Below are 110,085 nucleotides of genomic sequence, written 5' to 3'. Positions count from 1 at the left end.
ACAAGGCTCAGCATAGGAAGTGCTTAATTTATGGTTTTCATTCATTACTACCACTGTTATCATGAAAAAAAAGTACAAAACATTATTATGAAATACAGTAATAGCCTCCTATCAGCCCATGTTATCTTCTTATTCAGTCCACTTTGTACAATGATTTTTTGGACTGGACCTGTGATTTTACTAGCAAGGTAAGCATTTATGTGGCACTTACTATGTGCCACGGGCAGCTGGGTGGTGCAGTAGACAGAGTGTGGGGCAGGAAGGCTCATCTTCTTTGGTTCAAATCTGGGCTCAAGATACTTACTTGCTATGTGACCCTGGGCAAGTCACTTCACCCTGTCTGCCTCAGTTTCCTCATCTGTAAAATAAGCTGGAGAAGGAAATGGCAAACCACTTCAGTATCTCTGCCATGAAAACCCCAAATGGGATCATGAAGAGTCAGACACAACTGAAAATGACAACAACTACAAGTGTACTAATAAGCAAAAAGAAAAATAATCCCTGCCCTAATAAGGGAAGATAGTATATAAAACACAGCTGAAAAAGGAGTAGAGGAGGGGAGAAGATACCTCCTGGGTGGGGTGGCCTGTGGTGTCAAAGTCCAGAAAGTCAAGGGGCAGCTAGGTGGCGCAGTGGATAGAGCACCGGCCCTGGAGTCAGGAGGACCTGAGTTCAAATCCAACCTCAGACACTTAACACTTATTAGCTGTGTGACCTTGGGCAAGTCACTTAACCCCACTGCCTAGCCAGAAAAAAAAAGAAGTTCAAAAAGTCAAAAGCACAGCTGGGAAGAGAATGAAGTTTCGTAGTCTAGGGCATTCCCCCAAATGGAGGCCCCAGGAAGAATCCACGAATGGGATAAGAGGGCTGGCATGACTGAGGATGTTCCAGGGTGAGAATGAAGCTGAGGCATAGTGTGGAATTCTGGAAAATCAGCAGCACAGCCAGGAGGAGAAAGGAAACTCCCTCTACCAATACAGATCTACACCTTCTCTGGAATTTCTACAGAGAATTGCCTAGGAAACTGAGAGGTTGAATAACTAACCTAGGATCACACAGACAGTATATCCCGACGCCTAGGCTGGCACTTTATCTACTATTTCCTGCTTCCAGATTAATCTCCCTGATAAGAGGTCACTCTCCTATGAAAAATCTACAATGGCTCCACGTCCTCCACCAACTTCTACTTGGCCTCCACCTAGGCTCATGTTACCTTTTCAACTCTATCTCACTGGTCTTGACATTCCTCCAGTCCTACATCTTGAAATCTTCCCCTTCTCTCAAGGTATGGCTCAAATGACGTCTCTCTCTCTTAAAGTCTCCCCTGATCCCCTCTGTTAAAAACAACCTTCCCTTCCAACCTACCTTCCTAGCACTGAGCACATTCTACCTGCGTGGTGGCTATGTGTATATGTGAGAGTCAGAGATGAAAAGAGCCTCAGACACGTGGTGAGATCGGTTTGACTCACTCTGCCTCCCTGGGCACATATTCTCACTGGAGGAGTCTCACACCAAGAAAACAGGAACAAATGTACATATTTTATACTGTACATGTAAACTATTATTATTGTTTGTACATTTTATTTCTCCTTTGAAAGTGTAAACTCCTAAAAAGAAATCAGGTTTATCTTTGCCTCTGTAAATTCCTGGAGGGCAGGGGCCACATATTGTCTTCATTTCCCACTGCTATGCACACAGAAGTTGTCCCTCAGGTCAAGGCAAGGGTTTGAATCAGGGAGAAGCAGCAGAGGAAAAAATTCTAGGAAAACCATCCACATAAAAGATAAAATAAGTGCATCAGTGTAAGGTTTTGTAGTTTTTAATTTTTAAAAATAGTAATATATTTGGGTGCATTAAATGCACTCACCCTTTATACAATCTTAACATCGTAACATGTTCAGTTTTTCTTCCAAAATTTTGCGTATTGTTCTACACTGAAGTCATCTCCAAATTCTGCCTCTTCTTTTCCCACTTCAACATACTTGGGATTCCGTTTGCGTAGTCTAATCTTTCTTTCCTCTGGCGACAGTGTGTCAATATCTACTGGCATCTGAAAGACATGAGGAAAAGCAAATGATGTAATTATTCAGCATAAAATCCTGAAAACTCAGAATCATAATCCTGAGGCAGAAGAGACCTTGGAAGCCATCTGGTCCAATTTGCACTGAAGCATGAATCCCTTCCACGTCATCCCCAGCAAAGTGTCTTCTGGCCTACCCCTGACAATTTCATTCCTGAAGGGAAATGTAATTAAATCCTCTGCTTAGCAAATTCTTATCAAGGCTCTATAAACCCCAGTATATTTAGCCTTTCTTCACACAATTTCTTTCCCATTTAGTTATTTTTTTTACCTTCCTCTTGATCCTCTCTAAGTACAAGACATCAAAATACAGTACAGACAACAACTGAATTCTCAGGGTGGCAAAGCCTCCGTGATATTTGAAATTTCAAAAACCTCATTAATTAGGTACTAATTTATGAATCAAATAAAAGATCTTCCAGCAGCAACTAGTTCTACAGTGCAGGAATTAATCTATGTTAGCTCTTTAGCCTGAGCTCATAAGCTTGTCATTAGCAGCATTTATTAGTGGGAGTTTATAAAGGGAGGTCTTGGATGACCCTGTTTGAGAAGATCAGAACTGTCAGTCATTAACTGCACGTATCAAGCACGGCCATTAAAGAAGAAAAACATTTTGTTATGAAGCAGTATTGAGCCAAGGCTTCCTTCTACGAGGTCACTATAAAGAAACAGAACTGATTTTTTAAGACAACACCCACACTAGAATTTATACATCCAATGGAATATAATCTTATTCATTTAACAAACATTAAGGGCCCACGACGTGTGCAGTATTGTTCTGGGTTATGTGGAGGGATGCAAAAATTACCTGTGTGACCCTGAACAAATGACTTAGCCTCTCTAGGCTTCCTTTTCCTCCTCTATAAAATGAGGGGGTTGAACTAGATGACCTCTGAGGTCCTTTTTGGCTCTAATCTATGATCTACATCTATGATTAATACTTATAATAAGTCATGGTTTTTACCGTCATAGAATTTATAGTCTAGCAAGGGGTTTGACGCACATACACATGCGTGTAATACAAAATATTACCTAACAAATGCATAAGTGTTATGATTGACTGGGAAGAAGCAGACAGAGCTTAAGGAAGCTGCCTGTGAGATGACCTTTAAAGGGTGGCTAGGGATTTCCTGGGCATAAGGAAGAGGCATCCAGGCATAGGGAATAGTGGGAATAAAGTCACGGAGACAGGAAAGCGTGAGAAATGGAAAGAATATGGCAACTGAAGGGCATCGCCTTAGTTCCAGCCCTTTACCACTATAAAAAAAAAGCTGCTAGAAAGATTTTTGTCTATCAGGTCCTTTTCCTTTTTTTAAAAAAACAACTCTTGGAGGTATGGACCCAATTGTGGTATCGCTGAGTCCAAGGAGATGCATCTTTTCATGACTGCTTCCAGACTGCTTTCCAGACTGGCCATGCCAGCTCACAGCTGCGGCAATAGTGCATTCGGGTGCCAGGTTTTTGCCCTACAACATTTGTCATTTTCCATTTTTGTCAACTCTGCCCGTCTCCCGGGCGTGAAGTAGGACATCACAGTGTCTTCAGTTGGCATTTCTCCAGTTATTAGTGATTTGCAGCATGTTTTCATATGGCTGTTGAGAGCTTGGATTTCTTCCTTTGAAAACTGCCTGGTCACATCCTTTGATCATTTATTGGCAGGTAATGACTGAACAGATTACAGTGTGTGAATATAATGGAGTATTGTTGTATCATAAGAAATGATAAAATGCAGAGGTCAGTGAAACCTGGGAAGACCCATATGGGCTGAGGCAGACTGAGGCAAGCACAACAAATTATACAATAACAATACTATAAAAACAAGCAATTTTGGAGGGCTTCAGAGTTCTGATTCCACAGGACCAATGAGGAAGCATGGCAACAACCTCTTAACAGAGAAGTGATTCAGACATAGCTAATGCAAGAAAAAGGTTCTGCTGGGGCAGCTAGGTGGCGCAGTGGACAGAGCACCTGCTCTGGATTCAGGAGGACCTGAGTTCAAATCTGACCTCACACACATAATACTTACTAGCTGTGTGATCCTGGGCAAGTCACTTAACTCCAACTGCCTTAAAAAAAAAAGGTTTTGCTTGCCTATGCATATTTGTCATAAAGGTTTCATTTTCTCTTTCCCAATGGTGTGAGGGGAGGGGATAGAAGAAAAAACGGATTTTTGTTCACTTAAAATAAATTTAATTTTTAAAAGGAAATATAGATATAGATATCAACAAAAAGAAGAGGCCAGTAGTATAATCTGGCCAGACCATTGTGTATGGAGACATAAGCAGTGTGAGATAAAGAAGAAACGTCTGGTGCCACCAAACTGTGGAGGATCCTCAATGCAAGGGTGAATTTGAATTCTATTCAGTAAGCAACAGGGAATCACCGAAGGGTTCTGAACAAAGGAGATACACACACAGATCTATGTAAAGGAAAATTAATCTAGCAAAAGTGTTAAAGGCAGCCTGAAGCAGGGAAAGAATGCAGACAGGAAGGTCAGCTAGAGTTTACAATGGTGGCAGAGTCACAGACTGAGTTGGAAGGAACCTCAGAGGTCCTGTGTTCTGGTGGTGTTCCATTCAAACAGAATCAGAAGCCACTGAAGTGTTCATTAGGCTCCCTGCAGGCAGGCAGGCCTTAGAAAACTACAGATTAACATCATCTGTTTTACTGTATTTTTATCTGCTATTGCTGTTTAGTCATATCTGATTCTCTGTGACCCCATTGGGGGTTTTCTTGGCAGAGATACTGGAGTAGTTTGCCATTGCCTTCTCCAGCTCATTTTACAGATGAGGAAACTTGGGCGAACAGGCTGAAGTAACTTGTCCAAGATCACACAACTACTAAGTGTCTGGGGCCAGATTTGAACTCAGAAAGATAAGCCTTCCTGACTCCAGGTCCAGCACTCTAACCACTGCGCCATCTGGCTGCCATATATTTATTTATTTTATTAAATATTTTTCAATTACATTAAAAAATTTTTTTTAAAACAATTTATTTTTAGTTTCATAAGATTTTGAGACTTAAATTTTTCCCCCTCCCTAAGATAGCATGCAATCTGATATAAGTTCTACTTCTACAATCATATTAAGCATATTTTCACATTAGTCATGATGTAAAGAATTAGAACCAATGGGAGGAACCAGGAGAAAGAAGAATCAAAACAACAAAAGAAAAGGAGAGCAAATAGTATGCATTTAATCTAAATGCGTTCCATCTGCATTTAGATTCCATAGATGCTTCTCTGGATGTGGATGAGCGTTTTCCATCATGAGTCTTTTGGAGTTGTCTTTGATCCTTGCATTGCTGAGAAGAGCTAAGTCTATCAAAGTCAGTCACTGCGCAGTGTGGTTACTGTGTACAATGTTCTCCTGGTTCTGCTCACTTCTTTCAATTACACTTTAATCTGGCTGGGCCACACTCAGGAACGTTGTGGGGCGCATATTCCACACCTCAATCTGAACAAGAATGTTTCCAACAACACCCCCAACAAGTGGTCCATCGGCCTCTCTTTGAGGTCCTCTTCCTGAGGCCGTCCACTAAATTCTAGACGGCTCCAATTGTCAGGGAGCTTTTCCTTCCCATTCTACCTAATTCTGCCTCTTGTCCCACTGTTCTGGGGCCAAGCAGAATGAGTGTAACCACTTCTCTACACAACAGCCCTCTGATTCCTGCAGACAGCTATCACACTCCTCAGTCTTCTCTCTTCTAGGCTAGACACCTCTCATCTTTCACAGCTCCTCAGATAGTGCATCCTCCGTCCTCCCACAATCCTGGTCTCACCTTCTTCTGCAGTGCTCCTGCTTACCTCTGTCTTTCCAAAAATGTGGTGCCCACAACCAAGAACAGTGCTTCTCCTGTCATGTGACCAGGACAGACCTCAGCAGAACGATCAGCTCCCTCATGCTGGGTGCTCTGCCTCTCTCCGTGAACTCAGAATGGCATTAGCTTTATGGTTGCCATGTCACACTGAGGACTTCAATAAGCGAGCTTGCCATGCCCTAAAGCCCCAGGCCTCTCTCAAAAGAACTCCTGTCTTCTTCATTCTAAATTTGTGAATTTATTTTTGAGCCCGAACATTGAAGGTCATGCTTATCTCTGTTAAATTTCTTTTTTATTCCACATCAGGTCACAGATACAACCTGTAGAGCATGGTCTTTGTATCCCTAGCAGCAAGTATAGGGTCTGTCACAAAGCAGGCACTTAATAAACACTCAATAATTTACTGGTTAATTTTCAGATCCTGAGTGTCATCAAACCTATCAGCTATCCTTCCCAGCTTTGTGCAATGTTCTAATTTAACAAGCACATCATCTATGCCTTTGTCTAAGTCATTGATAAAAATGTGGATAAGCATAGGGCCCAGTATAAATCTCTAAGTTATCATCGAGATGCCCCTCTACCTCACATTTCACAGCCAAACGCCCAGAAAAAAGTCACCTACACCCCTCCTCTGCCATTTCCTTTAATCAACCTCTTGCAATATGGCTTGAGACCCCAGCACCTAACTGAAACTGTTCTCTCAGGGCTTCCAATGATCTTATTTGCAATATGCTTTGGTCTAGGCTCAAACCTTGTACTTGACTTCTCCATAGCATGGACCCTGGAGGTCCCTCCTTCCTGCTGGATACACTTGGCTCCCTCAGTTTTCAGGATTTCTCCTGGTTATTCTTCTGTCTGACTTCTTAGTCTCCACTGCTGGATCATCCATGTCCTAGCCCTACCTGTGGGGTTAGAAGTCCCGTAAAGTTCTCTTGTATAATTATCTCATTATTTCAGAGATTTCATCGATTATCATCTTTATGTAAATAACTCCTAGATCTGGATAAACATCGTTTCATATTGAACACTAATTCTATATCAATAACTGCCTATTAGACATCAGAACAGTACAGCAGAAAAATGACCCCTGTGGAGCCACAGAACCTGGGTTCAAATTTGCCTCTGATGCTTTCTGCCTAAATCATTTCATTTCCGTGGGCTTCTGTTTCCTCATCTGTAAAATGAGGGCACTGGGAGAGACGGCCTCTGAGGTCCCTCTCAGCATAGAGCTATGAACCTATGCTCTTTAACTGACTGCTCTGCATGCACCTCCAGCTCTACATACCCAAAATGGACTTGTAAATTTCCCCCATAAACCTGCTCCTTCTGTTTCCAGGGAGGGGACAGCCACCTCAGAGAATCTCGGTTCTTCATTCTCCCTCCCTTCCCATATTTGACCAGTTGCCAAGTCTTATCAACTTGACCTCTTCCACATCACCTCCACATGTATTCCTTTCTCTCTATTCATACAACTATCACTCTTGTTCAGAACCTTATATTTCTCACCAGGAAGGAAACAGCCACCTCCTGACTGGACCTGCAAATTCTAGTCTCTCCTCATTCTAATATATCCTCCATTTGACAGCCAAAATAATATTCCCAAAGCAGAAATCTGAGCAGGTCATTCCCCTGCCCGAGAACCTTTGTTGGCTTCCTGCTTCTTCCAGGATAAAATGCAACCTCCTTTGCTTAACATTTAAAACCCTGCATGATCTGGCTCCAGCCTGCCATTCCAGGGTATTGCGTCTAGCCCCCCTCATATACCCTTAGTTCCAGCCAGACTGGCCTCCTTGCCATTCTTCAACTGTAGCTCTCCATTCCTGGCCTCCATGTCTTTTCACAGACTGCTCCCATGCTCCTTTCTGCTCCGTACCTTCTGGAACCTCTGTCTTCTTTCAAGGCCCAGCTCATGCACCATTTCCTACAGGAAGCCTTTCTTCATTCTTTTGTTAGTACATTCTCTCTCCTTCTCTAATTATCATGGATATATTTATCTGTTTTCATGAGGTATCCCCCAAGTAAAATGTAAGCTCCTAAAGGGTAGGGACTGTCTTCTCTTCTGTCTTTGTACCCCAAATCACAGCACAGTATTTTACACATAGTAGGCTCTTAATAAAAACTTTCTGGATTAATAGAAAAACAATTTTTAAAACTGAGTTTGTGCTCAGCTTCTTACTGTAAGGATCCGCCGAGGCTCCTTATATCTGATATGAATGGTAGATCCATCTTGCTTGACCAACATCACTGGATACAGTCGAGCATAAGCCTTCCTATGCACTCGAGTGAGGGAAGCCCGGTTGGAGTTGAGCTGGATGGAGGACGTATGCAGGTGATGTGAAGTGGGAAAACTAATCTTCACTAAATTCTGTTGTAGGAAGCTACAAAGAAAAGGTTCAGATGAGTCAAGGACATTCTCAGTCATTCAATGAAACTACTGTCAAACATTTACATTATACATAAAAAAATGACAAAGCCACGCAGATCTGTCCACCCATGTTAATAAGGCAATGCTGTTTAATCCTCACCAATAGGCCAGGGCAGGGGTGGGGAACCTGTGGCCTTCTAGGTCCTTGGGTGTAGCTTTCTGACTAAGTCCAAGTTTTACAGAGCAAATCCTTTTATTAAGGGGATTTGTTCTGTGAAGTTTGGATTTAGTCAAGGGCTGCACTTGAGGACCTAAAGGCCATATGTGGCTTCGAGGCCACAGTTTCCCCACCCCTGGGCCAGCGGCTTGAAGTTACAAAAATATCTCCTCACTCCCTTTATAGTACTTTAAAGTTTACAAAGTATTTTCTTCCTTATAACAACCTTGTCAGGTGGCTGGCACAAGGATCATTATCCTCATCTTACAGATGAGAAAACATAGATTCAGAAAGATAAAGTGGTTTGTACAGGTCATACAGCAAGTCACTGCCAGAGCTAGGATTCTGATTCAGATCTGCCAATCTCATTTAAAAAGAGGTGGAAGGAGCCAAGATAATAGAGGGAGAAAAGCATTTTTCCGAGCTCTTCCAATACAATTCTCAAAATAACTTTAGAAAGCATCAGACTGAATTCTGAGTGGGATGACCAACAAAAAGTCACAGTGAGCTACTTTCCCAGTCCAGGGAAGCTTAGGACAGAAAGCGAGGTCTGTGAACACTGGGCTGGGGGCTAGGGGCATCCAGGGCTGGGGGTAAGGGGACTGAACAGCTGGTCAGAAAGAGATCCTGGGGGCATGCCAAAAATAGGCACAGGACTAGGCACCATTTGGCAGTCCCTCTGTCCCTTACCAGCCCCGGGTCACAGTCCCAGGGCCAAGGGGAATGCATGTTGTCATAAGGCAGCGGGCATCTACCCGGCTAAGGACCAGGGTGCAGGCCAGGAGGGTAGTGACCAGAACTAGCCATGAGAGCAGTGGGAGGACATAAAAGACTGGGGCTCAGCCCGGGTAAGCAGAGCCTAGCTCTGATGTAGACTCCAAAGTCAAGAAAAGAGGCTGCAAAAATGAGCAAACACAAAAAGAACCTGTCCATAAAAAGCTATTATGGTGATGTGGAAACTCAAGCTATAAACTTGGAAGACAGATCTTCTGACTCTGAGGAAAGTGCTTGTTCCATCTACGAGCAAGCTCCTGGCCCAGGGCTTATACTTATATTGGCATTCCCTACAACACATAATACATAACACAGAACTGAGCTCTTGTTGGGTGTTCATTAGAGTGCCGACTGACCAACAAACCATGTTATTGTGTGCTATTGTGTACTTAGGGGACAACAGTCTTTTTTTTTTGGTTATGCAATGGGGTTAAGTGACTTGCCCAGGGTCACACAGCTAGTAAGTGTTATGTGTCTGAGGCTGGATTTGAACTCAGGTCCTCCTGAATCCAGGGCTGGTGCTCTATCCACTGCGCCACCTAGCTGCCCCGGGTAGTATTCTTTTTAAACACTGGTTGTTAGCAAAATGTGATTCTGAAGACACTTAAAATCAGCGTAGTTAAGTTGCAGTAAACAGAACTAACCAACCCCATTGCTGGAAAATAAGAATGACTTTCAGTTATGAAAACTGATTAGTTTTTGACTCTTCCAGGGGTTACTTATGGGTAATAAGGATAAAAGTTTTTGTATATGGACAGACCAGACCTCAACAGAAGCTATTTTGGTAAAGGATAAAGTTAAGCTGCATTAATCCCCAGGGGCATTAATAAGATGGAGGGCAGGACTGAGCACACCTGAAATTACAGAGATTCTGAAGCAGTTAAAAAAATTTTCTTTTAAAGTCTTAGTGTTTACTCATTTTCTTGGTGTTGAATTATGCCTATACTTGCTTTACACTCAAGGGAAGGTGTAAGAATAGTGTTAATGCAAGGATTTAAAAAACTGACTGATTAAAGTGAAACCTCTTTCTTGGGCTTCCAAAGACCTCTCAACACATCTCATCTCCACCACCTGGCATTTTCAAAGGCTCTCCAAGTTACCCATGAGACAAGAAAAAGAAGAGTTTTAAAAATCTTTAAATGTTTCTGAAACTGCCATCTGATTCTGACAGATTCTTCAAGTTTTTTTTTTCTCCACTCAACTAATAAATATCTGAGTGCCTAGTATATGCAGGTACTGTGGGGGACATGAAAAATCAGTAAGGCGTAGTCTCTACCCTTGAAGATCTACATTTCTGGCAGAAGAGGTAAGATATAAATACACAAAAAACTTTAAAATATAAGTTAACAAGAAGCAAGAGATATAACTGGGGGGGGAAGGGCAAAAAGCTGCAGGAGATGAGGAAGCCTACAGGGAAGAGGTGGGGTCTTTGTATCACATTTAGGACTTAGACAAAGAAAATGGCATTTATACAGGGCAAACAACGTGAGCAAATGGATATGAAGCGCTCCTGAAGTAGTGAGTAAACTTGTACTGGAGGAATGGTATATTTATGGATGGAAGCAACACAGTAGGTATGGAAGAACACCAGACTTGGAGTCAGAAGCCCTGGACTGAAAACATGAAATTCTTCCATGTTTTAAGCTGTGTGACTATGGACTTTCCTCCTCTGAGATGAGGTTTCTTCACTTATAAAATAAGGATACTCACACCTTACTGGGTAATACAGGGAAAGTATTCCTCAAACTTTAAATGTGAGCTGCTATTGTTATCAAGTTGTTCTAACAGTGGATGATAAAGCTGGAAGGGTAAATACAGAAAATTTTCTGAATAATTAACAAAAACAGATAACTCTACAGGAAAAGGAAGTACTTGTCCATGGTTTAATACTCATATGATGGTAGAGCTTTGTGCTTACCAAATCACTCTTCTCACAGCTGCCATTCTTGTCCCTGGTATGGTTCAAGTAGCTCATGAGATGGAGGCCCTCTTCACACAGCTGTCAACTGAGCCTCATCACATCCAAAGCACCAAAATATTAACTGATGTATACTTCAAGTGCAATCTGCAGCCCAACAAAATGAGACATCTTTTCTAGCTGAGTCATTCTTTTAAAATTATCTCTATCTAAAAACCATAAAATGAAATACCTTCCACCTGCACGCCACCAACCTTTTCAGTCACATAGCTGTTAGGCAAGGGGTCAGACTCTCCCAGACTCATATGTTAGATAGTTTGGGAAACATTGATTAGAATGTCATTAAGGGGGGCAGCTAGATGACACAGTGGATAGAGCATCGGCCCTGAAGTCAGGAGAACCTGAGTTCAAATCCAGCTCAGACCAAACACTTGACACTTATTAGCTGTGTGACCCTGGGCAAGTCACTTAACCCCAATTGTCTAAAAGCAAAAAAAAAGAAAAAAAGAAAAAAAAGACTGTCATCAAGGTATCGCTAAAGTTTTCAGGGGGCTCAAAGGGCTGATGAACTGTACATTGCTTGGTCACTAGTAAATAAACTGACAAGTACTCAAGATTTCAGAGTTACAAGGGACCTTATAGATCATCTAATCTAAATCCATCATTTTAGAGATAAGGAAAGTGGGCCCTAGAACAAGGGTTCTTAACCTGGGGTCTGTGAATCTGAATAGGGAAAAAACAAAAAATAAAAAAACCACATTTTTATTTTCAATAATCTCTAACTGAAATTTAGCATGTCTTTCAATTATGAATTAAAAAAAATTATTCTGAGAAGTATATATAGGCTTCACCTAGACTGCAAAAGAGATCCATGACATACAGAAAAAAGTTAAGAATTCCTGCCTTAGAGAGTCAATTTAATTCAACCATTCTGGAATCAGAAAGATGTGGGTTCAAATCCTGCCTCTGACCCATACTGGCTGTGATTCTAAGCAAGTCACTTAAACTCTTAGTGCCCCCAAGACACTCTCTAAGGTATTAAGTTGTAGAGAAGATGCTGATCTTAACTGAAAAAGGGGATTTCCTTACCAGGAATTCCCTACTTATCACCCCCCCCCCAAATAGATATAGCTCTATCTACCTATTATCTATATTAAGTACTAGGTGTTCAGGAAACAGACAAAAGTGAAACAGTCTGTACCCTCAAGGAGGGGAAGAAACTGGGGGGGATAACAACATGTAAGATAAGTAAATACACAATAATTTCTATGGGAGAGACTCTAAGGACTGGGGAAATCCAGAAAGGCCTCTTAAAAGGTGGTAGCACTTGAGGTACCTTTGAGGGAAACTAGGGCTTCCAAGAGGCAGAGGAAGGGGCCTATTCCAGGCATGGGAGACAGCCCGTGCAGAAGCATTAATAAGGAACTATGTACAAGTAGCAAAGTTTGGCTGGATGTTAGAATTTCTAAAGCGACACTCCACAATGTGAAGGGGTTTAAATGCCATATAGAGGGGCCTGCACTTTATCCTAAAGGAAACAGGCACCTACTGAAGCTTCTTGAGAAGGGGAATGACATGATCAGACCTGTCCTTTAAGAATGTCAATTTAGCTGCTTTGTGGAGGATGGATTCTAGAGGCAAAAAATTTGAGACAGCGAAGCCAATGAGGAGACTACCGCAATGGTCCATGCAAGAAGCAGTAAGAACTCACAGGGTGCTTGCAGTATGAACAAAAAACTGGAAGTGACTTGCCTAAGGTCACACAGCTAACAAGCAGCAAAACTGGGATTCAAACCCAGTTCTGACTTCCAGGCTTGTGCTAGTTTCACTACACCCGGATGACAACAGACTTTTAAAAATCTGTTACCAGAAGGCGAGGGCTGAATCTGCACAGTGCTTGGCGGCAAGGTTTCTCCCCAGAGTTCAGCAAAGAACTCTGTATTCCCTCCCAAGGACGCTGTCACTACACCCCCAGAGCCACAAGTTCAAGCTGGCCCAAGGGCACAGAACAGGCGGCGGCGGCCAATCTCAGAGCAAACCAGAAGGAACCTAAGACGAAGAGGGTCTCCTGCGAGGGCTCAAGTAATCCCTCCTTACCCCAGCTCCCGGGCCAGGGAGGCTCCTACGGCCTGGATGCTCGGGTCACCACGTCTGCAGGGACACAACACCGGAGCCGGGTCGGGTTTGCATCGGCAGCTGAAGGACCGTATGCACTGCCAGGGCCTGCTCCCTCCCCCGCCCCTCGCGAAGGGGAGCGAGGCCTTGGGGCCGGATCAGCCCCGGGGCTTCCTGGGCGTCCCTCTCCGAGTCTCCCGGCCATCCACGCGGCCTCAGGCCGTGAATCGTGCCGGAAGTGCGGACCACGGCCGCCGAACTACCTACCTCCTGGGGCTGCGGTGCGGAAAGCGTCCGGGAGACGCTCGGAGCGCCACCGAAACGGGAGGGGCGGCCTCGGGGGCTACGCAGCAGGGAGGCTCGCACACCGGGGGCATAAGGTCGCGAGCGCCGCGTCCGCGTCGCCTCGCAACGGCGCGTGGGGATGACGCAAGAGGGGGCGGGGCCGCGCAACTCGTTCCTCGGGGTCCGCCTTCATGAGCTGGCGCGTCTGGCAGAAGCTGGCTGCTGTAGCGGGGATAGCTACGGCCTCCGCCTCCACCGTCGGAGCCCGGGCGGCAGGTGAGGCGACGAGGAGCGCGAGCCGGGACGGACGTCCGGAGCCTGGTGCCTCTCCTCTCCGCTCCCGCCGCTTTCCAGGAGCCGTGCTGAAGCGACGGGAGCCGGGAGGGGACAGGCAGGGTCTGAGGAGACGGAGCTCGAGGACGGGAGCCGGGACGGGACACAGGCGCCCCGGGGGCTGAGAGCCGCCGCTGTTCGCAGTCGCGTGGGGGTACCTGGGGGCAGGGGACTCACGTTGCCATAAAGGCCGAGTCCCGGGTCCCCCGAAGCCCGGGCCCTCAGCCCTGCGCTGTCCCCACGCCCTCCATTCCCCGTGGCCGCTGGGAGGGGGGCGTGAAACTTGTGCCCGAGTCGCGTGGAGCTTCCTGCCCGCGGGTCAGGGGCTCTCAGGCTTTCCATCCTCGGCTACCCCCTGGCGGAGGACTGTCAGGTGTGACTCACCAGGCACGGCTTCCCTCCCTTGATGAAGCCCTTCGTGGTGGTCATCATGCCCCTAGTTATCTGGCCTTATAGCCCCGGCGCTTTGAGTGCTGTGTGCTACTCTCGACTGAGGTCTTTTTACATAATGAGCGAGCATGTATTAAGCGCCTACTGTGTACTCCAAGCACTGTACTGTGTGCACTGGGGATACAGGAGGAAGAATGAAATTTTTTTGTAAAGGCAGTTGGGGTTAAGTGACTTGCCCAGGGTCACACAGCTAATAACTGTCAAGTGTTTGGTCTGAGGGCGGGTCTGAACTCAGGTCCTCCGGACTTCAGGGCCGTTGCTCTATCCACTGCGCCACCTGGCTACCCCCAAGAATGAAATTTAAACAACGTTTAACTTAATTCGGTCTTCTTGTTGTTATTTAAAGCAACCATATTTCTGCTGGATTTAACCTGAAGGAAGTTTCTCTAAATTTTGCTTTGCTTTGTGGTTATTTTGTATTGGGAAAGATTCAGTTCAGTTCAACTAATGGTAACTAAGTGTCTTATGTGAGCAAGGACTTAGACTCTGTGAGAGCGGGAGTGGAATCAAAGAAGTACCCATCAGTGGTTGTCCATTCCTTGCTTAGAGACCTTCAGTGAGGTGGAACCCGCTGAACTAGGTGCCTGTTCCTCTTTTGAGCAGCTGTTCTTATTAGAATGTGCATCCTAACGGCAAGACTAAATGTGCCTCAGGATCACTTCTACCCATTGTCCTTGGTTTTGCCCTCTGAAATGAAACGGAACAAACCACTCTTTCCTCCTAATGCTATCCTTTCAGCCACTAAAAATCGTTGTCATTCCCTCCCTGAGCCTTCTCTCATCCAGGTAAACAATCTCAGCGCCTTCAGTCGGACTTCATATGGTCCAGGGCTGGGGTGAGGCAGACCCTCCTTGCTCTCTGGGTCTATTAAAGCCTCTGGACAAATGCACAAATAACTGATATAATGCAAGTGCCCAGGCAAAGGGCTATAAGAAATATGAGAACAGAGTTTCCTTTTACCTGGATGAGCAGGGTCGGGCAGAGGAGAACTTCATATAGGAATTGAAACCTGAGATGGACCTTGAAGGTAAGGGGGAGAATTAAAAAAGAAGAGAGAGCGCTGGAGTGTCCATTCATTCTAAGAATCTTAGGATGATATGAGCAAAGATGTAGAATTAAGAAAGGGTAAAATTTGTGAGAATAGTATTATGAGGTAAGACAGATTGGAGTCAAGTTGTGAATGGCCTTGAATGCTGTAATTAGGGGTTTATAACAGCAATACATGTGGTTTACAAAGTGCTTTTATCTATACTGCTTCATTTGTGTGATTTTTTTCCCCCCATAGTCTGAAGGATGAATTTTAGAGGGAAGATAATGGAGGCAATAGCCAGTTGGGAGATGATTACAGTAGTTTAAGTAAGAAGAGATAGAGCCTGAATAAGGGTAGTATCTGTAAGAATGGAGAAGAGGGTATTAGAGGCAAGTAATATCTTGGAAGTAGAATCAGTAGGATATAGCTGATTAAATGTAGAGGAAGAAGTATAGGGAAGAGCCAAAGAGAACCCCAAGGATTCAAGTTTGAGGGATTGGGAAGATTGTGGTACCCACAACAGAAATAGAGAAGTCAGGCAAAGAGAGGTTTTAGGGGACAGAGGCCAAGCTCATTTTGGGTCACCTTAACTTTGAGGTGCTGGTAGCAAATTCAGGTGAAGATGTCTAGTGGACAGTTGGAGATTCAGGACTGAAGCCCTGGGGAGATTTAGGGTAGAGATACAGGATTAGCCATGTCCTTATTTAGTAGTTGTCCCCTGTTAATTTGGTCATGCTTCAGATGCCCAGCCTCTCTCCTCTAAGCATCAACCCTTAAAACTGGGAAGTACCCAAAAATAGTTTGATGTTTGGGGATAGGAAAAAGAGCTGCTGATTGGGAAGAGAAGCTGAAAAGGGAATAGATTGTAAAACAAGTTAAAAGCAGTTTCTTCGTCTTTCTCAGTTCCCCCTCTAACCCATTCCCTTCAATCTGATGTGGGAACAATAGGGAAAACTTTTTTTGGAAAAGAAATGCCATTCTTTCTTCTTTCCTGAGCTGAGTTGATCATCGTGGTGGTCATAGGAGCAATAGGAGGGTTGAGGTTGGTAGTGAATAAACTTGTCTTACTTTCATTTTTGGTTTGATAAAAGAACACGCAGTGCTGAAAAATGTACCTTCTTTCCTATGCAAAGATATAGCTTATTATTTGTTAAAGTTTTATTATTACCCTTTTGTTTTTACACCAAAATTAATTCTCTTTAATCAATTCCTGTTCCCCCAAATCATTCCTTAACATGAAATCTACAAAATGAAATCCTCCGTGACATGAAACTGACAAAATCCTAACATGAAAAACAATTAGGCAAAGCCAACCGAAAAACAACCAGATCTTATAGTATATGCTCTTCAAAAACCAGTTGTGGTTTACTATCCTATATCACTATGTGTACTGCCAAAGGTCTTTATCACTCAAAACCAATAAGTTGAAAAAACAACTCCTCCCTAAACCCTATCCTGCCCTCTCAATACCTATTTCCTCATTCTCCCTAGGCCCCTGAACTCCTGAAAATTCTTATACTAAGCTTCTCATATAGTGCAAGTCTGGGCAGTAGAAAATGTAGATGTTTTACTGGTCTCCAATATAATTTGGGTTAGGACACATTGCTTTGATCTAAGAAACTTTAGAACATACAATGTCAGAGCTGGAAGTGTTTTTTAAAAAATTTATTTATTTTTAGTTTGCAAGATTCACTTCCATAAGATTTTGAAGTTTTTAATTTTCTTCTCCTCCCCAAGATGGTGTGCGATCTGATATAGGCTCTACTTATACATTCATATTAAGCATATTTTCCCAGTAGCCATGATGTAAAGAAGAATTAGATATAACAGGAGGAACCATAAGAAAGAAGAAACAAAACAAAACAAAAGAAATGGAGAGCAAATAGTATGCTTCCATCAGCATTCAGACTCCATCGTTATTTCTCTGGGTGTGGACAGCATTTTCCATCGTGAGTCTCTTGAAGTTGTCTTAGATTCTTGCATTACTGAGAAGAGCTAAATCTATCAAAGTTAGTCATTGCACAGTGTGGTTGTTTACTGTCAGCACTGTTCTCCTGGTTCTACTCATTTCACTCAGCATCAGTTCATATACATCTTTCCGGGTTTTTCTGCCTGCTATTGTTTCTTATAGCACAATAGTATTCTGTTACATTCATGTACCACAACTTGTTTAGCCATTCCCCAGTTAATGGGCATTCCCTCAATTTACAATTCTTGGCCACCACAAAAAGAGCTGTTGTAAATATTTTTGTACATGTGGGTCCTTTTCTCATTTTTGTGATCTCTTTGGGATACAGACCTAGAAGTGGTATTGCTGGGTCAAAGGGTATGCACAGTTGTATAGCCCTTTGGGCATAGTTCCAAAATGCTCACCAAAATGATTGGATCAGTTCACAGCTCCACCAACAATGCATTAATTAGTGTTCCAATTTTCCCACATCTTCTCTAACATTTATCATTTTCCTGTTTTGTCATGTTAGCCAATCTGATAGATGTGATGTGGTACCTCAGAGTTGTTTTGATTTGCATTTCTCTAATCAATAGCGATTTATTTATTTTTTTAATGAATTTATTTTGATTTATCAACAATCACTTCCATATGCTTTTGAGTTTAAAATTTTTCTCCCCCTCCCTCCCCATCCCTCTCCCCAAGACGGCGCACAATCTGGTATAGGCTATTCTTGATCTCTCATAGACTCATTAGCTTCCACTTGCCCAATTCTAATTTTTAATGAGTTGTTTTCTTCGATTAGATTTTGTACCTCCTTTTCCATTTGGCCTATTCTACTTTTTAAGGAGTGGTTTTCTTCAGTGTGCTTTTTTTCCATTTGGCCAATTGTATTTTTTAAGGACTTGTTCTCTATAGTTAACTTTTTTCCTTCCTTTTCCAAGCTATTGACTCTATCTTGCATACCTCTCATTTCTTTTCCCAATTTTTCTTCCATCTCTCTTATTTGACTTTTAAAGTCCTTCTTGAGTTCTTCTAAGAAGGCTTTTTGGGCTTGAGACCAGTTCATATTCCCCTTTGAAGTTTGACAATATTGTCCTCTTCTGAATTTGTGCCTTAATCTTCCCTGTTTCCATAATAAGAATCTATGGTCATTGTACATTTCTGCTTTTTGGTCATGGTGTTTGTCTATTTCCTGACTTTGAAAAAAAGTTGAGCTCTCCTGCTGGAGTGCAGGAGGTAGTGACCCAGGCTTCTTGGGCCGGGAGCCTAGGACCTGGTCACTGGCTTTGTGTGCTGGGGTCTCAGGTGCTGGCAGTTGGAGGCTGTAGGTTTTGGCAGTTTACCTGGTGTCAGTAACAGGGTGGGGGTGGGAAGTCTGGCCCCTGGGTGATGCTTGATCACCCAGGCCTTGCACTTGTGTGGTTGGCTGCTGAAGGATGTCTGTCAGCCTGGAGCTTTGCCTCCTGGAGTTGTGCTTCCCAGAGTTGTGCTGAGGCACCAGGAGATTTGGCTGCTGGAGAATGCCATAGCATGTGGCTTTCCAAGCTGGTGTCTACCAGTTCCTCTGCCTGTACTGAGGAGCTCAGGGTCCTGATGTTAGTGTTTGTCTGCTCTACCACCCTGGGGCTGAGGATCTCCCCTGGTACGCTGAGGTGGGGCTTGCTGGCACACCTTTTATCCTGTACTGCTCTCCCTCCCCCAGAGTGAGAGGGGCCTTTCTTGTTAATCTCCCGAGCTTCCTGGGCTATAAGACTGCTGCACCCTGTCTTTCTGCTGGTTCAGCTGTTCCTGGGTTTTTCCTGGAGCGATATTTTCTGGACTTTCAGAGGTCAATAAGGGAGGGTAAGAGTGACTTACTTCTTACTCTGCCATCTTGGCTCCCCTGGAAGTCTTTAGAACATAGAATGTTAGAGTTGGAAGGCACCCTACAACAGACTGTTAGAACTGGTAGTTATAACAAGTAATATAATGGGGGGAATACTGGTTTTGGATCCTTACTACCTTGGTGACCTTGGGTAAGTGAGTTAAACTTAATGGGCCCAAGTTTCTTTACTATGGATAGGTTGGAGTAGATCTTTTCTAAAGTGTCTTCCAGCTAAAAACCTCATCCCATGAGGACTTTAAGTCAATACCCTCCTATTGCAGATGGGTAAATCACAGCCTAACCCACTCGTGCGTAGAATCTGATAGGTAATAGATCTGTCATTTACCCTAAGAGAGAATCTGTTTACCTGAAGTACATTTTGGTACTTGTGGTTATATAACACTGTGGCTTCTTTCCATGATATAAACCTCATGATACTGTGCATACCCCCAACCCCTCACCCCACATACTATATTCCATCCGGGACACTGGCCTCCTTGCAGTTCCATAAACAACAAACTCCATCTCCTGACTCTAGGTATTTTTTCTGACTGTTCCCTGTCCCTGGAATGCTCCTTATCTCAGCCTCCTGGCTTCCTTCAAGTCTCAGCTAAAATCCCAACTTCGGAAGAAAGCTTTTCCCAGCCCCTCTTAATTCTAGTGCCTTCCCTCTGTCAGTTATTTCCTATTATCCTGTATGGAGCTTTTTTGTACATGGTTATTTTCATAGTCACCCCCATTAGATTGTGAGCTTCTCAAGGGCAGGGGCTATCTTTTGTCTTTCTTTGTATCCCCAGAGCTTAGCACTATGCCTGGCACATTGTAAATGCTTAATTAATGCATATTATAGTTTCCTGAATGACTATGACTATGTTGCTTCTCTGTAGGAGTGGTTTAGGAGTATGGGTAGGGTTTTTTCCCCTGGCCTCTGGGCTCCATGGTTACATTTCCCTAGCACGTACTTTATTTTGGCTTAGGATAGGTTTGAGAACTGTCCCTTTGCAGCTAAACAGTCCATAGGAAATTTGAGAAAAAAATAAATGCCAAGCTGTGGGTTACCTGCAGTGTCGTTGAAGACAGCACTGGGAGAAGGCATCTGTGTGCTCTGGGCAAGTTTGAAAATTTCACCCCTATGGGTTACTGTTAATTCAATTCAATAAACATTATTAACTGCCTACTGTGTCCAGGACCATATGAACCCTAGGGAACTTACAATCTTACATAGGGGTAGGCTATATATAAATATATGTCTACACATACACACACACAAACACACATACACATATATACACACATATATGTATGTATGTATATATGCTAGAAGATAGGATGACAGGGGGCAAAGGAGAGTTCGCTTGGCCGGGAGATCAGGAAAGGCTTCATGAAAGAAGGAACATATAAGTTGGGCTTTGGATGAAAAGAAAACTTTGAAGAGTCAAAGAAGAGAAAGGAGTTAGTTCTAAACACAGAGGACAGTTTCTTAATGAGGTAAAAGAGGTTGGGATTAAATTAGTGAACAGCAGATAGTTCAGTATGGCTAGAATGTGAAAATGTGAAGTATGACTGGAAAGGTCAGGTCAGGGAGAAACAGATTCAGATCCGTTTCTTAGGTCCTGGTTTAAAAGTTTTGCCCATGGGCAATGGCTTATAGCATCAGCAAAGATGGGGCATGATAACTAGCTATGTGTCAATTTAGGATTCACCCAATTGTCACTCACCCACAGGATGAGAACCATAGAGATACCAAGGTTTTCCTACTTGCTCCCCAAGAGGCTACCATGCTCTCCAGGCAGGCAGGCAGAGGCCATTGGTACCTGTTGGCCCAGTTCCTTTTTGGAGTAGGCTGCAAGGAATAGTGGGTTGGTTGCAATGCTGAAGGGTCAAGAAAATCGAAATAGATGACATACCAGGATATGAGGGCCTTGAAGCCCGAGGTCAGGCCTACCTGAGGTAGTAAAGCTTTTCCCATTTTCTTGCCCTGTTATGATTTGGGGACTGGCTTCCTAGGGCTGCCTCTGTCTTGGGTGGGCCTAGTGGCTTACTACACCTGCCAGATGTTAACATCTTTTTATTCCTAAATTGGTCTCTTGGTTATGAAATTCCTTCAAGAGTAGCAGGGTTTGTTGTATGTCTCCCCCCTCCCCCCCAACACACATATACTATTTAGGGAGAAGGGCATTTCAGACAAGGAAGGCAATCAGGAGCCTCACGTGGCCAAGGGGTTAGGTGAGGGGGGAGAAGAAAGGAAGGGAAGGGTGTCAAATGGAAGACTTTAAAAAGAGTTTGGAATTGAAATTAGGCATTACTGTAGGAGCATCCCTTTGTCCTTTTCTTCTGTGTATTTTATCTTTGATGGGAGAATTGCAAGGTAGGAACCATGTCTTGTGTACTGAAGGCCCTTCTAGCATTATTTTATTAGAAGTGCTTAGTATATTCTGACTTGTCTACCTTCTTCCTGAAATTGCTTTACTCCACTGGGCAAGTCAGTGGGAGTTGGCTTTGAAGTGAATGACTTTTCCTTCACATATTCTCCTGCCTGCCTTCAGCTGACTTCATGTTTGTGTCACCCCTGTGATGTCCCTTTTTATAAAGCACAGCATAATAAAAGCTCACAGCTACAAAGAAGTTTCTCTCAAATAGTCAAACATTGATTGAGGCCTGTTCTCTTAGGGCCTCCACTAAAGGGCCCCGTTGCTTTATCCTGACGTGATGGTGACCTGAATTGAAGTGTACACGGGCTCATCGCCAGAGAGCTGGCCACCAGATTAGTTTTTTCAGTCGTATCCACTCAGGCAGTTGTCTGTAAGGTGTGGATGAATTGCTCTCTACCCTGGTAGAGTTCTGACAAATAACACTGAAATCCTGCATCCTTAAAAGAGTAGTACTGTGTGATGAAGGCACTTCTAGGCAATGTTCGGAGTGCAAAGAGTGTGACTGCTGTGCTCAAGGAGTTTGCAGTCTGGTCAGAGATATATAAAGTATATACATTTGCTAAAGCAGCTACTGATAACTTAGTGACAAATGGATGACAACCACCAGGTACCTTCACTACTGGATATGACAGTGGGCCTTCTAAAGTTAGCCCAGAAAGTTCAGATTCTGGCAGGGCTTACCAAGGTGTGTAGATATGAAGAATAGGCCTAAGTTTGCCTGTCATTCCAGGACCACAGATCACAGATTTAGAGCTGAAAGAAGAGATCTTAGAAGTTGAGTCCCGTCCCTCGTTTTATGAAGGAGGAAACTGAGACACATCAGGGTTAAGCGACCTGCCCAGGATAATACCTACAGTGTCTGAAGCAGAATTTGAATCTCAGTCTTCTTAAGTCCCACGTCCAGTGCCCCCTCTACACTGCCTCTTGTAGCCCTGCCTCTCTAGGTGTGCAGAGCAAAGAGGCTCATCACCAGAAGGTTGCTCACCAGAGTGTGAATTGTTTTGCCACAGTAACTCTGCCAAAGCATAGGGGAGATGGACCACCCATACTAATGAAATCACAGATCCTGGAAGAATTAAGGAAGTCAAATCCTAAAATTCACTGACCACCACGTGGAGACCCAGTGGTCATCTTCCTTGGAGGATTCTGAGGATACTTGAGATTTTCGGGGCCTCAGAGTCCTCATTCTGAACAGTATAAGCGACCCTGGAGATCATTTAGTCCAGCCTTGTGATTTGCATCAGTATTCTTCAATGGAAGAAGTACCTACATTGATGAATTCACACATCTTTTAATATTGAAAAGTGTTAACCGAATGGTTCATACAGTAGGTGATGTGGGAGTGCAAAGGAAAAAGAGCAGTTGCTTTTGACTAGGTTGATCAGAGAAGGCTTCTTGTAGGAGGTGGGATTTAAGTTGGGCCTCGAAGGCTCCCGAGGATGCGGGTAGACATTCTTGAGCAATCTGTAGGAGAGGCAAAGCCCTGGAGATAGAAGAGTGCCAGATGTCCCCTGGACAAAATGAGGCAACAGCCTTCTTTCTTTAGAGTGGAAGGTGCCTTTGGGGGCCTGGTAGGAGATAAACCTAGAAAGTGATCTTAGCATTCCCCAGTTGAATATGAACAGGTAGTTTTCAGATGAAGAAATTAAAGCTATCGCTAGCCATATGAAAAAATGCTCTAAATCACTATCGATTAGAGAAATGCAAATCAAAATAACTCTGAGGTACCACATCACACCTATCAGATTGGCCAACATAACAAACAAGAAAATGATAAATGTTGGAGAAGATGTGGGAAAATTACAATACTAATGTATCATTGATAGAGTTGTGAACTGATCCAACCATTCTGGAGAGCAATTTGGAACTATGCCCAAAGGGCTATAAAAATGTGCATACCCTTTGACCCAGCAATAGCACTTCTAGGTCTGTATCCCAAAGAGATCATACAAATGGGAAAAGGACCCACATGTACAAAAATATTGATAGCAGCTCTTTTTGTGGTAGCAAAGAATTAGAAATTGAGGGATGCCCATCAATTGGGGAATGGCTGAACAAGTTAAGGTATATGAATGTAATGGAATACTATTGTGCTATAAGAAATGATGAACAGGCTGACTTCAGAAAAACCTGGAAAGATGTATATGAACTGATGCTGAGTGAAGTGAGCAAAACCAGGGGACCATTGTACACAGTAATAGCCACATTGTGTGATGACTAACTTTGATAGACTTATCTTTTCTCAGCAATGCAAGGGTCTAAGCCATCTCCAAAAATCTCATGAAGAAGAATGCTATCCACATCCAGAGAAAAAAATATGGAATCTGAACGCAGATGGAAGCATACTGTTTGCTCTTTTTTTCCCTTCTGTTTTGTTTCCTTTCTTGTGTTTCCTCCTATTGGTTCTAGTTCTTCTTTACAACATGACTAATGTGAAAATTAAAAAAAAATTTCAAAAGTGATCTTAGAGCTACATGGTAAAGGCCTTGAATGTCAGGCTTGGGAGTTTGGAATAAGAGAATGTTAGAAGCATAAGGGACCTCAGAGACCACGTGAGATGAGGGGTAAGAGGAAACCATTGAATGTTTTTGTAGAAAAGAATGATATGATCAAAGTAGCAAGCTTTTCTGGAATCAGGTGGTGGCAAGCAGGGTGGATTATCTTACAGAGAAAAGAAAATGTCTCCTGATTGAGCTGATGAGAAAATTCAGATGAATTCTACCTACTACATGAGATGGTTAGAAGGAAAAGGCTTTGTAAATTAGAAAGCACACACTGTAGAAATGTGAGCTAGCAAAGAAATAAATACCAAACAAACGTGGGATATGGATATCCAAGGCTGTATCAAGATAACAGGTGAAATGAAAAATCATTTGAAACATGGCCTTCCCTCTGCTTGGGGTCCTCCAAGTGGGGCATGACTGCTTGGAAAGGCAGAGTCACAGGCTTAATACAGATTGCTCTGTCAGATGGGAAGGGTCATCCCTGCCCTGTTTCTCTCCATTGCAGGGACATCTTGACCAAATGAGAGAATGTACATAACAATGCTTGGAAAACTGGAAAGCACTGCAAAGGGGAGACAGCATTGTTTGGTGACATGGACCCTGGGCTGGGAACAAGGAGACCTAAGTTATTTATTTGTTGTTTTGTTCCTGCTCTGCTAATAACTAGCTCTGGGTCTTTGGTCACATCCCTTAAAAACCCTCTGAGCTGATGTTTCCATACCTGGAAAATAAATACATTCAATTCTGGACAGGCCCTTTATAGCTCAGAGAGTCTGTGAGTATTTGACTAATAGGAATATTCCATAATGCCAAGACCAAGTGAGTTCTGGTGACCCTCTCTTTCCATTCTGCAGAATTCAGGGCATTTTTTTTAACCTCATCGGGAGTGGTTATGAAGATAAAATTGGATAATGTACATAAAAAAAACCCCACTCTACAAACGCTAGTGACTGTGCTTGTTAAAATGCTGGATAAAATAGGTTATAGGTGTCTTGAGTGTTCTTTCCGTCACACTGCCACCCCCCTCTCACATGAAGAGATAGAATCATCATAGAATTTTAGAGTCATCTCTTTTCCTTACTTATTTGAAAAAATCCCATATATCCTTCAAGACCTACTCCAAACACCATCTTTTTCAAGAAGCCTACAACCTGATAGCCCCACCCACCCTATAGAACTCTGTCCTTTGAAGTCCTAATGTTCTTTTAAATCATTTTTATTGCTATCTTTTCTATTTACATTGCCTCGATTTCCCTGGTGTCTCTTTCCTCCCCCCCAAAAAAAACCCCATGCCTTATACTTTTTTTGAAGAAAGAAGAGGGAGAAAATCAGTAAAATTGATCCATATATTGAAAAAAACCTGATATGACATATTCCTTGTTGCCCCCCCACGGGACTCTTCCACAGGGCAGTGGGGGGAGAGGTTTGCTCCTCTTTCTCCTTTGGGGCCAAGCTTGTCCTATGTTGTCTCATGGCATTCATTCATCTTGACTCATTTCCATTTATGTCATTGTGGTCCTTGTGTATTGTTTTCCTGACTTTTTTACTTCACTTTGCATTAGTTCGTGTCATACTGGTCATTTCTTCCATCATATTCACACACTACAGTTTGTTCAGCCATTCCCCAGCGGATCCCATAGCTCTCAGTCTGCACCAGGTCATGGCACTTAGCATTTAGCCCCTCCAGTCCCTCTTCCCTTGGATTGTGATTATTTGCTTAATGTGTCACGTAGTGGAAAGAGCCCTGGACCAAGATAGAGAACCTGGGTTTGAATCCCAGCTCTGTCACTTAGTATCTGTGAGACCCGGTCAAATCCCTTCTCTTCTCTGGGGATGGAGCTAGATGGTCCTGAAGGCCCTTCCAGCTCTGCCTTTCTGTCATCTTCTGATTACCTTTATTAGATGATAACCTTCCAGAGTCCAGAGACTATTGTCTGTTGCATTTTTCTGCCCTCCTATGGTACCTCACCCACATCAAGTGCTCAGGAAATACTTGCTGAATGGATGAATTCAGTTCCAGAAACATTTATTAAACACTTACCAAATTCAAAGAGTCTAAAGGTGCAAAAATGAAAAGTGTAACAGTCTAATGGGGGTGGGGATATACAGTATTATATAACACTAAATGAATAAACATACTACAAGGCAAAATGTGATGGGGGCAAAGGAGAGACCTGGAGAAATGGACGATTTGAGGAGGAAGAACTCACTTCACGTTTTTGGGGTGGGAATTGGGGAAGAAAAGGAGTTCAGTGGGTGGAGAAGAGCAGGCTTTTTAAAATCTGGCGATGACTTACTTATCCCTGAGAGGTTTAGGAATAAGACCAGCAGGGCTAGAAGCAGAGCCGCTTAGGCTAAGACAGTGGCAGGAAGTGCTCATTGGCTCTTCTAAGACATCCTGTCTGGATTTAGGGTTCAGCCCAGCCCAGCTCCAGGAACCTTCTGTTGTCTCCTGAGCTCTCTGACCAAGAGCAGGGTATTTTTACCTAGAAACATACCTAGCATCACCGGAGGGGTCTGATATAAGAAGTAAGTGCAGCCCATGCTGGGAATGGGGGGTAGGGGTGGGTGGTCCAGAGCACTTCTACCAGAAAAAGCAGATGAGGACCTGAGGCTGTGAGTGGCTGATGGCACCTGAGAGCCCGGAATGGAGCTAAATAAGGAAGCTTTTTTTTTTTTGTCCTTGACAGCCTCCAGAGACAGGGACTGGTAAAGCATTAAAGGATCCTAGCAATTTTCCTTTTAATCTAACTCAACAAACATTAAGCATCTCCTATGCTGGGAATACAGAGTTTCTCAGGGAGCTCTCAAGCTGGGTGGGGGCGCAAGATGCGTGCATCTCTGCTGCAAAAATGACAGGGTTATGCCAGATCAGCTCTAAGGTCTTCTCAAGCAGTAAAGTCCATCCAGACGCAAAGGAGAGATACAAGAAAACCGACCTGAGAAGTTTGTGGGAAAGGCCACATTTCAGCTGGGAAAGCTCATGGAATTGAAGGGAGAGATAGACTTCAAGAAATGTAGTTGGAATGTGAACGTATGTTTAATAGAAATGTAAATGTATAGCCTATATGAGGTTGTGCACCGTCTTGGGGAGGATGGTGGGGAGGAAGGGGGAGAAAAATTTTAGACTCAAAAGGGTATGGAAGTGATTGTTGACAAATCAAAATTAATAAAATTTTTTAAAAAGTTAAAAAAAAAAAAAAGAAATGTAGTTGGAGGCCAACTTGGTAGGGGGATTGGGGCACTGTTGGAGGATCTGATCCAGGTAGGAGATATGGGGTGATCAAAGTGAGCGACACTAAAGAAGGGAGGAAGTCGCAAGAGAGATGGCCAGCAAGGCAGGCTAGAACCAGGCATCAGATGCAAGCTTTTATTTCTTAAAAAGCCATTCATCAGGAAGGAATTTGCAAGTACGATATGAATATGGGGAGGAGGGTAAGCGGATCTAATGTTAAAACAGAGCTTGTTCCTTAAAAAAAAGGGAACTAAACCTGGGAAGAGAGGAAGAGGAGGGAGGAAGGTAGAGAAAGAGAGAGAGAGAGAGAGTTAAGGAGGTAAGCCAATTTCTCCTAGCACTTGGCTTAGTTCTCACCCTTAGCTTATTCTCCCTTGTATCATATCTTTTTTTTTTTTTTGCTTTTTGGCAATTGGGGTTAAGTGACTTGCCCAGGCTCACACAGCTAGTAAGTGTCAAGTGTTTGGTCTGAGGCCAGATTTGAACTCAGGTCCTCCTGATTTCAGGGCTGGTGCTCTATCCACTGCGCCACCTGATTGCCTCCTTGTATCATAATTTTTATACATGTCTTACCTCCATTAGAATCTAAGTTCCTCTGTCATTATTTGTCCCTAGGAAGGAGCATAGGACTTTTTTCATAGTAGGCACTTAAATATTTGTTTAATTGAATATGTCGAATTTAATTGGTGCAGTTGGGATCAGTGTCATTTTCCTGCCAACTCAGCCCTGGAGGAAATCTTCTGACCTTGGGGATTGGGAAAGGTGAGGAAATGAGGGAAAGCTATGTAAATAAAAGTCTGAGCACAAGGTTGCCGCTCCCAAGTTAAAACTTTGCTCTCCTCTTATCCCCTATTCTCCCGTCTCTCCTCTCCCTCACCTTCTTCCTTGTCTCCTTTCTCCCTCCTCTCTTCCCCTTTTTCCTTTCCTCTCCTTTTTCTTTCTCCTTCTTTTCCTCTCTTTCCTACTTTCCCATCTCCTTTTTCCTCTCCTTCCCTTTTCCTTTCCTTTCTTTCTCATCCTCTCTTCTCTTGCCTCTCTGCCTCTTTTCTCTCTTTTTCCCTCTCTTCTTCACCTTCTCTCCACTCCTCACCATTTCTCTCTTCCTCATCCTATCTCCCCTCTTCTCCCTGTCTTTCCCCTTGTACCTCCCTCTAGGGATGACGGGACCAAGGCCGGTTGTCCTTAGTGGACCATCAGGTGCTGGCAAAAGCACTTTGTTGAAAAAACTTCTTCAAGAATATGGCAACATTTTTGGCTTCAGCGTCTCCCGTGAGTATTTATGGTTGATTGGGGGTGAAAGGTGAACTGTGGAGTAAAGGCAGGGGCTGCCCCACAGAAGGGAGGCCACTGGTCATCTTTCTCCACCGACCTTTGCCACATAGGTGAGGCCAGCTGCCCCTTGGGTAATGTGGGGGTCTGGGTGCAAACGAGAGGAGGAATATCCTGAGCCTCCTAGAGGGAAATCTCTCCCATTCCTACCTGCCCCAGCCCATAGTATAAAGAAGCTTTGAGAACAAAGCCAGAGGGAAAAGCTTTCCCTGTGAAGAGAGGGAGAGTTTACTATAGTAACTCCTTCCTCTCCAAAGGAGGCTTCCTCCTCCAGAGCCCTGCTGGCTTGTAGAGCTGCCCCTGGGGTCTGGAAGCCAGTGCCAGAAGGACACAGCCATCTGCACGCCCTGTCTCTGCTTCCTCACCGTCCCCTGACTCCAGCTGTATAGCTCATCTGAGTCTGTGTTGCATGTTTAAAGGATCCCTGTTTTCATGTTGGCACAGCCTCTGGTACTCCGGCACCCCACAGGAGGTAGTCTTCATGGGTTGCTGGAGCTAGAAGGTCTTGATGGCCTGGTGTCCACGCCCTCTGCTGCCCACCTTGCCTAAGCAGGGGCAGGGGCTGTTCTTGAGGCAGGAGAAAACACCTGCTCTGCCCGCACGTCCTCCTTGGACAGAAGAGGGATCAGAGGCCCAGCAAGGGGAAGGGACTTGTCTAGTGTCACAGAGGGGCCTTCCAGAACCAGGACTCAAACCCTGGCCAGCTGATGGCAGGGTCCAGCTCAGATCTCTTTCCACTAACCTCTTTAGTGTTTCAAGGAGGCAACAACGTGGTGTAATGGCTCGAGCACTGGGTCTGTAGTTAATTTGAACCCAAGTTCAAATCCTGCTTCAGATACTTGCTAGCTCTATGACCCTGGCTGGGCAAGGCACTTAACCTTTGTTGGCTTTGGATTCCCCGAATCTGAAATGGGGAAAATAATCGCACCCATCTCCCAGGGTTGTTGTGAGGATCAAATGAGGTGATATTTGTAAAGCATTTTGCAAATCTTAAATCACTATATAATGCTAGCTACTGCTGTTATTTTTATTATTCGTCATTTTTCCTGTGAGTCCTGCTTGCGGCTGTTGTGCACACCGTAATAGATGGAGGCATCATGAGATGCTGTGGCCACAAACTTTGTACCATAGTGGTGAGCCTCCCCTCCTCCCTTAGCTATAGGGTGGTCCTCAGCGACAGGTAGGACTGTTACTGGAGCCTTACTTACAGTCTTTCCACCTTGGGCAGCATCTGCCCAAGATTGTCCTGAGTCAGCTGACTAGGCCTTAGGGAACCCAGAGTCGCCTCCACACCACGAGGGGCCATCAGGGAGCGCTAGTAGAAGCATTACTTATGATTTTCTAAACATTGTTCATTGGTTCGTGGTGCACATGCCTGTCAGCTGAACAGAAGACTCAGTTAACCAGAGCACCTCACCTCTGCTCACACTGGATGAACAAGTGCAAGGGAGAGGTCATGGGAAAGTTTAGAAGCAGTGCCCACAGAGCTACTCCAGGATGATTAGGGGCTCTTAGCCATGTTTACTGCTCAGATCCCTTTGGAAGCCGCAAGTAAGTGGGCCTCTATTGTCGTGGGTTCTCGCCCCTGCTCTCCCTAGGATCCAGGCTGCACCAGAGCTTAGATGGAGCAAAGAAACCAGCCTAGCTAAGCTCTGCCAACACATCTCAGTGCTGGCTTCCCCCAGCACCTCTAACCCTAGCGTAGAGTCCCATGGAATATTGAAGTTGAGATGGCTGATGTGGGGACTCTTAGCACATAGAAAGTTAAAGCTGGGGGAGGAGCTTTAGAATGTAATGCAGAGAATAGCACTAAGCCTTTTGAGACTGTACTAAAGTTAAGAGTGCTGAAGACTTAGAGATAGAAAACTAGGAGGGTCCTTAGAAATGACCTCATCTAACTCCTTTGTTTTCCAATTGAGAAAACAGATCACCCAGTGTTGAGTTAATCCAGGCCACAAAGCTAGTTAGTATGGGCCACAATTAGAACCCACGTCTCCTGATTCCTTCAGTACTCATTCTAATATACTATGGCATATATAATGGTTCTTTCTTTTCCATGACATAATGAGGGCAGAATGCTCTCTCAGAGCTGGTGGCCCCTTGGTGACTTGTTATGCTGTGAATGAGGCCTGCAGGAGGTTAGGTCTTGAGTCTCCAGAGTGAGTCACTAGCATGCTTTGTTACAGATACCACAAGGAGCCCGAGGCCTGGAGAAGAAAATGGCAAAGGTCAGTGTGCCTCATTATCTGCTGATTATAGAAAAAGGCCCCTTTACCCACAATGCATCCTTTTCCCAGCCCTGCCAGTGAGTGGAACCCACAGTGGAGGACCTGTAACCTAGAGCTTAGGAGACCTGTACTCTTGGGATGGGGCCTCAGGCTTCCTTTCTTCCTGGTCTTTGTCTCCATCTTCCCATTTCCTCTCTGCCCAGTGCATAGCTTACCCTTTCAGTTCAGTTCAGTTCAGTCATTATCTTCAGCATGTATCATGCATTGAGTCTTTAGTTTCAGAAAGAACACAGATAAAGTTTTACATTTAGTCCTTCTATTGAATAATATACCAACTAGACTAACCTGCATAAGGTAAATGTTGCTCTTACAACATAAATTGCAGCATCTTCATAGATGGAGGATACAAGAACACACATAGAAGCTGGTTTCATTGTCTCTTCACTGCAATCCCCATTCTCATCTAACCTAGAGAAATGAAGTCACACATGTAACTGTCCTCTATCCAGACAGAGGCTCAACTCTCCATGGCCCATAGATGTGAAGGGAGGTGATCTGCGCAGTGGCAAGAGCTAGGTCTTGAACCCAAGTCCTCCTGACTTAATCCAGCATTCCCTGCCCTACCTTCTCAACAAGCACGGCATATACTAGGGACAAGAAGACTAACTTAGCAGGGGAAGAGAGTTCATGTAGGGGATTAGTGGAGAATCAGAATAACAAGTAGCAGGCTTGTACCTGGAACCTGGGGCTCCTAATCCAGCACTCTCTCTGCCACTAACAGTCCATCTCATCTCCCCAAAAGACTCCCAGATCAGGGTACATTAAGAGTGATCCATAAATACTAGTTGTTGTGAAATGGAAGATGTCAGAGGAGGAAATGTGGAAAAGTTCTAGAGCCCAGACTGGCTTTGGGCCCTGCTCCTAGCCTGCTGGGGTGTAAAAGATGATTAGATGGATGCAAAGCCCAGGTGTGACTTGGCTACAGTCTGTGAACTTTTCCATTTTGCCCGTGTTTGTTCCAGATTATCACTTTGTAACCAGGGAAGAGATGCAAAGAGACATTGACGCCGGACAATTTATTGAACACGCTGAATTCTCAGGAAACATGTATGGGACGAGGTATGTGCCAGCTTAATTGCCTGTGCAGACCTTCCTGTGGGGATGGGGCTAGGTGGTCTGAGAAGGTCAGTCTGACTCCCGACTGGTGCACTTTAGTGGAGAATTGGGCTGGGTGTTGCTCCATTTTAGGTGCACTGTGCCCGTCCTCACCAATGTGGCAGGCTGGTGCTATGGCCCTCAGGGGTGGTGTTACAAGGAAGTCTGGCCTGCTCTCGATTGTGTGCAAAGATGCTATTCCACTCACTGCCCTGTCTGTAGAATCTGGAGTGTTTTGTTGGAAGAGAATCCGCCAGAGTTATTGTCAGGCATTTCTCTCAAGGACTGTCATATGGAAGAAAGATTAGGTTTATTTAGCTTGCTGTTGTTCATACATGACATTTGTCTCCCGTCTCCTTCCATGCCTTTGTTCTGCTTCTCACCTATGTCTAGAATGGACTCCCTGTAGTTGTGCGCCTTTTTTGAAACCCTCGTTTCCTTCAGTGCTCAAAGGCATCAAAGATGCCTTTGGTTAAGTGAGGTTTCCTCTGATTTCCATCTCCCCTCCCCCCCAAAATTAACCTCGGATATATTTCTATTTATTTCTGTCCTTATATCCCTGATAGAAGGGAAGCTCATTGAGGGCAAGGACCACTTCTTCCCCTGTCACTGTATCCACAAGTTCCTGGGACATACTGTAGTTGGTGTTCAATAAGTGCTCATTGATCGATTCTCCTTGACCTCAAATGATAGAATTAGGGAGAGTGTGAGGAAATCGCAGGAGATTTTGGCTTAGTATAAAGGAAAAACTTCCTAACAACCAGAGCCATTCAAAAGTAAAATGTTTCAGGAGTGTAATGAGTTCCCTGTCACTTTATTTCCACTGGGGTGGGGATATTGGAAAACTTTTCCATCTCTTGGGTCATGGTGGCTGTGGGCTCTTGGGAGAATCTGCATGTTCCTGCCCTCTCATCCTTACCCCCACCCCCACCCCCTTTGATGGCTCCCTTGTCAGCTCTGCATGAAACCATGAACAGACAGCATGAGGGGGAACAGACTGGTGATGATTCAGGTACCTCAAAAAGAAACTTGCAAGCAATGCCATCCAAAAAAAAAAGACCTTCTATCTCTGGTGGGACATGGGACTTGAGAGAAAGCATACTCCTGTGGCTGGGCATGGTGGTGCAAGGGGACCTGTAGTCCCTGCTGTTGGGAAGCCTGAGGCTACAGAGCTTTAGGGAGACCCTGTATGTGTAATAGAGGGGAGGGAGAGAGAGAGAGAGAGAGAAAGGGTTGGAGGGAGAGAAAAGGATGGAGGGGGGAGGAGGAGAGAGAAATGAGAGAGAGGGAAGGAAGGGAGAGGAGGAACGGTTGGAGGGGGTAGGGTTGGGGGCTCAGGATTGGGAAGAGAGGGAGGGAGGGGGAGAGAAAAGGAAGGAGTGGGGAGACCGAGGGAAAGGAGAGAGAGGGAGGAAGGGAGCTACCTACCTCTTCCAAGTTGAATCCAATGTCCTGTCATTTGAGGTCTCTAAGCAGAGACCAGATGACCACTTGTTGGGGAAATCATGGAGTGTTTTTCTGCTTGGATAGAGATCGAACAGTGTTGTCAACCATGCAACACGTCAGCTGAACAAGCCAGCGCTATTCTAGGTTTTATTAAGAGAAGTGTAATATCTTGAATGAGGGAGGTGACTCTTCATTTAGCTAAGGTGCCCCCCCACCCCCCAGGCTCTGCATTCAGGTCTGGGCACCATACTCAAAGTAAGATATGGACAAGCTGGAGTGTGTCCAGAAGATACTTCTTACCAGCCCGGGTGGCGAAAGGGTTGGAGAATATGCTGAATGAGGATCATTTGAAGTACCGGGAGATGGCTGTTTACCCTGGAGAAGAGGAGAGGGCTTAGAAGGGATGCCATGGCTGGTATGTGAAGGGCTTCATGCCGAAGAAGAGCTAGATGACTTCCACTTTGGCCTCAGGAAGCAGAACCAAAAGCAGCAAGTGGAAGATGGAGGGGTGTATTCAGTCTTTTTTCTTTTTCTTTCTTTTTTTTTGTCATTTTTTAAATTTTGAACTTAAATACAAAATAAGAAAAGAAAAAAAGAAACAAACAAGTACAAAATAAGAAAAGGAAAAAAAACATTGCCATGTGCACAGCAAAACATAAGAGAGGATTCAAAATGTAAAGCAATACATTTCCATTTCAAGAAAGCCTATGTAATGAATACTGCACATTGTGTTCAGAATTGTCGATCATTTCTTTACCTCCATATAGGTTCTCTTTTGTTCTCTGCTGTGCACTTTGTACTTTGTACTTTGTTCTTTTTTCCCCCTTCCCCCTCCCCCCCTCCAGGCTACAATTAAGCTCGGACATACACACACACACACACACACACACACACACACACACACATGCACACACACTCACTCTCACTTATATGCACATAGACACACATCCACTTACATATGCATAGATATCTCTAATCATACACATATATACACATACACATTCATGTGCATCTGTGTAAGACCATACTATGTTTATTTCCTCCTGTTTCTCTGAAGGTGGATAACATCTTCCTTCATAAGTCCAAGTCTTTCCATATTTTTTCTAAGTCCACCAAGTCATCATTTCCTATACCACAGCAATATTCCGACCTTATACTGTCTAGTTATCTTAAATAGTCTAAAACAGTATTTGTTAATATGGCTGACATATAATGTAGTTTCCCTATTTTTTCCTTTTGATTAAATCCATTTTAGCTTTAACTCTGTCTGAGATCATGATTACTACCCCTACTTTTTTCCCTAATAGATTCTATTCCTGATCTTTACTTTATGTTTGTGTATATCTTTTATTTCATATCCCTCCTGACTCTTCTACTTTACTTCTACCCACTACCTTGCCCTCCTATTACTTAACCTACCGCCCCTGCAAGGATCCCTCCCTTATCCTCTCCTTTCTCTTCCATCTTGCCCTCTTGTTTCTATCTGAATTTAGAAGACTTTTATAGCCTTCCAGATATATGTGTTGTTCCCTCATTATCCCATTCCTATTAATCTAGACACTGTTCTATTCCCCCCCTTCTTATTCTATTCCCTCACCCTCTTATTTCTTTATAAATTTAAAAGACTTTTATTCCCTTCTAAATATAGATATATATTGTTCTCTCTTTAACCCAGATCTGATGTGAGTAGGCTGCCCTCTAAAAATCCCTCCCTTATCCTCTTCCCCGTCCCTGTCCCCTTAGCCTTTTATTTCTTTCTGAATTTAGAAGACTTTTATACCCTTCTAGATATGTATGTATTGTTCCCTCTTAACCCATTCTCAGTGAGAGTAGGGTTCCAGAACTACCAGTCATCCTCCCCCATCTAGCTCCTCATTTGTATAAAATAACTACTCTTTTCACCTTTTCCTAGACAGTATTACTTTTTAGAATCACATCATACTCAGTCTTTCTTTCAAACTATCCAGTTACTAACTTCAGTCTTAGACATTCAGTTTACATTTCCTCGTATAAAAAGTGAACAATCTGTCCTTATTGAGTCCCTTATAATTAGTCTTTGATGTTTACCTTATATTTCTCTTACATCTTGTATGTCAAATTTTCTATTAAGTTCAGGTCTTTTTGCAATATAATCTTGAAAGTCTGGTAATTCATTGAATGTCCTTTTTTTTTTTTCATTCAGGAATATGCTTAATTTTGCTGGGTATGATATTTTCAACTGTAAACCCTAGTTCTTTTGCTCTTATATGTGTATATATATATATGTATATATGTATGTGTATGTATATATATATATATATGTATATATGTATGTGTATGTATATATATATATATATATATATATATATAGAGAGAGAGAGAGAGAGAGAGAGAGAGAGAGAGTGTTCCAAGACCTGCAGTCTTTTAGTATAGCCATTGCTAGGTCTTGTGTGATTCTAACTGTGGCTCTGCCATATTCAAATTGTTTTTTTCTTGTTTCTAGTGATATTTTCTCCTTGAGCTGGGGGTTTCTGAATTTAGCTATATATTCCTGTAGGTTTTCCTTGTAGGATCTCTTTCAGGTGGTAATCAATGTATTTTTTCTATTTCTACTTTCCCCTCTTGTTCTAACCCTTCAAACACTTTTCTTTAATTATTTCTTGTATTATTGTATAAAGATTCTTTTTTTCATTGTAGTTTTCAGGTAGTCTGATTATTCTTATGTTTTCTGTTCTTGATCTGTTCTCCAGATCAGTTGTTTCTCTTATGAGATGTTTCACATTGTCTTCTATTTGTTCATTCTTTATATTTTGTTTTATTATTTCTTGCTCTCCCTTTGCCCAATTCTAATTTTCAAGGAGTCATTTTCTTCCTTAAGATTCTGGATCTCCTTTTCTAGTTGGTTAACTTTCTTTTCATAATCTTATTTTTCTTGGATGGTTTTTTAAAAAAAATTTTCTTCAATCTCTCTAATTTGATTTTTAAAGACTTTTTTAAGTTCTTCTATAAACTCTTTTTGGGCAGGTGCCCATTTGACATTACTCTTTGGGGTAGGATAGGCTGTTTTTGCTTCAGTATCCTCCTCTGAATACAAACGCCAGTCTTCTCTATTCCCATAGTAACTTTCTATGGTTGGGTTCTTTCTCCTTTGCCTGCTTATTTTTTTTTTAATTCATAACAACTTGTTGTAATCACCTCTAGTGATACCTGGGGTGTGGGTGATGGTGCCTCTGGCCTCAGGTCCTCCTTCAGTTCTCCTCTCTGGCCTGGAACCAACACCAAAAACTCCACCCTCCTTTAAGTGCCCACAGCCAGCGGCATCCATCCCACTGCATTTCTGCACTCTCCAAGCGTGTGCTGCTTCCTTCTTGCCAGGACTGGTGTGGCAGCACAACTGGGCACGGCGTCCCTTATCAGCAGAGGTTCCCTTGGTCTTCCACCACTCAGATGCCCAACTCCCCACACTGAAAATTCCTGTGGCTGGGGCCAAAGCTACTCTGCAACCTAGCTAGCCCCAGAGCTTGCTGCCTGCTGTTTCAGGTGTTTACACTTCACTGGGACCAAACCTTGGGATCATTCTTTCTCCTATTGTCCCAGAAGGACTACCATTCTGCCCAGCTCTTGTTTATTTTTACGCACTCTGTGTTCGCCCTGAGGGCTGTTTTGTTTTCTGTGTGGCAGAAATCTGGAGAACTTAGAACCTACTCTGCCATCTTCCCAGAATCCTCTCCATATTTAGTCTTGATGAAAAGGAAATCTTCCCAACAAGTCAAGCTGTCTAGCGGTGAAATGGGCTGCCTGAGGAGGGACCAGCTTCCTTGTCACTGGAATTGTCCAGGGAGAAGCTGGACGGCCCTTTGGGGGATGTATCGATCGGATGTCTCTGAGATCCTGCTTTCCAAAGCACTTATCCTACAACAGCCCTGGGAAGTCAGTAACACAAGTTTTGTCATCCCCACTTTATAGGTGAGAAAATAAACACTTACTGTGTGCCAACCATTGTGCTAAGTCCTGGGAATACAAACAGGAAGGCAAGGCCATCCCTGCTCTCAGCGCTCATGTTCTTTTTAATTTTTTTTTAATTAACAAGGATTTATTTTCTCTCCCTACCCCATTCCTCCCCCCTCAAAAATTGAACACAAACCTTGAACAAAGAAATATACACAGTCAAACCAAACAAATTCCCACAGTGGCCATGTCCACAAATGCACGTCTCATTGTGCTCCTTGAGTTTATCACCTATCTCTCTGTTGGGTATTGAGAAGCACCTTCACCATTAAGGTTGTTTGGGTTTTTTTAAATCTTTCAGAATTGTTTATCTTTATAGTGTTGTTATGAGACAGATTGTTTTCCTGGTTTTGCTCACAAGAGCTCACCTTCTATTAGGAGAGATAGCACCTAGCAGAGCTCAGCTGCAGGGGCAGATGGAAAGGTCCAGGAGTCCTTAGGGTGCTCTGTTGGGAAGCAGAATCTGGGTGGGTGGGGTTCAGCCTGGGGCCATTGAGCGAAGAAGGAAGGGAGATGACTTGCCCATGGTCATACAGCAGGCAGGTGTGCAAGCCAGTAATTGAGCCCAGGTCTCCTAAATACCAAGCCAATGCCTTCCCTTCTTCACTCTGCTGCCTCCAGTTAGGGGACTGTCTTGTAACCTTTCTTTTTTTTGCTTAAGCCAAATAAAACTTTATTATGCTGGGACTAGTCATATGCACAGAGAGGAGGATCCCAACGGATTAGTCTTTACAGTATATTCCTTTTGCACTGCCCGGTGGCTTTGAGGATCCTGCTGGGGTCTGGCACCCTCATCACACTGGGCACTTCATAGATGCTGATGTTCATGCGTGACTGTTTATGTGGTGGAGGGCCAAGGGGAATAGAGAAAGGAGGCAGGAGGGGTACTTTGGATAGACAAGTAGGTGATAGTCCATGGAAGGAGAGGTAGAAGTGCCCCTTGATTTAAAATGCAGACTCCTCAGGAAGACGTTAATAGAGCTTTAGTATCTCAGTTCAGTTTGTCCTGATAAATCCCAGAGTCTGGGATTGGCCCTAGAAATGCTTCCCTGTGAAGCTCTTGAGAATTTCCCCTCCCTGGGGCTGAACTATGGGTCTGAACATGCAAAGTCGGGCATCTGACTAAAATCTTCCTGGGGTACACTGACCAAACCTTGTATTCTCGGCAGGAAGCCAAGAAGCCATCTAACCTGGGTTGAGGGTGCCTGGAACTCTTGCTAATCATCCTTTAAGGCTTTATCATCTATGCATTTCAGTGTCTTGAGCCTAATTGTCAGTGGCCTGTGAAGCAAAACCTGTAATATCAGCCATTTGTTCAGACATTTATCTGTTTACTTTTTAGTTTTCAACATTCACTTTTATGAGATTTTGAGTTCCAATTTTTTTCTCCCTCCCTTCCTCCCCTCCCTCCTCCCAAGACAGCAAGCAATCTGATATAGGCCATATATGTACAATCATAATAAACATATTTCCACATTTTTTTATTTAGACATTTGATGGTGATATCGGTGCATTTTATAAACCAGCCAAAGCCTATGTAGTTTCTCAGGGCTTTTATGTATTATGTGAGAGGCACAGGTATTACTTACTTCGGCTGTATAGAAAATGACCATTCTTTACCTTCTTTTAGTTCAACAAAATGTATTAAGCACCCACTGTGTACAGTTCTGGGGGAGATACCTGGTTTATTTTTTTAATTACATTTTATTTATTTCAGTCAGCAAAAACCAGCCTTCTGTCCTTTCCACTCATCCAAACCCCTCCCCCTTGTCTCCAGTTGAGAATGAATGAAAATGAAAGAAATGAATGAATGAAAGAAAAACAAAGCCCTTGTTGCAAACATGTAAAGTCAAGCAAAACAAGCATCCACATTGGCCATTTTAAGGAACTCAGTTTAGATAAAACTCAGTCCCCTCCCTCATGCAGTTTATGTCTAGTGAAGGCAAGCTGCATAAACAGGTAACTTATAGTACAGAATGACATAAGTATGTCATTGGGCATAAACAAAAGTGCTGTGAAGTTTGAGGAGGGAGAGGGCATTGACTTGACAGGCCAGGGAAGGCTCCTCAGTGGAGGTGGCCTTTGACTTTGGCTTGAAAGGATGGGTTGGAATATAGCAGCAAGAAGGAGGGGAAAGCCGTACCGGGAACAAGAAGACAGCATGAACGCGGGCAGAGAGGTAAGAGAATGCAGGGTGTATCCAAGAGACCTGGAGCTGTCTAGTCTGGTATAAGAGAAGCCTGAGAAGGAAGGGTGGTACCAGCATCTGGGATGCCTTCAGCACCAGGCCAGGAGACTGAGAGCCATTGAAGATGTGGGAGCAGAGAACCGACATAATTGGGTCTCTGCCCGAGGAAGATGAGCCTGTTAGTATCTGAAAGATGATTGGAGGGAAGAGAGAGCAGAAGCAGAAAGACCTGAATACTTGGAGAACATTTTAATGAGAGAAGTAGGTATGCAAGTATACTTCCAGCTGGTGACAGTAATAGATTCTTCCCAGAAATTCTCCCAAGGAAGTTGGGAGAAAGCAGAGAGCCACTGGAAGCCATGAGGTGTGGGTTCTAGCCTCGATTTTCCTTCTCTGTAAAATGGAGGAGTTGCACTAGATGACTCCTAAGATCCTTCCTAGCCATGACATTCTGTGTTCTAAACAAGTTGAACCTAAGGCTAGAGATGGGCTGACCTAGAAAGTTTTTTTGTCACTTGACTCCATTCACAAGAGGAAGGTAGCCCAAGTTTTATTATCCCCATTATATAGATGGGAAAACTGAGACTCAGAGACAAGAAGTGACTTGCCCATGGACATACAGCTTGTTGAATTGAATCAAGTTCTTCTTTGATATTGGCCCTATGAATAAAGTTAGAAATTTATCTTCTGGACTTAAACTTACTTCCACTTGAGTGTTAAGCTGAAAGTGCTGTCAGGAAAGGCCTTGGTTAATGAGTAGTCATGGCTGTGCCTCCGCCCTGGGAATAATTGTCACAAGCAGCACACATCCGGCAGGTTTAGTCATGCTTGAGGGGCCGCTGTCATCCTGGAGTTGTTCCTAAGTCTTGCCCTAGGAGAAAATACAGGAAAACTTTGCTGTCTCCTGGGTAGTGACTCCCCCACCGCCACTTGCTTGTCAGCTTTACCTAATGAATGAGCAGGGTGATTAACTCACAGAACAGGCCCTGAGGAGTGCCCTCTAACAAGGGCCCTAATGAGGTGTGGGACTTGAGAAATCATTCTGTGGGATACCTGCCTCTTGTGGCCGGAATCAGTTTAGAGCGAACATGAAGCACAGCCTTCCCAGAGGATTTAGAGCTGAAAAGAGCTGAGGGATTGTTGAGTGCAGCCTTATTGTTTTATAAATGAGGAAACCGAGCCTCAGAGAGGTTGCAGCTTGCCAGGATGTTCAGGTAGTAAGTGGCACAAATGGGCTTTTGAAACCAGGAATTCCCATAATCAAATAGGATCCTGGGGTTGGTTGGGAGGTACTGCAGAGGCCCCTTGTTCTACTCATCCCTGAGCAGGAACCCCCCTACAACACCTCCAGTGCGGGCCTTTGTACTCAGACCTCTAATGTGGGATTCATCGCTTTCTAAAGCATTCCTCATGGACAGTATGAGGAAGTTTTCCCCTTATAACAGCTTTAAATGTTCCTCTCTGTGGTTTCCTGATCCCTGGGATGATGGAGCCTTGTGACTCCTGGACAGTGGCCCAAGTGCCACCGTCTTCTAAGCAGAAGGGCCCCAACTCCTGTCCCTTGTGGGCATGTTCTCTTGTAATTCTCTCAAATCCCAGCGATTGGTGGGAAGAGACAGCAAACAAATGAAAAAGCGTTTGTTAAGCACTTTACTACGGGCCACACAGTGCTCAACAGACACTGGTAACCAAAAGGCGAAGTGATGCTGCTTTCAGGAAGCTTGAGTTGTAACAGAAGGAGATGCTGTGTAATCACTTCACGTAGAACGCTTATGGCCACAGGAGCACTGAGCTCATTGATGAAGCAGTCGTTCAAAAGCCCTTTCCAAAAGGAAAGGATTTGGATTGGATTATTGTGCCCAGAGGAAGAGGTAGAAAGTGGCAATGGGGGTGATGGGCAGACAGCAAGATGGTCTGGATGGAAGTTGTGGAGAAACAGTAAGGTTTGATAGAAGGAAACCTCCCAAGCAATCAGAGCTGTCCCATCATGTGAAGGGCTTCCGCAGGTGGTGAGCTTATCTTCTGTGGAGGTGTTTGAGGAGAGGCTGTAGAGGGAATCCTGTCAAGGAAAGGGTTCCACTACATGGTTTCTGAGATCCTTTCTAATTAGGAACACTTTCATGCTGGACAGAGCGGGTCTTGGCAAAGAGCTTTCCCACACTCAGAAAGTCAGGACTCAGTCATCTGGGCTGTGGGAACATAGACAGGAAAATTCTGGGTGTGTCAAGAAACTTGGTTTTGTAACTAAACAGCAACAAAATCTAGGGAAATATGCCAGTGAGGGGGACAAGTTCAGGAGACACATGAACTAACATAGCCTTTCTTTGCCTACCCCATTAGATTACTATATGCTTTTTAAAAAATGTAAATAGCTTTTGTTTGTGTGATTGAATATATTTATCAGTGGCTTAGTTTGTGATAGATTTATATCATGGATTTTTTTGTGTGATTGTGGGCAAACAGCAAAAAAAAAATGTTTCCTAGGCTAGTAGTTCCTTTCTCTGTTTCCTTGTAAAAGTTTCTATTTGACTGAACTAAGGAGAAAAGACATTCCGTCAACCAGGACTGAGAGGGAAGCTCAGCATGCCTCCAGAAGCCAGGCATACTGATGACACAGAGAAAGAACTGAGCCCCCCAGAACCAGAACATAGCCACAGAATCAGAGGTTGGGTAGATTGGTGAACACTAGGAGGGAGAAGGCTGAATGAGGGGCCGCTTTGGGTGGTGGTAGGGGGAAAACAGCGATCTCACAATCCAAAGATATGGCCATAAATTTTAGCATTCAGTGGCGGCAGGACCTGAGCAAGCCCTGATCTTCAGTCTCCTTATCTGTAAAGTGGGGGATAATAATTGCACCCACTTCCTCCTGGGGTCTTTATAAAGAAAATGCCTGGTAGAGTACAGATGGAGAGTTACTGTGAGAGGTATAGTCAGTGTTGTGAAAGTTCTTGGGAGGGAAGAATCCTATCTGGTTAGGCAGATCGTGATGGCTTTGTGGAGGAGGAAGAGGAGGAGGCAGCACTTAAGCTTGAAAGATGGATAAGATGTCCATAGGCAGAAAGCACAGCAAGTTGTCCACTTGGCTGGAACATTCAGAATATTCTGGAAAGGAAGGTGAAGATGAAGCTATCAAAGTGGCACGGGCCTAGCTAATGGAAGTCCCTGAATGCCAGGCTGGGGCGTTTGGAATTTGTTCAGTGGGCAGTAGGGGCCCATTTAAAGGTTTTCGAGGAGAGGCATGGTACAGTCAGAGAAAGAATCTTTTAAGAAGATTGCTATGGCACAGGGTGTAGGATGGATTTGAGCAGGGGTACAGAAATGAGCCAGGAGGCTGTTGGGAGTAGCGAGTTAGACCTCAACAGCCATCTAGTCCAGCCCATATCTTAAAGGAATCCCCACTAATAAGAGTCGCACCCAACAGATGTTGGGGTCTCTCTCCAAAAAGGGAGAACCCATCGCCTCTCAAGACAGCCCCGACTTTAGGTAGTGGAAGCAATGAAAATGGAAAGGAAGGGACAGCTCTGAGAGGGGTGGAGGAGGAAGAATGAGTTGACTTTGCTTATAGGGTATAGGGAGATGACGGAGAAAGAGAGTCATCATGCTGAGGGTAAGGGAGAAAACGGAGGCAGCTAGGTGGCTTAGTGTATAGAACACTGGGCCTGGAGTCAGGAAGACCTGAGTTCAAGTCTGGCCTCAGACACTCACTAGTTGTGTGACCCTGGGCAAGTCACTTAACCTCTGTTTGCCTTAATCCATTGGAAAAGGAAATGGCAAAGCACCCCCAATATCTCTGCCCAGAAAGCCCCAAATGGGATCATGAAGAGTTGAACACGACTGAACAAACCGTGTTTGGTGCTATAGAGACAGAGAGATGCTACACAGTGCCGCCCTCAGGAACTTGAGCTCTGTGCGGGGGTGTTCGACCTCTGCATCAGTGAGGATAACTGGACCCCAGCACGTTGAGTGATTGACCAGCTCGTGGGCAGGTGAAAAAGGGAGGAACAAAGGTGCCTGCGGGCTTTATCTGCCTGACGTGGTGTTAAAATAAGAATAGTCCTGTGTGTTTCCTCATCCGCTGAGGTATTGCATCTTCACAATAGGAGGCAATAGACCTGCGCTCAGCTGTTGTTTTTTGTTACAAGGGAGAGCTGTGTGTGTGTGTGTGTGTGTGTGTGTGTGTGTGTGTGTGTGTGTGTGTGTGTGTGTGTGTGTGTGTGTTGGGGAAGGGGAGAAGCAAGTCGAAGATGTGCCTAGAATGACCTGTGATGTTCAGACACAAGGCATCTATAGGACATATTTTAAAAGAGAGACTGACGATCTAGGTTCCTAGCCAGTTCCTGAAGCTCACTAACAGAATGATCGTAGACAAGACATTTTCCTATTTGGTTTCCTCATCCATGAATCAGGGATAGTGATCATTGTCGTCCCTTCCTTCTCAGGGTTACAGGTCAAAAAGCATCTTGTGAACTTCAGAACTGTAGTCCTAGAGGAATGTAAATTAATAATAAGAATGTTGTTGATGCTGAGAAGTCTTTGAGGTTAATGGGCATGCTGGCAGGTGGTGTCCCCATTTTACAGGTGATGGAACTGAGGCCCAGAGTGGCTGTACCTCCTCCTAGGGGAAAGCAGGGCGGGGACTAGAAGGCGGGTCCACTGTGCCGTCCCCCTCTGTCGCAGCCCGGGGTGGGCAGCCGCCGCGCTCTTCTGAAGTCCTCGGCCAGCGCAGGGCTGGTTCCCGCAGTCTGTTGACTGTCTTCTCTGCCCTCCCTCCAGCAAAGCCGCAGTGCAGGCCGTGCAGGCCATGAACCAGATCTGCGTGCTGGACATAGACCTGCAGGGGGTGAGGAGCATCAAGAAGACAGAGCTGCAGCCCATCTATATCTCCATCCAGGCGCCCTCCCTGGACATCCTGGTACGCCTCCTCCGGGCCCCCGCCCCAAGGGCCCCCCATCCCCCCGCTGCTGGGGAGCCTGCCCAGAGCATCCGCTCCCGGGGGTGCGCCTCCAGGCCCCGGGGAGCTGAGCAGGGAGCCCCCACCTCCCCCCCCCGCTGCTGGGGAGCCTGAGTATCCACTCCCCGGGGTATGCCTCCAGGCCCCGGGGGGGGGCCGAGCAGGGAGCCTGCCCAGTGAGGGGGACATCGTAGCCAGGACCCTGAGCATCCGCTCCCGGGGGCGGGCCTGCCCAGGAAGCTGCTCACTGATTTCTGGTGCCGCTGCCTGTCTGAAGTAGATCTTGCCTCATTTTCTGGGTTGTGGGATCCCTAGGATGCTCCTCTCCATTCTTCTTGCTCCCTGGCACTGGACCATATCCTCTTCTCATTCTCAGCTTTGACCTTGGCTTTTTTCTGTCCTGCGATTCCTTCTGTCAGTATTAGGTCCCATGGGGCAGCCAGCCTGCGATTCTCTCCAGTCCAGCATGACAGAGCAGAACATGGCTGGGGGAGGTGGCGGGGAGGAAGGTTAGACTAGTGCTTTTCTGCCCCCAGCACTAATGAATGGCCATTAACATGAAGAGGACACCACAGAGGGAGGGCTGTCATCCCACTTGTCTCTGAGGCAGCAACCTGAACTAGGCCCTAGAAAAGGAATCTGTTCTTTCCTGACCTGAAAAACCAACCCCTCTGCATCCTCCCTACTCATTGTCACCAGCTCAGATTGGAGCAGGAAGAATGATCTTGTGCAGGATTCTTCTGTCAGGGATGGTCAGAGCGTGGCATCGTGACTTTCGAGCTGGGAGGACCCTTCTAAGTCATCAAGCCCACCCCCTCACGTTGCAGAATAGAAAACTCAGCCACAGAGGGAAAAAGTGATTTGTATTCGTGTTACCCATGTGGTGAGCTCCTGAGGCCAGATTTGAATCCAGATCTTTTTGACTCTGTCCAATATTCTATCCACTGTGCCATGAGGCCTGTTAGTTATCCCTCCAATTTTTTGGTCCTCTGCTTATTTGATAAACATATTAATAGCTTCATTGAAGTCATTGCTAAGGATGTCAAACAGACAGAGCCTAGATTAGAGTTCAGCGCTTGTCACTAGAGATTTTCCTGCAAACCAGTATGTCTCCAATTCTACCACATTTAGTCATTTCTTCAAGTTGTCAAAATTTCTCTTTCCCCTCCTGGTAAGGCATGAGAGAGCATGAGCACTGGGCTCATCCTTGGGCTGGTCCAGCTGGGCCTCAGGCTTCTCTTCTGTGGCCAGGTCTCTCCCTCCAGAGACCTTGTGCAGACATGTGGGCCTTGTGGGTAAGGCCACAGCAGACCTGGTGTGAGAGAGCTTTGGTAAGGGACCCTGCTCAGCATCCCCTGAGAATTGAGGGCCAAGGTGGCACTGTGGTCATCAGGCCCTGGTGTGTGTTTCAGGAAAAGCGACTGCGCGACAGGAAGACTGAAACAGAGGAGAGCTTACAGAAGAGGCTGGCTGCTGCCGCCGCTGACATGAAGAGCAGTGAGTAGAGTGGGTGCAGAGAAGCCGCCCACGTGCCTCCCGTCCCTGCCCTGTGTCAGGGGCTTACTGTGGCTGCCATCATCCATTCACTTAGGACCTCAATAGGAAACACTTCCTGGGCTTGACTTCAGCTCTTGTCACCTGGGTGAACTCAGACACATCACTTTTGCCCTTCGGGCCACAGGCTCCTTTGCTATAAAATGAGAGGATTGGACCACATAATCACTGAGGTTGTCCGGTTCTGATGACTTCTAGGTTTCAGGGGGTTGTGGGGATGTAGAGAATTGGGACTCAGAGCAGGGGAAAGACACAAGATCCAGAGGCAGCAGGATCTCTGGGAAGAACCTTGGTCTGAGGTGTCAGAAGACCTGGATTCGAATTCTCCCTCAGCTGCTTTACTTTCTGTTTGACCTTGGGCAAGTCACTAACGTTCTCTGAGTTCTAGTTTCCTTAGCAATAAAATGGGGATGATCCCATTGTCAAAGGGCTGTTGGAAGGATGAGAGCTTGTTGAGAACCTTGGTGTCTCTAGAAATGTCAGCTGACATCATCCTAAAATAGAACCGCCCTCATGGCTCTTCGATCTAATTAGATGGTGACTCACAGAACTCTCGATGTTAGTGCATAGGAGGCACACGCTGTCCCGTTCGGACGGCTTGCTGCTGGGCCCGCAGCTCAGGGAAGGCTCTCAGAAGGAGGTCGCAGCTGGGCCAGATCTGGAAGAGCGCTAGAACGGAAGAGGCTGAGAACTCGGGGGTGGCAATGGCAGAGGTGGTCAGGCCAGGGCAAGGTACTTCTCTCCTTTTGGCTGTACTGGGGGGTGCGGTGAGGGAAGAGATGAGGAAGAGCCTCAGGGGGGCTGGGGAGCTCCTGGCCTCCGCATGGCAGGTTTGGATGCATGGGGAGCGTGCTGGAGGGAGGAGGCCGAGGATGTGGCTCTGAGTCAGGTCAGCCACCTGGCACTCGTGTGATCTCGGGCTAGTCCTACTTCTTGAGCCTCTTCTTCCTCACTTATAGACTAAGGGTCTAAACTGAACGATTCCCAGGGCCCTTCTGGCTCTGGATCCTGTGACCCTGGGCCCAGGATCTTTGTAAGACCCAGTTATAATAATAGCTCACTTTTCTGTGGCACTTGTCAGTTTATAGCATCATCATTGGAGCATAGGCCCCTGAGAGGCGGTGGTTTGTTTTTGTTTTGTTTTGCCATAGCAACCACTAAGACATAGAGGAAGTCCTCCCAAGGCCTGCATCAGTGAATAGTAACCACTCCAAAAACAATCCTTTATCTTTGGAGTATGGAAGTATTTTCAATTTACAAAGAACCTTCCTCCCAAGCCCTGGGAGGCAGGTAGTAGTAATTTAATTCAACAAGCATTTATTAAGTGTCTGCTGCATGCTAGGCACCAAGAATACAAAGACCGAAATGAAACCGTCCCTGCCCTCAAAAAGTTTATATTCTATTGGAGAGAAGCAATAAGTACGTAGAAAATTAAATGGAAAATAGCGGTTTCATGAGAGGGGTCACAAGTCTGTTGTGAAGGGTAGTTTGTTAACAATAGAATAGGGGTTGTAGAGGGCCCAGTGGAGTGGGACACACGAGGGATGGGGCTGACCTGGGTGGGAGAGGAAGACTAGAGAAGGGAGCTCCATCCCTAAGGAGCTGCGTGCTCAGCCCTTTCACTGCAGCAATGGCCGTGCCAATTTGATAGTGGATCCCCGAGCCGGTGGGGGGTGGAGAGTGAGGCAGGAGGAGGCATGCACGCGGTGGCAAGGCAGATAATTCCATTCAGAGAACCTTGATTAAACACCGACCTGGTGCAAAGCGTTATGCTCATCTCTGGGATGCAAAGTGAGGCCATTCTGGGGCAATACAGCACACATGCAAAGCAAAAAATGCAGAGTTTTACAGAATAACTCCATGAGGGAGAAAAGAGAAGGCTTAGGGTCCAGGGGAAGGGGATAAGGCCTGGAGTTACAGGTAGCGTCTAAGCTGGCCTTTGAAGGGAGCCAGAGATTCTAAGATGTAGGAGTGAGGAGAGACCGCAGCCGAGACATGGGCACCGCTTAGACACCTGCCAGGAAACAGGAAATAGTCCCGTACAGGGACAGCTGGCAGGCCAGAGGGACTGAAATGGAGAGTGCACAAGGGGGAGTAATAGGAAAGCAGATTAGAAAGATAGGTGGCTGCCAAGGAGATGAATTAGAAGGCTATTGGAATGGACCATGTGAAAGGTAATGATTATACTTATATAATATTATAACATATATTATAGTTATAGTAACACTAACTTACATTTATATAGCAGAGTTCTTTCCTCACAATAGCCCTATGAGGTAAAGAGGGATGGTGACATTATCCTCATTTTCCAGCCAAGGAAATTGAGACAGAGCAGGCAGGTGACTTTGCTCAGAGATGCTCAACTACTGAATATCAGAGATGCGTTGACCCTAGTTCTTCCTATAACTCATTAGGGCTCGTTTTCATACACACTGTGGATAACCCCAATAGCTTATTTGAGAGAAGCTAAGACAAGATGGTGGCCTCCCTTGGAAAGAGAGGGGAGGGCAGTCTCCTGAGAGAACTTAGGCCACAGACCCACTTCTAAAGCTATCTCTGGGCCTTTCCCTTTTGTGCTTCCAGGCCAGGAGCCCGACCTGTTCGACCTGATCATTATCAATGACGACTTGGATGAGGCTTATTCGATGCTGACCAAGGTCCTGGCTGAGGTGAGGGGCTCGGCTCCCTTGTCTTCCCTCCTCCGAGGTCTAGAGCAGGCCAGGCCCCTGGTAGAGCTCAGGGCAGTGCCCTTTTATGGCCCCATCGGGTTTGGATCTCGGCCCTGCTGCTTGCTGACTGAGGGCCGTCGGGCCACTCACTGCCTTTCTCTTGATCACAGTTGTCTCTGCAGTTCTGGGATGTTCTGTGGGGCTCCCATGCAGGAAGGGAGTGCAGCAGTGCCCCTTTGGCCCAGGGGCAGAGGTGGGCAGCAGCTCTTAGGCCCCAGCTGTCTTCTCAATTCCCCAGCTGCCTGTAGCATGTTTCCTGGCCCCAACCCGAGCCTTCTCTTTCCCTGCAGGAAATCAAGAAGGCCCAGCAACCCAGCAACTCATGAAAGGAAACCAGAGGCCATCCCACTGCCCTCCCCCCATCCCTTTACATTCCAAGAGACACATTCCCTTTCATCTGACCCCTTCCCTACTCCAAGCCACAGAGGAGCCTGTGTGTGCATCAGCTGGAACCTTGGGCATCTTGGGCCAGGTCACTATGCATTTTTGACCCCACGTCTTATCCCACCATCAAGACCCCAGAGGCATCCTCCGAGCACCCTCCAAGACCCATCTGGGGAGAGAGACCGTGTCCCCAAGGCTCCACCACCTATTGGCTAAGGCTGGGAACCTCTAGGCCAGGTTGGTGATGAGCAAGTAGCCCTGCAGTGACCTTCGGACCAGGGAGAGGGCATACAGACTCTACAGAGAAAGGAGACTCCTACACACTGCTGACCATCTGAGCCCTGGCTCTTTGGGTTCCCATATACCCCTACCACAAGCCTGACCACATCAGGGTAGCAACTTAGATGCCAGTTGGTACCACAAGGCTCTTTGGATTGGAGGGAAAGAATCTTGCTGTCCTTTGATCTCCACAGTGGGTTCTCTGGGGAGTCTGTCCACTCAAGCTCCTCCAGAGAGGGGAGGGCCTGCCTTGTATTTGGCAGCAAAGGCAGCTGGGCAGTAGCCAGCTCACACCACTGCCATGGCCGCCAGGTTCTGAAAAACGTCCCCTGAGCTCTAATTCACCCTGGGCTGCCAGCCTGACTTTCCAGCTTGGAGGGTACAGTGGGTTTATGAACAATTTGGGATTTGGGAAAGCATCCTGGGGACCACTGGGGTCACCCCACCCCACATACCCACACATCTGCCCTCACACCTCAGACACTTGGACTCATTTCCTGGCTCCTATTAACCCATGGCGGGGGGATTCATTACCTGCCCCATCCTCCCCCCACCTCCTCACCCCCCCCCCAATCCTCTCCACCTCTCAGCAGACTAGAGCAGCCTGGACTCTGTTGACCAGTGCAGCCAGGTCATGGCCATGCATCCAGAGGTGACCCTGAGAGCCATCATGATGCTTTGTGTCCCTGGTTCCTCATCACTCCGGTCTCTGTGAGCCTTAGATTGTCCTTCTCTGAGCCCAGAACCCAGTTTGTAATAAAATACATTTTATTTTAGAAAGGCCTCCTATCTTTTCCTGGAAAGTGAGCTTGGGGAATCTAGTCAAGTTTAGAGGCTCCTCCTAATCTGCCTGTTTTCATTGCTCTGGGAATTTATCCTACGGCAGGGAGGGGGCTGCCTGGTGTGTAGGCAAGTGAAAGGAGGTAGAAACCCCTGACCCCAAACCCTTTCTTTCCACCACCCTGGGTGGGGTAGGCTTCCTCTAGGCCTCAGTGATTTGGTCTGCTTTCTTAAAACTCCAGAGGAATCCTGAGCACCTGTCACCCCCACAAAGAAACAGGCCCTCCCAGCCTGGCACCCACACATGGGCCAGGCCTCATAGCTAGCCTAGCCCTTCATTACCTAGGACACCAAGATGGTGCAAGGGAAATCTGACTGCAGAAGCAGCAGCCCAAGGCCTTCACACCCCTTTGTCCACCCCTACAGTCTCCCCATGGATATATGACACACAGAAGGGTCTGAGGGCAGGACCTCAAGGAGGAAAGACTTCTTTCTAGAGCAGGATGGGTGGAGACTTCCTCCCTGTCTGGAGGGCCAGGTCCCAGCTGCTTCCTCCCACCCCCCAGCTCGAGATCCTAGGAAGTGAGGACCAGGCTACCTTAAGTCAAGGCCCAGAATTTTATAAGCTTAGCCCATTGTGGAATCTGGGAGAAAAGTTTGTCTTAAATCTGTACCTCTCACCCCCTGATAATGTTCTAGGAGAATGTGTCCTCAGCATCTTCCTTCCCCTCTCTCTAGGGGACAGCGAGTCTCTACTGAGAACTGCCTGTGTGCCCTGGTCTGCTGGGCTTTGTTGTGGGTATGGGCAAAGACATGAGCTGCTGCCCAGCCCCACATCTGGGATACTGCGATGGCACTAGACCCACAGAGTCATACTAACAATATCTTTCTGGGATACTGTATGGCTGTGAGACAGCAGGCCATGGTATCCAAAAAATTAAAAGATAGAGGTCACTCAGGTCAGCGAAGAGGTATGGGTGGACATGAGCAGGCTGAAATAGATTACCAATGAAGAATTACACATATGAATGCAATCAACATTTATTAAGCACCTACTGTGTTCATGGCAGGTGGTGAAGCAGATAGAGTTCCAGGCCTGAAGTCAGGAAGACTCATCTTTGTGAGTTCAAATCTGACCTCGGACATTTACTAGCTGCTTAACACTGGGCAAGTCACTTCACCCTGTTTGCCCCAGTTTCCTCATCTGTAAAATGAGCTGGAGAAGGAAATGCTAAACCACTCTAATAGCTTTGCCAAGAAAACCCCCCAAAAGGGGTCACAAAGAGTTGGACACGACTGAACAACATACCTTTGTTCAAGGCACTGTGCACTCAGTACGAGGCATCAAAGACAGAAAGGTAACAGTCCCAGCCCTCGAGGGGCTTGTAGTCTGCTGGAGAGATGTAGCATGCACACAAGTAAACACGAGGTACATACAGAGCATTGTCCAGAAGGGAAAGGTGCTGAGGACTGGGACAGGAAGGAGGAGCGGGGGAGCTCCTAGGGGAAGTGATCATCTGAACGGGCCCCGGAAGGAAATTGGGAAGTCTATGAGTGAATGCATCCAACCTTGGCAGAAGGTCCACATGGAGCATTCATGGATGGATATGGACAAGTCACAAAGGATGAGGAGGTGCCCTGTTAGAGGAAGCTATCCACCTCAACGGAGTCACGGTTCCATCCAAGCACAAGACTGGAGACCGAGCTTGGGACCTTGGCGGCTCATAGCCCATAACAGACCCTGCTGCTGATACAGCCATACAGGGTACAGGGTGTGGAGACTCCACCCAGAGGCACCGAGCCAGGCCCTACCCAAGGGCCCAGGATTTCCTAGAGTGCTGTAGATGCTTAGAGTTGGAGGGGGCAGCCCTTGCAGAGAATCGTGTCCAACCATCCACCTAGCGCAGGAATCCCCTCTGGCGTCTGCACTCTGCTGGAACGCTTAGTTGAGATACTGGTTAGAGACGGAGCTCACCCTCTGTCCAGGCAGCTATTTCATTTTTGGAAATGGCTGTAATCAAAGAAATGTGCTTTGTGATGGTGGCCTGAGGTCCGTCTGGCTGTAACTTCTAATCGTTCGGTCCCCTAAGACTCCCCAGGACAAGAGTGATTCCTCTTGCCCTTCAGACCCTTAAGCCTTCTGTTTTCCAGGCTAATTCACCCAGATACTGAGACCATCTTGTATATCCTCATCCTGACTGGCCTTCTTTGAACCAGCTTCCACTTTTCAGCATCCTTCCTAATGCAGGGCACCCAGAGCTGGACCCAGATGCTCCAGACATGGCCTACCCAAGGCAGGGGCCATTGGAACTCGAATCCCCCTGACTGAGTACTAGACTTCTCTCAGGAGAACTTAAGACTATCAGCTTCAAGATTGGCATCAATCACATTGTTAACTCTGGTTAAGGGAGGGACGTGTAAGGAAGAAAATGGGTGGTCTTATCTTTCAGGATAAACTGCCCTCCATGAAGTTAGGGGTCCTAGGAAAGCCCCATCTGGCCCCAAACCTCTCCTCCTTCCTCACCAAAGCCTGAATGTCTTTCCCCAGGTACTCATCCTTCCAAAAGCCTAATAAAAAGTGAGGCAGGATGGTTGGAGCAGCAGAAGACCTGGGTTCCAATGCCACAGCTCTGTACCAGCTCTGTGACTTCAGCAAGATGTTTACTTTCTCGGTGCCTCAGTGTTTTTCTCTGTAAAATACAGGGATTTTAAAATAAGATTTTAAGAAAACCCTAAGGTTTTTTTCTGGTCCTGGCGTTCTCAGGTCTGAGGTCCTTTCCCACCCTGACATTTTGTGTTCTGAAGTCCTGCCTACCTTGGGCCTCAGTGGAATGGACAGAGTGCTGGAGATGAGTCCGGCGGGGTCAGATCCTTCCCCTAGCACCTACTAGTCCTGGGACCACAGGCAAGTCACTTAACTTACTCAGCCTTAGGTTTCTCAACTTTAAAATGGGGGAAAAAATGCTTTTACCAGACCCACCTTGCAGGGTCATTTTAAGGCTCAAATGAGTTAAGGTAAGGCATTTTGCCAGCCTTAAAACACCCGTTGTTATCATCTGATTCCCTCTCTTTCCCATGGGGTGGTTAACATTTACCTCAAGGACTCCAGGAACAGAGTTCATCATTTCCTGAGATTTCCATGATGGGGGTAGGAGGAGTGTGGAGCTGGATGAGAGAGCACAAGGGTCCTGGATTTCTGAAGTGGGGAGGAAGCTTGGAGCACCTTCCCAAGTCCCTTCATCTCCCCAGGCCTCAGCTTCTCCGTCTGAAATAAAAGGGTTGGACTAGGGATGGCCTTTCAGGTTCCTTCCAGCTCCCTTCCAGCTGTAGATCCCTATCCTGACATCCTTTCTCCTTTCACACCTTTGCTGGGAAGTTGAAGGATTGTAGTGCTCAAGACCACAGCCAGAGGGAGCAGTGGGCAGCAGGATTGGACTGGATGCCCTTGTCCCATCAATGGCATGTAGGCCTACTCTGATCACAATCTCATAATCTCAGTGGTGGGAAGGAAGGGAAGCTGGGTTTACCATATTGTTTTGGCCTTTGTGAAACAGCGACAGGGCTATGGGCTTTCAGGAGTAGTGCTAGTCATTGTATGGGTGAAGACAAGTGGTATTTTTCTGGTTATTGAGACAGGTGCCCTGTCCACTGCTCTCTCCCACTCCCTACTCACCCGGCTATCTCCAGCTGATCTGGGGGAGTGAAGGGTGCAGGAGGACACATCTACCAGGGATGGTTGTAGTGAACCATGGTCCCTACTCTCAGGTACACTCCTCAACCTGACCCTACTGCCCAGGTTTGTGGGCTGGCTGGTGGGGCTCAGTGTGTGACCGGGGCAAGGCCCCATTAGTGATTACAGTTAGGGCTCAGGTGTATGATGAGGGTTAGGGCTAAATGGGATGTCCCAGTGAAGACTCCTCAGTGTAATTAAGGTTTGGGATAAGGTTGAGTGGGATGAGGGTCCTGTGAAAACTTCTTAGAAGAATAAATGGAAGTTTCGATTTACTAGAAATCACCTGATTTACGGGAATTCAACCCCAAGTACCCCCCCCCATGCTATTGTTAAGTAGTTAAAGTTTGCCAAGCCTGAAACTCCTGAAGAAGCCCCGCCCCCTGTATGCACCTGTTGCTATATTTCAGTCATGGCGACCTGGCTATACAGTACAGTGTCTAGCTTGACTGCACATCTTTAATTGCTTCTTTGGTATTACTTCAGCAAACTAAGAAATATAGATATGTATATTGTGTTCATTGTTTTGTCTTCAGTTTCTATGGACATTGAGAATGTGAGCCAAATATTGGCCAGTTGGTGGGAGGGGGGAATTTGCCCATTAGGGTATTTAATCAGGTCCTTTGCTTCTGTCTGTGTCTCCTTTCATCAGAGTATTCTGGTGGAGGGACACCCAAATCTCGAGGTTTGATATAATAATAATAAATTAACTTTCTGTTTCTCCTTGGATGCCTCTGTGTGTTCTTTAATTTGAGTGGCATCCCACACAGTTTGGTGCACTGGCTGGGAAATAAGCCTCTTAGGAGTCAACCTCTCTAAGGGCCGAGAGCAGGCGCCCACCAGCCATTTTTCTTGGTGGCTCTCAGACTTGGGGATTGGTCTCCCTCCTGAGCGGCAGAAGTCCTGAGGAGAGGAACTCGGAGTAACAGAAACTTAAAATAAAAGAAAATAAAGAAAGAGCCCTGATAGTGGTAGTGTGGAGCAAGTGTGAAACTCCGGCCGGTGGAGAAAGCAGGTAAGTTATATGCATATAACCTGAGGACGTGCCAGAACTTGTGAGTCTTTGGGATAGGACGGATTATCCCTGGAGAGACACGGACAGGTGAGTGCTCAGGTGACTGAGGGATGGGGGCGACCCCTCCTGGAAGGCCTAGGGTGAGGTCCCTGACCTGGGAGAGTCTGGCGACAGACTTTCAGATAAATTTTAACCCAGCACCGCGGAACAGAAGGATGGTATACCAAGAAAATAGTCCCTTAGGGAATAAGCTTTAGAATTGGAATGAACCACCAAAATATAAAGGGAAAGATAAAAGAAAATGGTTAAATATGATTTAATGATTTGAGAATGTAACAGCAATTTGTTATATGTCCAATTTCTGTGTTTGGGTCTCTGTGTGTGTGGTATGATTGATTGTTCATATGTGTACTCTGATCCTTTACAGTCAGGCAGTCGCTTTGTTCCCCCCCCCCCCCCGTAACAGCAGCTTTAGAGGGGTGGACAAGAAAAAGAGAGAAAATACTTTATAGTATGAATAGAGGTTTTGAAAGTAAAAAGATTTGGAACTCTTGAAGAGTTGTTGGAAAATATGTTCTTCCTCTCTCCTGCATTCCAAGTTTGGCCAAATTGTTGAATGTAGAAGAGAGAGAGAGAGAGAGAGAGAGAGAGAGAGAGAGAGAGAGAGAGAGAGAGAGAGAGAGAGAGAGAGAGAGAAAAAAAAACAATCAGATCAAAGGGAGGCAGGCTAAATAAGTTTTTAACCATTCCCTGCCTTACCTAAAAGAGAAAAAGTTTTTGTATACCAGAGTACAAACAAAAGGTAATTTATGGACAGCTGGGAGCTGTGCCGAGTGCTTGTTTGGGTTTGGTAGCTGCCAAGGAAATGAAATGTAATGTTTAGAATTTATTACACTGTAAATTGGGAAAATGTAAGGATCTGCAAATCGGTAAACTTCTGTATTGTTATGTCAAGTGGCTTTTTATAATTTGAATGTTATTAAAGTAAATTGAAAGAAACTAAAAGAAAATAGTGGGAAAATAGTGAAAAAAAAAGTGAATTGTTCAGAATACACAGTAAAGTTATAAAAGCCATTTGGCAAGAGAAGGGGAGGGAGACATTCAATAATCTCCCTTCAGAAATGTGAAAAGAAAGATTAAGCTCCAGAGGTGTCTACCTGGAGGGAAAGCAAAAAGAAGTAGTTAGAATACTGGCCCAGCACATTTTAAACCGACTTGGTTACAATAGGTGATTCCATACTGTTTGTAAAACTTTTGCAAGAAAATGTGGATATGAACAGGGAACTGAAATATTGAAGAAATCTATGAATTTGTGGATAATATCTCTTTATAAAGGGCCAAGGGTATAGAGCACATATTGTTATCTGGCATTAAGAACTATGTGGCCCCAAGAAAGTTTTATGTATTTTAGTTTACTTTTTAGTGAGGGGATGGTGGTAGCCCAGAGATATTATTAATTGGTTTTGGTTCTAAAGTATGGTATTGTTGTATTCCTTTATTGTAGAATTTGGTAGGCAACTATCATCTGTGTTGTCAGAAAAGCAATTTTTTTATATAAGTTAAATGTTGTTAGGTTCTTTCTTGAGGCTAACAACCAGGTTTGTTGGGGGATGGGTAGTATGAGTCAGGCTCTTAAGGCATGGACTAGTGGTCGTGGGGAAGTCTAGGCTTTGGAGTACCCTGATTGGGAATGGCATTGAGGTCTAATCGGGAATTTGGGTGTAGTCTGGGGCTATCAGACGAGTAAAAGACAATGATGGGTGACCATAGGAGAAAAAAAAAAGCCAGTCTGTAGGGGTGGGAGTGGCCCCGGGAGACTGCTGGACCTGGTGAAGGGGTCTAGAAAGAAAGAAAGATTTTTTGGGGGTCAATTGTATTAGTTATGTTGCTAGAAGGGCAATTTCTTTTATAATCTGGAATGTTAAATTAATTGTGAAATCAGAGAAAAGAGAAAAAGGAATGAATTTGGCTGTTGGGGCATTTTGAATTTTTAGTTAACTAAGTTATTTGGGGTTATTGTTTTAATGCTAAAACCTAAGATGGTTAATTAATTATTGTATGTGGAAAAGAAAGGGATTGTGGCACCAATATCAGCCCTCTCTGGGGTACATGGCAATTCTCCCTTATTTTGTAAACTTGCCAAGATCCCTGGGGCAAGGTCATCAAGGACAATAGATAGAAATGATTTCTAATGATTGGCTTTTGTACAGAACAAGTTTAAGTTTGAGAAGAAAAGATGTAAAGTGAGATTTCTTATGTATGTGAGTCCTGGTAAATTTTTATTGCTTATTGCAATTCTATGAGAGCAAAATTAACTGCATATGGCTTTAAGCTGTGAGTAGTGAAACTTGCTGTTTCTTGGGACTATAACTAGTTTTGAGTTTGAATTTGGGTATAGTTGTCTGCATTAAAATCAGTATCTGAGACAAATGCCAGTGAATATGATTCTGTACTGGTAACAGGTGGAGGTAAATGTGACTAATTTGGAAAAAGGCCGAAGGGACAATCTTAGTCTTAATCTAGGATGGGATCCTCCTGGCTCAGTTTCCCCATTTGTTCCTTTGGAAAGGAATGTTTCCCACCTGACTATTCCTGAGTCTGGCTATGAGGAAAAACACCTACTGCATGATTGGAGAATTGTGACTCTATCTGAATTTAAACAAAGCTAAGGATGTTTTATCCTATCATATTTGATATGTCACCTGTCCCTGCTCTTTTTTCTTCTATGTTAAGTTTCTATGATCAGAGCAAGTAGTCAGTATAAGATATGAGGTTTGTGTGTGTGTGTGTGTGTGTGTGTTTATCTAGAACTAGAACATGTGCAGAAATTTATGCAAACTGCTTAAGACTCACCTTGAGATGTTCCCTTTATTTAAAAGGATTCTGAGAGCAGTAGTATTTTCTTTTTGTAGTCAGTCTCTTACTATTACCAATGTGAGACTTTATTACAACACCTTTTTGACCAAGGAATTTTATGATATTTATGGATTCTGTGAAAACTAGGAATTCAGTTTCTTGATAATACCTTGGAATTTGTGTTACTCAAGGACTTTTGCATCAACTTAGTAAGCTTTTATGAACAAGAGTGGAAATGCATGCAAGTTATGGAGATCATTTTAGAGATGTTCCTTAAGCAATGTGAGATTATAGTCATATTTTAAACTGATTGTTGGAACTTGCTGGGACTAATGACTGACTATTTAAGGTTTTGTAAGTACAGTAACAAATTTATTAAAATAATTGATAATGGAACATCTTGGGTTACTATAGAACTTGGGACTAGTGTTCCAGTGTGTGTGTGTGTTCCTTTTTGAGTTAGAGTCCTTTAATTTTTGATAATGGTGTGGAGATAATTTAGGGGCTTGTGAGAATGTTATTTTTGTTATTTGGAAAATATCATATTGGTCTAAAGTTTTGTTACAATTAATAATGTTAAAAGAAGAATGGCTTGTGGTTTATTTTGTAAATGCCATCAAAGAAACAAGGCATGACTAAAAGTTTAAGATTTTATATGTACTGTGTTAAACATTGGTATGTGTGTATTGGAGCCTGTTATTAATTCCTTAGTGAAATCTCATCCCCCTGGTAAGGAAATTAATAATGGATTAATGTGAAGTATAAGATACTGGGTTCTGATGTGAATTTCTTAAATATGACAATTGGCCATGATTCCAATTTTGAGTTTGTAAAAATGCTCAGGGTTATAAGGATTAGAAATGGTCATTTAAAATTGTGCTAAGATCACTTTTGTAGGAGAATGGACAGAAAGCTGGTTCCTACAAGAAGACAAGTAGAAGAAGATGCTGAGATGCTGTGCTGGAGATGGCTGGAACAAATACCAAGGACCAGAGGACTTCACTGATGATGTTCTCTGCCAGACAGCTGTATAGGAAAAGACTTTTTTTTTGAATCTTAAAGGGATTTTTCATTATTGTTTTCTTTTGGGTTTCTGTATCTGTATCTGTAAAGGGACTGCCCCTTTGATTTGTCAATGCTTAGATCAATTGTTCCTACATTTACTTAAAGGGGTAATGGTTAGAGAGTGAAGAAAAAAAGAGCTGAGAAGAATTTGAATTCAGATTTAATAAGAGTCTAAGGCTAGGTGTTTGATAATATGGAAATGCAATTGATGTTATCTGAAGTTTATTGTTTGTATTACAAAAGTTAAATTGTGTTGTGTTTCTAAAATTTTTAGATTGTAAAATTTGAGGGGAATTATTGTCTTACTCTTGGTGTGTCTCCCCTGTATGCAACACTCCATGTCCACTTTGGTTAAGATGGAAGGGAAAGGAGAAGCCAAGCTGATGGTTCTGAAGGGTCAGGGTTGGGTGCTAGTTTGAGACCACCCTGATGGTTATTAAGATTTAATGGTTAGCTGTGAGGAGTCTTCAGAAAGTATGAGAGAAGAGGAGGGATTGAATGGGATGTCCCAGTGAAGACTCCTCAGTGTAATTAAGGTTTGGGATAAGGCTGAGTGGGATGAGGATCCCGTGAAAACTTCTTAGAAGAATAAATAGAAGTTTCGATTTACTAGAAATCACCTGATTTACGGGAATTCAACCCCAAGTACCGCCCCCCCATGCCATTGTAAAATAGTTAAAGTTTGCCAAGCCTGAAACTCCTGAAGAAGCCCCCCCTGTATTTTGTTGATGTACCTGTTGCTATATTTCAGTCATGGTGACCTGGCTACACAGTACAGTGTCTAGCTTGACTGCACATCTTTAATTGCTTCTTTGGTATTACTTCAGCAAACTAAGAAATATAGATATGTATATTGTGTTCATTGTTTTGTCTTCAGTTTCTATGGACATTGAGAATGTGAGCCAAATATTGGCCAGTTGGTGGGAGGGGGGAGTTTGCCCATTAGGGTATTTAATCAGGTCCTTTGCTTCTGTCTGTGTCTCCTTGCATGAGAGTATTCTGGTGGAGGGACACCCAAACCTCGAGGTTTGATATAATAATAATAAATTAACTTTCTGTTTCTCCTTGGATACCTCTGTGTTTTTTTTTAATTTGAGTGGCATCCCACACAGGGCTCCAACCGTTCTCAACCACAGTAACCCAAAGAATGAAAAGGTTGGAAGCCAAGTCCCGAGAGAAAAAGCTGAGGGAGTGGTCGAGAGAAAAAGCTGAAGGAGTGGTGGAGAAACCAAAGGGCTTCTGTGAAGGGTGGGCTCTTCCTGTTAAAGGAATCTGCATCTCAGAAAACCTTTTGTCTGGGAATTACTCTGAATCATTGACTCCATCCATCTGCCTCCCTACAGAAAGAACTCGGATGCAAAGCAACTTTTTACACCTAAGGCCAAGGTGGTTGATCAAATCTTATACAAAGCAGTTTTGCACATTCCTGTCAATTGGGTGTCTGTGTGTATGTACATGCTGGCCAAGATGGGGGAAAGAGGGATTGCCATCTTCTTCTTCATAGAGTCCCACTGTGTTAGAAGCCTCAGAAATGACCTAGGTCCATGAACTTGGTGGGGTTTTTGTTTTGTTTTTAATATTTAGATAACCGCCTTTCAGTAGAATTGATTTTCCTTTGTAATCCTATGTGTCATGCTTTATGCATTTAAAAACATAATTCTGAGGAGTCCCTAGACTGCCAAAGGGGCCCATGACACAAACAAGGAGAAGAGCCCCCATATCTTATCTAGTCCAACCTGTCTCTACCTGAGCAAGAACCCCCTCTCTGTAGCATCTCCTACCAGTTCTTGTCAACCTTTAGATTGGAGACCTCCAGTGAGCAGGAACCCACTCTCTTCTAAGGCAGCCCCTTCCATCTATGATTGCTGAGAGATGCCCCTGCCTCTTCTTCCCACCCCCACACCTGCAGCAAGCCTAAATCTGCCCCTTCGACTTATCCCTGGGGCTCCTTGTTCTGTCCTCTGGGGCCTCCTAATCGGTCTTCTCCCTCTCCCAAATGACAGCTCTCCAGATCCTTGGAGGCAGCTAGTGTATCCCCCAGAACACTTCTCCTCCTTAGACTAAACATCCCCAGTTCTGTCAGCTGCTCCTTATATGGCGTGGTTCTGAGGCCCTCCACTCGCCTGGTCACCCTGCTCTGGATGGGGTCCAGCTTGTAGATGTCCTTCCTAAAATTAGAAAATGTTTATTAAATTGAGTGGAACTGTGCCCCAAACTATCGACCCCTGGCTCAAGGATTGTCTCTTCTCCTCCTCCTGGACCTGAAATCCTACAGGAAATTTTCCCAAGTGGGAAATGATCATTTCTTCCTCTGCCCTTGAACTGGGGTTTGTAACTCTCTCAAAAGAGGCAGAATTGCATGGTAGTGTTGGATCTGGAGCAAGAGATGCTTACATTCATTATCTCACCGCAGGGGTGTGCTAGAGCCTGCTCAAAAGGGTGGGAAGGAAGGAGAGAGAGAGAGAGAGAGAGAGAGAGAGAGAGAGAGAGAGAGAGAGAGAGAGAGAGAGAGAGAGAGAGAGAGAGAGAGAAGACGAGAGAGAGGGAGGGAGGGAGAGAGAAGACGAGAGAGAGGGAGGGAGGAAGAGAGAGAGGGAGACAAAGACAGAGACAGCGAGAGAGAGGAAGGAGAGAGGAAACAGGAGAGACAGAGACAGAGAGGAGAGATGATCCTTCAATTTTCAGTGTGAACATTTCCACCTCAGAAATTGGCTAGCACTACAAATCAGGCCTTAATTAATTGTTTTGTTGCTTGTCTAGACTTAAGAAAGTGATAGAGAAAATTTTAATAGACTTTAAAAGTGTGTGCAGATTAAACTTAAAAATGTGTCCTGTGTTCATTTTGGGGGGGGGAGGCGAGGAGCTTACATACTGCTGCACCTCTGTTGCAGAGATGTCAAATTCATAGCCTACTGGCCAACTGAGGCTAGTAAAACTCCAGGCCGTAGGCCAAATCAGGTAAAAATATACTTGGGAAATGTCTAACAAAATAAAAATACAACCTCTTGTTCAATCATGTCCCAACTCTTCATGACCCCATTTGGGAGTTTCTTGACAAAGATACTAGGGTGGTTTGCCATTTCTTTCTCCAGCCCATTTTACAGATGAGGAAACTGAGGCAAACAGGGTGACGTGACTTGCCCAGGGTCACACAGCTGGTGTCTGAGATCAGATTTTAACTCAGGAAAAGGAGTCTTCCTGATTCCACGCCCCTCACTTTATCCACTACGCCACCTAGCTGCCAAAAATGAACTACACACAATACACATAGGGTCTATTTGTGGTTTTCTAAGTCAATACGCAGCCTTCAGGGATCCATTTCTATCTGAGTTTGATACCACTGACCTTGGACAAATCGTTTAATCTCTCTGGCCTTTGAGTAGTCCAGGAAAATTCCAAGTTATGCACGTGTGGACTAAAATCTGCATCTGTGAAGGCAATTTGTACACCAATACAATGCTGGGTCCTGGACATACTGACCTGCCCTACGCTCCTACTCCATTCTACCAGTTATGGTATAGTGTAGCATATAGTACAGCATAATGTTGTCTATCTGTGAATGGTGAGGATCCTTCTAAACTGTGATCTCCTCGAGGACTACCACAGACTTCAGTAGACAGTAGGTGCTTAATAAATGCTTATCGCATGAACATCACTCCATACTTAGCCTGTTGGGCCAGCCTTGATGCTGTATTCATCTGCTGTTGCACCAATCACCGCAAGAGACAGTCTCCTATAGCAGAAAGAGAGCTGGACCTTGAGTCAGAGGACCTGAGTTCAAATACTGCCTCAGCTGCTTACCACCTGTGTGACCTTGGGTGAGTCACTTAACCTCCATGGGCTTCAATGCCCTCATGTGTAAAAGTAATGAGATTGCATGTAATGATCTTTAATGGCTTTTCCAGTTCTAAATCCTATGTTGAGGTTTGTTTTTTCTTTTTCTTTTTGCCCAGGGTCACACAGCTAGTAATGGCTGAGGTCAGATTTGAACTCAGGTCCTCCAGACTTCAGGGCTGGTGCTCCATCCACTGCATTGCCTAGCTGTCCCTAAATCTTATGATGCTGAGATCCAAGGAGTTGTCCAAGGATGTGGAATGGATGGCCAACCTGCTACCATCATTTCCAGGTGAGGACCAAGAGGAAAGGATGTTAGGGAGAGGGGGTCAAGTCTATTCAGGCTCCTGCACGGACATGAAGCTGGAAGCAAACAAAGCAGAGATATGATAGTTGGATTTGTGGCCAGTGAAATGGAGAAACACTGTAGCCAGTGGGCTATGGATAAGGAAATCATCTGATGAGGTTATTTAATCTCTGTTAAATGCTTCAGAAAAATAAAGCCCGGCCTCTTTAAGAAACAGAGGCCAGATCATAAGCTAAAGAAATTGGACAAACACTGCAAGAGAGGAAGAGCCACAGCTGCAAACCCTCTGGGCGGTCAGAGCACCAAGTGCTTGGAAAATAACAAGGACTTTCTGGGGACATTGTTGACCCCAGAATCTAGAGAGCTTGCATTTGGACGGGACCTCAGAGGGCACTGAGTCCACCCCATCCTGAGCAGAAATCTCCTCTCCAATATCCTCCCCAAACAGTCAGTCAGTCCTCCAGGTTCTTTTTGGATATTTCCAGTGATGGGGAACTCATTACCTCTGAAGCATTTCATTCCACTTTTGATCAGCTCTAATTATTAGAAAGTTCTTTATATGGAACCTAACCCTGCCTCTCCACCCGGTAACTTCCCTCACTCATTAAAAAAATAATAATAATCCTTATTCCACATGGTTGCACTTTAAATATTGGAAGAGAGCTGTCAGGTGCTTCTTAAGGTCTCTCTTCTCCAGGCTAGCCATCCCTAGTTCCTTCTACCAATCCTCACTGATCTTGATTTCCAGTCCCCTCATTATTCTGGTCAATTTCCTTTGGAAGCATGATATCATGTCAATGTCTTTCCTAAAATGTGGGACCTAGAATTAGGAAAAACATTCTAGATGGTGTCTAACTAAGGCAAAAGACAGGGAGACTATTACATTTCTCCCTTTAGAAACTAGACTGTTGTTAAATAATTTAGTTTAAGATGGAGGAGGGCTGGGGTCCTTTTTGGCTATCACATAAACTCAGTAATGGGAAACTCATTTTCTCTCTTCATGGACACCACCCCTGCCACCAGGCTACCAGTTCCATCCTGGCTTCTGACATTTTGAAATTTTTCAAAACCCATCTCCCTGTAGCTTTGACTTAAATGGCACCTGAAAATGATCCATAATAGCAATGATAATAATAATAGTTAACATTTAGATAGCACGTACTATGTGCCAGGCACTATGCTAAGTGCTTTCTAAATATTGTATCATCTGATCCTTACAACTCTGGGAGGGAGGTGCTATTATTATCCCCATTTTACAGATGAAAAAGAAAACTTAGTAGGGCTGTGTAAAACCTAGTGTTTAAATTTAGTTGACCAGTTGAGTAGTAGATTTTAACCATTGAGTAGTAGGAATAGTATTTTGTACTTAGAAGTTTATTTTGTCTTTTAGCTTGGTTGTAAATACCAGGGCTCAGCAGGACAGGTGAGAGCAGGGTTTGCTGGGACCTGGACACTAGACCTTCCAGGATCATGTGATGATAAAGGAAGGAACTAACTGTGACTAACAGATGGAAATATGGAGAGGTAGGGATGAGTGTGGAGTGTGGGAAAGGTCTGGCTTTATGACATGTGTAGGTGGAAAAGCAGGCACCAGAGAGGTCCAGTTGTGGGTCACAGGTAAGTATCCCAGAAGGTAGTTGAGACCCAGCTCAGGAGAGCCTGACTATGGATAATAGGCCAAAGTCCAAGCAGAAGTATCAGGTAGTTCTGGAGGCAGGGCAGAGTTTTCGACCTTGCAAGGACCAGAAGGAACAAGTAGGATATTATTTGAGAGGGGGAGAGGTGATGTGGAACCAAAACTGAAGTATAGTATAGAAGAAAGAGGTGTGGTTTTGGATTCAAATCCTACCTCTGCTGCTGTGTGACCCTGGCCAAACGACTTCATTCCTCAGTCTTCGTCTATAAAATGGAAGGTGTCAAAGACTCGGTTGATCTCCAAATTCTTAAATCCTACCACGATAAGTCTTCAGTTACTGTAACTGCAGCACAGATAACAGCTTGGTCAGAGGGGGACAGGACATTTGAACTGAGTTCAAGAAACCTTGATGAGGCATCTGCTGTGTGTTGACTCCTGTGCTCACCATTGGTGATATACTCTTTAAATGAAACCAGGTAAATGTTATATGTGATAGCTCTCTGGGAGGAGGGGAGGGCAGGGACACAGGAGGAAATTCAGGCTATGTGGAAACAAAATATATCAATAAAATTTATTTTTTAAAAAACTGAGGTGTCTGCCCTCACAGTCTAATAGGAGGCTAAGACACAAAGACACAATGTTACAGTTTAAAAGCATTACCAGCAGGAACAAAAGGTCAAGGAAGGTCTGAGAGGGAAGGTCATAACATATGGTGGGCTTCAAGGAAGGCTTCCTGGAGGAAAAGGCATTTGACATCAGTTTTAAAGAACAAACAGGAATTTAGCAGGCAGAGAGAAGAAGGTGTTAGCGGGCTTAGAACAATAGAGAGCTGCTGACAATAGAGAGCCACAAAAAGATTTTGAGCAGAAGGGTGACGCGGGCAGACTTCTACAGAAGGGACGTCCTTTGCAATGTGCAAAGGATGGACTGAGGTGGGAGAGAGGAGAGGCAGAAGATCCCTTTAGGAGACAGCCCAAATAGTCTAAATGGGTAGCAAAGGGAGCCTAGACTAAGGAAATGGCAGAGGGGATAGAGAGGAGAGGGGTATGGAGGAGCCCACTTGCTAGAACTAGGCACAGGGTGAGTGCAGGAACTGCAGCTGCCAGGCTGAGCTGAGCCAAGCTAAGAAGCCAAGGGTCCTTCTTGGTTGCCTTCTCGGGGTCTGGATTGGCCAGTGGCTCTGGAGAGGGGGCAGGGGAGACTTTCAGCTTAGTGCCTCATAACTCTCTCTTTTTTTCTCATAACTTTCCAGGAAGAGTAGCAGATTTGTCATCATACTCACTGTAAGTGAGGTATCGAAATCATTCCTTTTCAATCAGAAATAAGAACTCTAGAATATACATACTGCCAGAGCAACCAAAGATGTGTATTTCAGCAATAAGGGAAATACTTACCTCAAAGCTTTGCCTGAGAGGTACAGGAATTAACATCCCCATTCGGTCATAACTATTCTGAGGCTAACTCAGTGGTTATAGAGGAGGGGCAGCCACCATAATAGTTAATCATTATACCTAACATTACATAGTGCTTGCTACAGGCCAGCCACTGGAGTCTAGCCCTCATCTCCTTGAGTTCTGTTTGTTGTTGGGGGTGTAAGCTGCATGGGAATGCGCAGCACCTTGAACAGGATCCTGGGAGTAGGGGGTGGGGAATGTCTGGAAATTCAAGTAGAGGACTGAGAGGTCCTTTGGAAGGGTGGGGTAGCATGGCAGTCACCATGAAAGCAAGCCTGCCCTGCCTAGTCAACACACAGGGGCAAAGAGCTGCTCTTTTATTAGTTGTGACTTTTCTGCTGAGGAAACTGAGCTCAGAGGGATGTGGTAACTTACTATAGGTCCCCCTAGCTAATAAACTGGGAATTGATTTCCCCCCAGCATGGCATAGTGGAAAGAGTTCTGGGCTGGAAATCAGAATTCAATTGAATTCAGTTAACATTGATTTTTTTCTAGCTAACATTTATTCAGCACTTATTATCTGCAAGACAGATTCAAGGCATTGGGTTTTAATCCTGGCTGACTTCTTACTGGCGGTGTGACCTTGGGCCAAGGCACATCTTTCTGAGTCTCAGTTTCCTCATTTGTAAAATGAGACAGGTAGACCAGATGATCTCAAAGACACTTCAGGTTCTAGACCACATAAACTGTGAGCCAAGAGCAAGTCCAGTGTTCCCTCCTTTTATTTCTATCATTTTCAGTTATCTGAGCCTGAACTTAGTGGGACCTAAGCCAATATCTCCTTTACAGGATTTTTATGAGAAAGCTGCCTTTGTAAACCGTAGAGCTGGGAGCTGTAATATCAAGCATTACTCTACAGCAGTCACCTGGTGGCAACTATCCAAGGTGCTGGCATAGTAGCTGAGGAGTTCATTCATCCTTGCTGGGCTTACCTTGCCTGCCCCCTTACCCTAATACAATGATGGAAATATTGGAGTAGGGAAGGTAATTAAACAGATAGGTAGACTAGCACTGGATAGATGAGATGAGAGTGACTGCATGGATTCCAGCCTGGGTCCTAGACCCTCCTGCCTTTCCCTGAGCTCTTCCTTGGCACCTGTCCCAGATGAAGGAGAAGGGATGGGCTTAGGAGGTTGGGGATTAAAGGAGTTCTGGGGAAGAGTCCCCAGGTCTAATAATAGCTTTAATCTTTCCTATCTTTCACTCTTTTTCCATCACCTCATAACCACTCCCCATCCTTCTCCCTCTCTATTCTTTCCCTTCTCTTTCTCTCCTTCATTCTCTGAATCATCCCTTCCCTTCTCCCCATCCTTCTCATCTCCTTCCCGATCCTTTCTCTCACTCCTCCCCTCTCTTCTATCCTTCCTTTGTTCCTATCCTCTTCCCTTCATTCTCACATTCCTATCCCCCCTCCCTTCTTCCCAAACGTTCTGCCCATCCTCCCCTCCTTTCTTCCCATGCTCCTCATCCTCCCCACTCTCTTCTTTCCTCCCTCCCCCCTGCCCCATGCCTCCAGGAGACAATCCCTAGGATTGAAGCAGCCCCAGGAGCTGCTGCCTTCCAGGGAACAATGGGACCTTTGAAGGGGGGGCTGCCCCCTCCACCATTGTGCTTGGTGGTGAGAGGTGGCCCCGGGTCAGGCCAGGCCCCTGCCTCTGCCCCCAACACCAGCACCAGCCCAGAAGGACAAAGAACTGCCAGGAGAGCCAAGCAGGCCAGGCCCGGTGCTGTGTGGAAGGGCAGTCCCTCGTGACGCCGTGTTTTCTTTTCTAGAAAAGGTAGGATGTTGCAGGGGAGGGAATCTCTCCTGGCACTGGGGGAAGGGGGCTCCAAATTATTTTCTATTTTACTTATCTGTGCACCTGTGGTATCACCAAGGGAATATAAACTCCTTTGAGGGCAGAGACTCGTTTTTTGTTTTTATGTCCTCAGTGTCTTTCCCATTATAGGTGTCAAATATCTATTTATTGAGCTCAGGTCCCTTCCAGCTCCGACATTCTATGCTCCATATTTTTATTCTAAGTTTTCTTCCATTCTAGTTCTCTGTGTTCCTTGTTCTAAGCTCCTGTCCATCTCTAACATTCTCTGACTCTAAATGTGATTTCAAGTTTCTAGCACCTCTGTTTCCTGGGGAGTGAAGAGGAGAAGAGATAATAAGGAGGGGTCAGCTGTGGACCGTCCCCCGTATGGGTCCACTTGTTTGGATAGAGAGGCTCCCACCCAGTTAGAGATAATTTCTGAGTTTCTCCAAATCCCCCAAGTCCTTTCTTTTTCCCTTTTCCCTCCATCCCTCTCAAGGCAACTCAGGCTGTGTCTCACTATTCCCGGCAGCTGGGGCCTCTCTCATCTCTGCAGGCCTCCAGGACCTGAGACCATGTTAGCTTGAGGCAGAACCCATGACCCAAGTCCTCATACCTCCCATCCCCCAACCTGAGCCAAACCCCAGCTGTTCTGTGTTGGGATAAGGTCAGAAATTGACTCCAATACATCCAAGAACTGGGCTGGGGAAATCCCCTTCCTGAGGACAGTCCGGGATTCTGGAGGATGGTTGAAAAAGACTAGGATGAGGGGTCTGGGAAGTGGTGGGGGGCAGGGGAGAGGATAGAGAAAATGTTGTCCTAGGGCCCTGGGTCCCTCTGGGATAACAGTCTGGTCAGTCCACACTCTTCTTCCAGAGCCACAATGGGAAGGACTACTGCCCCTTTGTCCCCAAGCTCCTTTCCATGCGAGCATGGGGAGGTGGGAATGCTTAGTGATTGACTGATTTCAAGAGCCCTAGAGAAGGGATGTCCAGTCCTTCCTTAAGTCTAACCTCAGACTCTCCTGCTTGGGTTCGAGTTTCATTCACTTTCTGGGTCACTCCTGAGAGTTCTCATTTCTCTAGCTCTTGACAGTTGACAATGTCCTTTCCTCATAGCAGACCTATGAGGTATGTATTATGATCTCTGTTTGTCAGTTGAGGGAACTGAGGGGAAGTGACTTTGCAGTAAGCAGCAGAGCCAGGAGGCCAAATCTGATGCCTTTTGCACTCCAGCACAATGCCTCCTCCCCTAGGGGGGAGATGGGAAAGTTAGCAGGTACCGATAGAGTATTTGGGGAAGATTGGGCCAGCAGGGAGGAGAGCTGGTATTTACAATGGAGGGGGTGGGGCAGAGAGGAAATGGAGAGGGTGGTCATCTGGGATGCTTCAGAGCCACGAAAGGAAAGAGACTGGGACACAAAGGACACCTTTCTCCCCAGGGGAAAGCAGGCAGACCCCTCCTAGCCATCTTAGGACGAGGCTTGGGGATGACTCACACATCTCATCCTTGACCTTCCCAAGGTCACAAGGGGTGGGAGTGGAGCCTTCCGGCCCAGCCTGGGCTCCAGCACCAGTTCCATGGGAGGAGGCCCTATGGTCAGGCCAGCAGCACAGAGGCCCAGCAGCCAGCCCAGGCCCAGACAGGGGCAGGGGGGGAGGCAGAACCACCTCATGGATTCTAAGTAGGTTCTTCTCATCTTTCTAAGCCCCCTCCCTTGGGTTGGGGGGAGCCATTCAGTGGGGGTGGCTGCAGGAGGTGGGAGGTGCTATGGGGACTGGGAGAAAGCAGGGTCAGGAGCAAAGAGCGTCACCTAGGGATGAGGCTTCTCTCCACCTACTTGGGATGAGCATGCAAAGAATGTCAGAGCTGGAAGGCATTTTGTGACATGAGGGAGTGTTAGGATGTGGAACACAGAATGTCAGCTCTGGAAGGGACCTTAGAGCTCAGATCAATGAATGTCAGGGTCGGAAAGGATCTTAGAACTCAATTCAATTTGACAACCACATGTTGTCCACCTACTATGTAAAAGTAGCTAGAACATGTGTGCTAGAACATGGAATGTCAGAACTGGAAGGAGCCTTAGAACACAGAACCTGGGTTATCAGAGCTGAAAGGGCCTTTAGATATTATCTAGTACAACACCCCACCCCCCACTACTGCCATTTTACTCAAAGAGGGAAATTAATTTGTCCAAATTCCTACATCAGAACACAGTATAATTGGGGGAAGCACAATATAAATGCATGCGGGACACACAGCATGCTTGGGGGTGTACAATAGCAGCCTCTGTAAGCAGGCTATTTATTTTCTCATTCATTCAATCAATTCATTCAACAAGCCTATTTTTTTAATGACTGACATTTGCCAATCCCCGCACTAGGTACCTGGCAAAGACATAGACAAAGCAGTCCCACCTCTCTAGAAGGAGAGGAAAATTGTTGTTTGGAAGGGAGATAGGCTGGGGAGAATGATATACAGATAAACAGATAAATACTATATAAAAGATAAATACAAAATCATTTCAGAGTGGGAGAGCAACAGGAGTCTGGATTGAGTATGATCAGGAAAGGCCTCATGAAGGAAGGAAACAAGCATTTATTAAGCAGTTTCTGTATGCCAAGTACTCTACAAATTTTATTTCATTTGATCCTCACAACAACCTTGTGAGTTCAGTGCTATTACCATCCTCATTTTAAGTTGAGGAACCAGAAGCGAAGTGACTTTTCCAGGGTCACATAGCTAGTGAATGTCTGAGCCTGGATTTAAACTCAGGAATTGACCACTCTATCCCCTGTGCTACCCAGCTGCCTTCAAAGGGGCCCTCGCATCACCTCAGGTAGAAGGGTAGTATGGGGGCAGCTTGTGTAAAGGCAGAGATAGAATGTTGAGTATAGAGAAGAGCAAAGAGCCATTTTGACTAGAACAGAGAGTGAGTGAAGGGCAAGAAGGCATAACCAACCTGGAAAGGCTATAGCCACATTGTGAAGGGCTTTAAATAACAAACAGATGAGTTAATAGTTTCCCCTAGAAGTAATTGGGAGCTATTGAACCTTCTTGAGTAGGAGATCATATGGTCAGAACTGTGTTTTTAGGAATGTCTGTTTGGTAACTGAGGGGTGAGACTGGAGGCAGAGAGGGCAATTAGGAGGTTATTACCATAGTCTAGATAAGAGGCAATGAGAGCCCAAACTAGGATGGTGGCTGTGGGAGTGGCGAGAAGGGGATAGGGGAGATTGTGGTGTTTGATTCAACAAAAATGTCAACCAGTGGACATGGGGGAGGAGAGGAAGGAAGAGGGCAAGTCAGTGCTGACTGAAACCAATTCGACAGGAAGGATTGTGGCCCCTTACACAGAAACAGGCAAGTCAGGAAAATGGGTAGGTTTTGGAAGAAGGCTAATGAGCTCCATTTTGGACATCTGAATTTGAGGGGTCTATGGGTCATCCATATGGAGATGCCCAACAAGAAGTTGGTGATCTTGGCCTGGATCTCAGGAAAGAGTTGAAGGCTGCATATGTTGGCTTAGAAGTCACCTGCAAAAGGAAGATGATTCAACCTCATGGAAGATGATGAGAGCATGAGAGAACACACATAGAGAGAAGAGAAGAGTGCCCAGGACAGAGCCTTTGGGGAAGCCCATGGTTAGTGAACATGACATGGATGATGAATCAGGTAGGGAGAAGGAGAAGTCAGTCTTCTAGGCAGGCAGATAGGAGGAGAGCACCTCCAGAAGAAAGGGTGTAGGTAAGTGTCAAAAGCCATGGGATGAGGGCTGAGAAAAGAGTGTTTTGATCTAACACTTCAAAATCATTGGTAACCTTAATAAGAGCAGTTTCAGTCAAGTGGTACAGTCAGAAGCCAGATTTAAGGGGGTAGAGAGGTGAGTGAGGAAAGAAAGTGTAAGCAAGGAGTACAGATATGGGAATTTTTTATTGCAAAATGGGAAAGAGATTTAAAAGGTTAGCCTGAGGGTATTACAAAGGTAAGTGAAAGTATTTTAAGGATAATGGAGAGCTGGGCACATTTTGAAGGCAATAGAGAAGAAGCCAACTGATCTAAAAAGACTGAAGATTGGAGAGAAAGGGGATGATCAAAGTATCGGATGAAGTACCCGAGAAGACAAAAAAAGGGTTGGAGTCAGCGTATAAGTAGGAAGGTTGTCCTTAGGACCACCTTGTCCTCCAGGGCTGAAGCAAAGATGGAGATAGTACTAGGATTGGGGGTTAAAAATGGGAAAAGGGGGAAGGGAGTGATCTCATGGCCTCTGCTAAGGGGGAGGGGGACAGAATTAGTGTAAGTGGACAGAGAGAAGAGAATACCTAAAACAGATGCTGTAGGGAATGTGATAGGGAGTTAATTAGGGAGGAGTGAAAGAATGGCCACGCACCAGTGAGGGCCCAGTTGAAATATAGTGTCCCATGCTCTGTGACTTCCTCTAGCAGCATTCAGAAGCTCTCGAGTTTGGTTGTTTTTGGTTTTTGGTTTTTTGGGGTTTTTTGGTCTGTGTTGTCTTTTACAACATGACTAATATGGAAATATGTTTTGCATGACTACATATACATAACCTATATCAAATTGCTTCCTTTCTTAATGAGAGGGGTGGGGAGAAAGAGAGAGAATTTGGAACTCAAAAATTTAGAAACGAATGTTAAAAATTGTTTTTACATATAATTAGAGAACAAGAAAATACTAAATACTTTTTTTAAAAAAGCTCTCAAATAAGAATAGAAAAGGAAGATGATGAAGGCCCTCCAAGTCTGGGGTTTGGAAATGGATAGATAAGTAGCAATAGGCCAATGGCCAAGGGATTTTAGGGTAGAGGACAGCATAAAGTTGAACTAGTTAACTAGAGAGTCAAGATTGACAATGGAAAGTGAGGACAGAGGATGTGATGGACTATGAAAGCAGAGAGGGGCAGAAAAAGTGGAGGTTGTCATGAGGATAAAAATTAAGTTTGGGGGGGGTGGAAGATGGTCTGAGAGATCTCAGAGCTCTGTATTGTGGAGGTATACACAGATGACTAACAGCTAGACACAGAACATATTATCAGAGGACTTAGAGCAGGATAGGACCTTAGAAATTATCTAATCTCTAGGGGCAGCTAGGTGGTACAGTGGATAGAGCACCGACCCTGAAGTCAGGAGGACCTGAGTTCAAATCCTGCCTCAGACCAAACACTTGACACTTACTAGCTTGTGTGACCCTGGGCAAGTCACTTAACCCCAACTGCCTTAAAACAAAACAAAACAAAAAGAAATCATCTAATCTCATTTGGAAATTGAGATGTAGAGGAGTGGATGTAGCCAAAGTAATTCGACTACAAAGAATCCAAGTCAAAAAATAAAATACTAAATAAATGGGGGGAAAAAGGAATAAGGGAAGGGGAAGATTATATTGGGAAATGAAGGTGATATAAAAATAAAAGACATTGATAAAACATTTTAATTTAAAAAAAAAGAATGTAAGCTAAAAAAAAAAAAGAATCTAAGTCAAGATTTGAACCCAGGGCTCCCGACTCCAAACTCAGTGCTGTTATTTGATAACACAATGCAAACAATTAAAAACCAGAGAGCAGGCAGAATGCTATTCTCCAGACTTCCTGAGAGAGGAAAAAGGGATCCTTGGTCTGGGCCTGTAGTTCTAATATTTGGAAACAACTCGTGGAGCCAGATGGAAGGATTTCACTCTCCCTCCCCTCTCTGTGTCCTTGTCTTCCCTCCGTTCACAGGCCTCAGCTGCTCCTTTGGCCCTGTCTTCAGGTGGCTAAATGTCAAATCAACCCAGCCCAGCAGGGGAGGGGGAATAGGCTGAGGGAAGTGGGAAGACTGTAACAACTCCCAGAAAGATAGACAGACAGACAGATAGATAAATGGATGGGTAGATAGAGATTAAAGGGTCAATGGATGGGTGGAGAGAAAGAAAGAGACAGAGACAGAGAGGTAGAGGGGGAGAGATGGAGAGGGAAGGAGAGAAAGAGAGAGAGAGAGAGAGAGAGAGAGAGACAGAGACAGAGACAGAGAGAGAGACAGAGAGAGAGAGAGATCAATCACCACCTCACAGGATTGTTAAGATCAAATGAAGGGGAAGCTAGGTGGTGCAGTGGATAGAGTACTGGCCCTGGAGTTAGGAGGACCTGAGTTCAAATCCAGCCTCAGACCAAATGCTTGACACTTACTAGCTGTGTGACCCTGGGCAAGTTACTTAACCCCAATTGCCTTAAAAAAAATTATCAAATGAGATAATTTATGCAAAACCAAACTTTATGGTTCTATATAAATGCTAGTTAGTAGTAGTAGTAGTAGTAGGCACTTCATAAATGCTTATTAATTGATTTGTTGTAAAGAAAACACTTTGTAAAGTTATGGTTAATAAGGGAAAGAGAAGGGAACAAGCCTTTATGAAGTGTCTACTATGTGCCAGGCACTGTGCTAAGCATGCTACAAATATCTTATTTGATCCTCAAAAAGACCCTGGGAAGTAGGTGCTATTATTATGTACTCATTTTATAGTTGGGGAAACTGAGGCAGGCAGGATTAAACGACTTGCCCAGGGTCACAAAGCTCGCAAGTGTCTATGACCAGATTTGAACTCAAGTCTTCCTAAATCCAAGTGCCCTATCCACTGCACTAGATGCCTAGTATGTGGTGGGCACTGGGCACAAATCTGTGAGAGGGATGGTATGAGCATTCTTATTCCCCATTTTACATATGAGAAAACTGATGTGCAGAGAGTTGAGGCAATTTGCCAGTGGTCACACAGGCAGCAATGAACACATTAGGTCTCCTGAGGCCAGGTCCAAGGCCATTTTTTCCTACTCTTCAGCTGCCTTTCAAAATGAGGAGGAAGGGTGGAAGGAAGGGAAAGAGAGAAGGAAGAAGCCAGCTAGGTTGGCGCCAGGGAAGAGAGACAGTGTGTGTGCATGTGCGTGCGAGCACATTGTATGTGTGTGTGTGTATGTGTGTGTGCAGGGGTGGGAGAGCAAGGTGGAGAAGAGACTGCTTGTATTTCTAACGGTAAATGCTTTGAGCATTGAGGAAATGTGAGCAGACAAAGACTACATAGGCGGCCAAGAAGCCTAGGAAATAAATATAGGCTCAGGAGGAGGAGCTCCTCAAAATCTTTCTTAACCAGATCAGGTTGCCTTGCTGAGTAGCAAGTCACTAAGCCTTAGTTTCATGATCTGTTCAATGGGCATGAGCACCAACAATTCCTCATGGATTCTAGGGCTTTAGAGGTGATGGTTCTGATATAGGGAGGGGAGTGGGCAATGACATGATATGCCAAAGGGACTCGTGGCCCATGATCTCCAGGTGTCCCCTGCTCCTAGATTTCCTTCAGTCTCTCTTCCTTTTCTCTTTAGTTCTACTCCCCAGGTTCCCACCCCCTCCAAGCAGACTAGCTGGTTACCTGCAGAGCTGAACTTGCTTCCTGCCTGTCTCCCACACTGTCCAGGGAAGCAACCCAAAACAACACAAGTCAGCGCAATGCAATGCAACACAAAGCAACAAACAAATATTAAGAACCCACAGAATCTGGTACTAGGCATGAGTTGAATTACATGGTTTAGCTTAGGAATTTCACAGTCTATCAGGGGGCTAAGAAACAAGCAAAGAGAACTATAATAGGCTATAATATGGTAACCGCAAACCACATGCCATGGGAAGTCAGACACAATCAGAAAAAAAGCATTCAGAGGCCAGCCACTTCCCTTCAAGCTTTCCTAGAGATGCACGGTCCCTGGGTAGAGGAAAGACTTGGAATGAGGTTGGTGGTCGCCTGGACAGAAGTTCCCCAGAATGCAAAGGAGCCTCTCTATTCCCGTTATGTCTCTGGGCAGAGACACAAGCCGTGCTTCCGGGACCCTTCCACTCTCAACTCCCTGCATTCCAATGATCAGTCACCTTCGAGCTGAGGTGTAAGCCTCACAGAACGTAACTATTGAAAGGGAAACCAGAATCCACCTCGTCCAACCTGTACGGGTACAGAGACATCACAGAATAAAAGCATCAGGAGAGCTGGGGGTTTGAATTCTTGATGCTCACAAGCTGTGCGACCAACGACAAATTCCTTCACCTCTCTGAACCTCAGATTCCTCATCTGTAAAATGTCAACCATAATGCCCATCATGCCTTCTCAAGGCTAGCCATCCCCATTTGATCCAACTGACCCAGGTATGGCACGCTTTCAAGCCTATCCACCCCCCTGGGCCGCCCTTCTCAGGATGGACTCCAGCCTACCAGTCATTCACCTCCCTCATTCTTTTTTCTTTGTTTTGTTTGTTTGTTTTGCCCAGGCAGTGGGGTTAGGTGACTTGCCCAGGGTCACACAGTTAGTAAGTATTCTGTGTCTGAGGCCAGATTTGAACTCAGGTCCTCCTGAATCCAAGGCCAGAGCTCTATCCACTGCACCACCTAGCTGCCCCCCACCTCCCTCGTTCTTAAATAAATTAAAAAAAAGCTGGTAAATTTTCCCCTTCTCCAGTTCTGCAACACATCTCTCATTCCACATGTTCTTCAAAGATCACCGGTCATGGCTTAACAACCACAATGACCAGGTCTTTCAGTACCCTGGGACATAGGTGAACAACCACAACAGACATTGACCAGGCCCACCTCATTTGCGCTGGAGATCCAGAGACACAACAAAGCAGACTTCTGGGGGAGGGATACAACATGAACAGAAATAGGCACAGTACAGTGAAAACTGAGGAAAGGGAAAACACTAATAATACGGGAGGTCAGAGACATCTTCGAGAAGGAAATGAGCTGAGCCTTGTAGGAAGATAAAGATTCTGAGAGGCAGAGAGCAATCAATCAATCCAGAAACGTTTATTTCCTCCTCAGTCCCAGGTCCTGTGCTCAGTGCTGGGGATATAAATATAAAAATAAAAATGAGAGTCTTTGCTGGTGAGGAGCTCCCTCTATATCCTATAGGGGGAGACAACATTTTATATATATGTGTGTGTGTGTATGTGTATGTATATATGCATATGTGTATGTGTGTGTGTATACACACACATATGCATATATACATACACATACACACATATACACATACATGAAACATATATGAAACACACATATGAAATATACATGAAACATATGAAACATATCTTAACATACACATATGTGAAATCTATTCACAAAAAAATAAGTAAGGAGCAATTTTTTTGTGGTAAGGAAGCACCAAAGGCTTGGGGGATGGGGGTGGGAATCAGGAAAGGTGTCATGCGGAAAGTGATGCTTGAACTAATCCTTGAAGGAAATTTGGGGTTCCAAGAGGTTGAGGAGGGAATTTATTCCAAGCAAAGCAGGACAGCCTCTGCTAAGGCAGAGAGATGCAAGAGGGAGCATTTGTGTGTGAGGGAAGAGAAAGGCCAGTTTGGCTGCAATGCAGGAGGAGATATATAATAAGAATGGAAATGTACGTTTGAGCTAGGTTGTGGTGTTCATATTTGGTTTTTGATGTAATTGGCAGCACTACAGGGCAGCTAGGTGGAGCAGTGGATAGAGTGCCTGGTTTGAAGTAGGAAGATTCCTCTTCCTGAGTCCGAATCTGGCTTTAGACACTTAGTAGCTGTGTGACCCTGGGCAAGTCACTTAACCTGGTTTGCCTCAGTTTCCTCATCTGTAAAATGATCTGGAGAAGGAAATGGCAAACCACTCTAGTATCTCTGTCAAGAAAACCCCAAATGGGGTCACAGAGAGTCAGACATGACTGAAAAGTGATTTAACAACAACAAGAAGTAAGTTACTAAAGTTTATGTAGCAGGGGGATGATGGGGTCAGATCTATGCTTTAGGAAAATCTCTTTGGTAGCTGCTTGGAGGATGGATTGGAGTGGAGAGAGACTTGGAGTGGAGAGAGTAGACCCAGGTATATGGGATAGCTTTTGTGAGATAGATAATTGAGTTCAGGAAAGGGCGGTTTCATCTAGTTTGTCTGGAAGGTAATTCATGAAGAATAATGTGAAATAATGCTGGAAATGTAGGTGATAGCCAGATTGTAGCTCTTAACTGTCAGGATCAGGAGTTTTCATTTGTTCCTAGAGGAATGGGAACACCCTGGAAATTAGTGACCAGGGGAGAAATATGGGGTGACCTGTACTTGGGAGGATTACTCTGGCAATTTACCTGCATGATGAATTGGGAAAAGGGGAAACATTAGAAATAGGTGATGAGGGACTACAGAAGCATGGAGATTGTGTGAATGGAGAAAAGGGTTCAAATGGGATGAATTTGTGGGGGTAGAAGGGATAACACTTGGCAAATGATTGGCTAGGGAAAGGGGGGTATGGAGAAGATGACTTTGAGGTTAGGAATCTGGGTAACTGGGAGGATGGTGGTATCCTTACCAAACACACAGAAGTCTGGAGGAGGGGTAGGGTTAGAGGAGAAAATGATGAGTTCTCTTTTAGATGTGTTGAGCTGGAGACGCCCAAGGGACATCCAGCTCCCTTGGAGGACAATTCACGAATCCTATTCAATTAATTTCAGTATAACTAATTTTACTTCAGTTTGATTCATTCAATTCCATTGACAGGATATGGAGACTTAATATTGAAAGGACCTTAGAGATCACAGACTCTCTCATTTTACAAATGAGAAACTGAGACCTTGGGAAGGGAAGGGACTAGCAAATTGGTAATAGGGAGAATGAGAATCATAGGATGCTAAGGGCAGGAAAGCCATTAGAAAATCGAATTCAACCTGGTTGTTTTATAAAGGAGACCCCACAGTGAGGAAAAGGGTCCCATAGCTGGAGTCAGGGAGGAAGATGAGGTCTTCTGACTATGGATTAAGTACTTTTTCCACTACTTTGGGTTTCCAAACCAGCAACCCAACTATAGTCTGACTCTATTACTGAATCACAGCTCATAAGATGGTACCTTTGAAGTTGCAAGGGGCTTTAGAGGCCATGAAGTCCAACCTCCCTCATTCATAGGTGAAGAGTCCGAGGCAGAGAGACACTAAGGGGATGCCCAGCATCACGAAGTCAGAAGGCATCGGAGATGTGACTCCAATGTGGGTCTTTTGGATTCCAGACCTAGTACCCTGTCCACTACAAGAGGGGATATGAAGTCAAAATGAAATCGAATTAACAAATTCCAGGCTGCGCCTTTGAGAACTTACATTCTCTTTGGGAGGTTGGACACATGCGTGAAGATTGAAGAGCGAGGAAGAATCAGGAAAGGCTTCCTGGGCAGATGGCATGTTTCAATTTCAATTCATCGAGCATTTATTAGATGCCTCCTACATGCTGGGCACAAAATGAAAGACACATTCATACAATCTCCAGGCTTCTGGAGGCCCTCATCACCTGTTCCTAACATTTCCCCTTTTTCCAATTCATCATGCAGGTAACTTGCCAGAATAATCTTCCCAAGGTACAGGTCAGGGAGGGAGGAAGGTATCTTCCCACTGTTTGTTTTTTCTTTTTGGTGAGGCAATTGAGATTAAGTGACTTGCCCAGGGTCACACAGCTAGTAAGTGTCAAATGTTTGAGGCCAGATTTGAACTCAGGTCCTCCCGACTCCAAGATCAAGGCTCTATCCACTGCACCACCTAGCTGACCCCCACTTTCTTTCTTTTTTTTTAATCTCTCTCTTTTGGGAGGGGGGCGATCAGGGTTAAGTGACTTGCCCAGGGTCACACAGCTAGTGAGTATCATGTGTCTGAGGTCGGATTTGAACTCAGGTCCTCTTGACTCCAGAGCCAGTGCTCTATGCACTGCACCACCTAGCTGCCCCTCCCCACTTTCTAATGAAAGATAATTTCTGACTTTTCCTCCCTTCCTTTCCTCCCTCCTTCCTTTTCTCCTTCTTTCTTCTTTCCCTCCTTCCCTCCTTCTTTCCTTCCATTTTTCCTTCTTTCCTCCTTCTTTCCTCCTTCTTTCTCTCCTTTCCTTTCTTCTCTCTTTCCTTCTCTGCTTCCTTCCTTTCTTCTTTTCCACCTTCATTCTCTCCTTTCTTTCTTCTCTTCTTCCTTCCTTCTCTCCTTCTTTCTTCTTTCCTTCTTCCCTCTTTCCTTTCCTTTCTTTCTCCCTCCCTCCCTCCCTCCCTCCCTTCTTTACTTCTTTCCTTCCTCACATATTTGTTAAGCATTTACTGTGTACAGAGCCCATGTACCTCAGGGAAAACAGTCTCTGCTTTCTGGGAGCTCATAGTTTAGTCAATGTGTGTGTGCATGTGTATATAAGATATCTAAACAGATGATTATGTTCAATATTATGAGACGGGGTGGGGGTGCCAGGAAGCCCAGGAAGATTGAACTCCCTGTCCAAAGGCCCCTCATGGAGTTCAGTACAAGGAACCAGGTGCCCCATCTGTCAAACTCTGCCAAGCCATAAAGGCCCCTTTCTTCTCACTGAATCAATCAAAGTCCATTGGCCTCAGCACCAGGCAAGTTCTGTGAGCTGACTTAGCAAACTGTTCTTCCAGTGGCCAAGAGAGGGAGTCCCCACCTCTGTAGAAGAGCTAGTAGGATGGTGTATCCCCTCTCATCGGCTCCTGGAGCCAACAGGCAGCATGGTTCTGGTGCTGAGGAGTGGGACATCACTGGAGACAGGTGTGTGGAGGCATGGTGGGCAGATAACTTACAATCAGAGAATCCCTGAATGATAGAGCTGGAAGAGCCAGGAAGGACCTTAGAACATAGAATGACAGCACTGAAAGGGATCTGAGAGCGAGGAAAGTTAGAGAAGTATAAGTGTCTTTTTGGCACAGTAGAGAGAGGGTTGGATTTGAAAGTAGAAGGCCTAAGTTCAAATCCTGCCTCAGAGACTTACAGCTGTGTGACTGGGGGCAAGTCACTTGTCTTCAATCCGTTTTAGTTTCTTCATCTGTAAAATGGGGATAATAATGGCAGGTTATTGTGAGGATCAAATAAAATAACATGTAAAGTGTTGTGTAAACCTTAAAGCACTATAGACATGCTAGCTATTTTTTAAAAGACCAATGGAGGGAGTGTTAGCTAGCAGTCATTCACATTCTTGTCAGATTTTATCATCCCAGTCAATCAATAAACATTCATTAAGTGCTGACTATGTGCCAGGCACTGGGCTAAGTGCTAGAATGTGAGTTCCTTGAGGGCTGACTTTTTTTGGTCTTTTTATGCCCAGAGTTGTAGCAAACTAAGTCCTTAATACATGCTGGTTAAATTTAATTGTCAATCCCTCCTCCAGCTGTAACTGAGACAGGCCCAATAAAGGATGAGAATTTCCAGTGGGGAGACCAGAAGGAGAGCTCCTAGGGCCTGGATGGTCCAGAAAAGGCGATAGAAGTCTATAGCCAACTCCATGCCCCTCCCCTTCATACTCCTAGATCTGGCCACTTCTAAACTGACCATGTGTCTTACTTTCATAGCCCTAGGCCAAGAGAAAGATGGCCCCAACCTCCACCTTTCTACCTAGTAGGATCTGTGGTAACAGGTTTCCCTGGGGTCAGGGTATCTGGTGCATGAGCTCCTGACCAAGGGTCATAGAGCTGAAGGGCCAAAGATGTTGAATGACTTGCCCAAGGTCACACAGCTAGTATGTGTCTGAGGGCAGATTTGAACTCGGGTCTTCCTGACTCCAAAGGCCAATCCCCTGTGCCAACAGCTGCCTCTCAGCCAGCCGGAAAGCTCTGTTGTTCACTGAGTGATCTTGGGCAAATCACCCCTTCTGTGCCTTAGTTTCCTTTTTTGTAAAACAGAAAAACACCATTTTGAAAGTAAAAAAGACACAGATTGCCACCTTTAGGGATTTACTGGCTCACTGTTGGAAATGGGGGCTCAGAAAGGGACCTGAAAGCTTGGAGAGGGGAGGGAGCTCAGGGATGGGATAGAGGTTCAGTGAGAAGATGAGTTCACAGGGAGGAAATGAGAGCTCAGGATTGGGGTGGGTAGCCAATCCCCAGAGCGCTTCAGTGCCATCACAGCTGGCTGAACTGTCTCTGTGATTCTAAGCCTTACTTCACCCATCCCTCCCCTCCCCCATACACATCCTGCCCCTTCTTTTCATCCAAGTCTGTCTAGCAGGAGGAAGCCTGCTCCCCTGGCATGGGGCGTGTGTCCCTGTCTGTGTCTGTGTGCACAGACTATTGGAAGGAAATGGTGCTACAAGGCTGGGCAGGGCCATGGGGGGGTTAGGTAGGTGGGGGAGAGGCAAGGAGGAAATACCTGGGCAGGGTCCCCAGCTCTGCTATTGTCCCCAGCAGGAAGAGGGGAGCTCATAAAATGGGGGTCACAGGACTTCCATTCCCTTGCTTGCAGCTGGGGTTTTCTGCCACCCCCCAAAAAAAAAAAAACATTGGCTCACCCTTCCTCCTCCCTCCAAGCTGCAGCCCACACCCAGTTAGGAAGATGTTTGTTTTTTAGGATAAGAGACAAAGAAAGCCATAAAGGGGAGGATGTGGTAGGTTGGGGGGGAAAGTTGAGGGGGGCGGTGTGCTTGCTGTCCTTCCCATCCCAGAGTGATCCCCTAGGACCCAGCTCAGAAAATGGTAGGTAGTCTGGACAAGGTGAAGGATTAGCATATAATAATGTGTGGAAGGGGTGAGATAGAGGAGCTCTCTGTTCCCCAACTCAAGTACTAGCTCTTGCTGACCCAACTCCTACCTTTCTTAGTAATAACTTCCATTTTCTATAGCCCTTTGAAGTTTACAAACAAGGGTGTTGTGAAACCTAATAAATAACAGATGTTAAGCACTTTGCAAACTTTAAAGTGCCATGTAAGTGCTTATTATTATTATTATCGTTAGGCCCCAGTCTGGTGATAACTTAATTCCACCGCCCATTATTCTTTCAGTTATACCTTGACACTTCTCGATTTCTCTTCCCAATTGGAGCCCCAATATCAACTCCCCTCTCCCTCTGTCCCTCACACTCACTCTTGTCTTCTTACCTTTCAGTCTAGTCATGACTTTGTACCCTATTCCCAACACAACATCATCTACCTTTCCCTCCTCTCACCCATGCTGCCATCATGGCCCACCAGACACCTGGAGCCAGTAAGATCAGGCTAAAGATCACCCCCTCCTCCATCCCCAACATGGAGCTTCCCCTCCAGACTCCCTTGTTTCTGGTGATAAACCATCAATTGCCCAGCCATCCAAGTCTCCAAGCTCAGAGCCAATCATTGAAAGGTACTTTTCTGTTGTTGTTTTGTTTTTACTTTTTGCTGAGGCGATCGGGGTTAAATGACTTGCCCAGGGTCACACAGCTAGTACGTGTCTGAGGCTGAATTTGAACTTGGCTCCTCCTGACTCCAAGGCCAGAGCTCTATTCACTTTGCCACTTAGCTGCCCTTGAAAGGTACTTTTCTGAGTACCTATAAGGCCCTCAGTACAAGTCTCTGGGGGGCAGCTAGGTGGCACAGTGGATAGTGTTTTGGGCCTGGAGTCAGAAAGACTCATGTTCCTGAATTCAAATCTGGCCTCAGACACTTTACTAGCTGTGTGACACTGGGCAAGTCACTGAACCCTCTTTGCCTCAGTTTCCTCATCTGTAAAATGAGCTGGAGAAAGAAATGGCAAACCACTCTAGTATCTTTGCCAACAAAACTCCAAGTGCAGTCATGAAGAACTGAACATGACTGGACAACAGCAAGTGTCTGGGTATACACAGAGGCAAGAGACGTGGCATCCATATTTGGGTAGCCAAAGATATTTGAATTACCAGGCACTGTGTGCTCAGAACCAAATGAGAGGCACAGTCAGACAAGACTGTAGGTCAGATAAAAGGAGTGATAGGTATAGGTCAGGTCTTGATGGGTGAGGATAACAGCTCACATTTCTATAATTCTCTAAGATTTACAAAACTCTTCTTATAACCCCCTTGTGAGGAAGGCAGTGCAAGTACTACTATTATTACTTTCATTTTACAGATGAAGAAACCGAGAGATAAAATAATTTCTGGAGGTTACATAGTAAGAAAGTGGCAGAATGTGGCTTCCAACACAACTCTCCTAATGTCAGATCAGTCAGCTAGTCCATAAACATTTATTACGCACCTACTACGTGCTGGGCACTGTGCTAAGTGCTGAAAATACAAAAAGAGCCAGAAGACGGTCCCTGCCTTAAAAGGGCCGAAAGTCTAATGATAGATGTGGTGACTATGACATGCTGGGATAACTAGAGAGGCAGGAGCATGGTGAACGCCCCCTGTGCAGGGACAGGGATGACGTTACCATTGCCCCGCTGGCGTGAGAGGGCTGCAGAGGACAGGCAATGGGAGAGAAAAGCAGGTTATGGGGCGTCTTTATTTCCTTTTTCTCATGCATTCATTCACCATTCATTCAGCAAGCACTTCCTGTGAGCAGATTGCTGAGGGAGATGAAAAGGTTTAAACAAAACTCAGTCCCTGTTCTCATGGAGATCATGGTCCATGAGAACAGGGACAGGCCAGTGAGTGGGGGTGAGGGGATGAGGGACGGATTCAAACTACAGGAAACTAATTATAGGACGTTGTAAGACCCAATATTACGTGATAAGAGTGTAAAGCCAAGGGCTTGTGAAGTCAAAGGAGGAAGGTCCTTGAAGACAAGGGGGTTCAAGGAAGGCCAGGGTTGAGGGGCAGCATTCGAGTTGGGATTTGAAGGAGGCAGGGGCTTTCAACAGGGAAAGAAGGGGAGGGAGGGAATTCTAAGCTTAGGGAAGATTGACACGGCAAATGCATGGAGGTGGGAAAATACAAAGTATGTTTTGGAGGCAGAGATGTCCACTGTGACTGGAACATTGAGGTTCGGGGGGGGGATACTATGAGCTAAGACTGGAAAGACAAGATGGCCCCAGATTATGAGCTAGATAGGGAGCCACTGAGGAGTCTGGAGCACAAGAGTGGGGTGACCAGATACATGCACAGGGAAGAGTATTGTTATTGTTGTTGTTACTGTTGTTGTTATTGTTATTGTTACTGTTACTGTTGTTGTTACTTTGTTGTTACTGTTATTGTTGTTGTTGTTGCTGTCGAGGTTCTTATTCCATGAAGGACAAATTGGAGAGGGGGGAGAACATGGAAGTGGAAAGAAATGATGAGTGGTTAGTGCAATAGCCCGTCTCCCTAATCCCTCCACTGTCAGTTTCCAAAATTCTTCCTTGGAAATGCGCCTTCCTCTTCTGGTCCCCAGCTCCTGTTAAGATCCACACCATTTCTCTGGCTCACTGAAATAGTTTTCTATGGTCTAACTCTAGTCTTTTCCCTTTAAACCTTCCTGCCTACAACATCCAAATAATTGTCATATTGCTCCCACTCTGAGTACATCAGTACTCTGCTCAGAAACTTTCGATGGCTCCCCATTACCCACAGCTAAAATCGGCAGTCCTCAGCCTGGTTTTCAAAGCCCTCCACAGTCTAGCCTGAATAAACTTTCTAGTTTTATCTCCTCCCCACTAATATGAACTTTTCCCTAGCCAGAATGGTTCTGTATACACTTTCTCAATCCTCTCTATCCCTGACAGCCCAACTGAATCCCATCCCCTCCAGGAAGTACCTACTCTGCTCACTCTAGCTCCCAACAATCCCTCCTTCTCAGAGGGCACTTACTCACTGTGCCACCCACACTTTGGCACCAGGCTTTCACACTGCTGGGTATTGTTCTCCTGGGCTTTTTTTCCCCCTTCTTTTCTTGCGTATGAGTCTTGTTTCTCTCAGAAGAGAAAACATAGAAGGACAAGATCAGTCTCTTCAAGAGCTGTCACATAAAGGAGGGATTAGCTTTGTTTTGTTTGTCTGATAAAGGCAGAACTTAGATGTCAGAGAAGCAGATTTGAGCTTGTCGGAAAGAAACATTTCCTAAGAATTCAGGTTGTCCCAAGGAGGAAGGGGAGGCCTGAACAGGTAGTGAACACTTCTTTACTGGGGGTCTTCACACAGAGGCTGGATTTCTGTCATCTTTGTATTATTCGGAATTTTTGTTTGTGTAATTACTTAGCTACAGAATTCTATCCAGTTTATTTATATATGTACTGTTTTGGTTATTCTCTCTTTGTCCTGTATCACTTCATGTAAGTTTTTCCATGTTTCTGGGAAGTCTTCATATATTTAGTTTCTTATGATGCCAGTAATATTTCTTTACATAAACATATATACATACATGCATGCACATACATACGGCATATTATGTTCAGTCCATAGCCTCCTGGCTGTTCCATGAACAAGACATTCCATCTCTTGCTTGCAGGTATTTTTCTCTGGCTGTCCCCTGTGCCTGGAATGCTTTTCCTCCTTGTCTCGACCTACTGACCTCTGTGGCTTCCTTTAAGTCCCAACTAAAATCCCATCTTCTACGGGAAGCCTTCCCCAACTCCTCTTAATTCTAGTGCCTTCTCTCTGTTATTTCCTATTCATTACGTATCTATATCTATATCTACATATACAATCACTTTGTATATATTTGTTTGCATATTGTCTCTACTAGATTGTAAGCTCCTTGAAGGCAGGGACTATCTCTTGCCTCTATTTGTATCCTCAGTTCTTAACATAGTGCCTGGCATATATTAGGCACTTAGTAAATGTTTATTGATTGACTGATTCCACAGTCTATGGACACATAGATAAAAGCAACACATCTTTATCATAGATTTCCAAAAGTACCTCATCTCAGAATAGGAAACAAAAGCCCCTCTTCCTTTGCTCTCTCGCTCCATCCCCCTATCAGAAGAAGCTTCTAGAGAACAGGGACTTTTTTTTAAAAAGGCAATTGGGGTTAAGTGACTTGCCCAGGGTCACACAGCTAGTAAGTGTCAAGTGTTCAGTCTGAGGCCAGATTTGAACTCAGGTCCTCCTGACTTCAGGGCCGGTGCTCTATCCACTGTACCACCTAGCTGCTCCCAAGAGCAGGCTTTTTTTAATTGTTTGCTTTGTATTTCCATTGCCTGACACCTAGTAAGTACTTAATAGATGGTTAGTGAATTGAATATTATAAATGGGATAATAATGATGATAATAATAGCTCACATTTATATAGCACTTTAAGATTTGTAAAGTGCTATTATCTTGCTTGAGCTTCACAACAATCCTGCAAGGTATTATTATGCCCATTTTGCAGGTGAAAAAACTGAGGAGCAGAGACATTAATCGACTTGTTCAGGACCAAATAGCTAGCAACATGTCAAGTGTGGGGTTTGAATCCTACTCTTCCTGACTGAGATACCAGCATGTTATTTTTTAACGCCACATTAACAGAGTTAGAAAGAATCTGAGAACAGATGTCCTTGCAACACAGAATGTCAGAATTAGAAGGGGCCTCAGGATGAACTAGGTCGGGGTAGGGAAGCTGCGTTCTTGAGGCCACACATGGCCTTCTAAGTCCTTGGGTGTGGCCTCTTAATTGAATCCAAGTTTTACAGAACAAATTCTTTTATTGAGGAGATTTGTTCTGTGAAGTCTGGATTCAGTCAAAGGGCTGCACTTGAGGACCTAGAGGGCCACATGTGGCCTTGAAGCCACAGGATCCCCTCCCCTACTCTAGGCTAATTCTTTTATTTTACGGAGGAAGAAACTGAGATTCAAAGCAAATGAGGGAACTTATCCAAGATCACGTAGGCTAGCAAATTAAGTAGCAAGTACTCAAACTAAAGTCTCCTGATTCCAAATTCAACAGCCCTTCCAAGATGACCTGCTGCTTCTCCTCTCTAACTGGGCGATTGGAAGGGGTTCAGGCCTGGGGGAGGAAGCGGAAGAGACGTGAGGGCCAGGAGCTCTCCCAGGGCCCATAAGGTCATGGAGGGCAGTCCTAGTCTGAAGCCTTCTACCGGCAGTTTCCCACTGGCCCCTTTGGCCATCACATGCCCATGTCCCTCCCCCCAACCCCCGTCATTAATGTGATCGCAATGCGCTCCCTCAAGAATGAGGGAGAGGAGAGTTCCAGGGTCCTTGGCTCTAGCCAGCCTACATCTCAAGTACAGTGAGCCCATCTGGCTGCCACAATTCAGGAAGGACAGTTAGAGATGGGGGCACATCCAGGATGGGAAGGGGACTGGCTTGCTCTACCAGGCTTGCATTCAGGAGTGGGGCTGGTTAGCCTGGAGAAGAGAAGACATGAGGGAGACCTAAGCCCTGCCTTGAAGTAGCTGATGCCTTGTGATGTGCAGGACGGCCTGAGGAGAGGCAGCTAGTCTCCCTAACTCAAAGTCCAGCGCTCTACCCACTGCTCCACACTGACTTTCAGGTAAAGCTGGAAGAGATGCCTTCTGGAACTCAGTGATTCCATGACCAAGAGCTTCCTGGGGACATTTTCTCCTTCCCTCTCTCCCCTTGCAGAGTCCTGTCTACTGCGGGCTGAGCTCCCAGGACAAGATCAGTAGAGACCACACAGCTTCATGTGTGATTGTGCTTTTTCTCTGCAGAGTCTTGAAGTGGGAAGGGGCTATCTGACCCATCCCATAAGTGAATGGGAATCCCCTCAACAATACACCCAGCAAGTGGTCTTGTTCAGTTGTTTCAGTCCTGTCCAACCCTTCATGACCCCACCTGGGGTTTTCTTGGCAAAGATACTGGAGTGGTTTCCTTCTCTAGTGGATCCATTTTGTCAGGCGATCAGAGGTTGAGTGACTCATCCAGGGTCACACAGCTATGAAGTGTCTGAGGCTGGATTTGAACTCAGGTCTTCCTGACTCCAGGCCCAGCTCTATCCACTGAGCTACCAGCTGCCTCAAGAAGCGGTCACCTGAGCCTTTTCTTGAATCCCTCCTGTGAGGGAGAACTCACTACCTTTTAAGGGAGCCCAATCCACTTTTGGGGAACTCTAATTGTTAGGAAGCTTTTCTCTTGATATCAAACCCAATTTGCCTCTGCAGCTTCTACCCATTGTTTCTAGTTCTATATTCTGGGGCTAGGTCACAGGACTCTCCCCCTTATTCCATGTAGTGACCCATCAGATACTTAAAGATAGCGATCATGTTCCCCTCTCCATCCCCCCACTCTCCATTTTCTCTTCTCCACGTTAAACATCTCTAGCTCCAGATACTTCAAATTGATCTGGATACATCTCAAAAGATGGTGCCCAGAATGGAATAAACAGTATAATCTTATAAAAAATGTAAGTGATGAATGAATGAAAAATGCATTTATTAAGCACCTACTATGTTCAAAGGTCTGTGCAAGGTTCTAGAGGTACAAACAGAAAAAGAAGACATTCCCTGCCCTTCAGGAGCTCACATTCTAAAGGAGCTCTCAATACACATAGGCAGTTTCAGCCACAAGACTGATGGAAAGGTGCCATGGTTCTTGGGCTACAGCAGTCGTGTGCATCTGAAATCACTATGGAACGGGGAGCTATTGTTATTGTTATCGCAAGCTCTGTTACGTCCAAGTTGGTCCCATGTCTAGAAGCCTGTCACTGGGCAGCACCTTCTAAAAGGTAAGCCCCTGAAGGACCAGGATGAGTTTTCGTTTTGTCTTTTCATCCCTACTTCTCTATCACAGGTGGCTTGTACACAGCAATCATTTCATCAGTGCTTGTTGAATTGGATTGGATTGGATTGGATTGATAGGCGGCTGAGTTTAGCTGAAGAGACTCAGCTATAAACTGAGTCTGGAACTCAAGTCATCATTGCTCTGGTCATCTCTTCAATGTGTCCCTCGGCCTTAGAACAATTTTGTCTCTTGGAAAGAACTGGATTCCCATATGAAATAATGAGAGTTCTGAGCCCTATGTGTAAAGGTAGTTAAGGAAAGTAGAGAATGTATCCCAGATGCAAGAGTTCTTTGCTTTATTTTAAAATATATTTTAAGAACCTGAGTTCAAATCCTTCCTCAGACACCTACCACTTACTAGCTGTGTGACCCTGGGCAAGGCACTTAACCCCAATTGCCTAGTCAAAAAAAACCCCCCAAAATTATATGTGTGTGTGTGTGTGTGTGTGTGTGTGTGTGTGTGTGTATTTAATAGAATTGGTTTCCTTTGTAATCCCTTGTATTTTACTTTATGCATTTAAGAACAATATTCTGAATAGGCTTCGCTATACTGGCAGAGGGGATCAGGATACAAAACAGATTGAGTCCCTGTTTTGGGAGGCAGTATCACTCACCTTCTGTGAAACTCAGTTTACCTATTTGTAAAATGGGAAGGCTCCAATATTTATATTATCTGTTCCACAGGGGATCTTGTAAAGAAAACACTTTATAAACCTCTGCGCTATAGAAATTTGAGTTGTTATTATGATTATTATCATTAACTTAACTTGAACTGTTACTATTACTAACCTCATCTCTGATTAATCCTCTCTTCCCCTATTCCTCCCCACCTCCTTAGTGGTTTCTCTGCCCTTATTGTCATCCTTTTTACTGGGACAGGAATGAGAAGGAGAGCAAGCAGGGAGGGGGTGTCCATGAGAGATCTGGCTCTCACCCAGTGTTGAGTGAGAACAGCAGATAGGGTTGGCAGGGGGAGGGGGAAGAGGGAGGGAGAGGCTAGGTCTGGGTCCTGCTCATTCATAAAATCTCTCCCAGCATTGGGTGTGTTGGGTGAGGGCTGGGGTCACTACCCTGGGCCAGGGATGTTGGGGCAGGTCCCTTTCCGCCCCAGCCCAGCTAGAGGTGTTTACACAGCTTGGTTCTAGGGGCTTTAGAGGTGTGGAATAGAACTGGCTGCCTATCAGACAGACCCAGGGATATGAATGGTCCAAGGGCCATACAGCAGCTGAAAGGGTCGAGGGAAGGGCCAGGTTTCCCCACCCCATTAAGGCCAGTGGGTTTGACAAACAGGGTTGGCCTGACACTGGTTAGCCTAGGTGCCGAGTAGCATGTGAGGGGAACCAGAAAGGCAAATACACACACACACACACACACACACACACACACACACCACACACACGCGCGCGCGCGCGCGCGCGCACACATTTTCAATAGCCTGTCACAGTGCCTGAAATTCTACTATTAGTGCTCCATTCATTTGGTTGAAAAACAATGGTTTTTTCCAGGATCCTCTTGAAAACTGTACTCCACCCCCACCTGATATCTGCTCTGTGATTGAGCAAGGGCAGAGGGGAAATTGAAAGAGTTCGATTCAATTCTGTTTAACAGATATTAATTAAGCAAATGAGACTACTGTGTTATATCAGGGAGATCAGAAGACCCAGCTCCGAGACCAGACTTTTTCACTTGACTCACCTTGGGCCAATTACATCACTTCCCTGAGACTTAATTTCCCCATCTGTAAAATAAAGATAATTACACTTGCTGAGGGAACAGGAGAGGCTCCCAAATTGGTCTCTGAAGAAGGGGAAGGATGTTAATAAGCAAAGACTAGGGGGTTAGGAAAAGGGAGAAAAGGGTCAGCAGTAAGATAATGCATTTCAGATACAGGAGAAAGCCATGTGCCGCTGCTGAGGAAGGAGAGAGCAGGATGGTTGCCAGGGAATGATGAAGAGTTCAGTTGGGCTGGTATGTAAATGCCGTAAGGGGAAGTATATGAGATGGGGCTAGAGGATTCATGGGGAGCCAGCTAAGGGAAGGCTTTGAATGCCAGGATAAGGAATTTGGACTTAATAGGCAATAGGTAGCAACAGCCTGAAAGTTTTTGAGCAGGCAAATATCATGACCCCAGGAGTCCATTAAGATGACTTGGACAGCATGTACCTGGTGAAGTGGAAAAGCAGAGACTGGGGACTAATGTCCTAGGCCAGCTAAGAAGTGAGAAGAGGCAGCTACAGGGAAAGAGAGGAAGAGAATAGGGAGCAGAGAAGGCCAGTATGCAGACCACTCCTCCAGATTTATCCCCTAACATGAAAACCTGTCCCTTCCCATCCTTCATGCCAAACTCTGTCCTTCCCTTGTCTCCAAATCTCAGTTCACAGCTCACCTCTGAGAAGCTTGGTCTGACTGACCACTCCTAACTTTGGCTGCTTCATCCTCTTCCGTAACATCAACTGGACTCTTAGGCCTGTGACTTAGGCTACTACAGGCAATGTCTTCATCTTGGTAGCTCTGGGCTTGTCCTCTATCTCCCCTGCTCAGTCCGGCGATTAGCACATAGTACATAGCTGGTGCTTTATACAAGTGTACCGTGGAGACATTGTGGGTTCGGTTCTAGACCACCCTAAAATAGAAAACAGCATAATAAAATAAGACTCATGACATTTTTGGTTTCTCAGTGCACATAAAAGTTACATTTACACTATATTATAGGCTATTAAGTGTACAATAGTATTGTCTAAAAATTTTTAAAGATATTTTATTACCAAAAAACGCTGACCATCATCCAAGCCTACAGAGAGCCACAAGCTTTTTGTTGGTGGAGTGTCTTACCTCGATGTCAATGGCTGCTGGCTGATCAGGGTGATGGTTGCTGAAAGCTGGGGTGGCTAGGGCAATTTTTTTTTTTGCTAGGCACTGGGGTTAAGTGACTTGCCCAGCGTCACGCAGCTAGTAAGTGTTATGTGTCTGAGGCTGGATTTGAACTCAGGTCCTCCTGAATCCAGGGCCGGCGCTCTATCCACTGTGCCACCTAACTGTCCCCCCCAATTTCTTAAAACAAGACAGCAATGAAGTTTAACCACATTGATTGGCTCTTCCTTTTATTTGAACACTTAGAAGCCATTGTAGGATTATTAACTGGCCCAGTTTCAGTATTGTTGTGTCTCAGGGAATAGGGAGGCCCCAGCAGAGGGAGACAGACAGGGAACAGCCAGTCGGGAGAGCAGTCAGAACTCACATTTATCGATTAAGTTTGCTATTTAAATGAGTGGGGTTTGTGGCACCCCAAAACAATGACAATAGTAACATCGAAGATCACTGATCACAGATTACAACAGATATAATAGTAATGAAAACATTTGAAATATTGTTAAGAATTACCATAATGTGATACAGAGACACAATGTGAGCACATGCTGTTGGAAAAACGGCGCTGATAGACTGGCTTGACACAGGGCTGCCACAAACCTTCAATTTGTAAAAACAAAACAAAACAAAACAAAAACACACATACCACAATATCTGCGAAATTGTGGTAAAGCTCAGTAAAATGAGGCATGCCTATAAGTGCTTGCTGACTTGACTCAGTCTGTGGGTTACCCAAGAATAGGAACCACATCTCTCTCTCTTCCCCTACTTGTACCTTGAAAGAAGGAGTAGCAAGGAGGGTGTAAGGAAGAAAACTCAGTTCTGGGGATGAGTTACTGACCAATGTTACTGATCTGGAAAAGCAATTTGATGTAAGGGAAAAAGTTCTGGGAGTCAGAAGGCCTGGGTTTTAGTCTCAATTACTATGTGCTGTGTGACCTCTAGCTAATCATTTCTCTTATGTGTGCCTTAGTTTCCACATCTGTAAAATGGGAATGACACTCCTTGCTCCACCTCACCCGCAGGTTGTTAGAGGAAAGCACCTGAAAGTTATTGGCTTTGGGGGAAGGGAGGCAGATGCTGCCCTTTGGACTTTCTGCCTACATTTTGGGAAGGTACAGTCAGATTCTGGGCCCCATGATCTATCCTTCGGTGGCTGACTCTGGTATACTTGGAAAATGACGTGCACCAATGCTCTGTCTCCCACTCCTGGAGGCAGTTACATTTCTGAGCCTGGAATTTAAAGTTGGGAAAGCTGAGACAAATGGAAGAAGGAACAAAGGATGATGGCCCAGAAGACTTTGTTGAACTAACAGTGTTGAAAAGAGGCTTGAGTTCCAGGTCTGATGCTGGGTCTTCTCAGGGAAATCACTTCGCCGGGTCTGTATCTTTACTCCCTCCTCTGTACAATGAGAACTTTGAATCTTTCTTTGGGGTTCCTTCCATCTCTGCCATTCCATGTTCTAAGGGCCCTCCCAGCTCTGACAACCCATATTCTTCATCCTGAGATACTGGAGGAATTTTGGCGCCGTGCAAAGTGAGGAATTTGGAGTCATGGGATCTGATTGTGAATCCTGGCTCTGTGGCCTTGGGCAAGTCACGTCTTCTGGGACTCAGTTTCTCTATCTGTAAAATGAAGGAGTCAGACTGGGTGGTCCCTTCTGGCTCTAAGTCTGAGGCTGTGATTCCTCCTAGTTTTCAGAATCTGATTATTTTGGGGTGGGGGACAGTTCTTGGGGAGAGCCACCAAATGGTTCCTTTTAGAGCCTGTGATCAATTGTCTTTTGTAGTCTCTGGACATTGAAGCCAGAGGAAGTTGGTTTTTTAGTGTAGCTGGACAGATGGAGGTTAGAACAGAGAAAGAACTTTCCTGTTGAGAAGGGTATGGATTAGCAGGATTGATAAGCTCTCTAGAAAGAATTCGGTGCTCCTCCTGAAATCTCGGGGAAATGTGTGGAGGAGTGTGGGTGCAGGTGGAGCATTGTGCCCTGAGGCAGATGGTGGGAGAAATGACATTTCAGGATCTCCTCAAGCCCTGACATGGCCTTTGACCTCTGTTAGATTTGATGGGGCTTCAAGGAAATCAGATGTTGCCTCCCTCTGGATCCCTGGGGATTGCTTCTGATGTGTCTTGGGTGAACACCAAAAGACATCATAGTATAGTGAGTAAAAAAAGCATTTGATTTGGAATTGGAAAACCTGGATTCAAATCCTGGTCCTGTTATTTACTATCTATTTCTCTTAAGGTCATTTTCTTGGACTCAGTTTCTCCATTCAGAAAATGAGGAGTTTCCAAGTAGATGTTCTCTGAGGTCCTTTCCACCTCCCTGAGATTCAGAAGGGGTGATGTCAGGGTACCATTTCCCCAGGAACTACTCTTACCCCTCCCCCTTCCCCAGGACCTCAGGCAGGAGAGCAGAGGGGGGCGGGGCAGGGTTGGACACATAAATAGTTAGGAAATGTGTCCATCCCTCATCCCTCTCAGCTATCCATCAGAGGGAGAACAAGGACAGAGCCTCAGCACCATCTCTCCAGACAGCCTTGGACTCCTCTCTTCTGTCTCTCCTCTCCTCGACTTAGCCATCCTGGAGCAGGTATCAGGAAGGGGAGGGGACCCTCTGGAAGGGCTGAACCTTTGGGGCTGTATCTGTGTGTAACTGTTCCTCTGGAGACCCTCTATGTTTGCCAGTATGATAGGCACGTGTGGGAAACACCATGTGTACCTGTGCATGTCTTTGTGTGACATTGTATTTGTGATCCATGTGTCACTGACAGGGTGTGGAAAGCACAGTGTACTCGGGAGTCATGTATGTATATTTGGGTGTAGCATGTTTGGGCTTGAGATTGCAGGTGCTTTGGTGTGTGTGCGTGTATGCCCCTAGGCATTCTGGGGGGGGCAGCTGTAGCCCTGATTCCCTCTACACCCCATGCCCACCTCCATGCCATCTCTGGGCTCCTAGTTCTCTCTGAGGGAGGGAATCTCTGGCTCTGCCCTCAGGGAGCCCCCGATTTGGGGAAGGGGCTGAAGATACAGGCCCTTCCCTCAGGGAAGTCCCTGTTCTGAAGAGGAAGACAGTCGGCCCTCTAGGAGCCTCTGGCTGGACAAGGGAGCTACATGCCCTAGACCCCCATCCTTAACATTCCTTATTGCCTCCCTCACCTTCCCCAAATTCTGCATTTTCCTACCCCCAGATATCTCCATCCTTCAAACACTTGGATCTTCACGCAGCACGAGAAATGGAGAAATCCTTTTCTTAGGCAAAATCATTAGCCCCAGTGGAGAGGAAGGAACAGCTCAGGAGATGTGAACCCAAGACTCAGGACTGTTTGAAAATGCATCTTCTACCCACCACAATGTGTGCACACACACACACACACACCCCATAATTTGGGACTGTCAGCTGTGACCCTAGGCTGGGGTTCTTAACAAACTAGCAAAACCTGAGTCTCTTTCCTGTTTTTTTGTTGGTTTGTTTGTTTGTTGTTGTTTTTTTTTTGGCTAGGCAATGGGGTTAAGTGACTTGCCCAGGGTCACACACACAGCTAGTAGGTGTTATGTGTCTGAGGCTACATTTGAACTCAGGTCCTCCTGAATCCAGGGCCGGTGCTCTATCCACTGCGCCACCTAGCTGCCCCATGAGTCTCCTTCTTTCCTCTGATTATTTTCCCTCATGACATTTATTATGACACAGATGGACAGCACACCCAGACAGACACACGCAGCCCTTCCTTCAGACATGACTTCTTCCTCTCTCATCCCACACGCTCCTCTGAGAGGCCTGAGATTAGTCAGTGCCCCCTAACCTTAGAGAAATCACTTTTCCTTCCAGGGCCTCAGTTTCCTCATCTGTAAAATGAAGATAATAACACTAGTGCCACCTTCCTCACAGGGCTCTTGTAAGGAGAGCCTTTTGTGGACCTCAAAGCCCTCAAGAAAAGAGGATTGCTGCTATTTAGGGAACTTGCAGTCAGAGAATTCAAGTGATTTGATTTGCCTAGGGGAGGCAGCTACTTGTTGTCATCGTTAGTCCCCCAGAGGACCATGATATCAGCGAGGTGATGCCACGACTTGCAAGTGAACTGGATTTAAGTGAGGGAGGGCTGTGCAAGGTCACCAGCCTCACTTAATCCTCCAGAGCCATCTGGGTCCAGTGGCCAGATATAGATCGGGACAACCGCAGATGGCCTCAGGTAGGCAGCTATGTGTAGTAGGAGAAGAGTTAGGAGACCTCCTTTGTGTGTTCAAGTGGGTTCAAGTACCTGGCTTTGCTACTGACAAGCTTGACCTTGGGCAAGACACCTCCCTTCCTCTGAGCCTCAGTTTCCTCCTTTGTAAAACTGAAGTAGTTGGACTAGATTATTTCTAAGATCCCTCTAAGTTCTAAATCTATAATTCCATAACTATATAAATAATCCTATAACTACATAAATAAAATAAGATAAAGCTGGAAAGGTTATGTTGGCACCAGATCATGGAGGGCCTTGAATTCTAGACTGAGAAGTCTTGGCACAGCATAGAGCATTGGTCCTAGAAGTCTGGTGTTCAAATTTCACACCAAACACTTACCTTAAGCAAGTCACTTAACTTTTCTGAGTCTCAGTTTCCTCCTCTCCAGAATGGTGAAAGAAGTACCTTTAGTATCTTCCTCCAGGATTGTTGTGAGATTCGTAGGAGATAATATCTGTAAAGTGCTTTGCAAACCTCGAAGGGTATATAAATATCAACTATTCAGTAAGAGGGAGCCATTGAAGGCTTTTGGGCAGAGGAGCAACATGATCAGAGAGTCACTTTAGAAAAATTAATATGGTGGGATGTATAGGAGGGACTGGAGCAAGGAGAAAGAGTAGAGGCAGAAAAAACTTGATAAGGGGCTATAGCAGTAGTTGAAGAAAAAAGTGGCACCAAGGCCTGAGCAAGAAGGGAAGAGAGGGGAGCTGGAAAGTGAAGAATGGTTTCAAAGATGTTACAGAGCTAATTAGAGAGTAAAGGAGAGAAAACCAAGGAGCTGAGATTTTGAGCCTGAATCACTGGGGTCAGTAGAAATTACAATAGCTAACGTTAGTACAGCACTTTAAAGTCTGAAAAGTACTTCATGTTGATTATCTCATTCGACCACCTAAGAAGTGGGTGTCCTTATTATTCCCATTTGCAGATGAAAATGAGGCTAAGTAACCTGCTCAAGGTCACACAGTTAATGTCTGAGTCAGGATTTGAACTCAGTTCCTTTTGAATCCAAGTCCAGTATTCCGTCACCCTCCCACCCCTGGTACTACCCAGCTGCCCTACTTTGGGAAGAGGATAAATTCAGTTTTAGACAACATTGAGTCGGATGCCTCCTAAGTGGAGGTGTCCTATAGGCATCTATAGATATAGGCCTACACTATAGGAGAGAGGTGGGATCTTTGCCAAGGTATTGAATCAATGCGGTATTGGTGTTGATCAATGTGGTATTGACCAATGTGGTATTGAGAGAGTACTGGGTTGAGAGTCAAAGAACCTAGGTTTAAATGCTAGTTTTGCTGCTTTGCTGCCTGTGTGGCCTTGGATAAATCACATAACTTTCTGAACCTTAGTCTCTAAGTTTCTTCTAAGTTTTGGACTTCTAAGTTTCCTTACATGTCAAAATTCCATGATCCTACATACTTTCCAGAACCCTAACAAGGAATTTTTATACCTGGGGCAAAGGGGAGAGTGGGACAAGATGGGGGATGAGAGGGAGAATTCACCTGAGGAGTGACTGCTCAGGATGGGTATTCTAAGAGGCAGAGGTGACAAGGGAGGGCATTCCAGAGATGGAGGGCAGCTGTACAAAGGCATGGACACAACAGATGAAATGTTGTATTGTGACAAACAAGAAGGCCAGAGTGAAAGGGGCAATGTATGAACCTAGAAAGAAAGGGTGGAGTCAGGTTGTAAAGAGCTTCGAATGCCAAACAGAGTAGTTTGCATTTTACTCTAGAAAGCATTTGGGAGCCCCTGGAGTTTATTGAGCCAGGGATTGATAGATACGCTCAGATGTGTGCTTTAGGAATATCATTTTTTAATTTTTAAAAATAATATTGTATTTTTTTCCAATTACATGCAAAGACAGTTTTTAACATTAATTTTTTTTATAAAATTTTGAGTTCCAAATTTTCTCGCCCTTCCTTTCCTTCCTCCTCTCTAAGATGGTAAGCAATTTGATATAGGTTATATATGTGCAATCACATAAAACATATTTCCATATCAGTCATGTTGTGAAAGAAGAAACAGTTTGCAAAAAAAAAAAAAGAAAGAAAAATGAAAATAGTATGCTTTTTTTCAGGGGGGTGAGGTAATCGGGGTTAAGTGACTTGCCCAGGGTCACACAGCTAGTGAGTATCATGTGTCTGAGGCCAGATTTGAACTCAGGTCCTGCTGATTCCAGAGCCACTGTTCTACCCACTACCCCACCTAGCTGCCCCAACAGTATGCTTTGATCTGCATGTAGGCTCCATTGGTTCTTTCTCTGGATATGGACAGCAATTCCCATCATGAATCTTTTGGAACTCTCTTGGATCATCATTTTGCTCAGAAGAGCTAAGGATATCATTTTGGCAGCTGTAGGGTGGATGGATTAGAGGAGAGACTTAAGGTGGAACAACCAATCAAGAGGTCAGTGCACTAGTCAGGAGATGAAGAAGGCCTATGAAGTGTGAGCGGAGGAAAAGGGACAAGTATGAGAATCCCTGCAGAACTAGAACCAACCAGGCTCGGCTACTGATTGGATCTATGGGCACTAGAAAGCTGGTGGTGCCCTTGCAGAAGCTGGGAAATAGGGAAGAGGGGTGGGTTTTTGCCTTTCTATAGCATATCAAGTGATACTCAATAGGCCATTAGTGAAAGGGTACTGGAGAGTGAAGAGGGCTAGATATAGAGAAATCTGGGAGTCATCTGAATAGAGCTGATTTTTAAACCCAGGGGAACTGAGGGGTAACCAGATGAGAGGGTGTTGACAGAGAAGAGGGACCAGGACAAAGCCTTGGGGCATATTTATAGTTAGAAGAAAAGATACGGATAATGATCTAGCAAAAAGGACTGAAAAGGAGCATTCACACAGGAAGGAGGAGAACCCAGAGAAGCCAGGAAGGAACTGGGAAGGAACATTCCGGGGCTGTTTGCTGGAAAGTGTCTGAGTGGGGTGGAGATCTCCTGGGTTTGCTTTTCCCCCAGTTCCACTCTTCCAGAACTACCTGACTTGGAGGTGAGGGGACTTCTTCCAGGATTCAGAAGAATAAAATTTTAGAGGAACTTCAAGGACCATCAAATCCAGCTCTCCCATTTTACAGTTGGGGAATCTGAGGCCCAGGGAGGGGACATGCCCAAGGTACTGCAATGAGTTTGTGACAGAGCCCGTATTAGAACTCGGGTCCTACTAACCCCACCCAGCCCATAGCTCTTTACTCTCTATAAACGCATCTCTGAAGTTCCCTCACAGCCGTCAGAGTGACCACTCCGTGAGCTAGCGGAATCGTGTGCAGCCTTGGCTAGCTGTGCCTGGGGCTGGGGCAGGGCTGGACTGGCTGGGCGGGGCCGAGCTAGGAGGCTTCTGAGCCCAGCCCGAGCGGAGCTTGGGAGTGGGATCCAGGAGGATCATGGCTTTGTGAGTAGCACTCCCTCTCCTGCCCTCTTGGGGACTGCCCCCCTGTTCTGGGATGCTCTGGGCCCCCCACTCCCCTTCTGCAAGTGAGCATGAGAAGTGGGTGCGTGCGTGCGTGTGTGTGTGTGTGTGTGTGTGTGTGTGTGTGTGTGTGTGTGTGTGTGTGGTGTGTATGATTGGCTAACTGGGTTCGTCTGTTTGTGCCTCTCCGATTAAATGTAAGCTTGGGTCTCGTCTGTTGCTTGGCGTCGTTGTCTTGCCTCTCCGTATATGTATATTCTTCTTCGGGGTTAGCCTGCGCGCGTCTCTGAATTTCTGATGAAGAAGCCAAAGAAGTCGGTTGGAGGGACGCGGGAGAGAAGGGCAGCCCCTCAGCTCCCCCTATTCACCCACACACATGCACGCACATTGAGTGCAAAGATCTCCTGTGATCCTTGCCTCTTCTCTAGGAACCTTTTTTCTCTAAAGGACGAGTCAGGGATCAGGGTCAGGTATGAGGTAGGAAACTTTCCAAGAAGAGTGAGTGGATGTGCTGTGGGAGACACCTTCGTGGCGCTGGACTGGCTTCAAGATTGGGGGAAGGGCAGGACGGCCAAGGGGACACGGGATTTAGAATTAGAAGGAATTTCCTTAGACATCACCTCTGTTTATTTTTTAAAACGTTTTTAATGATTTTTAAAAGCCATACTATCTTTTGCCAGTGACTCCCTCATTCTCTCCCTCTCTCTTGTAAGGAGTTAGGACGGTTAAACAACAAAGCAAAAGTAGACTTCACCACGGGATCATACCTTAGTAGCTCTCTGGCCCAACCACGAAAATTACAGACAAGGAAACTGAAGCTGAGAGGGGTCAAATGACTTGCTGAGAGTAACACAGGTAATATGTATCAATCAAAAACAAGCTTTGAAATCATGGCTTCTTGGCTCCCAGCCCAGTACGCTATCCAGTGCACCCCCTAGCTGCCTCAGTCCTCTGAAGTCATGACTGGTCACTGCATTGATTAGAGTTCTGAAGTCTTTAAGAATTATTTTTCTTTACATTGTTATGGTCATTGTGAAAATTGTTCTCTTGGTTCTGCTTCCTTCTCTTTGCATCAGTTCAAAAAATTCTTCCCATTTGTCATTTCTTATGATGCAATAATACTCCATTGCATTCATATATCACAAATGATTTAGCCCTTCCCCAGTCAATGCACACCAAGGTGGCTCAGTGGATAGGGCACTGGGCCTAGAGTCTGGAGGACTTGAGACCAAATACAGCCTCAGACACTTACTGGCTGTGTGACCCTGAACAAGTCAATTAACCTCTGTCTGCCTCAATTTCCTCAACTGGAGATAATAATAGTAGAATTGTTGTGAGGCTCAAATAAGGTGACATTTATAATGCACTTGGCATAGTGCCTGGCACACAGGAGACACAAACATTAATTAATGCTTGTTTCCTTCCTTTTTTTCTAGTTCTTTGCTACTATAAAAGTGCGGCTATGAATGTTTTGTTATATGTGGCTTTCACCTTTCCCTTTGTCTTTGTCCTCAGAGTTTATGCCTAGTAGAGATATACCTGGGTCAAAGAGTATATGCATTTAGTGACTTCTAATATATAATAATATGTAATTTACATATAATTTAATATATGTATATATTATCTATAATGTTTATATATAATGTATAATTTAATGTATAATTAATATATAATAAATTATCTTTATTTCTATCTTTTGTCATGCTGATCCAATTCCATTTTAGTTAGTTTGGTTTTTTTGTTTTTTGCTAGGCAATGGGGTTAAGTGACTTGCCCAGAATCACACAGCTAGTAAGTGTCAAGTGTCTGAGGCCGGATTTGAACGCAGGTCCTCCTGACTCCAGGGCTGGTGCTCTACCCACTGTGCCAGCTGTCCTCCCACTCTATTTTAGTGAGGAGGACACCGAGGGCTAGTTAGAAGGAGTGCTTTGGCCACTATTCACAGAATGGCAGAGTCAGTATTTGAACCCAGATTCTCTAATTTCAAATCTATTGCTCTTTTGACTCCACGAGGCTATCATGCCTGGGTCTGTTCTGTTCCTCGTCCCCCTACCCTCTGAGGCAGAGAGTCCTGGGCAAAGGAGGCCCAGGATGAAGGCTGTCTAAGTTCTTTTGGAGGAGAGGCCTCATGAAGCCTTACCCTCAGCCTCCCCAGGGCCATGGGTTTGATGTTTCCATCTGCTGATGATAACAACTCACAATTCAAGTTTTGCAAAGGTGTTCCTTCTAACTCCTCAGCCTCTTGCCCCTAAGCCTCTACCCTGATCCTCTCTAACCCTTGTAACCCTTAATTCCCTACCCAGGCCCTCAAGAAGACTGGAAGATCTAGAATCCCCTCCTCAGTCCATTTCCAGCATTCCCAAATGGAGAAGCTAGCTGGCATTTGGCTAAGCATCCCAGGAGACATTCATGACTCCCTAGGGGTTCAGAGGGGACATAAAGAGATCCCTGATGCTCTGGGGCCTCCCAAGTTTGGAAGCGGAAGAAAAGTAAAGCAAAGATGTGGAAAGGGGGTTTGGAGGGTGGGGTGAAATTGGAGTTTGGGGAAGGGAGGGGGGTCATCATGGAAAAGGGATGGACAAGGGATGAGGTAGAAGTCAAAGGCTGGAGTTTAGGGAGGATGGAATGAAAAAGGTGTTAGAATTACTGCCCTCCTTTAACATATTGAGAGACAGAGAGAGGACTCTTAGGATACTGATGTGCTGGGATGGAAGAAGGAGTTGGTCAGGCAGACTGAAGTGTGACAGAAAGGATCTCAAAACAAATCAGGGAGTGTCAGGGGTAGGAGGGCCTCATCGCTAGAAGTATTCAGGCAGAGGCTGGAATGCTATTTGTAAGGCATGCTATAATAAATCACATTTCTAGAGCGCTTTAAGGTTTATAAAGCATTTCACTCACAATGACTTTGTAAAGTAGATTGGGCAGGTATTATTATCCCCATTTTATGGATGGGGAAACTGAGCCGCATGGGAGGGGACATGTGGAGTGGACATGTGTTCAACTACACAGCTTGAAAGCCAGGACTCTATTCAGGTCAATTCAATCTAACAAATATTTATTAAGCGTCTGCTCTGTGTCAGGCACTGCAGAAAGGCATTCCGCATTGTGTAGGAGCGTGCTAGACATGCTTTCCAAGGCTCCTTCCAGCTCGGAGGTTCTGCGAATCTCAGGTTTTCTAATTCTTGGCTCTCATGCCTTCCCTTTGCCATCTCCCATCCCCCAGGTCCTGACTGATCAGCCCTTATGACCAACATGAGCTGGAGCTTTCTGACGAGGCTGTTGGAGGAGATTCACAACCACTCGACCTTCGTGGGCAAGGTTTGGCTGACGGTGTTGATTGTCTTCCGAATCGTGCTGACCGCAGTGGGCGGGGAGTCCATCTACTCCGACGAGCAGAGCAAATTCACGTGCAACACGCGCCAGCCCGGCTGTGACAACGTCTGCTACGACGCCTTCGCCCCCCTCTCCCACGTTCGCTTCTGGGTCTTCCAAATCGTTGTCATCTCCACGCCCTCCGTCATGTACCTCGGGTATGCCATCCATCGGCTGGCCAGAGCATCTGAAGAGGAGAGGCGCCGGGCCAGGCGCTGCCGTCAGGGTGGCCGCATGGCTCGCAGGCGTGCCCCAAGGAGGAGGCCGCCGCTGCCCCACCCAGGCTGGGCAGACACCCCGAATGGCGGAGAGGAGGAGCCCATGATCGGCCTGGGGGGTGGCGTCGGGGAAGAAGAGGAGGGTGGAGCTGGAAGTAGGGAGGACCGAGAGCAGGAAGAAGAAGAGAAGGAGGCATTGGCAGGGGAGAAGGGCAAGGGGTCTCCGGAGGCCGGGCCTGCCAACCAGAAGCACGATGGGAGACGAAGGATCCAGCAGGAGGGTCTGATGAAGATCTATGTGTTGCAGCTATTGGCTCGGGCCTCCTTTGAGATCTGCTTCCTGGTTGGACAGTACCTGTTATACGGCTTTGAGGTACAACCATTCTTTCGCTGTAGCCGGGAGCCCTGCCCTCACACGGTTGACTGCTTTGTGTCTCGGCCCACAGAGAAGACCGTCTTCCTCCTGGTGATGTATGTGGTCAGCTGCCTCTGCCTTATCCTTAATCTCTGTGAGATGGCCCACCTGGGTCTAGGTAGCTTGCAGGATGCGGTGAGGAGCCGCAGGGTGGGGGGCCGGGACCAGGGTTCGGAGGGCTATCCTTCACCCCCGCCCCTGCCCCGGCAGCTACCCCATGGCTACCCGTATTCTCGCAACATCTCCTGCCCACCTGAGTACAACCTGGTGGTCAGGGCCGAGAGGGCGGCAGCAGCAGGGCGGCTAATGCCTGGTGGACTCCTAGCCCATGAGCAGAACCTGGCCAATGGGGCCCTGCAGGAGCTCCAGCAGCTTCAGGGCCCCGGCTCAGAGGAAAACCCACCACCAGTAGATCTTGCTGCCTTCCGAGGAACCCATGGGGCTGGGACCCAGGACCCTGCCAATGGGGTTAGGAGCAATGGATTTCCTGCTTATACATCCCAGGTAAGACTACCACATTCAAGGACTGACAGCCCAGCCTCAGCGGGCACAATTGTGGAGCAGAACCATGCCGATGGTGCCCAAGGGCAGCAAGGGGCCAAAACCAAATCCAACTCAGAGAAAGGCAGCAGTGTTAGCAGCAAGGATGGCAAGACATCCGTGTGGATATGAAGACTTTTGGATGGGGGAAAGGGGACAGCCAAGAGCCAACCTCCATACAACCCCCAACCTCTATCCCTTCCCCTAAATTGGCCCTAGAGTCACCTTAAACTTAGCCCCAAGATGGGACTTGGTTTTATAACCCAGAAGAACATCAGTGCACAGAGTTAGGAGAAAGGAGGAAATGTGCTGTGGAAAGAGAATTGGTCTTGGAGTCAAGAGATTTAGATTTGAATACTGGTTATCCTACTTACCAGCTGTGTGACCTTGGGCAAATCATTTTCCTTATCTGAGCCTCAGTTTCCTTCTCTGTAAAATGAGGGAGTTGGACTAGCCATAACCTTCTGTGACTGTGATTTAAACCATGTGGGTGGCAATTCAACTTGTCTTCCCTTCTTTGGGCTTTGGGGTTGGGGAAGTTGGGGAATACCAAGAATCCAGGCTCTGAGGTGAGGCAGTGGAGTTCAAATTTAAGGCTCATGACCCATTATCATCATTATTTTCTTGTAGAAGATGTACCTTTTCTAAAGACAGCAACAGAAGCCTTTTAACAGATAGTATGATCTAGTGAAAAAGACACTTGACCATCTCTATCCAATGGAAAACAGGGCTGGCCTCTGAGCTCTCTTCTGGGTCTAACCTTCTCTGATTCTACAGGTCACGTGCCCTGGGGGAAATCATGGGGGTTAGAATCCACTGGGAATGCCTCTTGGCTGGATCTCTAAAACCATTACTGAGGGAGCGTGAGTTTGGAAATGGGAAAGATGCCTCTGAGACACTCTGGTGTAATAGAAAAGCACAATAATTTTGGAGGCAGGAGATTTGGGTTTAGATTCCAGCTCTGCTACTAGAAGCTGCCTAAAGTCCCTTCTGGCTCAATGTCATGGGATCCTATGTTTTGTGGGTGAAGGGGAAAGAGTCATTTAGTGCCCTGGGATTCAGTGATCACACGGTTGCATTCTGATTTTTTCTTATGGCAAGAGCTGGGGTGGAAGATCACCCCCACAGCCAGCAGTATAGCCCAGGGTATTATCTCTCTGTCCTTGGTTCTGTCTCTCCCTGGCTGTTGGTTGCCATGTGATCAGGGAAAGCAGACATTTCAATCTCTACCAGAGCCAGACAATTAAAAAGATAAAGAATCCCTCCCTTTTCCCTTTCCCCCTGAAAAGAGCCACAGAATATATCCCAAAGTCAAATACAAATGATTGATTTATGTGGTGGGGATTATCTACTTTAGGACTTTCAGTGCCATCCTTCCATTGGGCAGCTAATTAATAATTGACCTTACCTATTCACCATATCACCATGTGTTTGTACAGTCTTATAGCCTCTACCTGGTCCCATTAATTGTGTAAAGGTAATTCCTGCCCTGACTAGAATGTGTTAGAGGTTTGTTTAAGCATGGGAAGTCTTGGGGAAGGAATTATAAAGGTCCCCTACCTGGGAAGAGGTAAATTCTTTCCTTATCCTCATCCTGGTTCCTTCTCAAAGCACCAAGACACCTCAGGTGCCATCACTCTTTGGGGAGAACAAAATTCACTGTGGTCTGCCAACTCCCATCCCTACTGTGGTCCAAGGGACAACAGTTGGTGAGTATGGTGAGGACCTGCCTGGCACCATCTTCATTCTCTCTCCTGCTTCCTCTGGGATCCCAGCAAGTATCAGGGTCCAAGGTGGGGGAGAGAGGGAGGAGATAGTTATGCCAAAGAGAAGGAAATTAAAATGGTGATGAGAGCATGGCTTCTAGAGACCCTCAGCAGTAACTCCGACAGATTTCTTTTTGTATTCAGAGCCCATGTGGCTATGACATAAAGCCAAAGCAATACTCAGAGCAGCCTCTCCCCAAGGCTGTCCCTGCAAATAGATAGAGGACAGGGGTTTGCCTGAACAGAATAATTGAAGGGCACTCCCTCTGACTACTTGTCACAGTGCCTGAAATTCCACCATTATCATTTTATTCATTTGAGGTTTAAAGGCTCCCTAGTTTTCCAGAAGCCACCACTGAAATCCAAATACCTCTGGAAAGCAAGACACTTTATACATGTAAGTTGCCTATTCATTACCAGCTAATGTCTTAGTGGGGATTAATTGACAACTAGTTAAGAACAAGGCCTTATGTTAGTATGGGGGTAAGACATGGAATGGAGTTTCCAAAGGGTGGAGGAAGGTGATGAAACAGAAAGTGGAAGGAGGTAGAGCTGGCAGGGGTGGAGGGGACTGGCCTGGGCTCCCTGAACCTGGGCTCTGGTTGCGTGATCGTGGGCCATTCACTTCCATCTTTAGACTCAGTTTTCTCTTCTATAAAATGGAAGAGTTCAGATGAATGATTATTAGGGTTTCTTCCAGCTCTCACATTCCACATTCACTCTTCAAGGCCTTTTTTCAGCTTGAATATTCTGTAAGTCTTGGAAGTAGGAAGCAAGTATTCCCTCTCCAGTGAGAAGGAGAACAGACAGCCTTGGAGGAGAGAAAGATTGAGACTAGGGGTGGGAGGAGGATTTGGAGGAGTACTGGCATCATTTCAGGGGGGCCCTGGTGTAGAGGTGCCCAGAGGGTGATTCTAGGGATGCCAGAGTCCTTCCTCCTCCCTTGGGGAAAGGGCTGAGATGGCCTCCAAATCTCATGTTTCCTCATGCCTAGCCAATTATACCACTGAAAGGAGGAAAGAAGGGACCAGTCAAGAGCAGCACATTCAAGAAGCAGGATCCTGGCCTAAAGGAGATGTGTTTGATAGGCGGTAGGGGACAACTCTTCATTATTATCAATCCAGGATTCCGCCTCCCTAGAGTCATCCTAGGGTACCGTTCTCTGAGCATGGCAGTGACCTTCTACTCCTAGGTCCTTCTAGTGACCAGGGCAAATTCACATCTCTGAGACACAAAGTCAGGCCTGTGGGCATTGGGTAAGACTAAGGAGGTGGGCTCTAGGAAAACACAGAATCCTTGTGTGGGGGCCTAACCCTTTCCATGAGGTGGCCTGGAATACCCCAAGGTGACCCATCTACCCTTTGCCCATTGCTGCAGAATTTCTGCTTCAAGGCTAAATTATCTGCTCTATAGGTGGGAAGAGGTGGCAGAGAGGCCAAGATGGAAGAAGGGGGGGAAGCTACTTTGGATTCACTGGGAATAGCCTGCTCTGACCTTGCCCTATTCCCTATCCTAGCCCCTGCTGACTTGCTCTGATATTAGCCTGAGACAAGACAAGCCACTGGAGAAAGGGAAGTCTTTTGCCAATCTACTTGTTTGTATTATCTGTATGGCAGAATGGGGAAAGCATAGGACCAAAAGTAGCACCATATCAGACTCCACTCTACTTTTCTCTTACCCTAGGGGTACTTCAAGCATCCCTGTGTTGCATACCATCCTGACTGGACAAGGGCACTAGACCCTGCCCTCTCTCTTGCTGCTTCACTAGCATGGCAAACTGAAAAGAATGTAAGAGCAAATAACACAGTGTCAGAGCTGGAGGGGACTTAGGGATCAACCATTTTACCAAGGCAGAAACTGAGGCCCAGAGAGGAAAGTGACTTAACCTAGAATCTAGGTCTCCCATCCTAGGTTTCCTGGCACTACAGCCTGATCAGCTGCCAGACCAGTAACTTTGAGGTCCAGGTGATTTCCCAGGTCATCCATACTCTCAGATTTTTTAAAAATTAGGTTTGGGGAGTGGAAGAATGAGGTAGAGTTTCAGAGTAGTTATCCCCTTGTTTAAGGCTCTGGTATGTTCATTGTGGACACCTTTGACTTCCCTTCCCCTGAGCCCCATTGACGTTCCATCCCCCTGAGAAATACTTGAAGTCTTCATAAGCATCAGGGCCAGCCGATGGACTAGCCACTGAATTCCGTTTCTGCTCCTGAACTAACTCACCTTTGCATCTGGGACTGCCAATATGGGCTGAGAAACCTGATTCTTAGGGTAGGAGAATCAGGGGCAGGGAGCCATGGGTCCCCTCCCTTTAGTCCTTTCTCCCCATACCATCACCCAGCCAGCCCCACTTCACCATGGGCGATGCAGGTTCCAATACTAATACAATGAAATAAATAAATAAAATAAAACTTGACTTTTGTTTACAACCTCCTGTGTGTGCCTACCAAGTGTTTATTTTTTTTTTCAGCCATCAGTAAAACTGTGCTTACCTCCCATCTGCCCAGGCCTAGACTAGACTTTATGCTGAAGACTTGACCAGAAAAGAAGATACAATAACTGTCCTTTGATGTTCACAGTCTAGCTGAGCATTCAACACATCTGTGAAACACATGACAATACAAGATGGAACATGGCCAAGTGATACTAAATTCTGTGGTTCACTCACTCGTTTACTCATTCATTCTCTTATTCATTTACTCCTTCATTGTCATTCAGTTGTACATTCATTCTCATTCATTCATCATTATCAAGCCCCATGTTCAGAACTCAATGTCTTTGTAGTGAAAAAGATATAAAGATATCTAATAACTTTGCCCTCATGGAGCTTATTAACTAAGGGAATATAACAAAAAATAACCTATATGAAAAAAATTGTAAATAAAAAAATTATAAAAATGTTATTAAGACTATTGAAAAACTGGAAATAATCAACATATCTATTGACTAGAGAATGACTTGATCAATTTTGGCATAGCAAGGCAATGGAATATTTTTATATCACAAACAAATCAAGATCAACTATATGGCCTTTAAGATCCCTTCTGGGGACAGCTAGGTGGTGAAGTGGATACAGCACTGGCCTTGGAGTCAGGAGAACCTGAGCTCAAATCCAGCCTCCCGACACATAACACTCACTAGCTGTGTGTGACTCTGGACAAGTCACTTAACCCCAATTGCCTCACCAAAAACAAACAAACAAAAAAAAGATCCCTTCTAACTCTGAAATTCCATGACTCTGAAACATAAACCATGTGAAAACGTATGTAAAGTGATGTATGGGGGGAAAAGTGGAATTTAAACAACATATACTTTGACCATAATCATATTAAAATAAATTTAATAAAAAATAAAATAATTAAAAATAACAGCAACAAAGCTTTCTAAATCCCTTTGTAATGGCAGGATATAGATGGAGAAATGAAGAGTGGAGGATCATTTCCCCTAAAATGTCCTTATTAATATTAATCCCCTAAAATCAAAAAGTTACCCTGGAAACTCTGATTCTCCAGTCATTGCACTCACTGCACAATGTTCCAGATAAATTTTTTTTGGTGACTGCATGAGGTCTTAATTGTAAAGATCCCTCCTACTTCAACAAAGATCGGTTAAAGTACCACATGGTGGCAGGCATAAAGCCTAGAAAAGAAAAGACATGATCATTGTCTTCAAATACTTGAAGAGATGTGATATAGAAGAGGCATTATACTTATCGCCTTATTAGACGGTAAGCTCCTTGAGGGCAGGTGCTGTCTTTTGCCTCTTTTTATATCACTAGCACTTAGCACAGTGT

The 110,085-nt window shown here is 45.3% G+C and overlaps 3 protein-coding genes across 9 annotated transcripts; 2 read left to right on the top strand and 1 right to left on the bottom strand.

Moving 5' to 3' along the window:
* Window positions 1–1,803: 1,803 nt before the first annotated feature.
* On the bottom strand, window positions 1,804–14,248 carry MRPL55 (mitochondrial ribosomal protein L55). Its single transcript, XM_078151697.1, has 4 exons — window positions 14,149–14,248; window positions 13,556–14,078; window positions 8,076–8,277; window positions 1,804–2,050 (listed from the first exon to the last, which is right to left on the bottom strand). Exons 1-4 carry the CDS (start codon window positions 14,246–14,248, stop codon window positions 1,898–1,900), a joined length of 978 nt encoding a protein of 325 aa, XP_078007823.1. The 3' UTR covers window positions 1,804–1,897.
* Window positions 13,765–60,118, top strand: GUK1 (guanylate kinase 1). 3 transcript variants are annotated; one of them, XM_020999142.2, is made up of 9 exons: window positions 13,774–13,849; window positions 28,065–28,134; window positions 28,528–28,641; window positions 30,888–30,929; window positions 31,952–32,048; window positions 44,479–44,617; window positions 46,069–46,153; window positions 48,794–48,879; window positions 49,230–60,118. In XM_020999142.2, exons 3-9 carry the CDS (start codon window positions 28,530–28,532, stop codon window positions 49,263–49,265), a joined length of 597 nt encoding a protein of 198 aa, XP_020854801.1. In that variant the 5' UTR covers window positions 13,774–13,849; window positions 28,065–28,134; window positions 28,528–28,529; the 3' UTR covers window positions 49,266–60,118. The 3 variants fall into 3 exon arrangements, with proteins under 3 accessions (XP_020854799.1, XP_020854801.1, XP_020854800.1); XM_020999140.2 differs by lacking the exon at window positions 28,065–28,134 and having other exon boundaries at window positions 13,765–13,849; XM_020999141.2 differs by lacking the exons at window positions 13,774–13,849; window positions 28,065–28,134 and adding an exon at window positions 19,211–19,352.
* Window positions 60,119–67,956: 7,838 nt separating this feature from the next.
* GJC2 (gap junction protein gamma 2) lies at window positions 67,957–109,605 on the top strand. 5 transcript variants are annotated; one of them, XM_078152439.1, is made up of 3 exons: window positions 99,858–99,965; window positions 103,207–104,492; window positions 108,763–109,605. In XM_078152439.1, the coding sequence occupies exons 2-3, from the start codon at window positions 103,227–103,229 to the stop codon at window positions 108,808–108,810; spliced, it is 1,314 nt and encodes a 437-aa protein (XP_078008565.1). In that variant the 5' UTR covers window positions 99,858–99,965; window positions 103,207–103,226; the 3' UTR covers window positions 108,811–109,605. The 5 variants fall into 5 exon arrangements, with proteins under 5 accessions (XP_020854632.1, XP_020854631.1, XP_078008565.1 ...); XM_020998973.2 differs by lacking the exons at window positions 99,858–99,965; window positions 108,763–109,605 and adding an exon at window positions 67,957–68,057 and having other exon boundaries at window positions 103,207–108,721; XM_020998972.2 differs by lacking the exons at window positions 99,858–99,965; window positions 108,763–109,605 and adding an exon at window positions 94,840–94,937 and having other exon boundaries at window positions 103,207–108,721.
* The last annotated feature ends 480 nt before the right edge of the window (window positions 109,606–110,085 follow it).

The sequence above is a fragment of the Phascolarctos cinereus genome, unplaced genomic scaffold (assembly GCF_003287225.1).
Source record: "Phascolarctos cinereus isolate Bilbo 61053 unplaced genomic scaffold, phaCin_HiC Scaffold_4;HRSCAF=312, whole genome shotgun sequence".
In the NCBI taxonomy this organism is placed as follows: Eukaryota; Metazoa; Chordata; class Mammalia; order Diprotodontia; family Phascolarctidae; genus Phascolarctos; species Phascolarctos cinereus.
The sequence above is the reverse complement of the archived record's forward strand: the minus strand, read 5'-3'. Positions and strand labels throughout refer to the sequence as shown.

Bases quoted from the DNA above. Each gene is read 5' to 3' on its own strand.
- GUK1 (XM_020999140.2), top strand. From the start codon at position 13,765: ATGAGCTGGCGCGTCTGGCAGAAGCTGGCTGCTGTAGCGGGGATAGCT. The intron at 28,642-30,887 runs GTGAGTATTTAT...GCTTTGTTACAG, and splicing joins TTTTGGCTTCAGCGTCTCCC to ATACCACAAGGAGCCCGAGG. The intron at 32,049-44,478 runs GTATGTGCCAGC...CCCTCCCTCCAG, and splicing joins GGAAACATGTATGGGACGAG to CAAAGCCGCAGTGCAGGCCG.
- MRPL55 (XM_078151697.1), bottom strand. From the start codon at position 14,248: ATGGAAAGCCTGAGAGCCCCTGACCCGCGGGCAGGAAGCTCCACGCGA. The intron at 14,079-14,148 runs GTGGGGACAGCG...TGGCAACGTGAG, and splicing joins GGCCACGGGGAATGGAGGGC to TCCCCTGCCCCCAGGTACCC. The intron at 2,051-8,075 runs GTAAGAAGCTGA...CATGTCTTTCAG, and splicing joins AGCCTCGGCGGATCCTTACA to ATGCCAGTAGATATTGACAC.
- GJC2 (XM_020998973.2), top strand. From the start codon at position 103,227: ATGACCAACATGAGCTGGAGCTTTCTGACGAGGCTGTTGGAGGAGATT.